This window comes from Oncorhynchus mykiss, chromosome 1 (assembly GCF_057628025.1).
Source record: "Oncorhynchus mykiss isolate SJ-2025 chromosome 1, ASM5762802v1, whole genome shotgun sequence".
Taxonomy (NCBI): Eukaryota; Metazoa; Chordata; class Actinopteri; order Salmoniformes; family Salmonidae; genus Oncorhynchus; species Oncorhynchus mykiss.
Genome location: NC_143022.1, coordinates 26,156,289 through 26,290,747, shown reverse-complemented (window position 1 = coordinate 26,290,747; position 134,459 = coordinate 26,156,289). Strand labels below are relative to the sequence as shown.

Sequence of the window (134,459 nt, the reverse complement as noted above, 5' to 3'; positions counted from 1 at the left end):
TCGTGAAGAGGGCACGACAAAACCTATTCCCCCTCAGGAGACTGAAAAGCTTTGGCATGGGTCCTCAGATCCTCAAAAGGTTCTACAGCTGCACCGGTATGGCAACTGCTCGACCTCCAACCGCAAGGTACTACAGAGAGTAGTGCATATGGCCCAGTACATCACAAGGGCCTAGCTTCCTGCCATCCAGGACCTCTAGACAAGGCTGTGTAAGAGGAAGGCCCTAAAAATTGTCAAAGTCTCCAGCCATCCTTGTCATAGACTGTTCTTTCTGCTACCGCATGGCAAGCGGTACCTGAGCGCCAAGTCTAGGTCCAAGAGGCTTCTAAACAGCTTCTACCCCTAAGCCAAAAGACTCCTGAACATCTAATCAAATGGCTACCCAGACTATTTACATTGCCCCCCCCCCCCTCGTAAGTTAGCATTTCACTGTAAGGTATACATACACCTGTTGTATTCGGCTCATGTGACTAATACAATTTGATTTGAATCGTTATCTTAACCTGACTACAGTTTCTTCCAGAACTCTGCAATCTATTTGTCTCTCAGTCCCCTGCTCTCCCTCCCCCTTTACCACGCAGGCCCCATGTCTGGACCTGAACCAGTTTTGCTGGAGGCTATTAAGGCTGTGTTTACACAGGCAGAACAATTTGGATATTTTTTTCACTAATTGGTATTTCGACCAATCATATCAGCTCTGAAAAAGATTTTATGTGTAAAGATCTGATGTGATTGGTCAAAAGACAAATTAGTGGAAAAAAGATCATAACTTGGCTGCCCGTGTAAACGCAGCCAAATTAACCTGAGATAAACAACATTCAATGCTCAAACTACACAAACAAACATTAGTATTCAAATTACGCATAGGGTTAAGCCTATGTCTTACTCCCCTCGAACATTCTCTTACCCGCTACAAACTAAACTTCAAGTCATAAAAGCAGACTGCTAGAGGTTTATAGATTACTAGATTAAGTAATTAGGCAGTCGAGTTCACATCTGTTGAACAAAACTACCGGCAGAGAGGGGGAAAGGCGGAAGGGATGGGGGTGGTGAGAGAGCATAGTGGCAAAAAGAAAGTGGTTGGAGAGAGAGGAGAGGGGATAGTCAACAGAGGGATTGAGAGCGTGGGACTAGGGGGGGGTTCTTATTGACAAGCTTTAGAACAGAACAGTTCACCCTGAGGCTGTGATTGGCTGAAACAGAAGTGGTGACCGTGACAACGCATGCTACTCCCATAAGTCCCAAGAGACAGTGGGCGTCGTTCGAGCGGATCACTTTTGTCAAGTTGGTGACCGCCTTTCAAAGTGTGTTGCATTATGGGGATCAGAATTGTCCGACTTGTTGATTGCATGAACTTAACAAAAATCATGTCATTAAAGGTCATGAAGTTTTGACTGCAAGTTTCTACACTTGCTCTTCACCAACTTCATTCTGCAGTATCGCCTGCATTGTGGGAGGCTCTATTGTCCACCGATCATTGGGTATTTTGGTTTGACCCACGCAAACGTGACCAAAGACGTGACTGAAACAGGAACCAACTTCGCTGAAATGCATGTATATAGTGAATATGTACAAATGAATGTGATATTTAAGGCTCTCTCGCCAATTAATTGTACAACATTATTTACAGTGTGTGATATGGGGGTTGAAGACATGTATATTTCAACATTATAAAGAACAACTTTTATAAACAATGGCACCACTGCCATGTTGGAAAACCACACCAGTGTCTGACTTTCAGCTGTAGCAGATGCACCTCCCCCGACTTCACTCCTCAAATTTGTCTACAGTCGGTTGCTTTCACTTTACCACTCAAACGAGCCCAGTTACTATGTGTACTCTGGACTACTTTAGCACAATGCCAAGAGCCTCCATTACATCACTGTCCCCCCCCCCTGAGTCTCACCACCACCTCAAAACTAATTTACCCTTATTCTCACATCACCCAAAGAGCTCTCCTGTCCATGTAAATGAGAGCTTTAGACACAAACAAAGAGACCAGCGAGCTTGAAAAAACATTTTTTTATTCTGAAATGATTGATCATGTGCCCAAGTTCAGTTTTTAAAAGTCTCCTCAAATCTCCTAGATAAATTTGCTCTCAATAATAAATCAAAGGTTATAGAAAATAAAAGTAATCTTTAAAAAAAAACATTCCTTTTTGGAGTTTAATCCAAATAAAAAGAGAGGCTACACTAGAGAAATGGCTGCTCCTGGGTTGGGCTAACTGAAAGTGCTATACAGCCCTGTCCCATTGGTTTGTGGGCCATAGGCAAATCATAGTCTCACCCCCATGAGTGGAGGATAGCCAATCACAGTGTAGTGTCCACAAACACACACACCTCCCATGATGCCCCTCTCTCCATGGGAGATTAAGGCAGTTAACACAGTGGGGTATACGTTGGGGGTGGATTGGGAGATGAGAAAAGCTGGGCAGGAAAGACCTCTATTGCCAAGGATGCATGTTTGGACTACAACCACAGAAGAATACAGTAAAAGCACGATGATGACAAGTCAAATCAGATAGAGGCCCTTGCCCTTGTTCTGACAAACAGTACAGTAATGTGTCTTTTCCAGTTGTAACATACACAGCCCCCCAGATTGAGAGAGTTCGTAACGTTGCTCTGCAGCTGAGATGATAGTGAGATGATGCACAGTACAGTAGATAATCATCCATGACCGTACAGGTGAGAGGGCTGAGGATAGGACTATAGCCATATATATGTCTGAGTGTGTCTCAACATGCTTTTTTGTGAGAGTGTGTGTGTTGCTGTGTGTTAATGTGTGTACCTGTGTGTAAGTGTTTGTACATGTGTGTGTGTATATATATCCCCCTCTCTCCCTCATCCAGGCATGAATACCCCTCCCTCCCCCAAAAGGTAGCAGCCGCTCCCCTGCCCCGCCCTGGTGGACTCTCCTCTACTCTCCCTGGGCGTCATAGTTGGCCCCACCCGCCTTCTTCAGCTCGGTGCGAATGTAGTCCTCCTCCAGCTCACGAGGATCACTGATCATGAACTCCTTGGCAAAGTTCTGCAGGAGACAAACAGAGGAGGAATTTAAGAGAAAAAGTGTTGAAAAAAGATAGACAAACGGAAGGTAAATTTGTATAATTTATTTGCCATTTAATGTACTGTATTTTAACAGAACATTAATATTTGATATTTGTAAAGGAATCATGTGAGTATGTGTGAGAACAGAGTCCCTAACCTGGACAATGTCTTTCACCAATGTCTTGTCAGTGCTGATCTTGGCACGCTGCAGGCCGCTCACGTTTTCCCCTATCCAGGTGATGAGGGTGAACTTGGCACGCTTGCTCATGGCGTCACCCGTCGTGATCCGCACAAAGCCAAAGAGACGCACATCATCTGATAGAGAAAGAGAGTCAGAGAGTCAGAAATTAGACTGACCATCAGACAAGCAGAAACATGCAGAGAGGCTGAGGACACCATTTCCATTCCCAGCTGCCTCATGACAGGTAATTAATTACAGTATAGTTGTTAGAGAAATGGATTTGTCTCCATGTCCATGTTGGCAAGGCCTGATTCCTGTGTACTGTGAGTTGATTGAGCTTTGTGAGAGTGTTTCTATGCTGCTGTAAGAAGTATGAATGGCTTGTTATGGTGACACTACCGTGGCCATGCACCAAATCCAAAAGTGTGATGAATCGGTGAGTACAAGAGACAGGAGAAGGTATTCAGGTCAACAGACTAAATAAAAAGGAGGGAGGGAGGCAGTGATTCTGGGTTCACTCTTTCACACTCTGTCTCTCTCACACAAACACATCACATGTTAGCCCTACATCACCAGCTGCATTGTCTTGGAATAGAGATGTTTTTTTCTGTATAGTCCAACACACCAAATATGTGCCAAATCAGTTCCCTAAATAGATTATAGTAAAGGTAATAACACATTTATGGCATGATTCTGCTCTGGTCTGGGCCCTGGCTCTTCCTTACCATTAATAATGCCCCATTGGTTCCCTCTGTACTAGAGGTTGACCAATTAATCGGAATGGCCGACAATCGGAAATCTGTATTTTTGGACAACGGTTTTGCCGATTTTAAACTTTTTATTTTATTTTTAACACCTTTATTTAATCTTTATTTAACTAGGCAAGTCAGTTAAGAACACATTCTTATTTTCAATGACGGCCTAGGAACGGTAGGTTAACTGCCTTGTTCAGGGGCAGAACGACAGATTTTCACCTTGTCAGCTCGGGGGATCCAATCTTGCAACCTTACAGTTAACAAGTCCAACGCAATAACGACCTGCCTCTTGTTGCACTCCACAAGGAGACTGCCTGTTACGCGAATGCAGTAAGCCAAAGTAAGTTGCTAGCTAGCATTAAACTATCTTATAAAAAACAATCAATCACTCATAATCACTAGTTAACTACACATGGTTGATGATATTACTAGATATTATCTAGCCTGCGTTGCGTATAATCTGACTGAGCATACAAACATCTAAGTATCTGACTGAGCAGTGGTAGGCAGAAGCAGGCACGTAAACATTCATTCAAACAGCACTTTAGTGCGTTTTGCCAGCAGCTCTTCGTTGTGCGTCAAGCATTGCGCTGTTTATGACTTCAAGCCTATCAACTCCTGAGATGAGGCTGGTGTAACCGAAGTGAAATGGCTGGCTAGTTAGCGCGCGCTAATAGCGTTTCAAACGTCACTCGCTCGGAGCGTGTGGTTGTTTCCCTTGCTCTGCATGGGTAACGCTGCTTCGAGGGTGGCTGTTGTCGTTGTGTTTCTGGTTCGAGCCCAGGGAGGAGCGAGGAGAGGGCCGGAAGCTATACTGTTACACTGGCAATACTAAAGTGCCTATAAGATCATCCAATAGTCAAAGGTTAATGAAATACAAATGGTATAGAGGGAAATAGTCCTATAATTCCTATAATAACTACAACCTAAAACTTCTTACCTGGGAATATTGAAGACTCATGTTAAAAGGAACCACCATATGTTCTCATGTTCTGAGCAAGGAACTTAAAAGTGGCACATATTGCACTTTTACTTTCTTCTCACACTTTGCTTTTGCATTATTTAAACCAAATTGAACATGTTTCATTATTTATTTGAAGCTAAATTGATTTTATTTATGTATTATTTTAAGTTAAAATAAGTGTTCATTCAGTATTGTTGTAATTTTCATTATTACAAATATATAGATATATATTTTTTTAATCGGACGATTAATCGGTATCGGCTTTTTGGTCCTTCAATAATCGGTATCGGCGTTGAAAAATCATAGTCGTTCGACCTCTACTCTGTACTGATCGGTACCATCTCAGCGTGATATCTGTGTTTACCTGTGCCTTGCTGATAGAGATTTTCCTGGCAGAGCTTCACAAGCAGCATACATCTAAAGGCTTTTGTTGTGCATGAACAATAATCAGTGTTCAAACTGTTATCAGCATGGTTACAAAGGCCATTGTTAGTTTCAACACCTACCCTGCATGTCCCCTACATGTCACATGACTTTCCACCAGACCATACACAGGTTTATGCTGTTTCTCTGTATAACAAACCACAATTGGATGTTTCTAGCACTTAAATTCTTAAAAAAGGTCAGATTTTTTGTGCTTATTTCTATATTTTTCACATTGTGGCAGACAAGTAATGAATAAGCATATACCACATTTGAAAGAAAACACAAATTGTGCTAACTCCTGAGTATCAAGCCTGACCTCCCCTGTTGAAAACGTTCTGGTTTGTCTTACTAATATCTCTTCCCTCTCTAAGCCATTCATCTAGTTTCTAGTGCCCAGAAAACTGCTGCACTACTGAAACTATGATGATGTAGCAAAAAGACAAATATAATGCTTTAGTTTAGCCCTTTAATTGATAAGAAATACAGATGTTTATTTTAGCACACTATGTCTATCTAAACAACAGATGCAATTACTGAGCCTTCCCATATAAGTATCCACTACTTTTGACTGCAACAGTCTGTGGCCCTCAAATACAGGATGAGACTTTCACAGTTTCTGTTAAAGCAGACTCATCAGAATGTATGAAACTTCTTATACAGTAGGATTAGGGCAACAATATTCACTGGGCAAAGACAAGGTTCAAAGTGAGGAGAGACAATGGTAGTATGGGACAGCCAGAGGTACTATTTGGGTAGTTAGTATAGCAATACATCAGTTCTCCTATTTAAAAAGGGTAATACATCGGTAATAGGCCTAGATCGTAATAAATCCGAATTACATCATTGGAATGCATGCCCTGAAACATAAATAAACCGGAGCAGCCTACAGCCATACAGGCGCACCAGCGCTGGAGTATATACCCGCCACGCCCTACACTCCATATCTAATTAGGGTGGTGAGAGAGTGTCAGGAAAGGGTGCTGATAGGGTGGTGACAGCATGATTTGCTTACTAGGGGTGGGCACATTTATATTATGTCCTACATAGTGGGATAAAGACCCTGCGCTGCGCACAAGAAACAGTGGACACACTTTCAATGTTACTAATATTATAAGGCTTTATATTTCACACTTTTTAAGAACCCAGAAAGGCCTACTTCCGTATGAAGTCACGAGACTGATAGGCTATTAAATGGTCACTGGGTCGCAGTACTTCTGGATTAAGTAGCCTACCGACGGCCAATAGACAGAGTTTAATAAAAATTATTGCTCTGGTAGGCTACAGAGCGTCACAAATCGGAAGTTCCTTCAAACGCTGAAGGTCTACTTCTTTACAAGCAACACCATTTCAGATAATATAAGTTTCCAACAACTCAATGAGCCCTACTGATTAACATGGCAACAAGTCGTAAAGATGTGCGTGGTCTATAGATTATTACAGCGCTGTTGCCATTACGCAGAACCATTGCGGCCAATTTGAAATAACCGCATAAACGCAAAAATGAATGAAATCCCGGCCTTACCTGTGCACTGACTCTTGAATTCTTCATAATCAGTCCCCTGGCCCGCCGGCACAATCATATGACCCTCATATTTAAACGCGGCCCTAAAAAAACATAAAAGGCACAGTAAACGAATGAATTAAAATGCACTAACCTTACAGTCATCTCAAATGGAGTATTCAGACCCTGTCTGTCAATAAAATCGGTAATAATCCATGACCGTCTACTCCACTAATGCATTTCCACGTCCATCATCCGACATCTATCGGATGGGATTACAATGTATCTATCTAGTCGAGACCAGGCTGCATAGGCTATTCATTCAAAAACCGGTGTCAAATGAGGGGCAGACTTGTCAGGTTTTGTGTCAACATATACGTGTCATTACCACTGTATTTTCTTGGATAGGCTAAATAAATGAAACACTGGATGAATGAATGAGAAGTGCGCAGTTTGATTATTCATCCATTGTTATTGATTTTATAAATATATTTTTAGGATGCTCTGTAAAATATCAGATTCCCACAATTGCCTATGCCCAACAAATTCACCACACTCACCAGTTTATCTCTGTGTTATCGTCTCTGACGAGGTTATAAGCTTCCCTGCAAGCCTCTTTATCGATTCGTGTTGCCATTTTGGATGGACGCAAATGGACAGTAGAAATGAGAACGCAGAACAGATATGCTACCGGTAGTCGAAGTGAAAAAGCGAGGCGAAAAGAAAAATGAAAAAGGAGCAGAACGAGAGTTATACAATAGAGACACCTCTAGTCTGAAATCACTAGCCCCTATTGAGCAGTCGAGTCTGTGCTATTACACGAGGAGCGCGCTGAGCAGGGTGTATCTTTTCTCAATTATCTGAGAAAGAGACTCTTTCCACGACTCGATTCATTTCCTATAGCCAGTTTATGGGCGTTGGTGATGTTTGTCAATCAGGTTGCCGTACTAGTGCGGCGAAGTCCCCAGACGCAGTATTCACCTCCCAATGGTTAACTGAGGTATTCGGTTAAATTAAATCCACCCTTTTTCTATTGTTGCCGTTTTACTGCGCTATCGTGCCACCTTGTGGTCTGTCAATGTGATCGATGCTGGAGAACAATAGCCCGCAGCAAACAGTTTCCCAACCAATAACCTCAGTGTCATTATAGCCGAGAGACAATTAAACATTGATATAAATTAATAAACCATGGAAAGTATAACTAGAAAACACAGAGATTTAGGTCATTTATTTCAAGCTATATGAGGGGACCAAGCGAGAGAGAAGGATAAATAAATAAATAGAGAGATTGTGTGTGTGTGTGTGTGTGTGTGTGTGTTAGTCATTTTCCAATGGCTGTACCTGCATGACCACATCCCCATGAATTGATGAGCCCAACATATTTAGAATAAAATCAACATGCAAACTAAAAGTTTCTACACTGAGGGATATGACTGCATGGAGATACTTTTAGCAGTGCAATGCTCAAACTAACCTTTTAGATCTATGTCTAATAGCTTTACGTTTTCAGCAGTTTCTGAATGCATCCTAAGTGGGCTCATGCACTCGCCATATGATTGGTTGGATTCACATACAGTCCACGGCTACTTCCTGGATGAGATCATGACTGCTGCTGAACAACAAAATAATACATTTTCAAACTGCTTTTGATCAAGCATGATGTACCAATTGATTATTCTTTTTGCCCTATTTATCAAAAGTGTTGTAAAAACGTGTCAATAATCAACTGACTGTCTTCCTTTATGTGTATAGTGTATGTGTATTCTCTCTGGTATGCAATCTGGTTTCCATTCAGGTTATGGATGTGCCACTGCAACCTTAAATGTCCTAAATTATGTCACCATTGCCCTGGATTCTAAGCAATGTTGTGCTGCTATTTTTATTGACTCGGCCAAAGATTTTGATATGGTAGATGATTCCATTCTTGTGGACTGGCTAAGGAGTATTGATGTCTGAGGGGTCTTTGGCTTGGTTTGCTAACTACTTCTCTCAAAGAGTGCAGTGTATAAAGTCAGAACATCTGCTGTCTCAGCCACTGCCTTCCACCAAGGGAGCACCCCAAGGCTTGATCCTTGATCCCCATCAACAACATAGCTCAGACAGTAGGAAGCTCTCATCCATTTATATGCAGATGATACAGTCTTATACTCAACTGGCCCCTCCCTGGATTTTGTGTTAAATGCTCTACAACAAAGCTTTTTTAGTCTCCATCAAGCTTTCTCTGCCCTTAAACCTTGTTCTCAACACCTACAAAACAAAGGTCATGTGGTTTGGTAAGAAGAATGCCCCTCTCCCCATCGGTATACTTACTACCTCTGAGGGTTTAGAGCTTGAGGTAGCCACCTCATATAAGTATTTGGGTGTATGGCTAGGTACACTGCCCTTCTCTCAGCACATATCAAAGCTGCAGGCTAAGGTGTCACGATCGTCGTAAGAACATTCGGACCAAAGTGCAGCATGATATGGGTTCCACATATTGATGTGAACCGCACAAAACAATAAACCACAACTGATACATGACGCTATGGCATGCTCACAGGCAACTACACATTAACAAGATCCCACAAAACACAGTGGGGAAATGGCTGCCTAAATATGATCCCCAATCAGAGACAACGATAAACAGCTGCCTCTGATTGGGAACCATACCAGGCCAACATAGAAATAAAACAACCTAGATTACCCACCCTAGTCACACCCCGACCTAACCAACATAGAAAATAAAAGGCTCTCTATGGTCAGGGTGTGACATAAGGATAAATCTAGACTTGGTTTCCTCTATCGTAATCGCCCCTCTTTCTCCCCAGCTGCCAAACTAACCCTGATTCAGATGACCATTCTACCCATGCTAGATTACAGAGATTTATGGATTTATAATTTATAGATCGGCAGGTAAGGGTGCTCTCGAGCGGCTAGATGTTCTTTACCATTCGGCCATCAGATTTGTCACTAATGCTCCTTATAGGACACATCACTGCACTCTATACTTCTCTGTAAACTGGACATCTCTGTATATCCATCGCAAGATCCACTGGTTGATGCTTATTTATAAAACCCTCTTAGGCCTCACTCCCCCCTATCTAAAATAACTATTGCAGCCCTCATCCTCCACATACAACACCCATTCTGCCAGTCACATTATGTTAAAGGTCCCCAAAGCACACACATTCCTGGGTTGCTCCTCTTTTCAGTTTGTTGAAGCTAGTGACTGGAACAAGCTGCAACAATCACTCAAACTAGACAGTTTTATCATTCAAAGACTCAATCATGGACACTCTTACTGACAGTTGTGGCTGCTTCACGTGATGTATTGTTGTTTCCACCTTCTTGCCTTTGTGCTGTTGTCGGTGCCCAATAATGTTTGTACCATGTTTTGTGCTGCTACCATGTGCTGCTGCCATGTTGTGTTGCTTCCATGTTGTTGTCATGTGGTGTTGCTGCCATGCTATGTTGTTGTCTTAGGTCTCGCTTTACGTAGTGTTGTGGTCTCTCTTGTCGTGATGTGTGTTTTGTCGTATATTTGTATTTTTAATCACAGCCCCCGTCCACACAGGAGGCCTTTTGCCTTTTGGTAGGCCGTCATTGTAAATAAGAATTTGTTCTGAATTGACTTGCCTAGTTAAAAAAAGGTTAAAGAAATAAAAAATATTACAAAAAATGCTGTGGTAAATTCAAAATCTGTGGTTTTATTCTCACACGATCAATATCGCTGTTGAACATAAAAGCGTCTCATGTAGATCGTTGCTAGATCTCAAAGTTGCTGTTGAATAGCTGCTACAATGTAACAAGAAGCCAATATAATCTTCCAGTGTCCTCCCCTGAGAGGTCAAAGTGAGGTGATACATTGTGGCATGATGTCATTGTCAAATTTTCAGTTCAGCTCTAGTCCAAGTTATGCAGTGGTGGAAAAAGTACCCAAACATCATACTTGAGTAAAAGTATCTTAATTGAAAATGATTTAAGTAAAAGTGAAAGTTAGCCTGCAAAATACTACTTAAGTCTACAAGTATTTGGTTTGAAACATACTTAAGTATCAAAAATAAAAGTAATTGCAAAAATATACTTAAGTATCAAAAGAAAAACTATAAATCATTTCAAATAGCTTATATTAGGCAAACCAGACAGCATAATTTTCTTTTTCAATTTACAGATCACCAAGAGCCCACTCCAACACTCAGACATAATTAACAAACGATACATTTGTGTTTAGTGAGTCGGACAGAAACGAGGCAGTAGGGATGATCAGGATTGTTCACTGGGTAAGTGTGTGAATTGGACGATTTTCCTGTCTTGCTAGGCATTCAAAATTTAACCCGTGTCAGGGAAAATGTATGGAATAAAAAGTACATTATTTTCTTTAGGACTGTAGTAAAGTAAAAGTTGTCAAACATATAAATAGTAAAGTACAGGGCCAGGGCCAGGTTGCATAAAACATCTTAAGTTATTTTCCCCCTTATCTTTCCCCTTAGTTTCCTTAACTTTAAGTCAGTTGCACAAAACATTTTAAGGTGAATTTCCCCGTTAAATTAAGTGAAAAAGTTAAGGGTGCCAATGAGGTCCCTTAACTGCTTCATTCAGCATGGATATCAATGTAAACAGCATTTGTGGAGATGAATGTTGCTTTCATCTGCTCTGGTTAGCTACAAAAGGAACACATCAACCAGCTAGCTACTTAGCTAAACAACGGAAGGTGCACAATCTATGGCTACAAAGCCATTTGGGCTAGTTAGCTATAGCTACTCTGTAAGCTAGCTTAACTTAACTAGACAGTAAAATATAACAAGTTGAGAAAAAAGTAAGTACAAGAAGTGTGGCTTATTATCTTCTGAAGCAATTTGATTATCTGTCTTGATTGTATGAGTTCTATTTTGCTATCTCCCAAAATAAAAGCAATCTCTTTGATGAGAAGTTTAGTCAGTGAATCAGGCTGTCTCCATGGTAACCATATACTCTTTCTGCCATACATGCCTTCAAACTACCATAAAACATCTTAAGTATGACCTTACCTAAGGAAACATTTGATAGGCTCTATGTAATGGCCTTAAACACAATTCTCTTAGGTAAGGGACATTAATTCCTTAAGGTAAACACTTAAGATGTTTTATGCAACTGGGCCCAGATACCCCCAAAAACTACTTAATTAAGTGGTACTTTAAAGTGTTTTTACTTAAGTACTTTCACCATTGAAATGATGTAGCTCACTAGCCCAAGATGTAGGAGCCTATGGTTACTCCTTAAGGTCCATGGACCTTCTGTTATTTTCAGAGGTAGTGTAATGGTTTGCTTTGGGTGAAGTAGAGTCAGACCAAAATGCAGCGTGGTATTCTTGATACATGTTTAATAAAGACGACAACACGATCAATACAAAAACAAGAAACGTATTGAGAAAACCTAACAGCCTATACTGGTGCACATACAAACAGAGACAGGAACAATCACCCACGAAACACTCAAAGAATATGGCTGCCTAAATATGGTTCCCAATCAGAGACAACGAAAATCACCTGCCTCTGATTGAGAACCAATTCAGAAAGCCATAGACTTTGCTAGAGAACCCCACTAAACCACAATCCCAATACCTACAAAAACCCCAAGACAAAACACACCACATAAATAAACCCATGTCACACCCTGGCCTGACCAAAATAATAAAGAAAACACAAAATATAAAGACCAGGGCGTGACAGAACCCCCCCCCCCCCCCCAAGGTGCGGACTCCCGACTGCACAACTAAACCCATAGGGGAGGGTCCGGGTGGGCGTCTGTCCACGGTGGCGGCTCCGGCTCGGGACGTGGACTCCACTCCAACCAAGTCTTAGTCCCCTTGTAATGAGTCCTTTGATTGGCGACCCTCGCCGCCGACCTTGGCCTAATACCCCTCACCAAGGACCCCACTGGACTGAGGGGCAGCTCGGAGCTGAGGTAGCTCGGGACTGAGGGGAAGCTCGGCACTGAGGGGAAGCTCGGCACTGAGGGGAAGCTCAGGCAGGTAGTAGGCTCTGACAGATCTTGGCTGGCTGGCGGTTCCGGCAGATCCTGGCTGACTGGCGGATCCTGGCTGAATAGCGGATCCTGGCTGAATGGCGGATTTGGAAGATTCTGGCTGACTGGCGGATCCTGGCTGAATGGCGGATCTGGAAGATTCTGGTTGACTGGCAGATCCTGGCTGAATGGCGGATCTGGAAGATTCTGGCTGACTGGCGGCTCTGGCTGCTCCATGCAGAGTGGCGGCTCTGGCTGCTCCATGCAGACTGGCGGCTCTGGCTGCTCCATGCAGACTGGCGGCTCTGGCTGCTCCATGCAGACTGGCGGCTCTGGCTGCTCCATGCAGACTGGCGGCTCTGGCTGCTCCATGAAGACTGGCGGCTCTGGCTGCTCCATGCAGACTGGCGGCTCTGGCTGCTCCATGCAGACTGGCAGCTCCCTGCAGACTGGCAGCTCCCTGCAGACTGGCAGCTCCCTGCAGACTGGCTGCTCCATGCAGACTGGCTGCTCCATGCAGACTGGCGGCTCTGGCTGCTCCATGCAGACTGGCGGCTCTGGCTGCTCCATGCAGACTGGCGGCTCTGGCTGCTCCATGCAGACTGGCGGCTCTGGCTGCTCCATGCAGACTGGCGGCTCTGGCTGCTCCATGAAGACTGGCGGCTCTGGCTGCTCCATGCAGACTGGCGGCTCTGGCTGCTCCATGCAGACTGGCAGCTCCCTGCAGACTGGCAGCTCCCTGCAGACTGGCAGCTCCCTGCAGACTGGCAGCTCCCTGCAGACTGGCAGCTCCCTGCAGACTGGCTGCTCCATGCAGACTGGCTGCTCCATGCAGACTGGCGGGTCTGGCTGCTCCATGCAGACTGGCGGCTCTGGCTGCTCCATGCAGACCGGCGGCTCTGGCTGCTCCATGCAGACTGGCGGCTCTGGCTGCTCCATGCAGACTGGCGGCTCTGGCTGCTCCATGCAGACTGGCGGCTCCATGCAGACTGGCAGCTCCATGCAGACTGGCAGCTTCATGCAGACTGGCAGCTCCATGAAGACTGGCAGCTCCATGCAGACTGGCAGCTCTGGCTGCTCCATGCAGACTGGCAGCTCTGGCTGCTCCATGCAGACTGGCAACTCTGGCTGCTCCATGCAGACTGGCAGCTCTGGCAGCTCCATGCAGACTGGCAGCTCCTGGCAGACTGGCAGCTCCATGCAGACTGGCAGCTCCATGCAGACTGGCAGCTCCATGCAGACTGGCAGCTCCATGCAGACTGGCGGCTCTATGCAGACTGGCAGCTCTGGCTGCGCTGAACAGGCAGGAGACTCCGGCAGCGCTGGAGAGGAGGAAGGCTCTGGCAGCGCTAAACAGGCGGGAGACTCCGACAGCGCTGGAGAGGAGGAAGGCTCTGGCAGCGCTAAACAGGCGGGAGACTCCGACAGCGCTGGAGAGGAGGAAGGCTCTGACTGCGCTGAACAGGCGGGAGACTCCGGCAGCGCTGGAGAGGAGGAAGGCTCTGGCAGTGCTGGACAGGCGAGGCGCACTGTAGGCCTGATGCGTGGTGCTGGCACTGGTGGTACTGGCCGAGAACACGCACAGGAAGCCTGGTGCGGGGAGCTGCCACCGGAGGGCTGATGCGTGGAGGTGGTACTGGATAGACCGGACCGTGCAGGCGCACTGGAGCTCTTGAGCTTCGAGCCTGCCCAAACTTACCTGGCTCGATGCCCACTCTAGCCCGGCCGATACGAGGAGCTGGTATGTACCGCACCGGGCTATGCACCCGCACTGGAGACACCGTGCGCACCACAGCATAACACGGTGCCTGCCCGGTCTCTCTAGCCCCCCGGTAAGCACAGGAAGTTAGCTTAGGTCTCCTACCTGGCGTAGCCATACTCCCTGTGAGCCCCCCCCCCCCCCAAGACATTTTTGGGGCTGACTCTCGGGCTTCCATCCGCGTCACCATGCTGCCTCCTCATACCAGCGCCTCTCCGCTTTCGCCGCCTCCAGTTCTTCTTTGGGGCGGCGATATTCTCCAGGCTGTGCCCAGGGTCCTTTTCCGTCCAATATCTCCTCCCAAGTCCAGAAATCCTGTGATCGCTGCTCCTCCTGCCGCTGCCTGTCACCACGCCGCTTGGTCCTGTTGTGGTGGGTGATTCTGTAATGGTTTTCTTTGGGTGAAGTAGAGTCGGACCAAAATGCAGCGTGGTATTCTTGATACATGTTTAATAAAGACGACAACACGATCAATACAAAAACAAGAAACGTATTGAGAAAACCTAACAGCCTATACTGGTGCACATACAGAGACAGGAACAATCACCCACGAAACAGTCAAAGAATATGGCTGCCTAAATATGGTTCCCAATCAGAGACATCGAAAATCACCTGCCTCTGATTGAGAACCAATTCAGACAGCCATAGACTTTGCTAGAGAACCCCACTAAACCACAATCCCAATACCTACGAAAACCCCAAGACAAAACACACCACATAAATAAACCCATGTCACACCCTGTCCTGACCAAAATAATAAAGAAAACACAAAATATAAAGACCAGGGCGTGACAGGTAGACTTACTCTGGCAGCCAAAACAGCCAAATACTCCATCTAAACATTAATTGATTCTCAATTGCGATATGGTTCAAGAAACATAAAGCCCTTTACTTTCGTATCCCATCCAAATCATTTTTAAAAATGCAAAAATATACACTTACTGTACACTGTTTTAACCTGTTTTGCAGCCGACAGTATTTTTCAGTGACAACATGTTTCTGGCGGCCTTCTTCTATTACACACATGTGTTCAGAGCATGCTGGATAGCTAATTAGCACAGGTGGTCCCTCTGTCTTCTGTTAACGTTATGTAACATGGATATATGGCCTTGTGGGAACACTAACCCTAACCGTTTAAAGGTGTGCATGAATTTTACCTTTAGTTTTTTTGTTTTTTTTCTCTCGCTGATATGAAAGGTAAGGTCCTTATGCTTCCAAAACCGTACCGGAAGTGATGCGTGTTAATGTTCAGACTGAGCGTCGGGGCTCGTAATAATACTTACCCGTACAGAAGACGCCTTTGTCCAATGTAATGGACCTGAGAACCATGGGCTAATAGCCCACTTATGATTTCTCTGAATTCTATCATACAAATGTCACTGTCCTTTAGATTGTGTTGGATTAAGAGCACACAATGGATGATGGAAGACAAAGCCGTGCTTCACGGCCTCAACGGATAAGTGAGTCATCCAAGGTTATTAGCATGATGTGACCTATCTAGCTACAGTATTAGTTTTGTCTTACCTGACTAACTTACTTCAAGTATCACTTTTAATGTCATATTATCTGTTGCTCTATGTCTCAGGTCTACTGTTGGGCAGAGCAAGCAGACTTCCTCCTGCAGGGTCTGAATGAGCAGCATCAGCGCAGCCAGCTGTGATTCATGGTGCTGGTGGCTGATGAGCAGCGTATCCCAGCCCACTGCGCTCTACTGGTCGTCTCAAGCCCTTCCTTCCAGGCTATATTCACCCTGCGAATGAGGGAGGAGCGACAGGCATAGGTGGAGCTGGTGGGGGCCTCCTTAAGGCTGTGGTGGACTTCCTCTACAGTGGGGAGCTGCTGCTGGACGGAGGAAACATTGACCGTGTTCTGGAGACGGACCACCTGCTGCAGGTGTGGAGGGCAGTGGACTTCTGCTGCCGGTACCTGGAGAAAGAGGTGAGTGAGGACAACTACCTGTAACTGCAGGAGCTGGCTCTGCTCTACAGCCTGGAGAGACTAGATGCCAACAGTGCCTTGCGAAAGTATTCGGCCCCCTTGAACTTTGCGACCTTTTGCCACATTTCAGGCTTCAAACATGAAGATATAAAAATTATTCAGCCCCCTTAAGTTAATACTTTGTAGCGCCACCTTTTGCTGCGATTACAGCTGTAAGTCGCTTGGGGTATGTCTCTATCAGTTTTGCACAACGAGAGACTGACATCTTTTCCCATTCCTCCTTGCAAAACAGCTCGAGCTCAGTGAGGTTGGATGGAGAGCATTTGTGAACAGCAGTTTTCAGTTCTTTCCACAGATTCTCGATTGGATTCAGGTCTGAACTTTGACTTGGCCATTCTAACACCTGGATATGTTTATTTTTGAACCATTCCATTGTAGATTTTGCTTTATGTTTTGGATCATTGTCTTGTTGGAAGACAAATCTCCGTCCCAGTCTCAGGTCTTTTGCAGAATCCATCAGGTTTTCTTCCAGAATGGTCCTGTATTTGGCTCCATCCATCTTCCCATCAATTTTAACCATCTTCCCTGTCCCTGCTGAAGAAAAGCAGGCCCAAACCATGTTTGACAGTGGGGATGGTGTGTTCAGCTGTGTTGCTTTTACACCAAACATAACGTTTTGCATTGTTGCCAAAAAGTTCAATTTTGGTTTCATCTGACCAGAGCACCTTCTTCCACATGTTTGGTGTGTCTCCCAGGTGGCTTGTGGCAAACTTTAAACAACACTTTTTATGGATATCTTTAAGAAATGGCTTTCTTCTTGCCACTCTTCCATAAAGGCCAGATTTTTGCAATATAGGACTGATTGTTGTCCTATGGACAGATCAGCTGTAGATCTCTGCAGTTCATCCAGAGTGATCATGGGCCTCTTGGCTGCATCTCTGATCAGTCTTCTCCTTGTATGAGCTGAAAGTTTAGAGGGACGGCCAGGTCTTGGTAGATTTGCAGTGGTCTGATACTCCTTCCATTTCAATATTATCGCTTGCACAGTGCTCCTTGGGATGTTTAAAGCTTGGGAAATCATTTTGTATCCAAATCCGGCTTTAAACTTCTTCACAACAGTATCTCGGACCTGCCTGGTGTGTTCCTTGTTCTTCATGATGCTCTCTGCGCTTTTAACGGACCTCTGAGACTATCACAGTGCTGGTGCATTTATACAGAGACTTGATTACACACAGGTGGATTGTATTTATCATCATTAGTCATTTAGGTCAACATTGGATCATTCAGAGATCCTCACTGCACTTCTGGAGAGAGTTTGCTGCACTGAAAGTAAAGGGGCTGAATAATTTTGCACGCCCAATTTTTCAGTTTTTGATTTGTTAAAAAAGTTTGAAATATCCAATAAATGTCGTTCCACTTCATGATTGTGTCCCACTTGTTGTTGATTCTTCACAAAAAAATACAGTTTTATATCTTTATGTTTGAAGCCTGAAATGTGGCAAAAGGTCACAAAGTTCAAGGGGGCCGAATACTTTCGCAAGGCACTGTACATCGACCACTTCATCCTGGAACGCTTCGCCACCCTCTCCTTCACCCCAGGCTTCCTGAGTGATGTCTGGCTGCCCAAGCTCCTACCTGGCCAGCAGGCAGGTCCAGCATGAGAATGAGCAGGCTCTGCTCCAGGCTTCTCTCCAGTGGCTGAGCCACACGCCAGACCGCCCTGAACACGCCTGCCAGCTCCTCTCCCACATCCGCGTCCTCACTGCTGTATGGGCTCTGCTGCCCCTGGAGGCCAGCTGTGAGGTGCTGGTGGAGGAGGCTCTGGACTACCACACAATGGCCAGTGCCTAACCAGTTTTGCAGACAGGTGGCAGGGAGGGGAGGAGCAGTTCCTACTTGTGGGTGGGGAGGTGTCAGAGCCTGGGGGAGGAGCTGATTGCAGATGTTCGCTGGCTAGATTTAGACTCTGGTGGGTGGATGGTGGAGATCCAGATCCCAGCCCAGAGGAGCCACCACCGTGTCACTGTACTGGGGGATTTCATCATGCAACTCATCACAAGTTAATGGAGGTGATGCTGCCAGGAACCTGCTGTACTGCTACAAACCCAGAGACAACCAGTTGATCAAGGTAAAGCTCTGCTCTTACACTGCAACCCAACCTAACATTTCCAAAATGACTCCAATTATGTTTAATCTCTTCTCTAGAGTGCCCCAATGAACCAGTGATGTGTGGATTTCTACCTGGGAGCCATTGGGGAGTGTCTGATTGCTGTTGGAGGGCGTAATAATAACGGGCTCTGTTGTCAGTGGAGATTTTCACCCCTACAGACGACTGCTGTACATATGTAGCAGGACAGCCCAGGGGAGAATTCAACTCACCCTGATTCACAGTCACACTACTCCTCAATGGTCTCCCAAAGCGTCACCTGTACTCCTGTCTCTGACATTACTTCCCCCTGTTAAGCAGCAAGACAACAGAGTAAGGAGAACAACACTCTGCCTAAGGGGTAGCGCTCTGTTGTCACGGTTCCCAATACACATACTATAACTATTGTGCCTCTTTGCCTGGCAGGCTGGCACAACTCACATTAAAGTCCTTTCTCTCACTTGTCCCTTTCTACTCCATTTCTCTGCAGATTCACCTATGGCAATGCAGGCACATCTCATAAAGGATTGGTCTACATCTCAGGAGGCCATATCTACCAGATCGGGCCGTACCGGCGAGTCGTTTTTGAGCTATGACCCCAGAGGAGGAGACGTCTGGGTGGAGCGCCAGGCCATGTCATCTGCACGGGGGTGGCACTGCATGACGTCACTTCACCACCTCATCTATGTAATCGGGGGCAGCAATGACCACGAGGAGAGCATTGAGTGCTTTGACATCCTGGTGGTGGAGGCCTTTGACCCCCAGAGTGAACAATGGATAAGTATAGCCCCCCTCCTCCAGCCTAACAGTGAGGCGGTCTGTGGGGGTAAGATCTTTAACAAAATATATATTTGACCCTTATTTTACCAGGTAAGTTGACTGAGAACACATTCTCATTTACAGCAACGTGCTGGGGAATAGTTACAGGGGAGAGGAGGGGGGATGAACGAGACAATCTACGTGCTGGGGGGCTACAGCTGTGAGAGCATGGTTTTCTCACAGGTCACACAGGGGTTTGACCCTGAAAATGCCAGTGGGTGCAGGACCCAGACCTTTCCAAAAACATTACAGGCAGGGGAAAAGAGCTGTGTAGCTGCCAATGGAACACAGTGGATGACAGAACTACCTATATCATATCATCTCTAAAAGCACAAAACCTCACAAAAGGACTAGTTCTGTTTCAGCTAATTTGTGAAGACTTCCAACATGCTTAACATTGGGGACTATGTGAAAAAGTTTTACTTTGATGTGCTTCGTATTACAATTGAAGCATAATCTATACTGAACAAAAATGTAAATGCACATGTAACAATTTCAAGGATTTTACTGAGTTAGAGTTCATAGAAAGAAATAAGTAAATTGAAATAAATTCATTAGGCCCTAATCTATGGATTTCAAATGATTGGCAGGGGCACAGCCATGGGTGGGCCTGGGAGGGCATAGGCCCACCCACTTGGGAGCCAGGTCCACCCACTGGAGGGCCAGGCCCAGCTAATCAGAATGAGTTTTTCCCCACAAAAGGGCTTTATGACAGGCAAAAATACTCCTCAACACCCCCCTTCCCCCTCCTCAGACGCTCCCGCAGGTGAAGAAGCTGGATGTGGGGGTCCTGGGCTGGTGTAGTTACACGTGGTCTGCAGTTGTGAGGCCAGTTGGATGTACTGCCAAGTTCTATAAAAATGATTTTGGTCGAGGAAGGATAAGTGCACCTGTGTAATCAGCTTCAGACCAACACTTTTTAAAAATGATTTAACCTTTATTTAACTAGGCAAGTCAGTTAAGAACAAATTCTTATTTTCGATGACGGCCTAGGAACAGTGGGTTAATTGCCTTGTTCAGGGGCAGAACAACAGATTTTTACCTTGTCAGCTCGGGGATTCGAGCCACTAGGCTACCTGCTGCCACTTTGTGTTTATATTTTGGTTCAGTATATGTGTTTTAAACTAAACGTTTTGTTTGAGTTATGATGATAAGAAAAAATATGGCATCCCTTCAGAATCAGGCAGACAGGGCACAGTGTTGGCACAGAGGGCATACTGTATATCTATTCAAATCATGTCAACAAAAAACTATAGCATCCATCCATACCTTCAGCGCCACATTTCTATTTATCATCACAATTTCACATTATAGGTAAACAATAAACACTGATTGAAGACCATTTGCAGGCCAATGTTGAGGAGGTGGATAGTAATCTGGCCTTATTTTCAGGTTGAGAAACAGTTATCTTATTCTCCCAAGTGACTTCTCTGTCTCTTGTCTCTGATCCCCAGGGACTCTCATTCAAAGGGGTAGTATGGATGAGACTTCAAGCTGAAGAACAGAAACATGTCAGGGTAGGAGCAGTTGTTCTCTACATGGTATTATTGATGTATTAAGTATTTGATTAAGGAAGCGTTGAACCTGTCTTACGAGTCGATGATGCAGCTCTTCCAGCCTCTATTCAGTCCTCTCAGTGCCGACATGTCCTCCTCAGTCAGAGAGAAGTCAAAGATCTGCAGGCAACACACTTTCTTTTTGAGTGTTTATTGTACCATTGACACATTTGATTTATGTTAGTGAGTAATGTACGTGAAAGTTCAGTTAATAACTACAGTGCCTTGCGAAAGTATTCGGCCCCCTTGAACTTTGCGACCTTTTGCCACATTTCAGGCTTCAAACATAAAGATATAAAACTGTATTTTTTTGTGAAGAATCAACAACAAGTGGGACACAATCATGAAGTGGAACGACATTTATTGGATATTTCAAACTTTTTTAACAAATCAAAAACGGAAAAATTGGGCGTGCAAAATTATTCAGCCCCCTTAAGTTAATACTTTGTAGCGCCACCTTTTGCTGCGATTACAGCTGTAAGTCGCTTGGGGTATGTCTCTATCAGTTTTGCACATCGAGAGACTGAAATTTTTTCCCATTCCTCCTTGCAAAACAGCTCGAGCTCAGTGAGGTTGGATGGAGAGCATTTGTGAACAGCAGTTTTCAGTTCTTTCCACATATTCTCGATTGGATTCAGGTCTGGACTTTGACTTGGCCATTCTAACACCTGGATATGTTTATTTTTGAACCATTCCATTGTAGATTTTGCTTTATGTTTTGGATCATTGTCTTGTTGGAAGACAAATCTCCGTCCCAGTCTCAGGTCTTTTGCAGACTCCATCAGGTTTTCTTCCAGAATGGTCCTGTATTTGGCTCCATCCATCTTCCCATCAATTTTAACCATCTTCCCTGTCCCTGCTGAAGAAAAGCAGGCCCAAACCATGATGCTGCCACCACCATGTTTGACAGTGGGGATGGTGTGTTCAGGGTGATGAGCTGTGTTGCTTTTACGCCAAACATAACGTTTTGCATTGTTGCCAAAAAGTTCAATTTTGGTTTCATCTGACCAGAGCACCTTCTTCCACATGTTTGGTGTGTCTCCCAGGTGGCTTGTGGCAAACTTTAAACGACACTTTTTATGGATATCTTTAAGAAATGGCTTTCTTCTTGCCACTCTTCCATAAAGGCCAGATTTGTGCAATATACAACTGATTGTTGTCCTATGGACAGAGTCTCCCACCTCAGTTGTAGATCTCTGCAGTTCATCCAGAGTGATCATGGGCCTCTTGGCTGCATCTCTGATCAGTCTTCTCCTTGTATGAGCTGAAAGTTTAGAGGGACGGCCAGGTCTTGGTAGATTTGCAGTGGTCTGATACTCCTTCCATTTCAATATTATCGCTTGCACAGTGCTCCTTGGGATGTCTTTTTGTATCCAAATCCGGCTTTAAACTTCTTCACAACAGTATCTCGGACCTGCCTGGTGTGTTCCTTGTTCTTCATGATGCTCTCTGCGCTTTTAACGGACCTCTGAGACTATCACAGTGCAGGCGCATTTATACGGAGACTTGATTACACACAGGTGGATTGTATTTATCATCATTAGTCATTTAGGTCAACATTGGATCATTCAGAGATCCTCACTGAACTTCTGGAGAGAGTTTGCTGCACTGAAAGTAAAGGGGCTGAATAATTTTGCACGCCCAATTTTTCAGTTTTTGTTTGTTAAAAAAGTTTGAAATATCCAATAAATGTCGTTCCACTTCATGATTGTGTCCCACTTGTTGTTGATTCTTCACAAAAAAATACAGTTTTATATCTTTATGTTTGAAGCCTGAAATGTGGCAAAAGGTCGCAAAGTTCAAGGGGGCCGAATACTTTCGCAAGGCACTGTAAATGTGTAAACCAAGACATTGATCTGACATAGATCAAACTAGCCCTAAGACTGAATACTATATCAGTCAAAGTCTTATTGCTCAAACTGAACTTGATATGAACTCATGGTATGATTGTGCAAGAGCTACATGTAGTACAAATGAGTAAATATAATCTATATTGGGTCAGAGAGAGAGTTCACCTTAGTGTTTTCCAGAATGTGATTGGGTTTCACACTTTTGGGGATCACTGCAATACCCTGCTGCACATGGTACCTCAGCAGTACCTGAAACACACACACATGGTCCTTAGATGCAGAGCCCAGATGCACACACACACACTAGATGTGTGTTTCTACTGAACTATCTAGTCTAACCTGAGCAGGGCTCCGTCGGTGCTTCTTAGCCACGTCTCCTACCACAGGGTCTTCCAGCAGCTTCTCAGGATCAGTGTCTCCACAGTGACTGTAGGAAGTATTGACACAGTCAACTTTTGGAACATAGGGAGGGATGTTTACTCGGCCAACCGTGGGGTCAATAGTGCAGAACAGAGCAATATAGTGCAGGATCATAGTCCAGTCGCTAATGTCTACATGTTATTGTCAGGAGGACTCACAATTCTTTGGGTCTTCCAGGGGAACCTAAGGGGCTGTAGGCAGTGAGGGTGATGTTGCGAGACTTGCAGAACTCCACCAGGTCAGACTGGACCAGGTAGGGATGCAGCTCCACCTGCAGGAGCGGAGGGAGAGAGATAATGAGATTAGAGTTGTAAGAACGCTCTTTCGGCTGTTATCCATTCTTGTCTACTACCCTCTGACCCAGTAGCGACACCCACACACTCTTTCAGAATGGTAAACACACCCGTTTGCACATGTAGTGTCCATGCATAAACACAGTTAACTGTGTATTGCACTGGTTGAGCTGGTTAAAGGAGTGAAATATGTTTGTGACACAGGAGGTTGGTGGCACATTAATTGGGGAGTACGGGCTCATAGTACTGGCTGGAATGAAATGAATGGAATGGTATCGAATTCATCAAACACATTCCATGAACTCCATTCCAGCCATTATTATGAGCTGTCCTCCCCTCAGTAGCCTCCTGTGGTTTGTGAGGTACTCAGGGTTTCATAATAGTGTATTTGAAATAGCTAAAGTTGCAGTGTAAAGCCTTGAAGAACCTGGTTGACTGCAGGGGGAACCTTGGCCACAGAGAGCAGTCTCTCCAGCTGGAGGACGTTGAAGTTGGACACGCCAATGCTCTTCACTTTCCCTGAGGCCTGCAAGGCCTCCATCCCCTACATCACATAGCAGACATTACAGCACAGGCACAGTAATACACCACACTTCAAGATACCAAAAATAGACCACGAAAAAACACAAATAATTTTGTTGTTAGGAGACAGTATAATGATGTTGATGAAGAGGAGATGATAGTGTTTTAACCTTCCACACGTCCACATAGTCAATGTCAGTGGTGAGCATTTCTCCATCTCTCATAGGGAAGAGCTCATCATCCACTTTCTGGAAGGAATGAAAAAGATACAGTGCATTCGGAAAGTATTCAGACCCCTTGACTTTTTCCACATTTTGTTACGTTACGGCCTTATTCTATAATGGATTCAATTGTTTTTTTCCCCCTCATCAATCTACACACAATACCCCATAATGACAAAGCAAAAACAGGTTTTTAGAAATTTTAGCAAATGTATAAAACTAAAAAAACTGAAATTTCACATTTACATAAGTAATCAGACCCTTTACTCAGTACTTTGTTGAAGCACCTTTGCCAGCGATTACAGCCTTGAGTCTTTTTGGGTTTGACGCTACAAGGTTGGCACACCTGTATTTGGGGAGTTTCTCCCATTCTTCTCTGCAGATCCTTTCAAACTCTGTCAAGTTGGATGGGGAGCGTCGCTGCACAGCTATTTTCAGGTCTCTCCAGGGATGTTCGATTGGGTTCAAGTCCGGGCTCTGGCTGGGCCACTCAAGGACATTCAGAGACTTGTCCTGAAGCCACTCCTGCGTTTACTTGGCTGTGTGCTTAGGGTTGTTGTCCTGTTGGAATGTGAACCTACGCCCCAATCTGAGGTCCTGAGCGCTCTGGAGCAGGTTTTCATCAAGGATCTCTCTGTATTTTGCTCCGTTCATCTTTCCTTTGTTCCTGACAAGTCTTCCAGTCCCTGCCGCTGAAAAACATCCCCACAGCTTGATGCTGCCACAACCATGCTTCACTGTAGGGGTGGTGCCATGTTTCCTCCAGATGTGACGCTTGGCATTCAGGCCAAAGAGTTCAATATTTGGTTTCATATTCATCATATTGGTTTCATCAGACCAGAGAATCCTTTTTCTCATTGTCTGAGAGTCCTTTAGGTGCCTTTTGGCAAACTCCAAGCTGGCTGTCATGTGCCTTTTACTGAGGAGTGGCTTCCATCTGACCACTCTACCATAAAGACCTCATTGGTGGAGTGCTGCAGAGATGGTTTTCCTCATGGAAGGTTCTCCCATCTCCACAAAGGAACTATGGAGCTCTTTCAGAGTGAACAGGTTCTTGCTCACCTCGCTGTCACCCCGATTGCTCAGTTTGGTTCAAAACGTATTCCATTTAAGAATGATGGAGGCCACTGTGTTCTTGGGGACCTTCAATGCTGCAGAAATGTTTTGGTACCCTTCCCCAGATCTGTGCCTCAACACAATCCTTTGTCAAAGCTATATGGACAATCCCTTCGACCTCATGGTTTGGTTTTTGCTCTGACATGCACTGTCAACTGTGGGATCTTAAATAGACAGGTGTGTGCCTTTCCAAATCATGTCCAATCAATTGAATTTACCACAGTTGGACGCCAATGAAGTTGTAGAAACATCTTAAGAATGATCAATGGAAACAGGATGCACCTGAGCTCAATTTCGAGTCTCATATCAAAGGGTCTGAATACTTATGTAAATAAGGTTTTTCTGTTTTTTATTTTTAATACATTTGCAAAAAATAAAAAATAACCTGTTTTCGCTTTGTGAGTATGGGGTATTGTGTTTAGATTGATGAGGGGAAAAATATATTTTTATCAATTTTAGATTAAGGTTGTAACGTAACAAAATGTGGAAAAGGGGAAGGGATATGAATACTTTCCAAATGCACTGTATGTGAAAGTAAACCGAGATTTGTTGTTGAAATGTCAAGAACTGTATCAGAAGAGTCCATTAGTCCCTGTATCATTCATGTGACTATTTGTGCCAGTGTCAGTGTGAACTGTAAGCCCACCTTCAGTCCTACAGGGAAGTGCATCAGATACAGGTCCAGATAGTCCAGCTGCAGGTCACTCAGGGACTTGTTTAGACACAATGGGATGTCATGGGTCGCATGGTGTGTATTCCACAACTACACACAAAGAAGTGGTCACAGGTCTATTCAGCAACACAACACAATGATATAGCAAATCAACCATGAATACAGAGAAGAGCCCGTAGATAGAAACCAGTTCTGCTTCTAAGTCAGTACATATGTCAACTGAGGTCCAGCTTGTTTTTGGGAGGCTTTCTGAAAAATCACTTAGTCGATATGACTTAACTTTTTTAGTGTTACGTAATAGACATTGACCAATAAAACTAGTGGATATATCAACAAATACTCTACAGTAGAGGTCTTCACGTGTCCACCCAAACCCAAATACCAGAGACCAGCCCCGGGACCCGAGCAGATCTGGGTCCAAAATGTATACTTTTCCCTCGGGTCTGGGTCAGGTCCTGTTTGATTGTCATCAGTTCTCAGGTCTATGTAACTACAGCTGATAGACCCGAGTGGATCCGAATGGACCCGACCATGGCTCTGCACAGCATATAGCATATTAATTTTACGTTAATAAGTTGAATATATTGACTTATAGAAGGCCTAGCCATCATATAAATACCTATTCATTAACCAGAAGAGCAACTTGGCTGATAAACATAATTTTCTTGTCACTAGGGTTCAATCGGTTCTGGTCTAGGTTGGTTGTTGTTGGGTCCATATGGGTTCGGGTCTGAGTCCCCCATTTATTTTATGATCGGGTCTATTCGGGTCCTGGTCTGATTGTCCTCGTATACGTTCGGCTCCGGGTCCACTTTTTGGACCCGAGAAGATCTCTACTCTACAGGCAAAATTCATATCAGATTATATGTACTTGAACTTTGTACTGGACCAAAAGATCAAAGGGCAAGCTCATGTCCACCTGGAACAGTGACAGCCAGCCCACATAAACACTCAGCTGCAGCACCCACCTTACTGACGACGTACATGTCTTGTCGTTGGATGATGCCTTGCTGCATCTTGGAGCGGAGGGCCTTGCTGATCTCGACCTCATTGCGGTAGCTGTAGGCTGTGTCTATGTGACGGTAACCAGCAGCTATGGCAGCTTCCACCGCACTTTGACACACTGCTGCTGAACTGCTTGACTGAACAACACAAAGACACCGTAATGACCATTTAACCCACTGTGTAATAACAACAATCACCACTGTAATAACATACACCTTTCATACTTAGAGAATAATACATAGACATTATATATACTGAGATTTTGAGATAACCTTCAATGTGTGGTTGAGGTAGGGAGTGGGAGTGGGAGTGGGAGAGAGAGAAAGAGAGAGCAAGAAAGAGAGAGAGAGTACCTTCCATGTTCCCAAGCCCAGCAGGGGCATGCGTGTGCCATCATTCAGCTCTACTGTCCGAACAACACTGGTGCTCACCTCCATGTGGTGGGTTAAAACAGCATAGAAAGACAGGAAGAGCCTTGTGACAGGGACTTGTGACTTATCCTTCCTCTTTACCAACTACTTTGTTACCCGCATACCCTTCTCTTTCTATTTCTACCTCTCTCTCTCTCTCTCTCTCTCTCTCTCTAACGTCCTTCCTTATCTTTCTAGTTAATCATTGAACTATGTAAGAAGTACTTCACCACAATTGTGTATTTATGTGTACACTCAGTAACTGAGGGCTGCTGTAAAGACTCAGGGGAGGAAGGAGAATGTTGTAAAGGTCACTTTCTTCAGACAGGAAATACTGTAGGCCTAGACAACAGGGTCCTCATGTGCACACAATATGTGGTAGGAAAGGTGTGGCCTATGCACTGTGAGATATATGTGATATTGTACCAAAGTGTACATTTTAAACTTGAAGTGTTTGGTGATGCAATGTAAATACATTCAGACATGCAAGTCCTGGATGCAGGCCAAATAATGTGTCTTTGTTGAATCTGCTCAGCAACGTCCCAGACTGCAATACACACATCCAACAGTAGGACGTGCTATAGTGTCAGCAATGAATGATTTCATGCTACAGTCAGTCATCAAAACAGTTTTTTATTTTATTTTTTACAAATGAGCTGTAGAAGCATACCATTGAACCATACCATTGTGTGGAGTTAGACTGATAAATGTATCTGTGTGTAGTATGAGTAAAAGTATTCCATCGTAATATTCATTATTTGTGAGGACGTTTGTTTTCTTTCTTTAAAACCAAAAGAGCCTTCATAGGGATTTGAAACTGAAGGTCACTCAAGGTGTGTCTAGGCCCTAGGGAATAACATTTTAGTATGAGAAAGTTCTGGGTGAAAAGTGTACTGAATATACTGACATAAAGCATTTAAAAACATTATACTTGAATTAGAAATGACAACAGTTCAAGACTGAATAATATTGTTCAATACTGTATTTAAAAATAAATATATATTTTAATTATCTTGAAATTGTTTAGCAGAAGATTTACACCTGATGGAAAAGCATTCCAGGTTAAGCTGGTTGAGAGAATGCACAGCTGTCATCAAGGCAAAGGGCAAAGGGTGACTACTTTGAAGAATCTCATATATATATATTTTATTTTTGTAACACTTTTTTGGTTACTACATGATTCCATATGTGTTATTTCATATGTTTTGATGTCTTAACTATTATTCTACAATGTAGAAAATGAGTAAGGGTGCTCCAAAATGCAGGTGTTTCAGCCTAGCTCAGTGCTTTCTGAGGTGGTGGGGCAAGCCAGAAGAAAATACGAAGTGTTGCACCGTGATTGGCTCATTGTTCTGTCACTCATGGGCACACTACGTCACTGCCAATTCTAAGGGTAGAGCTCAAAGATTCAAGCCTCTTGGGTGCTGCCATAGAGTTACATTAGACATGTCCATCCAAGAAGGCAGAAGGTCATTGGCCACAGATAAAATTACGTCAAATCACATTGTCTACAGTAGCTTTGATTGGACTGATACGATGATAAATAATGAAGAGAAATTTTAGATAAAACGTATCAGTGCTCATCGGCTATGGACATAAACATTACACAAGAAGTTGGAAATCTCAAATTCAACAATGAGTGGTTTGGAAGGAAATATGTGGCTAACTACAAGCATTGCAAAGCAATCATTAGCCTGCTATTCAGTGGAGTGGCTGTGTGGTCCCAAGTCTAAGGGTCTCTTTTCCTAGTTTAAAATTATAAACATTCAATATTAGCCATGCTGTCAATGAAGCATGATTTGTGCCTCGCTCAAAACAACTGTTAACTCGGAACTGCACAATCTGACTTTAGTGAGTTCAAGACAACTGGGAATTCAGGAAAAACGAGACACGTTTTGAACTTTCATCCAACTCGGAATTGTAAATTGGGAAATCGTGCCTCTTTCTAGAGCTACGACCTGAAGATCACTGACGTCATCATGAATCAACCTTTTTTTTCTTCTTCAGAGTTCCCAGGTTTCTTGAAAGCATCATAAATCCAGAGAATGCCAGACTTTGATGATAAAGTTTGATGACAAAATATGCCCACAAAGGACCGCTGCGCCACCTTCCTGTTCAAGTGAGCACAGCACAAGGTGAGTCAAAAAAATTATTGTATGTTGCTGCAAAAATGTAATATGCCAGGGAGATATGTATACCGTAGCTAAGAAAGTAATACTAAGTGTATGTTGTGTAGTAAGCTGTTAGTAGCCCATGTGCCTCACCCTAATAATTTGGTCTATTTTCACCTCTTACTTTCACCTACTGTTCTGACTTGTTGGTGCACATGTAGCCTATAACCTGTTTTTGAGAAATGTAATCATAGAATATTGTAAGAGCTTTCAGTGTCTGCTTATATGCCCCCTTTATTTATTGTATGGTTCTGACTTGGTGTATAGGGAGAATACTGTAAGAACGGACCATGTTCTGAATTATGTTGCTGTACATTTCAAAAGTTCTGAACAAATAGTTATATTGATTACGTCCGTTCTAGCTCCCTCATTAATGTCTTAATCGAAATTACGGATGGCCTCTTATCCGTTTGTTGTCCCCATATGCCATAGTTTGTACATTTCAATTGTCAGTAGAAACCACATTTGTTTAAGCAAGTCAGCCATATCAGCTATGTTTTTTTTAAAGACAGTAAATGAGACTGAATGAACTGTTTCACTGACAGACAAGGCTCTGCTGTTAGCTAGGTGTAGCAGTGGTAATGTGTTGGGACTCTGCTGTTTGCCAGGTGTAGCAGTGGTAATGTGTTGGGACTCTGCTGTTAGCCAGGTGTAGCAGTGGTAATGTGTTGGGACTCTGCTGTTAGCCAGTTGTAGCAGTGGTAATGTGTTGGGACTCTGCTGTTAGCCAGGTGTAGCAGTGGTAATGTGTTGGGACTCTGCTGTTAGCCAGGTGTAGCAGTGGTAATGTGTTGGGACTCTGCTGTTAGCCAGGTGTAGCAGTGGTAATGTGTTGGGACTCTGCTGTTAGCCAGGTGTAGCAGTGGTAATGTGTTGGGACTCTGCTGTTAGCCAGGTGTAGCAGTGGTAATGTGTTGGGACTCTGCTGTTAGCCAGGTGTAGCAGTGGTAATGTGTTGGGACTCTGCTGTTAGCCAGGTGTAGCAGTGGTAATGTGTTGGGACTCTGCTGTTAGCCAGGTGTAGCAGTGGTAATGTGTTGGGACTCTGCTGTTAGCCAGGTGTAGCAGTGGTAATGTGTTGGGACTCTGCTGTTAGCCAGGTGTAGCAGTGGTAATGTGTTGGGACTCTGCTGTTAGCCAGGTGTAGCAGTGGTAATGTGTTGGGACTCTGCTGTTAGCCAGGTGTAGCAGTGGTAATGTGTTGGGACTCTGCTGTTAGCCAGGTGTAGCAGTGGTAATGTGTTGGGACTCTGCTGTTAGCCAGGTGTAGCAGTGGTAATGTGTTGGGACTCTGCTGTTAGCCAGGTGTAGCAGTGGTAATGTGTTGGGACTCTGCTGTTAGCCAGGTGTAGCAGTGGTAATGTGTTGGGACTCTGCTGTTAGCCAGGTGTAGCAGTGGTAATGTGTTGGGACTCTGCTGTTAGCCAGGTGTAGCAGTGGTAATGTGTTGGGACTCTGCTGTTAGCCAGGTGTAGCAGTGGTAATGTGTTGGGACTCTGCTGTTAGCCAGGTGTAGCAGTGGTAATGTGTTGGGACTCTGCTGTTAGCCAGGTGTAGCAGTGGTAATGTGTTGGGACTCTGCTGTTAGCCAGGTGTAGCAGTGGTAATGTGTTGGGACTCTGCTGTTAGCCAGGTGTAGCAGTGGTAATGTGTTGGGACTCTGCTGTTAGCCAGGTGTAGCAGTGGTAATGTGTTGGGACTCTGCTGTTAGCCAGGTGTAGCAGTGGTAATGTGTTGGGACTCTGCTGTTAGCCAGGTGTAGCAGTGGTAATGTGTTGGGACTCTGCTGTTAGCCAGGTGTAGCAGTGGTAATGTGTTGGGACTCTGCTGTTAGCCAGGTGTAGCAGTGGTAATGTGTTGGGACTCTGCTGTTAGCCAGGTGTAGCAGTGGTAATGTGTTGGGACTCTGCTGTTAGCCAGGTGTAGCAGTGGTAATGTGTTGGGACTCTGCTGTTAGCCAGGTGTAGCAGTGGTAATGTGTTGGGACTCTGCTGTTAGCCAGGTGTAGCAGTGGTAATGTGTTGGGACTCTGCTGTTAGCCAGGTGTAGCAGTGGTAATGTGTTGGGACTCTGCTGTTAGCCAGGTGTAGCAGTGGTAATGTGTTGGGACTCTGCTGTTAGCCAGGTGTAGCAGTGGTAATGTGTTGGGACTCTGCTGTTAGCCAGGTGTAGCAGTGGTAATGTGTTGGGACTCTGCTGTTAGCCAGGTGTAGCAGTGGTAGTGTTGGGACTGTATCCTACTCTTTTTTTTTTGCCCCACCAACATTTTTACATGCTAAAATCGCCACTAGTTACAACAAACAAAAGTATTTCATAGCTTTAACTTGGTTTAAATAACTTTTTATATGAACTTGAAAAAAACAAAAAAACATTCAATATTACATCAACATAACAAATAGATTATATACATAGGAAAAGTGTTGGTTAAGCATGCAATATATCAGAATGTATACTGAGTGTCATCATAATTCTAACACATGCAAGAAAGAGTATGTAACGCTGACTATGGAAAGCACTGTAGATCATCTTATCCATGCTGGTGCTTCAGTTCCATCTGTTTCAATGGTGGGATCAACCCAACCATGAACCCCATCATGGTTTGAGGAATGGGGAGGACCCCCGGTCCCTGGTTCTATACGCCCAATGGTGTTCTGGTCAACCCAACATATAGAATAACATTAAGAATTCAAATAGTTAGACAAGGTAAGGTTAACATAAGATGGACATACAAAATATAAATATCAGGTCTGCTCATAAGTTGGGGTACCAAAGATGGACCACTACCAATGACATTGCAAAAACCTTTGTTCCCGCGGTGCAAATCGATATTTTAACCCATCTTCTCTCTCCTCCTCTTCCCTAATTTATTTTATTTTCCTCTCACCCTTTTCCCATTCTCTTTTTTTCACATTTACTTTTGTCACATTCTGTGCCCATACTCTTTGGTCTCCCCCTCTCTCAGGCTGTGTCTCTCATTATTGGTCTAGCTCGTTGCTGTCTTGGCTGCAGGTTCTGTAGTGGCGCTGGCAGAACTCCCGAATCCGTGTACACGCCTCCACCATCATCTCCTCTGGTACGGTCACCACGATCCGGAAGTAATTTGGGTACTCAAATGCCTGCAGGGAGAAGAGAATTGTAAACAACAAAACAAGGTAATTTCTCTTCCCGTGGTAGACAGAGAGGATGGATGAGTCCATTAGATGGATGGATAGATAGATAACAACATGTAAACTATATTTAGTCTCCAAATGTATATTGAAAACATCAATATATTTGCACAATGAGCTCTTGTTGTCTCTCAAATACATCGTTACAGTTATTGGTTAGCTAGCTAGTGAATCAGTCAAAACACCTTAAAACAAGAAATGGTATCAAAAACAAGATCAAACTAGCTGAAACGAGCCACCTACGATTCCCTACATGGTAGCTTCTTGTCATTTCCTTACAAAAACAGATTGCAGTTAGAGTGCAGTATGTTTCAAATACTGCGTCCAAAATACCGCAGTGCAGTTATTCTGGAATTACTGCGTTTAAAATACCACAGTGCAGTTATTCTGGAATTACTGCGTTTAAAATACCACAGTGCAGTTATTCTGGAATTACTGCGTTTAAAATACCACAGTGCAGTTATTCTGGAATTACTGCGTTTAAAATACCACAGTGCAGTTATTCTGGAATTACTGCGTTTAAAATACCACAATCGACTGCAGTTACAGCACTTTTACTGCAGTTTCAAATCTGCAATCTTTTTTGTCAGGGTGTTGAATCATAACAAATCATGGCTTCCACTCACATCGATAGGCATGCATAATTTTCTTGACGTTGTCAGCCAACGCGTCGACAGACAGACAGACAGACAGACAGATGTGTGTGTCTGGCGTTTTACCGTAGCGGGCAGGCAGAAGACGGACTGCTCAGTTACCAGACGCTCAGTGAACTGCACATCGTTCTGGAACTCTGGGAAGTGTTCCATCTCAATTCCCACCTAGAAATACCAAGACACACATTAAGTAACCTACTAAGCATTTAACGACAGCAACGCCTTTTTTGGTCCTGTCCGGCCGCCTTGATTTCAACGTCCCCAGACAACCTATAATTTGTTAAAATTTGGTCTGGTCCAGACCGGATTTGATTTGCCCAAACATTAGCATAATACCCAGCATGCTTTGCATGTGTTTGTTTTTACATTTACATTTTGGTCATTTAGAAGATGGTCTTATCCAGAGGGACTTACAGTCAGTGCATTCAACTAAGGTAGATACACATATCACAGTCATAGCAAGAAAATAAAAAATAAGTAACTGTTACTGAGAATGTTATTGTTGTTGAAGTGGTCTTTTCGTTTGTTCTGTAGGTTGGATTAGTTTGAACATCATTGCTTCCCGTTTTAAAGGTTTGAAAAAGCTATCATAAGTGCATGTGACAGAAGGGCGTAAGAATAAAATATTCTCTTGCAATCTTCAATTGTTTCCTCTTTCCTGTCTTAAGGCTTGAAAAAGTATTATTGTGATCTAATGCTTACGTCATTGAGAATGTCCATATGTGCAGTTGAAATTTGGTTATAGAATCAATAAACGAAAAATACATACAGTTGAATTCGGAAGTTTACATACACTTAGGTTGGAGTTATTAAAACTCGGTTTTCAACCACTCCACAAATTTCTTGTTGACAAACTATAGTTTTGGCAAGTCGGTTAGGACATCTGCTTTCTGCATGACACAGGACATTTTTCCAACAATTGTTTACGGACAGATTATTTAATTTATAATTCACTGTATCACAATTCCAGTGGGTCAGAAGTTTACAAACACTAAGTTGACTGCGCCTTTAACAGTTTGGAAAATTCCAGAAAATTATGTCATGGCTTTAGACGGTTCTGATAGACTAACTGACATTACTTGGGGTCAATTGGAGGTGCACCTGTGGACGTATTTCAAGGCCTACCTTCAAACCCAGTGCCTCTTTGCTTGACATCATGGGAAAATCCAAATAAATCAGCCAAGACCTCAGAAAACAAATTGTAGACCTCCACAAGTCTGGTTCATCCTTGGAAGCAATTTCCAAACGCCTGAAGGTACCACGTTCATCTGTACAAACAATAGTATGCAAGTATAAACACCTTGGGACCACGCAGCCGTCATACCACTCAGGAAGGAGACGCGTTCTGTCTCCTAGAGATGAACGTACTTTTGTGCGAAAAGTGCAGGAAACAGGTGCAAAATTATCTATATCCACAGTAAAACGAGTCTTATATCGACATAACCTGAAAGTTCGGTCAGCAAGGAAGAAGCCACTGCTCCAAAACCGCCATAAAAAAAGCCAGACTACGGTTTGCAACTGCACATGGGGACAAAGAACGGACTTTTTGGAGAAATGTCCTCTGGTCTGACGAAACAAAAATAGAACTGTTTGGCCATAATGACCATCGTTATGTTCGGAGAAAAAAGGGGGAGGCTTGCAAGCCAAAGAATATCATCCCAAATGTGAAGCACGGGGGTGGCAGCATCATGTTGTGGGGGTGCTTTGCTGCAGGAGGGACTGGTGCACTTCACAAAATCGATGGCATCATGAGGTAGGAAAATTATGTGGATATATTGAAGCAACATCTCAAGACATCAGTCAGGAAGTTAAAGCTTGGTCGCAAATGGGTCCTCCAAATGGACAATGACCCCAAGCATACTTCCAAAGTTGTGGCAAAATGGCTTAAGGACAACAAAGTCAAGGTATTGGAGTGGCCATCAAAGCCTTGACCTCAAACCTATAGAACTGAAAAAGCATGTGCGAGCAAGGAGGCCTACAAACCTGACTCAGATACAACAGCTCTGTCAGGAGGAATGGCCCCAAGATTCACTCAACTTATTGTGGGAAGCTTGTGGAAGGCTTCCCGAAACATTTTACCCAAGTTAAACAATTTAAAGGCAATGCTACCAAATACTAATTGAGTGTATGTAAACTTCTGACCCACTGGGAGTGTGATGAAAGAAATAAAAGCTGAAATAAATCATTCTCACTACTAATATTCTGACATTTCACATTCTTAAAATAAAGTAGTGATCCTAACTGACCTAAGACAGAGAATTTTTACTAGGATTAAATGTCAGGAATTGTGAAAAACTGAGTTTAAATGTATTAGGCTAAGGTGTATGTAAACTTCAGACTTCAACTGTGTTTTCAACGTCCAGAAAAGCCATGTTTTCGCCTTTTAGTCAGCACATAAAATGCACCTGATTTTAATGTTGGAAAATATGTATTTTCAATGTCTGGAAAATACGTTATTTTCCTTATGGGGATCCTGTTCTGTTATCTCCCCACCTACAGACTCTCCACCTACCATTCAATGTCTGGAAAATACGTTATTTTCCTTATGGGGATCCTGTTCTGTTATCTCCCCACCTACAGACTCTCCACCTACCATTCAATGTCTGGAAAAGACCTGACGACAACATCTGGAAAATACGTTATTTTCCTTATGGGGATCCTGTTCTGTTATCTCCCCACCTACAGACTCTCCACCTACCATTCTGGACACATACGACTCACCATGAGGTACATGGCTCCTGATGGCATCACGGGGGTCAGCCCAGGAACAGTGGACAGTTCAGAGAAACAGATCTCGGAGTTTGACTGAGAAAGAAGCAGGAAACTAGTCAATAGACAGTCAGTCAGACAATCAGACAGATATCCAGATAAATCAATATGTTAGACTACTACCATCTGCATTTAAAGAAATTGGGGAAGGTTCAAGGGAGGGGGACTCACCTCGAGGAAACTGATGGTTCTGTGGTAAAACTCCTGGGGTGTGTCGTTCAGGATGCTCTCTATCGCACCCTGGACAATGGTGCAGGCACCCAGAATCCTCTGGCTAAGCTTAACCAGACCCTGACGAATCTGAAAGCAGAAGAGAGACAGATTAGGTACATTAGAAGTGATTCCAAACCCCAGAGGACACAGATTAATCTTACCGTATGTGTACTGGTGTAGCGTATGTGTATAGATAAACTGGACTTCACATTCAGTATGCGAGTAGTGAGAGGCTGAAGGACTTACCTCTTTTCCGAAGATTTGATTCTTGTCGTGGATGAGGATCCAACCTAGCCTCCAGCCAGGGACTAGCCATCGTTTGGCCAGACCACCACACGCTAGGATGGGCACATCACTGCTGAGGGACGCCATAGATTGGTATGTGCAACCCGGAAACACCTGATCATGGAGATACAGTACACACTCGCATCAATAAAAAAACATACTGTAGAAGACAATGTAAAATAATCAGGGTTAGTTTAGATTAAAGGGGAAATGTTTTAATATATTGATTCTATTCATAATACAGAGCATTACACTCAGGGTTGGGCAAATTACTTGAAAAATACACCAAGCAGAATGTGGGCAGTAAAAAAGGAAAACGGTCATTTAAATGTCTGACCCTCCCTTAAAGTAACTGTCTGGTACGATAAAAGATGGAAAGAGACAGATGCGACAGATGCAAGGGAAATATGATTATATTCCATCTAAGTGCTTGGGCAGTGAACAGGGTGGAGCTGTGTTGACTAACCAAAGATGTCCTATTGACACAAAGACCCTGATGTTTCAGTTCCCAGTGAAAGTGGGGATCTGACTTTTTTGGTTAAAATACGTTTCTGTGGAAAGCAACCAAGGAGAGCAAATGTGGAAGTTTTGTAGATTTCAAATATATTAGAACAGAGCTTCAATTCCTACCTAAAGAAGACTTCTGAGCTGTGTGAATCAGCACAGCTTTCAATGATGTTAACAAATGTGCCATTTCAGTGTTTGAGGCAAACACTTGCAGCCCACATAGTGATTTTAGATCAAGTAAATCTAAATGTATTCAGCTGTTTTTAAGTATGTAACTGTAATCCAATGACATGTTTTTTTTAAAGAAGTTAGATAACTTCAGTTGTTCCAAACTCTGACTACAGTACAGTGCAAATATGGTCTTTCTTCATCCATTGAAAAATTAAGCACTTCAACTTAAACAATCAATACAAACAACACCATAAAATACATAAACATGACAAAAAATGTGTATCAATAGTTAAAAATGATTAAACTAATTTGACCATAACAAAGTTTGTGAGGGATTTCATAACTTTATGTATGTATTGTTATGCACTGCTCGTCTAAGACAAAAAGACAAGGAGATGGAAGGAGAAAAGGAGAGAGAGAGCAGAGAAAAAGAGTGGTGGTATGGTAACCGTAGCAAGCTGGCTTTCATTAGAGCTGAGGCCTTGATGACGGGTGGGAGATCCGCCCCGCGTGCTATTGGTCAGAGCACAATGACTGACAGTTCAGAAAAAGAACATACCAAACCTCACCTCAGATCTAATTTACAAACAGAGCATTTATGGCTCTGCTCTAAGCTCTCATGAGCTGTGTTTTTTTTTCACAGAGAGGAGCCCATAGGGGCCCATAAGGAGAGAGCCTGGCGCTTGCCAAACATTCCCCTTCAACCATGAGATGGAATTGATGCTGCCCAGACACATAATGCCTCCACGCAGCCCCTAAACAGGCACCCTTCCACACAGCCCCTAAACAGGCACCCCTCCACACAGCCCCTAAACAGGCATCCCTCCACACAGCCCCTAAACAGGCACCACTCCACACAGCCCCTAAACAGGCACCACTCCACACAGCCCCTAAACAGGCATCCCTCCACACAGCCCCTAAACAGGCACCACTCCACACAGCCCCTAAACAGGCATCCCTCCACACAGCCCCTAAACAGGCACCACTCCACACAGCCCCTAAACAGGCCTCCCTCCACACAGCCCCTAAACAGGCATCCCTCCACACAGCCCCTAAACAGGCACCACTCCACACAGCCCCTAAACAGGCACCACTCCACACAGCCCCTAAACAGGCACCACTCCACACAGCCCCTAAACAGGCACGTTGTCGTTAAAAAAGGGGCCCTCCCACCCCCACCCACTTCTTCTCCCCGCTCTCGCACTATATTACCCTCACATCTGCATTAATCGCAAACACATGCGGTGAAAAGTGCACAGTCATTCTGAGTACTTCTGTTCTAGTGGTTAGAGTGTTGGGCTAGTAACTTAAAGGGCCTTGTTTTGAGCCAACATTGTGAAAAATCTGCCGATTTGCCCTTGAGCAAGACGCTTAACCCTAATTTGCTCCAGGGGCTCTGTACTACTATGGCTGACTGTAAAAAAAAAAAAAACATTTCACTGCACCTATCCTCTGTATGTGACAATACAACATATTATTGTATAGTTTTTTGTACTGAGCGAGACTTTGGTGAATTCTGAGCCCATGTGATTTATGCACTCATCGACCCCAATCACCCCCCATAGCGTTCCCAATCACCCCTCCCCCCATAGAATTTTAGCAACCAGGACATATCTTCATATTGCTCCTTTAAATTCATAGACAGAGCTATTGATGCATTTACAATGTTTACAAACATTGGCGTAAACGAGCTTATATTTTGGGTTCCGATGGGCTACGACAGTTGAGCTAAGCTCATGAGGCATTTATAAGTTATGTTTTTCAAGAATCAATGAATATACAGTATATCATTCATTTATAAGTACAAAAATAGATGTAGCAACTGCGAATTTCCCTTTACGCTATCCAAAAGTCATTCTCAACACAGCTCTCAGAAATGACAGAGCAGAGGAGCGCCTCTTGTCTACAGTTTACCTCTGTGGCTCATTCTTCACTTGCCCTGGCTGACCTAAACCCAGCACTGCTGCCCCGCCACTACCAGCCCCCCATTCAGCCTGTAACACCCCCTAATCACCCCAGTGCTGATGTGGACTTGTCAGACAGGTCTCCTTGGATACTCAGCAGAGCTAAGCCAGAGAAAACCTCCCTGTAACTGCTATAGAATGTTAAAGAATGTGCCTCGCTGGTATTATGTATTACATGGGGCCTAATGGCCAGGATGTAGGCTATACCCCAGAAACAGCAGCCCACTCCTGGACGCATGACCAGTCTACTACTGTATTGCACACCTCCATAGACCAATCTTCCTCCATGCCAGAAGACAATCCAATTTAGATTCCTCTCCTTAGTCTCCTATTATGCAATAGACTCAATGCCAGTTTCTGTATTAGTCTGTAGGAGTGTCTGTCTCTGTTGTGTTTGTCTCTGAGAGTGCTTCTGTGTTTATGAACTCACCATGTCACCATAGATCTCATCAGCCAGGATTGGGACGCAATGTTTGGAGGCAACTAGACAAGAGAATAGACACATTTAAAAATATTACAATTAGAAGTGGATTCATTATAGGAACCAAATGCTTGTATTGTGTTATAGTGAGAGGGAACACTGTGGCCAGGAGGGGGGGGGAACAGGGCTCACCAGAAAGGATGTTCTGTAGATGCTCTTTACTGTAGACGGAGCCACAAGGGTTGGAGGGATTGTTGACAATCAGGCAGGTTGTCCTGTCATCTATCAGGCTTTCCATGTGTTGGAGATCGATCTCCCAAGACTTCTCTGGCTGCAAGGACAGACAAAGTCACCACGAGTCAGAGAGCAGACATAAGGCATGCAATGTACATGCACTACACAGACGCTGGAAAACAGACAAATCTGCAGATTCTGCACCGTCCTAACTCTCTTAACTGATCTTTGATCTCATAGGCTGCATTTACACAGGCAGTCCAATCCTGAACTTTTTTCTGCTAATTCGTCTTTTGACATCAGATTAGCTCTGAAAAATATCTGATGTGAAAAGTTCTGATGTGAATGGTCAGAAGACCAATTAGTGGAAAAAATATCAGAATTTAGTCAGGATACTCTGTGAAAATGTAGGTTTTCAGAAGATGGGCAGGAACTCAGCTGTCCTGGCATTAGGAGGAAGCTCTGTAACAGTTCTAAAAATGTATAAGTGGATTGTATAGGTGAATCAATAGCAGCTCTTAACACTGTGTGCAGTTGTCATATACACATCATGACCTCAAGAGTTACGACATTCCACTGTGTGCCTGAGTTACCTCATGTCTTTTATGGATGTAATTCAACTAAAATGTTATGTAGCTACAAGTATTTATCTGTATTTGTGTGTGTTTGTGTGTGTGTGTGTGTGTGTAAGCCTAGAGGAAAGAAAGCCATCCAAAATTATTTATAAGTGCCAGATGTGTGTCAATGAGGAAGAGCTCTGCATTCCCCCCACTCTTTCCCTTTCAACAATCTATTTTACCCCTTCTTCGCTCTCTCTTGCTAACATCCAGTTTTTCTCTTTGATTTATTTTCCCTCTATTTTGCTCCTCCCCCCGTGACCAACACTCACCAGCAGTGTGTACAGTTTGACCTGGATGCCCAGAGACACAGCCAGAGTCTTGTAGAGGGAGAATCCAGGGCAGGGGACTAGGATGTTGTCTCCAGGGTTACACAGCACTGTGATGGCCAGATCTATAGCCTGACTGCAGCCACTGGTCAGAAGCACATCCTGCATGGAAGAGAGAAGAAGATTACAAGAGATTTTTTTATGTCCTCTAGTTTTGGAGAAAAAATGATTACAGTAGAGAGACAGGTGAATGATGATCATATGATGAAGCAAAAAAGAGAGTTTGAACGAGTTAAAGCAGGTAAACGATGAGAGGTAAACACACCTCTGCCTCCAAGGGGGCCTCGGGGCAACTGTAGAAGTTTGCCACCACCTCTCTGCTCTTCTGATAACCTGTTGATGAGTAGAAGACAACATCTTATATTTTGTACTGTAGTACTGTATGCTGTCTCCGTCCTTAGAGCTACAATCATCATTAATCATAGAGTGGAACCCTTTCAGTTCATCTGCAGACAGTTAATTGGCCCTATTTTACGTTGCTCTCTCAACTTCCCTGACTGAAATTACTTTAGCCTCCAACTTCTCATCCCCTTGCAAGCTGCCCAACTCGCCTATAGCTGTGTCTCATCTCATATCCTCCCAATTTCTATCTAAATAAAATACCAAAAAATCACTTAATCCCTAGTTTTTTTGCACTTGACAAGCTTTTTGAAATGTTGGTGCTTGTGGTGAGAAAGTGCTTGCGTGAGTCTTACCAACAGACGGAGCATAGCCGTTGTATTTGTTTGAGTCAATGGCATCCTTCATGGCCTGGAGAACTTTGTCATCAGTAGGCAGGTTCCCGAACACAGAAGGGTCCCCTGATGGAATGACAGGACAAAGGAGTACATAAGAAACATAATTCTGGACAACTGCACTTCACAAGTGAACACACTGAGCATATGCAAATGAGATAGTGGTGTAGCATCTCACCAATGGACAGAGCAATCATGGGTTTCTCAGGGTTGGGTGTGAGCTTCATCCCATCCACAATGGCACGGATGGGATTCAAGGTGTTGATTGACATCTCTGAGGGCCGGATGTTCCATCGCTGCCTGCAGCTCTTCTGCTTGGCCAGACAAACAATGCCTTTCACAGCCTTATGATGGTTACCGTTTCCATTAAGAGCTTTTCCATTGACACCAATGAGAGCATTCTTCTCATGAATTCCACTCCCATTAATTTTCACCTCATAGGACTGGTTCTCCATGTTGCAACTGCAGCTGAAGATGGAAGAGATAGGAAGAAAAAAGGCTAGGGGAAAAAAGATAGGACAAAAAAAAATAGATTTTCATGAAAAATTCCTGCATTATAAATTGTTGTAAAATATCATACAAATAATATAAATTAGGATTATTCGTTAATATACAAATGACTAGCCTAATAATCAATTAGAAAACTGAAAATAAACTTGTTGGATAAAAAAAAAAATCTGTGCAGAGAAGTAGGCTAGCCCAGGTGTTAAATTACCCATGAAAACACAACAGGTGTGATGTTTATATAATCCAGTTTGAGATCAAAAGCGCTGCACGGGCTGTTCTGAACTAATTCAACTTTGTGCGCAGTTAGTTGAACATCTGAGTAATGAAGATCGATATACCGATCAGACTGGGACACCTCAAGTTATTGATATTATCTTATTAATGGCTATCTTATCACAAAGCCGTATAAATAGCAGTATAAATGCAGTATATAGTCCATTAGCAATGAAAACTATGTATATTATACAAAAACAATACATCAAGTCTATCCTAATCAACTCAAATCTAACCTAATAAACTGTCGTCTAAACAAGTCTGATCTGATACAGCCTGAAAAAATATACAAACAAGACAATTGAAAATAAGACAGAAACAACAAATATTATAAAACTATCTATAATAAGGCATCTCTTTGGAATAAGGTCATATTTGTTTGTGCATGCGTAATAATAAACATGTGATCTATACCTCAAATTAAAAGCTATAATACATTTACCAGGCGTAGCTTATTTGAAATTGCCTCAAAATTAAATTGGACGCTTAGGCTACTTGCTAGAGGTAGTTAAATGCGTTATCATACATTTAAATAACAATAGTCTTTTAAATACCTTTACAATCTCAAAAGAATTTCACACTGCAAATGAAGGAATTCAGGTAAAATACTGAATATGAACAAAGACTGACTGATATATAGCAAGCCCCCCCGAAAAGGGTTGCTGTTGAGCCCTGCCCGTATTTTCATTGGTGGAGACTGAGGGTTGTGCCATACACCCCCGTTACATCATTCCCAAAAATGTAAAACACTGCAAGGTTTGGGTTAAACGGCATGAACTCTTTCCAAAAGACAGATACCAGACTCATGAGAGGAGAACCATGGGACCCCAGATGTCCTTGTGCGTAATGCACACAGGAGAGACGCTCACATTCAAAAAGTATGAGTGAAAAATGTGTGAAAATGTCCGGGCATAACATGTTATTAGTTTCCCATTTATGTTTGCAAAATCCCAAAGGCACATCTGGTCACCTCAAGTCAAATCAATATGTATGCCTTTCAGTGGAGGCTGCTGAGGGGAGGACAGCTCATAATAATGGCTGAAACAGAGTCAACGGAATGGCATCAAATACATGAAAACTGTGTGTTTGATGTTTTTGATACCATTCCACGTATTCTGCTCCAGCCATTACCATGAGCTTGTCCACCCCAACTAAGGTGCCACCAACCTCCTGTGAAGCCTATAGCCTATACAACATCATTGACCAAGTCATGGATAGATGGCCTCTGATTTTCCTACCTTTCATGAATGGAGAAAAGCTTTTTTTAATTCTAATGAGGCATAAATCTGTTTATATTTATAAAAGTAATGGATTTCATCCTTTATCAAAGGTCCATAGGGTCTCCAAGAAACTTTTTGAGGCTCAATCAGCTTGAGCGTAGTTTAGGATGAGCCTGCTTCTTCCTCATTAAAAGCAAGCAAAACGTAAAAAGTGGAGGTACACTATATGTACAAAAGTATGTGGACACCCCTTCAAATTAGTGGATTCGGCAATTTCAGCCACACCTAGTGCTAACAAGTGTATAAAATCGAGCACACAGCCATGCAATCCCCATAGAGAAAAATTGGCAGTAGAATTGCCTTACTGAAAAGCTCAGTGACTTTCAACATGGCACCGTCATAGGATGCAAGTCAGTTCGTCAAATTTCTGCCATGCTAGAGCTGCCCCGGTCAACTTTAAGTGCTGTTATTGTGAAGTGGAAAAGTCTAGAAGCAACAACGGCTCAGCCGCGAAGTGGTAGGCCACACAAGCTCATAGAACGGGACCGTCAAGGGCTGAAGCGCATAACAATCATCTGTCCTCGGTTGCATCCGAGTTCCAAACTGCCTCTGGAAGCAATGTCAGCTCAAGGACTGTTCGTCAGGAGCTTCATGAAATTTGTTTCCATGGCCAAGTTTCCAGCCAATCGTCGGCTGGAGTGGTGTAAAGCTCTCCACCATTGTTCTCTGGAGCAGTGGAAATGCTTCATCATCTGTCAGTCCGATGGACGAATCTGGGTTTGGACGATTCCAGGAGAACGCTACCAATGCATAGTGGCAACTGTAAAGTTTGGTGGAGGAGGAAAAATGGTCTGGGGCTGTTTTTATAGTTCAGGCTAGACCCCTTAGTCCCAGTGAAGGAAAATCTTAACCCTCCAGCATAGAATTACATTCTAGACGATTCTGTGCTTCCAACTTTGTGGAAACAGTTTGGGGAATGACAATGCATGACAATGTCCCTGTGCACAAAGCGAAGTCCATACAGAAATGGTTTGTTCGAGATCGGTGTGGAAGAACTTGACTAACCTGCAGAGCCCTGACCTCAACCTCATCGAACACCTTTGGGATGAATTGGAACGCATTAGTGCCCAACTTCACAAATGCACGTGTGGCTGAATGGAAGCAAGTCCCCACAGCAATGTTCCAACATCTAGTGGAAAGCCTTCCCAGAAGAGTGGAGGCTGTTATAACAGCAAAGGGGGGACCAACTCCGTATTAATGCCCATGATTGTGGAATAAGATGTTTGACAAGCAGGTGTCCACATATTTTTTTGTCATGTAGTGTAAGTAGACCCCAATCTATGGAACAACTCAACTTTGCATAATAATAGTCCTTCCAGAGCTTGTTTTGACAGTGCAGCAGTGTTTAGTGCTCCATGCATTGGGTGATTTTGCAACCCAGTTGCTGAGAGTAATTATGATAGGGATTTCTGGCAAATGTCCCAAATACCCACAGCATAATGTACAGTATGTGCACAGTAATACATAAAAGCTAAATAGGTATATAGAGTAAAATACAGATAAGTAGCATATGATACAGCGCAATCGCGTCATGTATGTAAAATATAGCTTTCATTTATACATGTAATTTCACACAAAAAGTTTATTGAACACAGTGATGTAACAGGTAGCCAACAGCATAACTTCTGATTCACTCTGGGGTTGTTTACTCTCATGATGGGTAACTCAGTGAACAGAGACTGAACAACTCATTATGCAATATTGGTAGAGCCACTGTGTCCTGAAAAATTTACAGAAGAATGTAGATAAATAAATACACATCCTAATAAAACCTTATGCAGTGGTCCAACACACACACAAATCCCCTGGAACTTTGTACCCCACCATCCCCTTATCATCTGGCTAAGGACCCTGTGCCCTATCCGCCAGCAGGCATGATGGGGTTGAGTCAGTTAAAGACCATGTCACTCCATGTCCCTCTGTTGACCACGTACCTATCCACATATACATTCTTAATAAATAAAACATGTCACAGAACTCAAGCTCACCTACCTAAAAGTGACTCGTAATTGTATGAGTCAAGTACCTACTCACTTCACAGCAACCGTAACCTTGCTGCTCACCAATCCATTTCCCACACATGATTTTAAAACTGAAGTAAACACAGACTGCTACATCATGATTCACATGTCTCTTAATGATGAGGTGTTAATAATATGTATGACCCTATTTGTAGGCCTTTGGCCCAATGACCCTCTTCTGGGTAAAGGAGAATCCCTGGCATCTTCTCTCTCTATGGAAGCCCTCTACTAGCTTCCCATCCTATGAATATGTTGCTGAGTCATCTAACATCTGTCTTCTCATTGGCCCACATACCCTGAATCTGTGTCACTTGACCTACCCCAAAATTGCTGTGGACTAACTAATATATGGATTAACTAACAACGGTAGTGTGTAAGCACAAATGCATAGGTGGCTTACACTGACAGCATGATGACCCTGAACCCTCACTTCACAAGATGAGCTGCCTATGACACAGCCAGGAATGATTCACAGCTTTTCCATTTGTACAGTGATGTACGCAATTCCCAATGACGTCATCATCATTGATTTGTCAACAAAAGGAGGTGCACAATGACTGGTCAATGGATTTTGGTTGCATGTTATGGACAGTAGCAGTCCACTCAGAATATCTGAGTAATATTTAACCCATGTCACACCATCAAACAGACCCCTCTGAATCAACATGACACAGCATGAAATATTGGGGACGATACCAGTATAATATCATTGCTAGGAAACAATCCACAAAAATAATGTAACTTTTTTAGGAAAAAATAACCCTAATGTTGGAAATAAAAAAATCCCCATGTCATCCAGTCATGCTTATTTTCCAAGCTATAGCACACAATATTTTACAGAGTTTGGTGTGCCACATATTTTCATTTTTGCCATGGAAAAAAATAGAGATACTGGTATTGTCACAGACTAAGAACCTAGGTCAGTAAGAAATTGGTGCTGTGTATTATGGTATGTAAAAGGTTATTATACCAACATTACACCTGGTTGAACTGGGCATATTGAATACTGTTTTATTGAAATTTAACCTGAATTCTGATGCTGAATAATTATGTAGCAGTTTGTTTAACCTCAGCTATACATTTCACCGCGGCAAATGGTGGACACCACCCTGATACCTCAATCTAATCCCATACCTCAGTGTCAACCCCAGGATCATGCTTCTTCCTCCATCACACACTTTGGTTGTACATTCTCTTTCCATATCCAGGAACATAGTCAGGATCTGAATCTTGCGTTTCGGGATCTTCATCAGAGCACGACTCAAAACTAGAATAGAGCGTGTTTAAATCATAATAAGAATACACTGGAGTTTTTTCCACATGTTCTTCATCATCCTCCTCTTCACCATCATCACGGTCTTCCTCCTCAGTGGTCTTGGTGCCTCTTAGCTCTGCAGCCATGCTACACTCCTGCTGGGTCAGTTTTCGGAGCCGCACAAATGGCTGTAGAAACTTTGACATAAGCAGAAGAGCCTGACTCTCCATAGACAGTCTCAGCTTGACCTTATGTGTTCTACTGGCCTCTGGGCTGTCTGCTGGTTCTCCAGCCTGTTCAGAATGGGCTCTGTCATCGAGGGCCGTAGGTTGGGATACAGCCACTGTTTGAGGAGGGGAAGGGTTCTGTGTGGCCAGAGTTAGATGTTGGGGTTGACAAAGGGTGAGGAGGGATGGGGTCAAGTCCTGTGATGAGGTGGAAGAGGACCCCTGACAGTGCACTGGGGTATCACTCTTTTCACACAGCAGTTCTTCAGAGCACTCCTGCAGAATGCTCCTCACCCATTTCTGGTGTTTAGAACACAGCTGCAGTGGGGAGGCCTCAGGCACCTCATCATTGTTCTGCCTGTCCTCCACCTCCGTCCTGCCTCGGCTCCCCTCCTCCCCATCAGAGACTTCCTCCTCCAGGAGGAGTGGACTGTCTTTGGACAGATCCACCCCCAGCTCCACGATAAGGGCCTGTGGCTCTAAACTTTGCTCAGCTGCACAAGCATGGTGTGGACCCAACCCCAATGAGTTGGATCTCTCCTCTCGGTTATCTTGACAGATACCCTGGAATGCGTAGAGACTTGTCCTGTCAAGCTGTGACTGCCCGTCTTTGTGTGTTCTCTCCTTGGGCGACCTTAGCACAACTTTCGAGGTCCCAGGACCCTCCAGCTCCCGGCCTATTCCCCTCTCCTGTGCTGATACCTTATGGGCTCCGTGGCTGGGATGACATCTTGAAGAAGACTTGTCTGAAGGAATAGAAAGACAAAATATTTATCTACAGTACTGTAGGTTCCTGGTGGTCTTAAATACTGTACTGTGTTTACATCTGTATGTCATAGTTAATATGCTGAGTTTGTTGACCAGAGTGGAATAGCCTCTTCAAGGACGCAGCAAGGGAGGTGGAGTCACAGGTAATTAACGGCAATAGTAACTCCTCTTCGTATGCCATTGGACCCTCCTGCTTCAACAGCTATAGGCACATTCACATGGATAACAAGGACACTGACAGTTATGTAATAGCATGAGAACATGCATTCTCTATTTGATTGAATCCTCAAACAATCTCAATAATTATTGTATGTACACACACCTGGTCAAAATAGGTATCACTCTGCAGCGTCGACTCCAGTACCTGAAGATAATGCAGCAACCTGTCCTCCAGTTTCTGGGCATAGCATTCTCCATATTGGTCCTCCATCAAATCCTGAAAGAGAACCTGCAGATCAATACATATACTCCATCCTACACACAATACCTCAACCCTAGTGGAGGCGACAGGCATTGCTCCATCAAACCATCTCCATTGTTTTGGAGTTCCATCACAAGGAACTAAAGGCTGAGTGTAGCAAGAGGCTGGGTATATAGCATCCCCTACTGGACAGCAAAGGAACCACTACCCAGACTTTATAATGGCACTATCATCTCAGACTGGCCTATTACGTATTCAGCATTGTACGTCTTCTTCAGGAACCACTGAATCCAGGAATAGTTGAAGGTCAAAGTTCACATAGTTGAAGGTCACATGGCATAAAGATGTCAATTACACCTATGTAATCATGCCAGTGTTCATTCTGGCACTCTTTTAGATTTAGTCTAGTCTTAGTCATTTTATATAATATTATTAAGTCTTAGTCACTTGAATAATGATTTTGTCTAGTTATTGTCAAAATGACGAAAACAGTGGGCCATTTTAGTAAACTAAACTTTTATTTTAGTCACATCACATCATTAAAGTAAACACAAATGACTGTCTCCCATGTGCACAAACATAAATAGCCTTGTCTTACCAACATATTTTTCTGCATACCATCCTATTCTCTTCCCAACAGCAGAGATATGACAAACATACACTGTATAAGAATTATCTGGCCATGTAAATTCCTAATTCAGCCAACATAGATATTGTACATTATATACAAAAGAAAGACACCCGATCGCAGAGAGAGACAAAGAGAGTAGCTCAATCACCTCAAAGTATTATGGGTTGCACCGCCGTAACTCGTCTCTCATCACTGCCAATGTTAGCAACATTCCACAGATGCCGCGGCCACATTGATGTCCAAAAGTAGAACGGAGATATTTTTTGGTACCCTTCCCCAGATCCATGGCTCGACACAATCCTCTCTCAGAGCTCTATGAACAATTCCTTCAACATCATTTTTTCAAGTCCTCCCAAGATGGCATAGCAGTTCAGACGTATTTTTGTCCTCGTCCTGTCGTGTCCCGTATATATATATATTTACAACTTTTTTTTTCACATACATTGTTAATTTTCCAAAAACTCATCTTCAGAACACTCTCCTGCAATCTGCTTCACCAATTTATATTTATATAAAAAAGTATTATTTACCTCAGATCTGTGATCCTCCGAGAGGCTAGCCAGAAATTAGCCAGAAGCTAGCCGGTAGCTAGCCAGAAGCTGGTCCAGAAGCTACTCTGAAGCTGGTTCAGGGGCTAGTTCAGAAGCTAGTTAGCTTATTTACTGGCTAATCGTTGGTACTCAGCTGACCACGGTTTGTGGTCATCGGCTGTCCTTTGGCTCGAGAATCTATCGCCAGATTTGTACGGCGCGGTGCAGCGCAGCGCGGCTCGGAGCGGAACATATCGGACCAATTTTTCTCTCCATGTCCCTGGATTTCGGCCGCTGGCTCTGGACGTCCATGCCTGGATCTCGCAGCTAGTTGGCTGCTATCCGTGTGACTATCGGCTTTCATCGATTCCGGAGCTAACATCAATTGTTCCGAAGCTAGCCGCTGCAGTCACCTATCCGGACCCGTTTTGCTGCCTACGCGGAGCCCCACCGGGCCTTCACGGCTGGACTGCCGACGTTGTCTACCCGAGGGAATTGTCCGGCTGGCTCCTCCGGCGCAACGTTGCCTGGGCGCCCATCTGCGGCCTGCTAGCCGTTGGCTATCTTATCGGCTGCTATCTGAATAGACAATCGGACAATTTTTTATTTTATTTTTATTTATTTATTTATTTTTCTTCTTGGGCCTCTATAACTATATCTATTGTTTTTATTTTTGTTGTTGTTGTGTGATTTGGATTAATCCCCTCTACCACACGGAAACCCACTAATCTACTGACGGAACGCAAGAGTTGGCTAATAACAGACCTCCATCCTATGCTAGCTTGCTCCTATGCTAGCTTGCTACCGATTTAGCTGTCTAAATCGCCGTGACCCCCAACCAACCTCTCCACTCACTGGACCCTTTTGATCACTCGACTGAGCATGCCTCTCCTTAATGTCAATATGCCTTGTCCATTGCTGTTCTGGTTAGTGTTTATTGGCTTATTTCACTGTAGAGCCTCTAGTCCTGCTCATTATACCTTATCCAACCTATTAGTTCCACCACCCACACATGCAATGACATCTCCTGGTTTCAATGACGTTTCTAGAGACAATATCTCTCTCTTCATCACTCAATACCTAGGTTTACCTCCACTGTATTCACATCCTACCTTACCTTTGTCTGTACATTATACCTTGATGCTATTTTATCGCCCCCAGAAACCTCCTTTTACTCTCTGTTCCAGACGTTCTAAACGACCAATTCTTATTGCTTTTAGCCGCACCCTTATTCTACTCCTACTCTGTTCATCTGGCGATGTAGAGGTGAATCCAGGCCCTGCAGTGCCTAGCTCCACTCCTATTCCCCAGGCGCTCTAGCCTTGGTTTCATGCATGTTAACATTAGAAGCCTCCTCCCTAAGTTTGTTATATTCACTGCTTTAGCACACTCTGCCAACCCGGATGTTCTAGCTGTGTCTGAATCCTGGCTTAGGAAGACCACCAAAAATTCAGACATTTTAATTCCAAACTACAACATTTTCAGACAAGATAGAACTGCCAAAGGGGGCGGTGTTGCAATCTACTGCAAAGATAGCCTGCAGAGTTCTGTCCTACTATCCAGGTCTGTACCCAAACAATTTGAACTTCTACTTTAAAAAAATCCACCTCTCTAAAAACAAGTATCTCACCGTTGCCGCCTGCTATAGACCACCCTCTGCCCCCAGCTGTGCTCTGGACACCATATGTGAACTGATTGCCCCCCATCTATCTTCAGAGCTTGTGCTGCTAGGCGACCTAAACTGGAACATGCTTAACACCCAAGCCATCCTACAATCTAAACTTGATGCCCTCAACCTCACATAAATTATCAATGAACCTACCAGGTACCTCCCCAAAGCCTTAAACACGGGCACCCTCATAGATATCATCCTAACCAACTTGCCCTCTAAATACACCTCTGCTGTTTTCAACCAAGATCTCAGCGATCACTGCCTCATTGCCTGCATCCGTAATGAGTCAGCGGTCAAACGACCTCCACTCATCACTGTAAAACGCTCCCTGAAACACTTCAGCGAGCAGGCCTTTCTAATCGACCTGGCCGGGGTATCCTGGAAGGATATTGATCTCATCCCGTCAGTAGAGGATGCCTGGATATTTTTTAAAAATGCCTTCCTAACCATCTTAAATAAACATGCCCCATTCAAGAAATGTAGAACCAGGAACAGATATAGCCCTTGGTTCTCCCCAGACCTGACTGCCCTTAACCAACACAAAAACATCCTATGGCGTTCTGCATTAGCATCGAACAGCCCCCGTGATATGCAGCTGTTCAGGGAAGCTAGAAACCATTATACACAGGCAGTTAGAAAAGCCAAGGCTAGCTTTTTCAAGCAGAAATTTGCTTCCTGCAACACTAACTCAAAAAAGTTATGGGACACTGTAAAGTCCATGGAGAATAAGAACACCTCCTCCCAGCTGCCCACTGCACTGAAGATAGGAAACACTGTCACCACTGATAAATCCACCATAATTGAGAATTTCAATAAGCATTTTTCTACAGCTGGCCATGCTTTCCACCTGGCTACTCCTACCCCGGTCAACAGCACTGCACCCCCCACAACAACTCGCCCAAGCCTTCCCCATTTCTCCTTCTCCCAAATCTGCTCAGCTGATGTTCTGAATGAGCTGCAAAATCTGGACCCCTACAAATGAGCCGGGCTAGACAATCTGGACCCTTTCTTTCTAAAATTATCTGCCAAAATTGTTGCCACCCCTATTACTAGCCTGTTCAACCTCTCTTTCGTGTCATCTGAGATTCCCAAAGATTGGAAAGCAGCTGCGGTCATCCCCCTCTTCAAAGGGGGTGACACTCTTGACCCAAACTGCTACAGACCTATATCTATCCTACCATGCCTTTCTAAGGTCTTCGAAAGCCAAGTCAACAAACAGATTACCGACCATTTCGAATCTCACCATACCTTCTCTGCTATGCAATCTGGTTTCAGAGCTGGTCATGGGTGCACCTCAGCCACGCTCAAGGTCCTAAATGATATCTTAACCGCCATCGATAAGAAACATTACTGTGCAGCCGTATTCATTGATCTGGCCAAGGCTTTCGACTCTGTTAATCACCACATCCTCATCGGCAGACTCGACAGCCTTGGTTTCTCAAATGATTGCCTCGCCTGGTTCACCAACTACTTCTCTGATAGAGTTCAGTGTGTCAAATCGGAGGGTCTGCTGTCCGGACCTCTGGCAGTCTCTATGGGGGTGCCACAGGGTTCAATTCTTGGACCGACTCTCTTCTCTGTATACATCAATGAGGTCGCTCTTGCTGCTGGTGAGTCTCTGATCCACCTCTACGCAGACGACACCATTCTGTATACTTCTGGCCCTTCTTTGGACACTGTGTTAACAACCCTCCAGGCAAGCTTCAATGCCATACAACTCTCCTTCCGTGGCCTCCAATTGCTCTTAAATACAAGTAAAACTAAATGCATGCTCTTCAACCGATCGCTACCTGTACCTACCCGCCTGTCCAACATTACTACTCTGGACGGCTCTGACTTAGAATACGTGGACAACTACAAATACTTAGGTGTCTGGTTAGACTGTAAACTCTCCTTCCAGACCCATATCAAACATCTCCAATCCAAAGTTAAATCTAGAATTGGCTTCCTATTTCGCAACAAAGCATCCTTCACTCATGCTGCCAAACATACCCTTGTAAAACTGACCATCCTACCAATCCTCGACTTTGGCGATGTCATTTACAAAATAGCCTCCAATACCCTACTCAACAAATTGGATGCAGTCTATCACAGTGCAATCCGTTTTGTCACCAAAGCCCCATATACTACCCACCATTGCGACCTGTACTCTCTCGTTGGCTGGCCCTCGCTTCATACTCGTCGCCAAACCCACTGGCTCCATGTCATCTACAAGACCCTGTTAGGTAAAGTCCCCCCTTATCTCAGCTCGCTGGTCACCATTGCATCTCCCACCTGTAGCACACGCTCCAGCAGGTATATCTCTCTAGTCACCCCCAAAACCAATTATTTCTTTGGCCGCCTCTCCTTCCAGTTCTCTGCTGCCAATGACTGGAACGAACTATAAAAATCTCTGAAACTGGAAACACTTATCTCCCTCACTAGCTTTAAGCACCAACTGTCAGAGCAGCTCACAGATTACTGCACCTGTACATAGCCCACCTATAATTTAGCCCAAACAACTACCTCTTTCCCTACTGTATTTCATTTATTTATTTATTTTGCACCTTTGCACCCCATTATTTTTATTTCTACTTTGCACATTCTCCCATTGCAAATCTACCATTCCAGTGTTTTACTTGCTATATTGTATTTACTTTGCCACCATGGCCTTTTTGCCTTTACCTCCCTTATCTCACCTCATTTGCTCACATCGTATATAGACTTGTTTATACTGTATTATTGACTGTATGTTTGTTTTACTCCATGTGTAACTCTGTGTCGTTGTATGTGTCGAACTGCTTTGCTTTATCTTGGCCAGGTCGCAATTGTAAATTAGAACTTGTTCTCAACTTGCCTACCTGGTTAAATAAAAAATTTTTTTTTTTTTTTTTCGTTTTTTGCTCTGACATGCATTGTCAACTGTGGGACCTTATATAGACAGGTGTGTGACTTTCCAAATCATGTTCGATCAATTTAAATTTACCACAGGTGGACTCCAATCTAGTTGTAGAAACATCTCAAGGATGATCAATGTAAACAGGATGCACCTGAGCTCAATTTCGAGTCTCATAGCAAAGGGTCTGAATAGTTATGTAAATAAGGTATCCGTTTTCACTTTGTCATTATGGGGTATTGTGTTTAGATAGATGATGAAAAAAAAATATTGAATCAATTTTAGAATAGGTCTGTAACAAAATGTGGAACTAGTCAAGGGGTCTGAATACTTTCCAAATGCACTGTATATAGCTAGGCAATGAGGTAACATGACTGAACAAGGTGTAGCCTAAACAAATATTTAACGGTCTGGTCTGTAAGCAGCCTAGTTGTAGAATGGTCGCGATATGCTTTATGAATGTAAAATTTGGAGCCAATGCACAATAGAAAGAAAAATAAAATGTAACACCGGTATTTTGAGTCATATCTTTTGAATGGTAATGGCTAGAATCAAACCGTTTTCTCTGAGGAAAGACTTTGCTAGGATGTTGGCTACATAACCTGGCTATGAAATTCAGTGGGGAAAGTGCAAGGGTTGAGCGAGACTACAAATTCAAAAACGTTTCTATAGTCAACAGGGATAAAAACATACTGTTGTGTCCTTCCCACTGCTTAACAGAACTGTGCAATCTGTGCTGCTAATATATTAAAATTGTGCTTACCACTGAAAAGCTCTCAATCTCGCCAAAAACTCTTGTTCTGTCCCCTTAGTAGTCAGATTTTAGTCAAAGAGAATTTCAACTCGTCTAGACCAAAATAAAACATTTGCTTTGTCCTAGTTCTTTTCTGGGTGTATTTAGTCAGGTATAGTCTCGTCAATTGCCACTGAAAAATAGGGGTTTGATGAATATTTGTCACTATTTTTGTTGACGAATTGAACACTGAATCGTGTGAGACAAGGAGGGGAATAGAAAGGGAGCATTAAACAGACGATGGGGATTTAGCTAACCTTGATATAAGAGTTGCGCATGGACATGTCCATTGCAAGAGTCTGGGACAAAGCCTTAAAGTCCTGGTGGTTCTTCCTCATTAGGTGCATCTCTTGTCGGCTCTGAAGAGGAACAAAGAAAGGCGACATTTAGTTCAGCCAATACTCACTAGGTCGGTCAGAGATGCTGATATTCTGATATACAACTGATTCAGTTTAGTCAACAGTGTCATCCAAAGTAATCAAATAAGGCAGTTATAATGCATTTACTTACACATTCATGGTACTGAGGTAGTCTACTTGGAAAAAACTTAATGATCTTCAAAACAATGTTGACAATACCTTGGTCTTCCCGAAGCATCCACATAATTATCTGTACCAGAATACAAATCAAACACAGCTGCTCATTTTGTTCCACCAAAACTCAAATCAACAAACACAGCATAGTTAAAATAACTGTACCTGAGTCAGCCCAACTTATTAGTAGGCATACATGGCCTTGAAAACCTCTCTATGCATCCACATATTGCGATTTCCCACCCCTTTCCTGTAACTGTTCTCTACCTTATGTGAAACCTCTACATACCTTGGTCTTGAGGCCAAACATGATTTTCATGTGTTTGATAGGGGGCACCAGTCGTGGCAGCAGTGTATAAGTGACATCCATGAACTCCATCACCCTCCCAAAGCTCTTGATGTCTCTTGTCTTCATTATAGAATACGCCTGGGCTGCTGCCACCCGTAACCTCCATGGCTCATCTAGGGTGACAGATTGTAGGTCATCCTCTGGCCATCTGCTGGGGTCCAGACCTAGAGAACACACACAAACAGGGATATAACAAATAGGTAAAACTTTTAAAGGAATGTCACCTATCATGTCAATTTATCAGCTTGGGGTTATTAATACCATGTTTCAATTCCATTTTTACCATCTTATTAACTAAATGTAACTTAATTATATTTTGCATGTCCTATATTAGCCCATATAGGTCTAATAATATAATTTAATTAGTGTCAACTATTTAAAATAATATATTATGTTTATAAACGGGTGATTATGCAACTTCGGCACTTTGACTGTGCAAAATTAAAACTTATTCAAACACCATTTTACCAGTATTGTACTTGTCTTTTATTTGTCTAGAAACTATATATCGGATAATGGCTGCCTTGGTAATGGCTGCCTTAAAACTTGCCTTGGTGACAGCTGAAAACATTTATTTATCATGAAAAATAAGATATTTCCACCCAACCTTTTTATGAGATTATGATAACCATATGATTTCCATATCTAAAACAAATAAATGTATGTAAATTATACATAATATACTCATTTACCTCAAAATATGGGTTGTGATGTAAATGACATCTATGTTAAAAAAAAAACGTATGAAAACAATATTTTATTGCAAACATTTTGAACAACCATTGTTAAACATTTCAGACCTATACTGGTTTGTAGGCCCATCACTCACAAAGTGTACAGCAGTAGCCGATGGGCAGAGCTCAAGGAAGTAGGCCAGTGTTTTTGAGAGATGGGCCCAGATAACAGAGGGGTCATGCCGCATAGAAGAGCTCAGTGAGCAAAGTGAAACTGTATCATTTGTGGTATATCCAACACAGGTGTGGAGGATCACCTGCTTGTGAGAATCACCAAAGTTAACTGCCTGGATTTCACTGGTGTATTTAGACAGGTAGTTCTCTGCAAAGTCAATATGCACAATGATCTCCTCTTTCCCCAGATTCTCTTAATTCTCTCATTTGAGTATTGGTGTTGAATGTTGTACAGGTGTTTCCCCAACTTCTCTTTCAATCCTTTGGAGAAGTCCTCCAATAGAATGTGCAGTGTGCCACATGCTTTTTCTTTTACTGTCAAATGTACAGTGAACTTCTCCATGTTTCCCTCTGTTTTTCCTCTCTCTCTTCAGCTTTGTTTTTCCACTCAAACCACCATGTCTGCTCACCAGCATCAAAGTCAGATGTTTTAAGCTCTTTTGCTTGGCGAAGGGAGCACTCTCTATACATGAGCTCTTTCTTTAGGTTCTCACAGCACAAAGACTCAAAAACGTTCTCAATGTTTCTGCAGCTGATCACTTTGTGATACTGAAGTTTGTCCGCCATGAACTGGAGGTTGGCGTGGGTTTTGCAGGGAAATTATATTTCTCAGCATTCCGTAAAGCATTATCAAGTTTGACATTTGTCATTCTAAGATCTCTGTATGCTTTTGTGCGACCTCTTCCAACCTTTTTCCTTCCAGCAAGTATTCAATTTCTCATTCATGTTGCAGACAATGAGGAATGGGTATCAGGGTGTGCATCAGGGACAGGTATGTTAGCCTCATGTTCTGGCTGCAAGTCATCTGGTGACTGAGGTGGTGTGTTGCCTGATGGGTAGGTCTCATTTGCAACTGTTCTCTTTAAGTCTGTCTTCTATTCCGTTGGTTTATATTTTCATCTCTTGTTTCTTTTTTCTTCCAGTATCTCTCCCGGTCTTTTTGCAGATGTTCCTGGTATCGTATAGGATCGGTTTTTATTTTGTTTCTATATGTCTGTGACCTCTGTGCTGTTTTATGTGGCATCTTCTAAAAATAAAGACAAATACTACTTAGTTTCCAATGTGTGCACACCTTGGAGCATTTTCTAGATTCAATTAATTTAAAACATGATTAAATAAGCCTAAAGTTTAAAAAAAATATATATTTAAAAAAGTAAAAACGAATACGATAATGGTTTGGGGCATTTTCACCACTTTCTGTCATTTCCACCACACTTAAGTTTGTGATGGAAATGACATTTCTACAGTTTCTGGAGAAAATCGACAGACAGCTTAGCATGCTTTGATTAGTATTACAGCTAGCATATTGTTTACCTTAAATACATAAAATATATTTTTTAAATCAAAAGTTCTACCACAAATTAAAGAAATTATAGCCTGTTGGGAAATGACTGACAATTAAAATATTAATTGCACAAGCAATATTTCCCTCGATTTTTCTTCATCTTCTGGACATCACATCTGGAACAACCGTCCACTGCAGCCATGTGCTTCAGTGTCACAATATGTTTCCATGGTAACTAAATTAACATTCGCTTGAAAAAACTTCATTTAATGAGGAATTTGTCCTCAGTGGTGGAAATGACACCACTCCCAAAGGACAGGTATATTTTGTGTAGAAAACAATATAAAGGGCATACTCACAATAAATATTGATATAGATTTGATTTAATTGACTCTTTCTGTAGTACATAACATTATATAATGTGTAATTATTAATGTTCTCATTGAAAAACATAGTACTAGTTTAAAAGTCTGGGTCAGGGACAAGGGCAAAATAGTGGAATTGAGGTATAAAATGCATCTGAAAGTAGCTAAAATACTTGATAGAGAGGTGTTTGAAGGGTATGGGGGGATTCCAGTGTGAATTTAACATACACATATTTGGATTTGTTTTATAAAAAAAAAAAAAAAATCCCCAAAATTGACCCGAGGACATGGAAGTGCCCGTTGTTGCATAATCACCCAAACACGGATTTGAACAAATATATTTGTTTGTTGTTGCTTACCATCCAATGTGTCCATCATTCTGTGAGCCCAGGCATATTCAATGATCCACATTGGCAACGTTGGGATGATCTCCAAACATTTAATCTCAGACGGATTGAAATGATTCTCAAGGCCTCTTCCCTCCATCTATTTGAATTGCTGCAAAACGTCCCCAGCAGCGGAATCAGGTGCCTGATTAGATTCGTGTAATTTTAGTCAATCTACTTCTTTTTTTGGGGGGGGGGGCTCTGGTTTAATAGCAGAAACACAAAGACTGTCATTGGTCCTTGATGAATATGCATGCCCGGCGGGTTGGACATGTACGGACAAATTCAGAATTCGCTCGTTAGCGAAAACGTATCCAAAATATTTCCGGGTTAAGACTGTCACGAACTGGTCCGTGCTATCCGGGATCCTTGGGACGTCCTTGCCCTATTGAAGTTGATTTGTAAAATGGTTACGGTTAGGTAAGGTTTGTGGTTAGGGTAGCACTATTCGTCAACTGGGAACCATCTGAACTAACTATGTATAAAACATAATAGCTAGAGGTATATACAGCACAAACTATTCCCTGATTATCAACCATTTAAAGGGCCAATCAGTAGTTGAAACAATAAAGTGAACTCAACACTGTTTTGGCAAAAACCTGAGGGATGGGGCTAGAGAAATTGAATCACTCTCAAATTCATAGACAGAGCTGACCATCCCTGATATCAAGAATCATAGTTTTAACCATGTTTTGAGGCTATACATACATATACTTTGTTTACAAACATTGTGAGTAAAACAAGCTTATATTTTGGGTTATGATGGGGTATGGCAGTTAATCTAAGCTCATGTGATTTGTATAAGTTATAAATTATAGTAAAAAAAAATCAATGGATATTTATAAGTCCAAAAATGTATGTAACAACCCCTTTAAGCAATCTCAACCCCTTTCAAATAATTCCCGTTTCCACCGTCACATAGAGGACCTATTGTGAAGGCCTGACCAAATAGTTGAATCGGGAAGTGATTATCTGGTTAAACTGTAGTAGGGATGACATGCTTGTGTGTATTTTCATTTTAAAAAGTTAACTACAGTATAACAATGGCATCACTGTCCATACTACAATCAATATAGTAATATGTACATTTAAGGGAAACGTAATTATGTTATGAAAACGTGTAGCACATGCATGGTATAGATGATACTCGTGTTAGTCAGACTTTAGTGTTGGTTCAATGTCATCTAGTCTAGTGCGCTAATTTAGCTAGCTGCTGTAGCTATTTGCTTGCTATCTAGCTTCTCAGTTATGTGATAATGTGAAAGGATTTTGCTCATACCCGGGCCAGAAATACTGATTTGGTAAGCAGGCCATCTTTCATGTACATATCAACCTTTCTCTTTCACCACTATGTTGTTGACCATATTTTGTTGAATTACTTCTTGGCAGTTCTTTGCTTGTCTCTTGTAGGTGGGCTGTAAATTAGCTGACCGACTGTACTGCCATGACTGGACCCAGCCATGAATATAACTCTGTACTTCAGCGCTGTCGACTAGGGCCTAAAGAATGTGTGTTTCAAAAGCCCCATGGCCCCATTTCACTGTCTCCATTGGCTGGGTAGTCCCCGTCTCATCTGTGGCCCCTTCTCGGTCTCAACAAGCGTCAAGGTTCGTTCATACCTACAGAATATGAAGCGGAAGATCCAGCCCCCGCCAAGTCCTTCATAGTCATACCCCCATGTCTGCCAGGTGGGTGACCCGGTGCTTCGAGTCCAGGCTGCAGTGGTGGACCCTGGGACCGCACAGGGTCCGGAGGCTCAGGAGGTGATCCGCACCATGGTGAAGGTGATGCAGAAGTTCGAATGTGTGCATCTCAGGTTGTGAAGGTGTTGCGGAAGTTCAAATGTGTGCGTCTTAAGTCGTAGTGTCACTAGCTCCGTCACTAGTATCTTAGCTCTGGAGTTCCCAGAGCGCATGTTGGATCACAGCTTGCCTGCTGCACATGAAGTCCGCGGTCTCACCACTGTGCCTCTGCAGATCTTCATCAACCACCAGCTGCGGGTCCTGGATGGGCACACTGTTAACCTGTTCTTGACGATACATTTTTCTTCCGAATCGAGAACGAAGAAAGTATCTTAAAAAACTGTGTTCGGTTGCTTCTCCAAAAACCAGAGAATATTCAGAAAGATAGGAAAATCTTTGCCATTATGGCTGTCAAACATCTTGCATTTCCCAACATTCTTTGCAGGAACTAGTTGTTTTATGTAGATGACAGTGCACCAAACAGTGCAACCTGAACAAAGATCTACACACATGCAAGAGGCATTTCTCACTCGATAGTAAAATCCACATTTTGAATATTCAGTTTTTTTGGACAACCACTTGCAACTGAATACGGACATTTATAAGATACACTTTTCTTTCGAATCGAGAACGAAGAAAGTAAATTAGTTGAAAATTGGTCCCGATCCTTTCTACTAGCCAAGGTATAACAGCTACTATGGAAGAATTCACATATCGCCATTCTAATGTATAGCTACTTCCACAGAGCAGCTAAATTGACAAATTGAAATAAACTTGTCCAGATTTAATCTACCCAAACCTGCTATCTGACTTCAATCACTGGACCCATGGCAGGTCAACATTAAATGAATTATGCATGTGTGTGTGACTGCTTTTATTAATAAGGTTTTCATTTTTGTTTCAAAGGCCTGAATGAGAAGGCAGAGCCTGTGACCTGGCAAGTTTCAAACTAACCTTGTCACCCTGATTGAGCACTAAGACAACTTCTTGGACATAATATACAACAGACCATGAAGAAACCTTTCTTACTGATTCTTTATTAATAAATATATTTATGAATCCAGATTTGTAGTCTGAATGAATATTGAATTATCTTGCAAGTTGTTTCAAATGTCCACAAACAGAGCTAAAATATTGACTCAACTGTGGACTGTCACCCGAGTGGTATACTACGACGCTAGGTTTTCTAAAGCTAGCTAGCTTCACATTACAGCTCAGGCTTCATCCGTATTACGACAGTGGATATTGCTCATCCGGCGTGTGCATGTCGCACATCGTACTCATTGAGACAATACTAAAACGTCCATCCTTGGGCGATTTCATCTTAGCAGGCTGTGGTGTGAAATAGGCAATTAGAAGTTCTGTATTTTATGCTGTCATTGGTGTGCACAATTGTATGAAGTCATACAAGTTTTACTGTGCGTGAAGTTTCAAATTCATCCTGTCTTTACTAAATGTAATGTTATAGGTATTTTAATTACTTTCTTTACAAAAAAAGCATTTCATTAATAAAATAGTAATCAGTGGTTTCCCTCAAATGAAAGGGATGATGACGCAATATTTGTGAGAGGGAGGGAATCTTATTTAGTTGGTCCTCAACTCCCAGCTCAGACACCTCATTCAGGAGAAGTGGAGTTAGCCTGCCCCGGAGCAGGTCAGTTCTGAAGGATTCATTGCCATATAACTGTACCTGGCTAAAAGGTGAGCCACTTTCGTATGACTGGTTATCGAGTTTAACTCAGAGTTGACCAAAGTTACCTTGTGACTCCTCAAACCCAGTACGTAATATACCCTTCAGGTTAGTTATGAAGGATTTGTTGCCATAGAAATTTACCAGGCTAAAAAGGTGAGACGTGATCAGTTATCGCGAGTTGAACTCGGAGTTGACCAAAGTTACCTCACTACTCAAACCTGATTTTTAGTATAGGGCTCCGATAGCTGACCGCAGAGAAAACAGCGCTGGGCCAATTATGCGCCACAACATCTAAAATGCACGAGACATCTTTTCCAATTTAAATCCCATTTTTATTCAAATAACTTTGACAACAGAACAAATAATGAAAACAAGCAACTTAACCCACATTTGGCAATATTATCTTAACTCTTGAGCTGCAACATGTATAACTGGCATTAGACTAACATAAGTATAAGGCTTCAGATCCCAACAGTCAATGAGACTGGATGAATTATCATGAAAAACATTCAGGGCAATTTAAGGTCCTACTGAGTAGACTAAAGTAGAAAAATATAGAAGAGTTTGGCATTTCACTTTTAATCCCTGGGTAGGATAAAGCTAATTTATACAATCGTATTACAAATTAAGAATATTGTGAATTTAAGGCAACGTGTAAGTGATTGCCATCATTATATTTATAGGCATTTTTTTAAATCAGTGCTTTTCCCAATTCCATCAAGTACCTTTAAAATGGTTCCTAAATTCAAACTTCAGAGGACTCATCAAAAGGGTAGCCACAAACACATTGAAGTGGTGTTCTATACCAACAGTCTTTACAATACACAACACTGCAGTACCTGCATAGTTTGCAAGGGGGCCTTGTGCACCCCAACCCACTTGAGCAGACATCCAACATGAGCATCTTGTGCTTTCTCTGGCACATCTCCAACATTTTACAGGCTCTAGTGTGGAATACCTTGCAGGTGAGGCAGGTAACCTCAGGGTCTGGATTGGCAGTGTTGCAACAGTCATGAAAAGGAATGGGCTGAGGGGTAAGGCTTCTTGCTTCAAAAACATCAAGTGGAGGGCAGAACTCTCTCTTATCCTCATAGAGTGGCACACCTCCCTCTCCAGGACTTCCTAGCCGTGGTGATAATCCACTGCTCTCTCTCTGCTCCTGTAGGACTTCACCATCAATATGTTTTACTTCATGACCCTCGTCTTTGCACCTCTCCAATATGGGGCAGTTCAAGCTACGTAAGGTATTGCAATTCTTGCAATGATGGATGCAAGGGCTAGTGTAGCACTCGATGCAGAACTGACTGCCCCCTGGTGACACAGGGTGGGCATTCCCTGATGCTTTTGCAGACAGCAATTGTGAATCCCCTTTATCTGACCCGGACATGGCCAACTCTTTATTTGGACTTTCCCTTTGCTTGTGAGTTGGGGTGTTTCTGGTTGGTGCTAATGATGGTGTCTTAATCAACTGGCAGTTCAGTGAGGAGACACAGATATTCTCTCGTTGAGAAGAAAGCCCTCTCGTGTACACCCTTCTTGGTGAATAGAGAGGATCTCTGACTAACCCAACTTCTTTATGCCCATTAAACTCATCATCTGTGTACAAATCCAAGTCTGCCTCTATAGTAGATGACTCAAGAAAATCCCCTTCCTGTGGTATAGTCTCCAACCTTCTCTTGCTGTTGTCCAATGCTATCTGCAGGCTGTGACCTTTCTGCCTCTCCTGCACCAGGTTGAGCTCCCACTCCACCCTTCTGCCCTGGGGTACTATGGCAGACAACAGTAAGCGACACTCACAACGTGCAGTGAAGAAAGCACAGGACAGGCGGAGAAGGGTGTCCACTGGGAGGGCTGGGGAACATAGCCTAAGCTCTTCACATAGTCTGGCCTCTGAAGCCTGGTACCCAAGCAACCCAAACAGATCGGCCACCTGCTGCATGGACAGCACCGGCTTGATGTAATGTGTGAACATGCCTGAGAACATCTATAAAAGGAGGAAGGTTGTATTGTTATTCAAATGTAGGAACCGAACAAATTATATTTCTGGACAAAGGCAAAGTCACACAATTGAAGCCAAAACAGCATTCATGATGAGATTATACATTGCTGATGAGCACTCCACCAATATACAGGTAATTGCCTAAATGAAGGGAACACTTGACTAAATGAGGGATACAAAGTATATTGAAAGCAGGTGCTTCCACAGGTGTGGTTCCTGAGTTAATTAAGCAATTAAAACATCCCATCATGCTTAGGGTCATGTATAAAAATTACCAGTTGCCCATTAATTTGGCTAGCCTGCTAGAAAATAACTCTGACTTAGGAAGTCTCAAAGGAGCATATGGAGTTTAAAAGGGGTGTATGCGTGTCTCAGTCACCAGATCTCAACCCAATTTAACACAGCTGGAGCACTGCCTGGAGTCAAAACACCAAATTATGGAATTTCTCATGGAAGAATGGTGTCGCATTCCTCCAGTATAGTTTCAAACACTTGTAGAATCTATGCCAAGGTGCATTGAAGCTGTTCTGGCAGCTCATCGGAGGCTCAATGCCCCATCAACACACTGTTGGCATTTCCTTCATTTTCGCAGTTACCAGTATATTCCCCAAATTAGCATACCTTTACCACTCTGTATTCCTTTCTCCAGGGACACAAGTACAGGTTGAGGGATGCCAGTTCCAGCACTTCAAAGGCTCTAGCCAGCCCCTTCAATCCAACTCCTTGTGCTGTCTGAAGCGAGTCCTCCATTACACTGAGGGGGTCCAGTCCCAAGGAATGTGTGTCCTGGGCACAGTCCCCCATCAGCAGTCCCTCTACCTTCTTAATCAGTTCCTCATCTCTGCATACTAGGTTCCAGTCACCTTGCTCAATCCGGTGCTCCAAACTGACCCGGTACAGTTCCACCAGATCCCTGGCTTTCTTCCCAGGGACAGTCATCTCAGCTACATAGAAAAAACCCAACAAAGACAAAATAATCAATGAAACCCCTTGACTGTACTCTACTGCAACTGGAATCATTTGACCTAGGTATTGTTTTTAGAAATTACGTCTGTTTATCACACATTTACATCCCAGGAGAATGGTCCCATAACATTCAGCCATTACATTAGGGATGAAACTATCGCCCTCCCTAAAATGAAAGCGAAAGTGACCTGATAAGACTTGATTAGTTAGCTAGCTTTCTAGCTAAAAAGTAGACAGCGTGTTACAAATATTAGACCAAAACTTTTAATTGCGTTACAAGTCAGCAGTAGCGTTAACGTCAAAAAACACTGTGTTAAAAATAAAAAATAAACTAAGCTAGTTATCTAGCTATTTAGCTAGCTAGCTTTTGCGCACCTTGCTGGGCTCGGTCAATGACACCAGTCCACCCGTACAATTTTGCTGACACTATGTTTAAAGAAATAATTTTAGCTATGAAATTCAACCACACGACTCCATCGTCCACTTGCTGGTGCGTTTTGGCAACTACGTTAGCTAGCCAGCCAGCTAGCTAGCTATAAGCTAAGTAATATAGCTAACTTGCTTACTAGCTAAATAATGTAAACATATGAAACCCAGTTGCTAACAAACAAAAACAACTCACCAACACTTTATATATGGTGGGACCTTTCCTTAAACCATCACAAATGCAAGGAACACTGCTGTAAAAATTGACGAGCGTGATTTGAACCCAACCCCGAGTTCCGAAAAATAAACCCCGTCACGTGTCACCCTAAAAGTGTGGGGGCCTTCGATTTAGCTCGGGCGCCAGCCCGGAGTATGGTTTGACAAAATAAGTACATTTTTATACTTCACAAATTTCCAAACCATTCAATTGCGTATTTTTTTCTTAATATACAGCAATATAAATATTCAAAATACAGCAAGAGAGTGAGGAGTCTGTGACTATGAATATACATCTACGAATTCAACAGGCTGCTTTGAGCTCATCCGAAATCTATGTTTTTCTCCACCAGAGTGCGCGATATTCTATCGATGTCATCATTTATTCACTAACCAAGTTTACATGCATACTGTTTATTGTTGTTTTTCACGGTCTGTGCAGGCTTAGTTGGGTATATCATGGGTGTTGTGCAGTCTATGGTGTTATGTCATGATGTTTTCATCTGATTTTCAAACAAATCACTTCAAAAAGATTGGTCCTGTGAAAAATGTCCAATGTCATCAGTTTGACCGGTTTTAAGGGAACGAAAAGCTGAGAAAACGATGAAGCACGTTTCTGATAAGACTTAAGTTCATCTTGGGCGCATATGTTATGTGGTTGAAATACTGTCTGCTTCCATGACAGTGTCAAATATAACACATTACATGTTCCTTCACATTTTCTCAAGAGATGCTGAATGAAAGAAAGAAATCATATTTCTCCACTCCTGTTCCCGAGACAAAATTAACATTCGTTGTATCATTTTACAGCAAGACATTCATGCCTCTGCTGGATTTAATATTATATTACGCTACACGTGAGAGGTCGTAGGCCTACAGCCAGTGTCCAGATTTCAGTAACTATTCAATTTAACTCATATGAACTTAATTTAGGAATATTATGTTTATTCAAGGATACAGGGACAATCCTGAACGGGATATCAAAGGTGCATGTAAACAGTTTATCCCGAATAAGACCCTAAGCGGGATATGAGCTACTATCCGCAATACTGTTTGCATGTAAATGTAGTCATTGTCGTTCTGAGAGAGAGAGACCAAATCAGTTAGGTTTTATGGGTTGTTCTTTCACCTGATACGGGCGTGGCTTCAGTGACACTGGTAGAAGGGCGTAACTGTGGCCGCTATGATTTGTTTAAAGGTCCCGGGCGGTACAAAATGCTCTCTATAGACTCAGACTGTCAGTCTCATTAAAACTGTTCAGTCCTGTGGACCTATCCAGCATGTCAAACGCTGACAGAGTTGTGTTAGCTCTCGGTGGAGCAGGAACAGTGGGCTCTGGAATAGTTAAAGCACTCCTTGACAAAGGTAAGATGTCCTCATTGAGTTAGGGAGCATTTGGAGTCTGGGAACCGATACACCTGCGCCAAGACAATGCCTCTGCCCGATCAATGGGCCGGATTAAGTGGTGAAATTAATCTAAAAGGTCCTGCGTGCAAAATATGTAGGATAGGCTATATATGAAGAGGTATGTTAAATTGTGTGCCACGTGACATTTTACGCATGTATGGCCGTTGTCGGCTGGATCAGCATGGCTCTGCTGGGAAGTTAGTTGATTTCTGCGTTTCTCAAGGTATATTGTTGGGTAATATATGAAATAAACATTTTAGTAATTGAGACTGCGCGGGAAACAAGGATTATGGCGGTGTCAATGTGGTTGTCATGAGTGCATTTGCCCGTAAAACAACTGGAATCTCCTTTACGCACATAATTCAGCGTGTGATTCTCTTAAGAATATCCGAAAACTTGACGTCATCTTGAGGTTTTAGGAATTGAAATCCAACTAGCAGTTAACCTCAAGAATAATGTTAATATATTGTTTTTTTTCTCTCGTCAATAGTGCTGGTAAAAAGGCTTAGTCTAGACACAGGTTCGTCGGGAAGCCATAGATAATAAATGTATGGTTTGGATCAAAATGTCACGACGCTGAGTTAATTGATTGGTATTTCCCTTTTGGATGTACTTTTTGTTAGAGGGTATCATAATTTCAATCATGAATTTGTCTAACCACACAGTCTCCTCAAGTGACAATTTAATAATTATTTTTTCTTATAGTATAGTAACATAACATTGTAAAATGTTATATGAAACAGTTCAAATGTAAGCAGAACCATCTACTGCAGTAAAATTGCCCTTTTGTTTGTCATGTGTCAGTCACATTTGATAATGACATGTCCTGATTGTGACTGTGTACTATACTTGTTTTAAGGTTTCAAGGTGGCGGTTATCTCCAGAGACAACAGCAGGTTGGATAAACTCAGGGGGTTTGTTTCTCCCTCCACCAAAGACAACCTCACCACTCTAGTGGGGAATGTTGGTAATACTTGTCAGAAACAATTTTACATCGACACATTTTACAAGTGAGAGTATTGTTGAAGGTATCCCATATCCCCAAAAGGTAGTGTATGGAAATACCTCTCAAACTCTGTTACTCTTTTTCTTAGGTTCAGAGGAAGGGGCAGAGGTGGTCAAGCAGGCCCTTCTGAAGTCTGTTGGCAAGGTGACAGACATTGTGTCATCTCTGGGTTTCAGCTGGTGGCAGGGTGGACCTCCACATAGCCAGACTCTGAAAGAACTACACTGGGTGAGTCCTCAACACAACTCAGACTAATCCATGATCCAGAGTTGATATCATCACCATTATCTTTTAAGCTGCCATGACTTCCTTGTTTTTAAGCCTCACTCCAGTCTTCCTCTCTTTGCTGTCAGTTCCACATCTTTCTCGATTTTCCTCTCGTGTTGAATTCGCCACCTCTCTCCCTCCTTTCTTCTCTGTATTAATCTATTTTCCTCATTCTTCTCATCCACCCGTAGGTGATTGAGACATTGCTGTTCAGCACCTTTGTATCATGGAAGGTCTTCTTTCCACTGGTGAGAGACGACCCCAACTGCACCTACACCTTTATCACAGGTGAGTCTCCCACCTGGGCCCCTCCCAACATCCCAGCCAGTCAGTGCCGGTTCCAGGCACAAGTGACATAAGCGGTCGCTTAGGTGTCTCAATGTATTGGTGAGAGTAAGATTAGTAGAATGCACCAGGTGCAATTTTGAAATGTGGTTGTGCATCAGTAGTTTTTCTTTGTCAGTTACTGACAGTCACTCAATTAGCCATGTCAGCTTACAATTTTTAGATTGGTAGTTAGCTGGTTAGACTATCTAAACTTGTAGTAATTATGGCCAAATACCGACTGGGCACCCAGGGCACTTACCCAGGGGCCCTGACCTCCGGGGGGCCCCCCATTGATTTGTTCGTCATTCTCACTCAGATATCATATTAACATGGCATAAGTCATGGCAACATGTGTTGAATTGTAGGAAATTGTCTGCCGTCTTAAAGCTAATCTCTCTGCCCCATTGCAAAATGAGTAGAATTGCATAAAATTTGTTATAAAGTTGCAACGCTTTCTCTCCGCCCCATGGCAAAAAAATTATAATTGTGGAAAATGTGCTTTAGCAGTCCAATTCAGTTGTTTTTATCTCAGTATCAAATCATTTCTGGTAACAATTAAGTACCTTACTGTGATTTAAATTAAAATGGTAAAAAATAAACACAGCTTCTTAGCAAAGAGCAATTTCTCAATAAATAATTTTGCTAGGACTGTCTCGGAGTGGTCTAAGTGGGGAAGGGAAAACTGAAAATTAGCTGTTAATGGCAGAGAGGTTTGGAACTCTCTTTCTTATTGGTCAAAAAACTAATTCACTGCATGGTGATGTTACCATGGAAGGCCAAAACTCCATCCCACCAAAACAAGCAGTCTTTTCAAACAGCTCTTTCACTAAAGGCATTATCATGTTCACAATGTCACAGTATTATTCCAACCTCCTAAGGTAGAAATACACTACATGACCAAAAGTATGTGGACACCTGCTCATCAAACATCTCATTCCAAAATTATGGGCATTAACATGGAGTTCGTCCCCCCCCCCCCCCCCCCCTTCCTGCTTTAACAGCCACCACTCTTCTGGGAAGGCTTTCCGCTAGATGTTGGAACATTGCTGTAGGGACTTGCTTCCATTCAGCCTCAAGCATTAGTGAGGTTGGGCGATTAGGTCTGGCTCGCAGTCGGTGTTCCAATTCATCCCAAAGGTGTTCGATCGGGTTGCGGTCAAGGCTCTGTACAGGCCAGTCAAGTTCTTCCACACCAATCTCGACAAACCATTTTTGTATGGGCCTCTCTTTATGCATGGTGGCATTGTCATGCTGAAACAGGAAAGGGCCTTCCCCAAACGGTTGCCACAAAGTTGGAAGCACAGAATCGTCTAAAATGTCATTGGATGCTGTAGCGTTAATATTTCCCTTCACTGGACCTAGGGGGCCTAGCCCAAACCATGAAAAACAGTTCCAGACCATTAATCCTCCTCCACCAAACTAGGCAGGTAGCATTCTTCTGGCATCTGCCAAACCCAGATTTGTCTGACAGACTGCCAGATGATGAAGCGTGATTCAGTACTCCAGAGAATGTGTTTCCACTGCTCCAGAGTCCAATGGCGGCGAGCTTTACTCCACACCAACGGATGCTTGGCATTGTGCATGGTGATCTTAGGCTTGCATGTGGCTACTCGGCCATAGAAACCCATTTTATGTAGCTCCTGACAACCACTTATTGTGCTGATGTTGCTTCCTGAGGCAGTTTAGAAATCGGTAGTGACTGTTGCAACCTAGGACAGGATTTTTATGCACTACGCACTTCAGCACTTGGTGGCCCCATTCTGTAAACTTGTCTGGCCTACCACTTTGCGGCTGAGCCTCTGTTTCTCCTAGATGTTTCCACTTCACAATAACAGCACTTAGTTGACCGGGGCAGCTCTAGCAGGGTAGAAATTTGACGAACTGACTTGTTAGAAAGGTGGCATCCTATGACGGTGCCACGTTGAAAGTCACTGAGCTCTTCAGTAAGTCCACTCTACTGTCAATGTTTGTCTATGGAGATTATATGGCGGCGTGCTCAATTGTATACACTTGTCAGCAACGAGTGTGGCTAAAATAGCTGAATCAACTAATTTTAAGTTGTCAACATACTTTTGTATATATAGTGTTCAGACCCCTTGGCTTTAGCCACATTTTGTCATAGCCTTATTCTAAAATAGATTAAATCGTTTTTATCCCTCATCAATCTACACAAAATACCCATAATGATATAGCAATAAGTTTTTTTAAATGTTTTAAACTGAAATATTATATTTACATAAGTATTCAGACCATTTTACTCTGTTTTACTCTGTTACTTTGTTGAAGCACCTTTAGCAGGGATTACAGCCTTGAGTCTTCTTGGAGATGACGCTACAAGCTTGGCACACCTGTATTTGGGGAGTTTCTCCCATTCTTCTCTGCAGATCTTCTCAAGCTCTGTCAGGTTGGATGGGGAGTGTCGCTGCACAGCTAATTTCAGATCTCTCCAGAGATGTTCGATCTGGTTAAAGTCCGGGCTCTGGCCGGGCCTCTCAAGGACATTGAGACTTGTCCCGAAGCCACTCCTGCGTTGTCATGTTGGAAGGTGAACCTTTGCCCCAGTCTGATAACCTGCTCCAGAGCGCTCAGGACTTCATCAAGTATCTCTCTGTACTTCTCTGTTCATCTTTCACTCAATCCTGACTAGTCTCCCAGTCCCTGCTGCTGAAAAACAGCCCCACAGCATGATGCTGCCACCACCATGCTTCACTGTAGGGATGGTGCCAGGTTTCCTCCAGACCTGACGCTTGGTGTTCAGGCCAAAGAGTTCAATATTGGTTTCATCAGACCAGAGAATCTGGTTTCTCATGGTCAGAGTCCTTTAGGTGCCTTTTGGCAAATGCCAAGCGGGCTGTCATGTGCCTTTTTACTGAAGTTGCTTCCGTCTTGCTACTCTACCATAAATGCCTGATTGGTGGAGTGCTGCAAAGATGGTTGTCCTTCTGGAAGGTTCTCCCATCTCCACAGAGGAACTCTGGAGCTCTGTAAGAGTGACCAACGGGTTCTTGGTCACCTCACTGACCAAGGCACTTCTCCCCTGATTGCTCAGTTTGGCCGGGCGGCCCTCTCTAGGAAGAGTCTTGGTGGTTCCAAACTTCAACCATTTAAGAATGATGGAGGCCACTGTGTTCTTGGGGACCTTCAAATGCTGCAGACATTGTTTGGTACCCTTCCCCAGTTCTGTGCCTTGACACAATCCTGTCTCTGAGCTCTACGGACAATTCCTTCCACCTCATGGCTTCGTTTTTGCTTTAACATGCAATGACAACAGTCAGACCTTATATAGACAGGTGTGTGCCTTTTTCAAATCATGTCCAATCAATTGAATGTATCACAGGTGGACTCCAAGTTGTAGTAACATTTAATGATGATCAATGGAAACAGGATGCATCCAAGCTAATTTTCAAAGGGTGCAAAAACATATGTAAATAAGGTGTGTATTCAGAACCTGTTTTCACGTTGCCATTATGGAGTATTGTGTGTGGATTGCTGAGGAACATGTTTTATTTAATCAATTTTAGAATAAGGCAATAATGTAACAAAATGTGGAAAAACGGGAGGTGTCTGAATATTTTCCAAATGCACTGAAAACATAACACAAAATCATGTTTTTGACTGCACTGGGCCTTTAAACCCATAAAGTCTTATGTACTCCCCATTGTAAAATGTGTAGAATTGCAGGAAATTAACTTAAAACTCTCCACTGTCAAAAGGGGGGGGGGGGGGGCACGGGCACTAAAATATTTTGCCTCGAGGTAGGGGGCCCTCAACAAAATCTCACTTAGGGCTCCCAAAAGGCTAGCGCTGTAGAGGCCAGGAAAGTAGTATATGTCCTTCTGAGCATTATGTGAAAGTGATTGGACCTTTTGCCAAGTTTGAGTGAGAGATGGGCAACACCTTGTTTTGAGGAACAACCTTCTTCCCCACTTGATATAACATGATTTTTCTCTTTGCACTTGCTGAGTATGACTTGAGTGTTATTTGGCAGTGATGTGTGCTGTGCCGCAGGTGGTGCTGGGGAGAAGCTGTTGATGCCAGGTACAGGGTTCCTGACTGTTGGCGCTGCCAGCACCCTGGCATTTTGTCAGGTATTACGAGAGGAGTACCCAGAAGTACCCTGCAAACTCAACCAGGTTTGGCCAAGATCCATAATATGAAACTCCCATTGCTTGGTTAGATAGTTAGCTGGGGTATCAGTTGCAGTACTTGTCTCAGTCTGCCCAAAGAGCAATTGTTGATAAAAGTTGTCTGCAACATTGCGATCGTGAATACAACATTCTCTTGCCTTGTTTGCGGTTTCATATACCATAAATTGACTATCATTAATCAATGCCAACTGGCTTCCATTCTCTTGCTCTTTTAGGTAAAGATCAACACAGGTGTGGCCCCTCCAGAGCGTGTGGCTCCTGGTTACCTGAACCACCTGGACCTTGGTGAGGCTGTGGCCACATTGGTGGAGAGAAAGAACACCACCCACACCGTGTTCCCTGTCAACTGCCCGGCAGACTTAAAAACCGTCATTCTAGAGGGTAACCTTCAACGCTGCCCCTCTCTGCCATAAATCCCTGCAGATTATCAATACCATAGTGCTCGAGTCATTCCACATCCATTTTATTCTATAGTCAGTTCATGTGGTTTTCTTGGCATGTCAAATTATATATCTGTAAGGAAAATGTCAATCTTTGTGACTTCATACCAGCTTCTGCACAGTCCTTCATTGTTCCAGTGTTCATACACTAATAACAAGAACATAATGCTCCAATGGAACTGTGCAAGTGCTTACAAGTGTAGATGATCTAGATGCACTCTGTTGGGAAAGTGCAGAATGACTCTAAGATGTAAGCATTTCACTGTTAGTCTACACCTGTTGTTTACGAAGCATGTGACAAAATGTGAGGCAGTAAAAGGTGGCGGTACAGGGTCTTGGAACATTTGTGTCCCGTAGTGTGACTCTCTGTCCTGTTCAGACGCCCTCCCCTTTTATCTGGGTCCAATTATCTGGGATGGCACATCCTTAAACAAACAATGAAGGGGATGAGGAGGTGGGAGGTCCCCCGGAGGTAAAGAAATATCAGAGTGCATTGTTGTCTTTGTCTACTGTTCTGTTAATGGCATGCATGCTTTAGCAGCAATAATGTATATTTGTCATGCTAATAAAAAAAACTGAATTGTGTCGAGGCAACACTAACTAACCGAGTTGGGTCAGAGGTTGTTGTCCGTGGTTTTGTTTTGACTGTGTCGGCTGACAGCTCAATTAGGCCAACTTTTAATGAGCAGCGGGTGAGAATCCACCGGTCTTTCTCTCTCCATCACCCACACACAAACACATTAACACACAGTGCTTGACTTGGTGCCAGCACTGTTGATATTTAGGAACTCTACAATACCTTTGAGCTAGTATTCTATAGAGGTACAGGAGCTCAAGTAGTAGAACACTTGAGGTGCCAGTACTTAGCTCCAGTGAGCTTCTGCCCAAGTCAAGCACTGTTAACACACACTAATGCCGATAAACCGTCCTGTATGATGCCCTTTCTTATTCTAATAGGAAAAGAGAATTGTCTTTTGTAGGGATAGGAGGGACTGTGGTGGACTTACAAGTTCTTACAAGGCAGAAATGAATCAGCTTCTAAAAGAGGAAGTAGGGTGAGAGGGGATTTGTTTTAATGTATTACAAAATTAGAGCGACGTAACATGAGTATTTTAAGCGTTCAGTGGGTCACGCAGGGTCTCCCGCCTCAAAGAGCACTATGCAGGTTGTATGGCACCTGACCTCATTTGACATATCACTAAGAGGCACTGAAGCTGTTGTAGACAATGGTGTAGTTCTGCATTAAATAAAAGGAACCAGAGCAGACAAATACAGCTGTCTTTATACATCATTAAAGTAATTAAATATGTACTGTAAACAATTGAAATGCAAATGATGAATTGCACTAGTTAAGTTTAAGATATTATTGCCTGGGCTGGACTTATACCTGAAGACAACAGATCACTGAGGACAGACTGAAGTCATGGTATCAAGCAAGGTAGAACAGTTAAGAAGTGGGCATCAAATTTCTTTTCTGGTTTTCATAAAACATTGGACTGACCGATCCCCCTTTAAAACATGTGAATCAGTTAAGGGTTTAAAACAGAAAAACATATGAGACCTTGGCAGTATCATGCTCCCCTTTCCGTGTGAGTGTAGCAAGTGCTTACCAAAGCTTAAGTTGTCAATTTAAAAAAATAACATGCCTCACATTCACAGGCCAAAAGACACCACAACATATAGTCAGGCTGAGAGACAGACTGGCAGGCAACAGATTTACTTGATACATTCTGGGAAACTCTGAAAATAACATTTTGAACATGTGCTCTTATCACTTAAGCACCTGCAAGTATTAGTGTTTCTTTGTTACAATGAATCTTAGTTACAATAATGTGGGTGGGTGTGTGTGTGGTCTGGTCCACATATGACAGACAGGGAAACAACTCAAGAGTGATGTGATGAGAGAGCAGAGGGATTTGTCTGTTTAATACTGTATCTATTAAAATAATTGTTATTTGGTGTTTTTGGAGACCTTTCTGGAGGCTTACACACTCCACAGACTTTAATCAACATTGTGCCCAGGGAGAGATGGAGAGGACAGTTTGATCTCACGCCAGCATCGTCAGGGCATGGCCTCACACACACACATCTTATCAGATGATTAGTTCCCAATGTTGACATGAACAGTAGATGTCAGCAGGCAATGGGGTGACAAATGCACTGGGTAGCTGTCATTCATACTTTCCAGGCCACCTGGCATGGTCCTTTGGTGAGGATGAACCCACCTAACAGCTGTTGTCAAGTTCAGCCCAACTATCTCAACCTAGGGCTTCCTATTGCTGCATCCTCTGGTATAGATCACACTAGAGCCAGGACACTGTACCCCACACACGGTTATAGGCTGATATAACAGGCCACCAGTAGACCTGGGTTCAAATACAGTGCATGTGTATTTTAATACTTGTTTATTAAATATATTTTATGAGTATTTTCAAATACATAGCAAAAAACAAGTACTTTTATTTGAGTTTTTGAATGGTTATTTGTAAAAACCAAGTAGTCAATCCATGGGAGTGTATTTGAGTCAGTGGGCTTGTTTGAGTGGTAAGGCTAAAGCAACCGACTGTTGACAAAGGTTGAGGAGTTAAGTAGGGGGAGGTGTATCAGTGACAACCAAAAGTCAGACACTGATGTGGTTTTCCAACAGCAAAGTTCAGTGCAACATGGCAGTGTTGACATTATAAAGAACATATTTTATTAACGTCGAAATAAACATGTCTCCAACCTCCATATCAAGCACTCACAACCTGAAAATATGTTTGTACATTGTACAATCAAATTGGTGAGAGGGGGACTCAAATATCACATTCATTTGTACATATCCACTGTATACAGAGTTGGTTCCTGTTTCTTTCATGTCGTTGGTCACATTTGTTGTGGGTCAAACAAAAACACCCAAATGATTAGCTGACAATAGTCAATCATGCAGGCGATAGCTGCTCATATTGATCAACTGCATAAACCTGCAGTCACAATTTCATGACCTTTGATCAGTTGATGTTTGCAGTCAACATGTAGGCGCAAGTCAAACAATTTCTATCCCCATAATGCAACAAACTTTGAAAGGCAAAAGTAATCCACTCAAAAACGCACCCAGCACAGTGTATTTACAAATACATTCCAATATTCCACTACTTGTTTTTTTTTGTTTTTTTCAAATAAAGGTTATCTGAATACTTGTTTAGAAATCTATTGAAAAGAAATTGAAATAGTATTTGAACCCAGGTCTGGCCACCCGAGGTACAGACATTCCGCTGCTTCACCTCTAGCTCCTCCTGTACCTTACACCAGTGTTTCCCTACCCTGGTCCTCCAGTAACACTACTAACATTACACATTTGAAACCTAACCCTGGAGAAGCACACCTGATTCAACTTCAACTAATCATCAAGTCCTCAATGAGTTGAATGAGGTGTTTGTCAAGGGTTACAACAAAACTGTGTACTGTAGATTCACCTGGTCAGTCCATGTCATGGAAATTGGTTTTATTTTTAAATAGGCAAGTCAGTTAAGAACAAATTGTTATTAGCAATGACGACCTACCCCAGCCAAACGACACTGGGCCAATTGTGGCCTGCCCTATGGGACTCCCAATCACAGCCAGTTGTGATACAGCCTGGAATCAAACCAGGGTCCGGTTTGATTTCAGACCCTTGATTGTGCCATTTGGGAGCCTACTCGGGTGTTCTTGCTTTATAGACTGTGTATAATGGATGTCAGCACCACACGGAGTGTGTACGTGTAATAGGCTGTTATGAGGGGAGGTGGAAGAGGGGTTGCGAGGATCTGTCTGGGAATGGAGCAGTGTATCATGCCAAGGAGGCTGGGACTGAGTAGTCTGTTACGGCATAATGGGTCCTGATAGGATCCGAGCTCTGACTGAGATTTCAGCTTGCATGTGTGTGACAAGGTAAGTGGACTTGAAGGGATTCAAGGGGACACACAATGAGCGCGAGTTATGCATTAAAGTTAGTCCTCTGCGGTTGTCTGGACTCCTCCTGATTCGCATTGGCATGTTTTCTCCTCTGGTCCGGAAGCACTCTGAACAATCCAGCCATATGACCGTCAGTGTCTATCTCCCCTCCTCCCTGCCAGGCCTCCAGCACACAGACCCATCAGGTCAACACTGCCCCAACCGCTCTCTATGTCTGTTCTAAACAAATCTTCATCCTAAAGAAACAGCAAAACAATGCATGAGATTCTAGTGTCAGTCAAATGAGTGCAGCGGGGAGGGGCATGCAGCAGGGCTATATAAAGAGTTGGCTGAATGTTTTCACATTTTTGGAGTGGGCATATCTTCAGCAGAAGAGCGTTTGAATGATAATTAACAAATTCTCAGAGGGACACTTTTCCTCAACTTCTTTATTGTTATAAACCTCCAGGACAACACATACACAGATATTCATAACCACCCAGACTAAGACCCTCCACACAGATGAATGTCTATGGGGGGGGTTCTCCAATAAAATAGCATATTGAATCTGAGTCTAACCAACATACATGTTCATAAGGCTTCAAGAGCAAAAAACAACAAATACAGGTCATAATTAGTTGAGTCAATGTAGTGGTTCACATACTGTGTGAAATACAACAGCATTCCTTACATCCCATTATGTCCATTATATTATCATTTATATACTTCTCACATAAATATACACAGTACATATTAGCACATTTTTGGTGTTACAATTTTCACAGATGGTTTCAAAAGACAATGCTGACAGGTGGTACAATTATTTTAGGATGTCAAAAACATTTTTAAATCTTTTGGACCCATTCATTTCTTTAACAGACCAAATAAAAAGTATTAAATAGAAAACAAACAGCATAAAACAGTATGAATAAAAATGATACATTTAGTCAATAAACCAGGTATTAAGAGTTGTCCGTGCTCTAAGTTTTCATATAGCTGTGAGAGACAGGCCGACTATGTCAAAGGCGTTGCGTTACATCAACAAATGGTTGCGCTCTTCGTCAAAATGTGCAGTTTGGCATCAGATTGCAATATCATACGATGTGGTTAGCGAATATATTAAAACACCCATCTTGGCATTGTGCAATGCAACTGCAATGTAGTCAGCCTGGAACGCAACCATTGAAGATCAGGCAGTGCTTTGAGTGACTGGTCAACTCTCAGCATGTCCTCTAAACACTAAAAAAAAACCTCTCCCTTAAATCCATCCCTATCCCACTTTAAACCTCAACCTAATACTGTACTGACACCAGTTCATGATATATTCTGTAAGTATAAAACATTGTTAAAATGTTCAACCACAGTAGCAAAACAATTAATATCTTATCTGCAAGTGCCTGCTGGCGTCCACACTATTTCAGTGAATTAGTTTAACTGATGAAACTTTCAGAAGTGAAGTCAGAATTGAATTTAAAAAATATTGCCAAAAGAGCAATTAACCATAACCCTGTGAGAATCCCCCCCTAGAACTCCATCCACCCAAATGCACAAAATACTTAAATATTTAGATATATTAAAAACTAATTTGACACTAAATTAGTTCTAATCATGGTCCTAAAATGTTTTGTTGGGGGGCCCATATCTCAATTTTGCATGAAATTTTTCAGAGGCATTGTCCCTACAAATTCGTGAATGAACACACATTCTCACGAAACACAATACTTAGCATAGTTTCAAATCACTCACATCAACCTAGTTTTTTAGCAACATGTGTGCATTACCTTAAAACATAACCTGAATGCAAGCATTAAAATTGAACTGGAATCCTGACATCTAAAATAAATTATTCTATTAATATTCTGTAAGCAGCTCCACAATAATTTATCAATTCATGCTTTTTTTTGAGTTTCAAAAGAGAGACATGTTGTTCTATGGTAATACATAGTCATCTTTCAGACATTCATTTAATAAAATGACAGGGTCAGTTCCTAAACGAAAGCAATAAAACTGAGCAATATTGGACAACAGCATTAAAATATTTTGCAGACTTCAGGTTGATGGATGACAAAGCTTCAAGCACTTGATCTAAATGCCCCTCAATGGCAGTCATAAGCAAAGACATTTCACATTGCAGCTAGTCCAGGTAACAAGCAGGCTTTGTCAAATCACCTGGGTGAACAGAAACAGAACTTGGAAACTAGGTCCAGCCCATCAGAACCATTGTTGCATAAATAAGAAAATTAATTTGACAGCCAAAGTCATTTCTTGCTCAGAACACTGAATTAAGTTGAACCGTAGTCCAGTCTGCAGCTAACAGGCACTGCCACTTCAGAGCACTGCAACACAGGGAATACTGGTTTCCATTTCAAAGCAGCAGCCTGAAATAGCAAACAACAAGCGCTCAATTCATTGGTACACAACACCCTATACACCAGCCATACTAAAGGTAGACCCGGACCGGGGTCAATACAGACCGTGCGTCCAGACTTAAAAATATATTTTTTTGGGGGGGGGAATTCAGTTGGGATTCAACTCCTGGTATCATGTAAACAAACAGACATGTAAAATCTTTAGAATTGCAGGAAATTAGCTCTAAAACTGCACATTTCTCTCTCTGCCAACAAGAGGAGTGAACAGTTTGGGGTCGAATGGATTGCAAGGTAAATTACAATATCCATCCAGACCTCTGCCACCTAATTTGTGTAAAATAATATTATTTATATGAATATTTCCATATTATAATAATATTATTATTTCAGTACACCTGCTATAGACTAGTGAGAGCTACAATGTGTCCCGCTACCACATTTAAAGGACGCTCTTCCAATCAAAGAACTTCAATGTTATTTGGTGTAGAAAAGATGCTATTCACTTGCTCCTAGGTTGCATTCCGATCCTTTACTCCTCTAACCAAAGTGTACACTTGTTCACACCTCCTCATGGAGTTAAAAACATTGGATTAGCATAATCATGAGTTAGGGAGTTTCCCTTTTACGTCAATCCTTGTGATATCCATGAGAGAAGGGTAGAGAATCAGACTGCAGCACTAGCCTGCACCACCATGTTATGTTGAAGTGTAGTAACGAACCCATGTGTGTGGTTATACAGAATAATAGGAGCTGAACTAAGAATGTAAATACCCAAATTCCATTCCAATTCCCAAATTAAATTCGGTAAAACACTGATTTGCCACTCAATGACAAAGGAAACAGAAACCACAAATCATGACAATCCACGGCGACGATGGACTGTTCCAATTTTGGATGCATGAATCGGGAGGTGGTCGGACTGACGTTTAAACCGAATCTGTTATTCCAGCTGAAATGTGGAACAGAGGAGGCCTCATAACTGAACAGCCTTGCATAACTGACAGCTCTCAGACAGAGCACACTTTTAAATCAAATGTTTAGTTAGCATGGATTAATTATGTCACAGGGAGTTTAGGTGGGACTGTTTGATGATGTCACATATAGTTAATCCCTGTGTAAATTCTCCCGCTCTGGAAACATTGCTCAAGGGCCCACTATATTATTTGATTCATCCAACTGCGAACCCTCCAACCCCAATCAGTTCAATAACTTCTAGTTTGGGCACTTTCACAATGGTATCATAGCACTGTGCACTTAACATTTCACTTCATTTTACCATTGTTACAGGTAAGACAAATGATTTAAATTAAACTAATTAAGATTGAAGAGTTGCCTCTAAACGGGATGCATTTGAGAAAGACCTCATTTGCACCCAGGGAAAATGTTTAAACATGTTGGATGTACATTACCTGTATCAGGTGAATTTAGTGTTGTGTAGCTGAAATCCTCCTGTGTGCAATGACTCCACATATTGCAGAGCACTTTGCATGGAGGTCAAGCAGTAGCCCTCCTCTCCAATCAGATACCTTAGACAGAAGAACAGTTAGAACTCTGCACCATCGTTGTACAACAGTGTCACCAACCTTTTCCGAGCCAAGATCACTGTCGCAGTCAAAAAGTAGGCAGAGATCTACTGCTCAGAATATTTTTTTTAAACATTACTTTACAAATGTAAACCTATGCAACATTAACCTAAGCCTAAAACATACCATGCTTGGCCTGCCAATATAGTTCTTTGACCATCCATACACATATATATATTTTTTATAATAAAAAGAAACATTAGCTTGATAACACAATAGATCAGTGGTTGTATTACTTGCGAGGCAGAGCATAAATTGAAATAATTTGCTTTTTTATTTTACTGTACAGGTGGTACCTGCATCTGATGGTCAGTGTCAGCAGAGGGAGAAAGCAGCAGAGGGTCCGCCTCTCACCGTCCCTGCGCTCTCCTTTCCTCCAGTGAGACTTTGGAGTATTCATTCCGCCAAAAAGTTGCAAAAAGTTTAGTTTTCAACTAAAACAAGATTTACTATTGGACAAATGCAACTTTTGGAACAGCATTGGTGGAATAAATACACCCCTGACCAGAGAGAGGGCACAGTCTTCCACCTAATGATGAAACTAGTCGCTTCGCATTATTTCTGCCTCATGCACAAATTAATTGTTCAGAGAACCAGCACACTACTTTAGTCCCCCTAAAAAATAACCTCAAAACCCCTACTTCCTGAGCTATGCTCTTTGCTGTACTGTATTCTTAGAGTTTCTGGCCATGGTTTTAAACGTCATGAAATCTCATGTAGGCTAGTATAACATTTTGCTGTAGGTCGTGGTACACTGGCAATGCAGGAACGGTGATTTCAGCTTTCTAATTGGCCAGCACAGTAGGCACACTTGATTTAGTCACAGCTGTCCTGGTCCACCATGTAGGCAGCATGTCCCTTCAGAATGTGAACCCTGTCTACCCGGCGAGCAGGGCTTTGAATCACAAATGTTTGTTGATCAAGTAGGAAATCCTTGAAGATCAGTTGGTGACCACTGTTGTACAATTTACAGAGATCAATAAAAATACAAATCTGCCTAACCACATCTTGGTAATCGTCACAGCAGATTAAGTGATGAATACCAACCTCATATTTTAGTCATTTTATTTAGTCCAAAACACACACAAAAAAAACCCACTACATTTTCATAAAGATTGTTTCAAGCATCAACTTCCCTTCTCATATCCAACCATACCGTGACTAAACAATAAGAAATGGTCCAGTGAAGCAAGAGTTCATTTTAATTTTATATAAAAATAAAAAAAATCCTGGCCCATTTGGATATAAAAGGGGGAGGGAAGAACAGACGTGGAGGGTGACAAGGCAAGACAGTAAGCAGGGTGGAGGTTTTCCTTAAGGGAGCGGTGCAAGGCCGGAGCCTCGTCAACTCTGGGTGACCTTAAGCTAATGAGACTAAGACATGAGAGCAACTCAAGCCAGGGCTTGTGTGTGTGTGTGTGTGTGACAGAGAGAAAGAGCGATGGAAAGATGTCTATCACTATGCTTCTATGATGGGGGTAGGGAGGGGCTTGATGCTTTTCTATCAATAATAAGCATGTAAATAACATCACCCCTTCCTATTTACTTTTTTGACTAGTCATTTTGCAAATCACAGCAAGAATTCCTACATGTAGGGCCCACCTCTGTAGGGCCTTGGTCCCCAGTGAGCCGCACCTTGCCTTCACTCTTCTGCTTCCAAACCACTGAGCTGCATGAACATCAAGTAAGCTTTTAATTTGTCTTTCTGTAGGGAAGGAAAACCAAACGAGAATATCCCCATACGTCTTCATTACTGCCAATCTAACCAGCCTGTTAAAGGCTGTTTGTATTGAGATAAATAGACTCTCGGGTGTGGTCTGAGCTGACGCGCATGGAAACTCAGACTGAGCCAGAGGGGGAGACGGTCTCCAGAAGGGGAAAGTAGCATGTCGCAGGTGGAATGGAATTAGGGGACGTGTTTTCTGTGAGGTGAGCTGGGATTTAAGTCTGTGTGAGTTGGAGACCTACCCTTCATGAATGAACTCCTCCAGGGCAGCACACTCCGACACCAACTGAGGCAGCTCACAGTGCAGAGCCACATAGGAGAGGATGGGCAACAAGTCATCTGCCCCACTGACAAAGAAACAGAGAAGTTAGTTTAACAGAAAGGCAAGAAATTAGTTAAAAACCAAATCAAATATTTTTTAAATAGTTGTGCTATAATAAAGTGTTTACATTCAATCACAACACAAAAAGCACACCCTCATTACCTGTCAATACAAACATTATAAACTTCAAATGAGTCTATAAATACCAGTGTTAACATAAATATCAAATTCAGGGTCAAACTTGGAGCATCATAATGCAACCAGGTCATAGACGATGTTGACATAACTGAAAAGCAATTACAGAGTTGTTGATCTGAAAGTTCTGATTGAAATAACAAGTGAACAAGTCGAGGGGGGAAAGGAGATATTTAAAAAGAAAGTGAAGTAGAGTGTCACTGTACAATCTTAACACTGTGAAATACATTTTCCATAACCAATACAACCAATACAAAACTGAAAATAAAATATGCCAAAACAAAACTTAACGGGAAGCATAGAAATCTTGTACATAGAATCGATATACCGCTTCTTAGACTTACTTTCAAGTATAATAGATCTATGACTCACATTTCTATTTGGTCAGGTTTCCCCAAAAGTTACATTTTGTAATTAAAAACTGAAAGCAGATTTGCCTAGCTCGGTGACAGGGAAAACAGATAGTGGGTTAATGTGCAAAGTCAAACACGCATACATATTCATTCATACCTTCTTGTGAACACAAGAACACAATTTGTGAAAATAATGATCACATTTAATGCATAAACATTTCTTCTGCAGTTATCAAACAGATTCCTCTGAATAGAAGAAGCCTTTCTTTAAATACTATGGGTAAACTCTTAAAGTGAAACACACTGATGAAGCAATAATAGAAATGGCAGTATGCCATTGCCATGTCCAAAAACAAAATCACACTAAAATATATTGACTAGACCCAAATGCAAATCGTATCTAGTGTAAGACCAAAAAGGGAAGTTTCTGAACTCATATTCCATTGCATAACCAGCAGCCACTATATTATGGTGCTCCCAAAAATAAGCTACATCCGCCAGAGCTAAGAAGTGGTATCCAGCAAACCACATCCAAAGTCTAACTGCTCTGCACACTCCAATACAAGGAGACAAATATAGAGCATGCGCTTAGGGCCGTGGCCGTAATTGGTCAGCCAAATGACCACAGTCTCCCTAATAACCATTCAAAAAGCAACAAAAATGTAAAAAAAATATTATATTTATTGTAACTCACATTTTCCCCCTCTCCTAACTGCATGTGCTGCCATAGAAATAAAATGAATAGAAGGGGCTTCGAACCCCTAACCCTGGCAATTTGTCTGGTAAACTCACAATGACTACCTGGTCTTGTGATGGAAGAATTTCCATGGTAATGTAGAATGTTAATTCAAATCATGTTAAAGGCCCAATACAACCTTTATTATCATCAATATCAAAATAATTTCTGGGTAACTTTACCTTACTGTAATAGATTTCCATATTTGAAGAAAATATTAAATTGCTGTTAGCAAAAAATTTCTCAAGCAAGAATTTTCCTAGGACTGTTTGGGAGTGGTCTGAGTGGCAAGGAGAAAACTGAAAACTAACCATTGTCTGAGAGGTTTGGAACTCTGTTAACCAACTTACCACAAGATAAGGTCACCATGGAAAGCCAAATCTCCCGCAGATGCAAACCTGGTGTTAAAAGGTCCTGTGTAGATTTCAACCAGCAACTATCAGGAAATACACTACATGACCAAAAGTATGTAGACACCTGCTCGTCAAACATCTCATTTTTATTTATTTTATTTTACCTTTATTTAACCAGGCAGGTCAGTTAAGAACAAATTCTTATTTTCAATGACAGCCTAGGGGCAGAACGACAGATTTGTACCTCGTCAGCTCGGGGGTTTGAACTTGCAACCTTCCGGTCACACTAGTCCAACGCTCTAACCACTAGGCTACCCTGCCGCCCCAAAATTGCAAAATCATGGGCAGTAAAATGGAGTTGGTCCCCCCTTCACTGCTATAACAGCCTCCACTCTTGTGGAAAGGCTTTCCACTAGATGTTGGAACTGCTGCAGGGACTTGCTTCCATTCAGCCTCAAGAGCATTAGTGAGGTCGGACACTGATGTTGGGCGATTAGGCCTGGCTCACAGTCGATGTTCCAATTTATCCTAAAGGTGTACGAGGTGGGGTGGAGGTCAGGGCTCTGTGCAGGCCAGTCAAGTTCTTCCACATCAATCTCAACAAACCATTTCTGTATGGACCTCGCTTTGTGCACGTGGACATTGTCATGCTGAAACAGGAAAGGGCTTTCCCCAAACTGTTGCCATAAAGTTGGAAGCACAGAGTCAGCTACAGAATGTAGCATTTTGATTACCCTTCACTGGAACTAAGGGGCCTATCCCAAACTATGAAAAAAAGCCACAGACCATTACTCCTCCTCCAAACTTTACAGTTGGCACTATGCATCCAGGCAGGTAGCGTTCTCCTGGCATCCGCCAAACCCAGATTCGTCAATTGGACTGCCAGATGGTGAAGCGTGATTCAGCAATCCAGTGAACGCTCTTCCACTGCTCCAGAATCCAATGGTGGCGAGCTTTACACCACTCCAGCAGACGCTTGGCATTGCGCATGGTGATCTTAGGCTTGTGTGCGGTTGCTCGGGCATGGAAAATAATTTCATGAATCTCCTGACGAACAGTTCTTGTGCTGACGTTGCTTCCAGAAGCAGTTTGGAACTCTGTAGTGAATGTTGCAACTGAGGACAGACAATTTTTATGCACTTCATGCTTCAGCACTCGGCGTTCCCATTCTGTGAGCTTGTGTAACAATTTGCGTCTAAGCCGTTGTTGCTCCTAGAAGTTTTCACAGGTGAAAACAGTTGACAGTTGCCACTTTGAAAGTCACTGAGCACTCAGTAAAGCAAATGTTTGTCTCTGTGTGCTCAATTTTATACACGTCAGCAACGGGTGTGGCTGAAATAGCAGAATCCACTCATTTGAAGGGGTGTCCACTTTTGTTGATTTAGTGCAACACTGATCAAATGTTTTTACACTTTTACAGTAGTAGTTTCATCAGCTTTTATACAATATGATGCAGTACTAGGCAGCACTAGGCCTTTAACTAGCAATGGTCATCAAAATGATTAAAAGGTTTGAAAAAGTAGTCTAATAAATGCAATTTGGACAATGGATGAAAATATTTTAAACTTTTACATTTGTTAAAATCCATCAGATATTTACTGAATTATAGCATGTAAAACATGTTACTGGCACGGACAAAAACAGTTCTGGGATGCGGGATTTCAGGTATTCAATTTGTCAAATTTCTTTTGTTTTCTTAGAATGCACTCATACACCAAGTGTACAAAACATTAGGAACACCTTCCTAATATTGAGTCAGGCCCTTTTGTCCTCAGAACAGTCTCAATTCGTCAGGGCATGGACTACAAGGCATCGAAAGCACTCCACAGGGATGCTGGCCCATGTTGACTCCAATGCTTCCCACAGTTGTGTCAAGTTGGCTGGATGTCCTTTGGGTGGTGGATCATTCTTGATACACACAGGACACTGTTTAGAGTGGAAAAACCCAGCAGCTTTGCAGTTCTTGACACAAACCGGTGCGCCTGGCACCTACGATCATAGCCCTTTCAAAAGCACTTAAATATTTTGTCTTGCCCATTCACCCCCTGAATGGCATACATACACAATCCATGTCTCAGTTGTCTGAAGGCTTAAAAATCCTTCTTTAACCCATCTCTTCATCTACACTAATTGAATCGGATTTAACAAGTGACATCAATAAGGGATCATAGCATTTACCTCATCAGTCATGGAAAGAGCAGGTGTTAAAGTTGTGTTTACTCAGTGTATGTGAATAGCTTAACAAAGGGCAGGTACAGGGCTGCAACCACTAAACACTTGCTATGTCTAGGCCTACATACACTCACCTGTGTCATCCAGACTGCCTCAATTACTGTCATGTTCTGTTGCATAATTCAACAAGTGTATCAATAGCAGGATAGCCTCTGTTTAAAATAAACACGCTTGGCTCTACATTACACACATTGATACATACTTTACATTGTTCGCGAGATCAGACATCACTAATCAGTGTTCATTTTCAGAAGTTATTCATTTTAGTGCATCTAATTTGTAAAAAATTCAACTGTATTAAATTATAACTTTTTAAATTTCACAAATTTACACCCATCAAAATAGTTATTTCTTATGTTTGTGTGATGTAACTGTCGAGACGATGCAGAACGCTAAAGATAATGTATTCCATTGAGCCCACTTCAGCTATTATCGGGGGTTTGACAGGTCATTACTAACAATTGCGCAGTCGTAACATTAACGTGAAAAAGCGACAGGCACAATCAAGAGTATGAAAAAGTCACAGGAGTACAACGAAAGCAATCAATCCAGCATGATTTAAGTGACAAGTACGGTTCTGGCGGTCACAAAATTTAAATCAGCCGGTGACTGTCAAGCAAATAAGTGACCGTTAATTAACAAACACATTTAGCATCTCCTGGCTTCCTACAAGCCACTGACGCAGACCTTTGGAAACCTACATTTTAAAAAGTCTAATAAATCCATTATTTTACACAGGTCTAAAGAAACATGATAAGAAGAAAATGTAGTCTATTTCAGAAGAACAGAAAAGCATACACAGTTGTCCTGATCTGGCTATGCCAAATGGCTGTGGGGTACACCAGGTCATTTAGCAGACAAGACCTGCTTAGAATTCCTTGACATTTTATAGCATGAAGAATACAATTGAACAAAGCTGAATAAAATAGAAAGGACATTTCCTCCAAACTATTTCAGTGAGTGCACACTGTGTTGAGCGGCCAACAAAGAAAAAGGTATTCCTATACGCTTCATTTAGAGTTCATGTAACTTCAGTGGTTCTACAAACGTTGGGCTGTATGTTTGGATTTTTAATACATTGTAAGGCTGCATGATGCAACTAATGAGGAATTGAAAAAAACTATTTTGAAAGGCATAAGCTCTGCTTAGTTTTTTTGCACCGGCTGTACACACCACTTCAGCAACTCATTCACAATTTGACAAGCAATTTTATGGTGGCATCCCCTTTGTGGGGCCGTAATGCACCTTCTCCCTGGCTCCCCATCACGTGATCAGGTCTTTCTCACAGGCTACAAGTGAAGACAGACATTTGGGACGCTACTGCACGTGTCCTTATCTAATTCCAAGGTGCAAATTGAAGATATTGGAAGAAATGTCCACATTTACTTTGTCTCCCAACAATGTGAGTAGGCCTAACGTACAGCAAAAGTACTAGCCTATGTCAATCTACTATCCCCCATAGAATAGGTTGACTTTTGTACTATGCGAGAAATAAATATTCCAAACATAGTCTGGAACAGTTGTGGGATGCGATGGATCCCAAATTAATACAACCACTAGCCTCAAACTATCTTTACACAATGTGGCTGCCACAACAGATAAGAACATTTAGCTTAAAATTATGATAAACTATTTCTTCACATTATAAGCACAGCAATGCGCACATGGTAGTAGGCTGTAAGCGCAAATGTTCCAATAAGGGGAAACCACCATCATCAAAAGTGACCGCAAACACAATTATGCATGTAATGCTTATTATAAAAGGTGGTGAAAATTCTTCCCCAAACTTGAAACTCACGCGCTGCTTATGTATGCCAGTTAGGCGCTACAACCATTGTAACGCAGATTAACGTGCTTAATTTTAAGAAGTTATTTGGCCACCTTAGTTGTGATACAAACCTTATTAAAAAGATACAGGCCCATGGGTTAGGCTACATGAGGTGTGCGACTGATTCGAAAAAAAGAGCCATTGTTTCTTATGCTGGGCATCATTCACAAGTGATAGCCTAATATTGTCACCCAATTTGTTTTGATTTACAAAGGACCATTATGGACTGTATTGAAACAGGGGCAAAGGGGAAAAAAATACATGTCATCTATGCACTTAAAATAGCGAATGGAGGACACCTTTCCCCATGGTTTATTTTCATGTCAGCCAGGTAGGCTATACTCCTGTTTTAAAGAGAAGCACTGTGCTTAATATTAGCAAGGTTGAGAAATAAATATAGCAAGCCTAGCCTATAGAAAACTGATGGGAACCTCTTTTTAATAGAGGCCATTACTCAGTTCTCTCTCGCAATTGCATAGCCTCTAGACATTTTTAGCAACATGAGCACATGGGCTCTCATGAAGTGTTCAATTAGATTTGAATGCATTTGAGTATCAGGCAGTTAGCAAGTTTGGTAGGCTACCAATGACCATCAGCAGCATCAGAGTTTGGAGAAGACGGATTACCATAACTAAACAGTCACGTGGAATTTGACAGCCTTCATGACTTCACCGCAACAACCCTAGTGACAAGTGGATTTTGCACCCCTCAAAACAGAGATGGCTGAAAAAAAGATGGCTGAAAAAGACAGATCCTCAGATGTGGGGCATGTGTGTTGCTACTTTAACTGATGTCTCAAACACATATTGATGGGTACACTTCCTACTTTTACTTCATGCTTTGCGCCTATGGGAACACTTGCAAAGGCCACCAGTCCATCCATTATGACATAGTTGTCTTGAATGGGGATGCCATCCCATTTATTATATTTCTACGTATGCTGCTGCCTTCTGGGGGGGGGGGGGGGGGGGGGGGGGGGGATTGACTAGGGAACAGAAGACTCCTTTGCTACAACACCTTGCTTGTTTCAGCACGTTGATAAGAGTCCACGTTACTGCAGAAACAGACAACCGCAAGAATTCCCAGTCATCCAGTCTTCAGGTAGCTGTTTGTTCCCAAAATAAAACGTTTTTAAAATGGTTATGGCAATGTTTTTTTCATGACGGTCTTCACCCATAACTGTCGGTTACACAGTAATTGTGCCAGCACTACATGAGCTATGCCCTCAATGCTCCAAACAAACATAATGAGAGAGAACGATTTGTTTGGTTGGTTGTGGAGCCCACATCCTCAAACAGTTTTAGTTTTAGAGGTGCCTGATAAGTTCATGCAATGGGCCTATGGGTGGCTGGAGTCTAAAACTGGTGCCACCCAAGTCATAGACTGTTCTCTCTGCTACCGCCCGGTACCAACGCACCATGTCTGGAACAAACAGGACCCTGAACAGCTTCTACCCTCAAGCCATGAGACTGCTTCATAGTTCATCGATAGCTACCCGGGCTAACTCCGGACTCATCACATAAGCTGCTGCTACTGTTAATTATCTATCCTGTTGCCTAGTACATATAGGTAGGTATAAAGTGACATAGATAACTCAAATCTAACTGTTCACATACACGTGTTAGCAAATGTTATTGCAGGTGTGGCGAAATGCTTGCAATTACCTCGTACCTCTGCACATCGACTCAGTACTGGTACCCCGTGTATACTTTACAGCCAAGTTATTACTCATTGTGTATTTATTCCTTGTATTATTTTTTCTATTATTTCTCTTCATTGTTGGGAAGTTAGCATTTCACTGTTAAGCCCTATTCGGATGGGATACGTTTTACTGGGGGTGCTAAGGTCATGTAATTATGTGCACAAGCACAAATTCACCATATCTGTAATTTTAGTCCTGTCCGAATCTGCCATGTCAGTAATTTTTTACCTGGAAGGGAGGTTATCACAGCCCTAAAAAACACCAAGGTCCTCTGATAACACTTACCCCGCGCGAACAGTCATCCCTGTGTTTTGAGGGATATTACAGGGTTTAACAGGTGCTGCATCCCAGTTTGGGTAAGAACATAGGAACAAATTGATGCTTAAAACAAAGTGCTATGATTGTAGCCTACAGATGAATGATTTGTTTTGTCATATATCAACTTTCCCAGTGCCATACTTCTCTTAAAAGATGAAGTGGACAATATACAGTGCAATTAATTGATAAATTGCCAAATCCATCAGGTAATTTAATCTCTGCGTAGGTTACAGTTCTTATTGATATGGATTATTATTTAGACTTCCGCCGAACTCAAGGCCATCAGGCTATCCCTAGACATTTGAAATATCATCACGCATAGAAGAGCCTCCAGGCTTCCGTCATAACGGTCAATTGTGAAAAACATATTACAGGGCAGTTTGCTAAAACAAAACCCGTCTGAATCATCCACTGGAAAAAACAGACATGCTGGGATAATAATTACATAACCAACATTCTCTAGTAATACTGGTCCTGTGCGAATAGGGCTTTAGTCCAATTAGAATTTTATGCAGACAGACGTTTACTGGGTGTCATTTAGGTAGCGTGTGGACTGGCTCTTAAATGTTTGATCTACCCCATCAGTTTCCTACCTACACTAGCAAGCCTCATTAAATTATCTTCTAGTAGTAGACTACTTAATCAAGCAAACAACCCAGTACACTTTCTCACTACATTACTCCCCCAACCTCAAATGACTTAACGTCGACACTCTGCATACCCATTACATGGTCTCTGACCTATAGCTCTCTCTGCTGCCCAGTAGAGCCGCTTTCCTATCCACAGCTCCTAGGCTAGCTGGGCCCTGCCTGAGTATGTTCCAGACAAGGCGACCCACTTTGAGGGTCGGCCAGGATGGGGCACTCTGCAGGGGGCAGTGATCCTTGTTCAGACCCCTGCTGTGTCTGGCCTTAGTGATCTCTGATGAAGTCTGACAAGGCGACCACTGACCGAGGCAGGAGGTCCTAAATTATATTTGGATACTCCCCCCAAACTATCTGTACAGTAAGTCTGTATAAAAGCACAGAAGCAGAATAGGGCAGTTTTTTTAATTTTATTTTTTTATTTTTTAATAAACAGTGCCTTCAGAAAGTATTCATACCTTATTCCACGTTGTTGTTACAGCCTGAATTCAAAATGTATTAAATATATATTTGAGGTCGACCGATTAATCGGAATGGCTGATTAATTAGGGCTGACTTCAAGTTTTCATAACAATCAGTATTTTTAGACACGATTTGCCTTTTTTTTTTCTTTTTTTTTACACCTTTATTTAACTAGGCAAGTCAGTTAAGAACACATTCTTATTTTCAATGATGGCCTAGGAACGGTGGGTTAATTGCCTTGTTCAGGGGCAGAACGACAGATTTTTACCTTGTCAGCTTGGGGATTCGTTTTTGCAACCTTCCGGTTACTAGTCCAACACTAACCACCTGCCTTACATTGCACTCCACGAGGAGCCTTTACGCAAGGGCAGCAAGAAGCCAAGGTAAGTTGCTAGCTAGCATTAAACTTATCTTATAAAAAAAACAATCATAATCACTAGTTAAACTAGTAATATCAACCATGTGTAGTTAACTAGCGTGTCCTGCGTTGCATATAATCAATGCGGTGCCTGTTAATTTCTTATTGAATCACAGCCTAATTCGACAAACGGGTGATGATTTAACAAGCGCATTTGCGAAAAAACCACTGTCGTTGCACCAATGTACCTAACCATAAACAATGCCTTCCTTTAAAATCAATACACAAGTATATCTTTTTAAACCTGCATATTTAGTTAATATTGCCTGCTAACATGAATTTCTTATAACTAGGGCAATTGTGTTACTTATCTTGCGTTCAGTGCAAGCAGTATATTCAGCAATTTGGGCCACCTGGCTCATTGCGAACTCTGTGAAGTCCATTTATTCCTAACAAAAGGCCGTAATTGTTTTGCCAGAATTGTACATAATTATGACATAACATTGAAGGTTGTAGAATGTAACAGCAATATTTAGACTTTGGGATGCCATCCGGTAGATAAAATATGGAACGGTTCCGTATTTCACTGAAAAAATAAACGTTTTGTTTTTGAAATTATAGTTTCCAGATTCAACCATTTTAATGACCAAAGGCTCGTATCTCTGTGTTATTATGTTATAATTAAGTCTAGCATTTGATAGAGCAGTCTGACTGAACAATGGTAGGCACCAGCAGGCTCGTAAGCATTCATTCAAACAGCACTTGTGTGTATGTCAGCAGCTCTTCGCAATGCTTCAAGCATTGCGCTGTTTATGACTTTAAGCCTATCAACTCCCGAGATTAGGCTGGTGTAACCGATGTGAAATGGCTAGCTAGTTAGCGGGGTGCGCGCTAATAGCGTTTCAAACACCACTTTTTTTTTTTTAACGTCACGTTTCAAACTACTTGGAGTAGTTGTTCCCCTTGCTCTGCACGGGTAACGCTGCTTCGAGGGTGGCTGTTGTCGATGTGTTCCTGGTTTGAGCCCAGGTAGGAGCGAGGAGAGGGACGGAAGCTATACTGTTTGACTGGCAATACTAAAGTGCCTATAAGAACAGCCAATAGTCAAAGGTACAGTGCCTTGCGAAAGTATTCGGCCCCCTTGAACTTTGCGACCTTTTGCCACATTTCAGGCTTCAAACATAAAGATATAAAACTATTTTTTTGTGAAGAATCAACAACAAGTGGGACACAATCATGAAGTGGAACGACATTTATTGGATATTTCAAACTTTAACAAATCAAAAACTGAAAAATTGGGCATGCAAAATTATTCAGCCCCCTTAAGTTAATACTTTGTAGCGCCACCTTTTGCTGCGATTACAGCTGTAAGTCGCTTGGGGTATGTCTCTATCAGTTTTGCACATCGAGAGACTGACATTTTTTCCCATTCCTCCTTGCAAAACAGCTCGAGCTCAGTGAGGTTGGATGGAGAGCATTTGTGAACAGCAGTTTTCAGTTCTTTCCACAGATTCTCGATTGGATTCAGGTCTGGACTTTGACTTGGCCATTCTAACACCTGGATATGTTTATTTTTGAACCATTCCATTGTAGATTTTGCTTTATGTTTTGGATCATTGTCTTGTTGGAAGACAAATCTCCGTCCCAGTCTCAGGTCTTTTGCAGACTCCATCAGGTTTTCTTCCAGAATGGTCCTGTATTTGGCTCCATCCATCTTCCCATCAATTTTAACCATCTTCCCTGTCCCTGCTGAAGAAAAGCAGGCCCAAATCATGATGCTGCCACCACCATGTTTGACAGTGGGGATGGTGTGTTCAGGGTGATGAGCTGTGTTGCTTTTACGCCAAACATAACGTTTTGCATTGTTGCCAAAAAGTTCAATTTTGGTTTCATCTGACCAGAGCACCTTCTTCCACATGTTTGGTGTGTCTCCCAGGTGGCTTGTGGCAAACTTTGAACAACACTTTTTATGGATATCTTTAAGAAATGGCTTTCTTGCCACTCTTCCATAAAGGCCAGATTTGTGCAATATACGACTGATTGTTGTCCTATGGACAGAGTCTCCCACCTCAGCTGTAGATCTCTGCAGTTCATCCAGAGTGATCATGGGTCTCTTGGCTGCATCTCTGATCAGTCTTCTCCTTGTATGAGCTGAAAGTTTAGAGGGACGGCCAGGTCTTGGTAGATTTGCAGTGGTCTGATACTCCTTCCATTTCAATATTATTGCTTGCACAGTGCTCCTTGGGATGTTTAAAGCTTGGGAAATCTTTTTGTATCCAAATCCGGCTTTAAACTTCTTCACAACAGTATCTCGTTCAAAGTTCAAGGGGGCCGAATACTTTCGCAAGGCACTGTATATGAAATACAAATCGTCCTATAATAACTACAACATAAAACTTCTTACCTGGGAATATTGAAGACTCATGTTAAAAGGAACCACCAGCTTTCATATGTTCTCATGTTCTGAGCAAGGAACTGAAACGTTAGCTTTCTTACATAGCACATATTGCACTTTTACTTTCTTCTCCAATACTTTGTTTTTGCATTATTTAAACCAAATTGAACATGTTTCATTATTTACTTGAGGCTAAATTGATTTTATTGATGTATTATATTAAGTTAAAATAAGTGTCCATTCAGTATTGTTGTAATTGTTACAAACAAAAAGGTTTAAAAAAAATAATAATCTGCCGATTAATCGGTATCGGCTTTTTTTGGTCCTCCAATAATCGGTATCGAAAAATCATAAAATCGGTCGACCTCTAAAATATATATCCCCCTACACACAATAACCCATAATGACAAAGTGAAAACATGTTTCTGGATAAGTTACCATTTATTGAAAATTAAATGCAGAAATATAATTTACATAAGTATTCACACCACTAACACAGAACCCAAACCGGTTGAGCGCGTGTGCCATCGTGCATAAATGTATTTTGTCCCCCCACACCAAACGTGATCACGACAAGCAGGTTTAAATATCAAAAACTCTGAACCAATTATATTAATTTGGGGACAGGTCGAAAAGCATGAAATATTTATGGCATTTTAGCTAGCTAGCTTGCACTTGCTCGCTAATTTGTCCTATTTAGCTAGCTTGCTATTGCTAGCTACTTATAATCGCAATATAAAGTCAAGAGAAGAAAAGGCCTGGAAGGAAGAGAGTTCACTAGAAACGATTCAGTTGACCGTTTTATGTGTGGATTAATTGGCGGAGGACGTTGTGCATTTCAGGTAAAAATAACAACTCAATGTTTATATCCCAGGACAAATTAGCTAGCAACAGCAAGCTAGATAAATAGGACAAATTTTCTAGCAAGTGCAAGCTAACTAGCTAAATTGACAAACGTTTAATGCTTTTTGACCGGTTTCTCAAATTAATATAATCGTTTCAGATTTTGTTTTGATATTTTAACCCACGTGTCGTGATCGCGTTTGGTGTGAGGGGGCCAAAATACATGTATGCACGATTGCACACGCAAACAGCCGGTTTGGGTTCCGTGTTGCCGCCACCGACCTATTGTCTCTTTCAGTCACCCATGTGGGTATAACCAATGAGGAGATGGCACATGGGTACCTGCTTCTATAAACCAATGAGGAGATGGGAGAGGCAGGACTTGCAGCTTGATCTGCGTCAGAAATAAAACTGACTTCTATTAAAGCCCTTGGCAATGCAGATGCTCGTTGGCATGCGCGAGCAGTGTGGGTGCAATAATTGAATAATATAGATTCCTAAATGTATTTTGTCGTCAGCCTGTGAGTCAATACTTTGTTGAAGCACCTTTGGCAGAGATTACAACTATGAGTCTTTCTGGGCAAGTCTCTAAGAGCTTTCCACATCTGGATTACGCAACATTGGCCCATTATTCTTTTCAACATCCCTCAAGCTCAGTCAAATTGGTTGTTGATCATTGCTAGACAACCATTTTCAGGTCTTGCCATAGAGTTTCAAGTATATTTAAGTCAAAACTGTAACTAGGCCACTCAAGAACATTCAATGTCATCTTGATAAGCAACTACAGCATAGATTTAACATTGTGTTTTAGGTTATTGTCCTGCTGAAATTCATCTCCCAGTTTCTGGTGGAAAGCAGACAACCAGGTTTTCCTCCAGGATTTTGCTTAGCTCCTTTCAGTTTTTTTTATCCTGAAAAACTCCCTAGTCCTTAACACTTACAAGTGTTAAGGACATAACACGATGCAGTCATCACTGTGCTTGAAAATATGGAGAGTGGTACTCAGTAATGTGTTGTTTTTGCCCCAAACATTTCCACATTTTGTTGCAGTTTTACTTTAATGCCTTATAGCAAACAGGATGCATGTTTTGGAATATTTGTATTCTCTACAGGCTTCCTTCTTTTCACTGTCAATTAGGTTAGTATTGTGAAGTAACTACAATGTTGTTGATCCATCCTCAGTTCTCCTATCACAGCCGTTAAACTAACTGTTTTAAAGTCACCTTTGGCCTATGGTGAAATCACTGAGCGGCTTCCTTCCTCTCCAGCAAATGAGTTAGGAAGGATACCTGTATCTTTGTAGTGACTGGGTGTATTGACACACCATCCAAATTGTAATTAATAACACCATGCTCAAAGGGACATTCAATGTCTCCCTTCCTCTTTTTTTTTTTACCAATAGGTGCCCTTCTTTGTGAGGCATTGGAAAACCTCCCTGGTTTTGTGGTAGAATATGTGTGGGGTAAAGTGATGTAGTTATTTAAAAAAATATATGTTAATTTGTAAAAACATTTCTACTTTGACATTATGGGATGTTTATTGTGTGTAGGCCAGTGACAAAAAAAAATCTCAAATTAGTCCATTTTAAATTCAGATTGAAACAAAATGTGGAAAAAGGTCAAGGTGTGAATCCTTTCTGAAGGCACTGTAAATAACACTTTTCACTGTGTGTGAGAGATTTGAGGGGAAACGAGCATGGTCCAGCATGTGAGCATGTTCATATCCATAAAAGCAATGTTGTAGTATTACACTCACATGGCTGCAGTTTTGGATTCTGCCTCATGAAGGCAGGAGTAGTCCTCAGCACAAGCACAGATCAGACGCAACGTTCGAACTGCAACAGAACAGGACGCAAAACAAAGGTGACTAACACATACAGTTGAAGTCGGAAGTTTACATACACTTAGGTTGGAGTCATTAAAACTCGTTTTTCAACCACTCCACAAATTTCTTGATAACAAAAAATTGTTTTGGCAAGTCGGTTATGACATCTACTTTGTGCATGACAAGTAATTGTTCCAACAATTGTTTAGACAGATTATTTAACTTATTTCACTCCAGAAAATGTCATGGCTTGAGAGGTGTACCTGTGGATGTATTTCAAGGCCTACGTTCAAACTCAGTGCCTCCTTGCTTGACATCATGGGAAAATCAAAAGAAATCAGCCAAGACCTCAAAAAAATTGTAGACCTCCACAAGTCTGGTTCATCCTTGGGAGCAATTTCCAAATGCCTGAAGGTACCACGTTCATCTATACAAACAATAGTACGCAAGCATAAACACCATGGGACCACGCAGCTGTCATACCACTCAGGAAGGAGACGCATTCTGTCTCCTAGAGATGAACGTACTTTGGTGAGAAAAGTGCAAATCAATCCCAGAATAACAGCAAAGGACCCTGTGAAGATGCGTGAGGAAACAGGTACAAAGTATCTATATCCACAGTAAAACGAGTCCTATATTGACATAACCTGAAAGTTCGGTCAGCAAGGAAGAAGCCACTGCTCCAAAACCGCCATTAAAAGCCAGACTACGGTTTGCAACTGCATATGGGGACAAAGATCAGACTTTTTTGGAGAAATGTCCTCTGGTCTGAAAAAAAAAATACAACTGTTTGGCCATAATGACCATCGTTATGTTTGGAGGAAAAGGGGGGATGCTTGCAAGCCGAAGAACACCATCCCAACTGTGAAGCACGGGAGTGGCAGCATCATGTTGTGGGGGTGCTTTTCTGCAGGAGGGACTGTTGCACTTCAGAAAATAGATGGCATCATGAGATAGGAAAATTATGTGGATATATTGAAGCAACATCTCAAGACATCAGTCAGGAAGTTAAAGTTGGTCGCAAATGGGTCTTCCAAATGGACAATGACCCCAAGCATACTTCCAAAGTTGTGGCAAAATGGCTTAAGGACAACAAAGTAAAAAAAAAAAATTGTGGGCAGAACTGAAAAAGTGTGTGCGAGCAAGGAGGCCTTAAAACCTGACTCAGTTGCACCAGCTCTGTCAGGAGGAATGGGCCAAAATGCACCCAACTTATTGTGGGAAGCTTATGGAAGGCTACCAGAAACATTTGACCCAAGCTAAACAATTTAAAGGCAATGCTACCAAATACACTCAATTAGTATGTAAACTTCTGACCCAATGGGAATGTGATAAAATAAATAAAAGCTGAAATAAATCACTCTGCTATTATTCTGGCATTTCACATTCTTAAAATAAAGTGGTGATCCTAACTGACCTAAAACAGGGAATTTTTACAAGGATTAAATGTCAGGAATTGTGAACAAACTGAGTTTAAATGTATTTGGCTAAGGTGTATGTAAGCTTCCAACTGTAGGCATATGGAAATCATCAATAACATCACACAAACAAGTCAAAACAGATTCCAGCCTGTCTGAAATAAAATAACATTGTGTATTGGATGTTATTGGAGCAGAGAAACATGGGTTTTCCCCCCAATTAAATGCTTCTGCGGTATGAGCAATGTAAAGAACACTTCCCACACTATCATTGTCCAGTGAGGGTCTTGAGGGTCTCACTCACCAATGCACTCCAGCTTTCTCTGGGGACAGCAATCTTTGCACAGCAAGCGAAGCTCTTGCACTGCCGAGTCATAGGGGTAGGAACCATGCAGCATGACAGGGTCCTGGGGGTACAGTTTCGATGCGACACCAACATCACCAGGTGAGGCATCCCGATACAGCCTCATACTTGACTCAAAGGACAGCTCCCTCTCTCTGTGGACCTTCCTTCATAGTCCAGGACACAAAAAACAAGAGGTAACCATGCCAAATCAACAAGTAGTGTGACATGACTGACACCAGCTTCACACTGAACTACCTTTCTAAATGGACATTAGATTGAATACATCAAGGAACGGTTGAATCACAGGTCTGTTAATCATCTCACTACACTGATATGCATAATCAACCATACAGCAGGCTAATAGGAGAAGAGAGAACAGTTTCTAGTTGTAGCATAGTGACGCCATCTACCGACCACTGCCTGACATCCAACTCCTTTTGCAAACAAGAATCTTTTACTAGGGATGTGCACGGTTATTCGAATATCAAATATCCGAACCGACGTTAGTATTCAAATTCTTGTGTTATTTTTATAGGCCTATTTTAACACTGAAAATGCTTTTTCTAAACGTAAATAACAAATCCATGTGACATTGTTACATATAGGATATACCATGACATTTAAAATGATTAATTTAATAAAACAAACTTTTCAATGTAGGTTTTATGCCGTGCACCCCATAAAAAAGACCGCTAGCCAACTGGTAACCTTCACATGTGTATCTTGTTGTTTATGTTAGCTAATTAAATTCAGCAGAGGCTTAAAGTGTAGCAAGTGGAGTGATAGTTCACTAACGCAATGCAAGATGCAATAAAATCACGGAATGAAAAGTTAGCGAAATGAGAAGGAGTAGGCTACCACTGAGCAACCAACAGGTAAGCGGTTGTTTTATCTGAATGGAGTTGGGGAGAAAGCGGCATATGGCCTCAATTAGCCTAGTTAACTATATATGGTTAGCTTCTCTAGGCTACTCTAGTCAAGACAGGCACTGTTATATGGGATGATAAATAACATTGTGGCTGCTACAAGTTAGCTAGTCTTGGCTGTCACCGAGTTGCCTTGGCGCCTCTCCCTCTCCCTTTGTCTGCTCTCCCTCTCACACACACTGTCCCCTCCGCAGCTTAGGCAATAGAGTGCCAGCAGTCCTTAGGTTAAGACCGTAAGATGTATAAAAAAAAAACACATGTAATTCGAATATCTGGATATCCTACAGAAATGTATGATACTATTCGAATAGTGAAATTATTTCAAAACCCCAATCACTAGTTTTTGCCACAAAATATGGGCAAGTGATCATAACTGCAACAAAAAAAAATAGAAGATTACCTGAAGAGAGCCAACAAAGAGCTCCAGAGGGGAGTGAAGAAGGCTTCTTCTATGCTGGCCACACACAGGTCCTTAGAACTGGCTGTGTTCAGACACTCAAAGGAGAGAAGACATAGCGACAGCAGTTGATCTGCAACAAAGTTATTTTCATACATTTCCCTCAACAATTAGAAAACACTGCAAAACATGAGGTCTACTACATAGTACATTTTAACAGTCATACTAACCAATGGCAATATGGATGTCCTTCACAATAGCCTTGAGGTGTTCTTTGAGATCACGCATCTCCAAGTCTTGAACGAGAGGCTCCTCCTGATCCAACTGTGACTGTTCAAAGGTCACGTCAGGGTCCCCATGTGATGGAGCCCAGTCCAGCTGTGTCAGAAACTGCTCCAGATCCTCAAACGAATTCTCCCTGTCCAGTGTATGGGGCCCATCACTATCCTCCTCGTTAGCAATATGGTCATGGGAGAAGGAGATATTGAGAGAGGCATCGGAGGACATACTGTGGCCCACTTCGGATTTTGACACGTTCTGATGAGAGTCTGACATCAACAGGCTCTGGGCGCTGTGGGAGGGTTTCATGGGCAGGGCAGGACTTGTAGGGAGACTCTTACTCACGATTGGGTAGAGCCTGTTGTAAACTCTGTACTGGAGCCTTTTCAGTAGCATCATCACAGGGTGGTCTGGACAGCTAGGATACACACAAAGCACACAAAAATGACTCCTCTATTCAAAAGGATATTAAGCAACATTATGTATGGAAAAATATAGAACTAGGACTGCCTTGTGCTGCCTCGTGTTTAGTACCTGAGAAGACATGAAACAAGGCCGGACACCAATGTGGGATCATCAGGATTTTTCTTAATGTTGGCTTTCCATAGCTTGGGCCAGTCCTATAAGTCAAACATACACAGGATGAGGACAACTCGACAGGAAACACTAAAGTTCACTTATCGATACAATGACTTGTCAAGTTGTCACTGCACTTTGAACTCACATGATCTTGTTCATATTCCAAAACATTTGTGTACAAAACACGTTGCTCCTGTTCTTCTGCAGTAATTGTTCCAGATGCGGCAAATCTCCTGCATACAGCATAGACACGTAGATTTTTTTTATTTAACTGGGCAAGTCAGTTAAGAACAGATTCTTATTTATAATGACGGCCTACACCGGCCAACGATGGGCCCTATGGGACTCCCAATCACAGCCGCTTGTGATACAGCCTGGAATCGAACCAGGGTGTCTGTAGTGACGCCTCAAGCACTCAGATGCAGTGCCTTAGACCCCTGTGCCAATCAGTAGCCCTTACTCAGATACATGGATGCAACTGGAGCTCAGCTCCAAGCACCATTTCAATTACTTTCATACTACATATCAGAAGACTTAAATTAAGGGTGGATTGAGTGTTTAATGAGGGGAGATGGTTCTGAAGTATTCTAAACTTAACTGCAAATACACAAGTATCAGGTTTCTGTTCTTATTCCAATTACTACAAAGTAGCAGCACTTACACTACAGACATTACTTATGCGGTTAGACTGTAAAGCCATACAACAGTCTTGAACTGTGATGTGTACCAAGTTCTACTGTCAGAGGGGACAAATGCTCACCTGTTGGCCTCCTCCTGCAGCCGCAGTCTCCTCTCCTCCATCTTCCTTTGTAGCTTCACATGTATTAAGGAACCCTTCCCAAATGTCCACTGGATCTAAACATAAAACAGCAGCTCACCCCAAAGCTACATGCCTATCCCCATGGTAACCAATAGCATAAATTCTCTCAAAAGGTAGCTACTTTCAAACAACACTAACAGGTCAGTCACTATAATAGATGTAGCTTTAGGGTCCTCTTATGACTCAGTTACAGGAGACATAACATGGGGTGTCTGGAATGTGTTTACCAAGGATCACAGGTAAAGCTCATTCAGCCATGATGCCATAATTTGGATCCTGGTGTAACTTAATCAAGTGGACATTCTTACCCAATTGACTCCTAGACTTATATAATATCAAACTGACCCCGAAAGTCCACATTAGCAGAAGGATACAGCATCTTGCCTGGCCTTGGCAATGATTAGGTTCTCCATCATCTGCCTCTGAAGAGAGAGTGTCTGCGTTGAAAGAAAATGTATTAATATTTTACATTTCCAGACTACTTCTAGAGATGTTACATACATGTCAGAAATGTCCTAATTACATTGTGAGAGAGATAAGACAAGTAATATTTCCCAGGAGGAAGAATTCTAGTTGAAAAGGTAAACATAAAATGTTATCACCTCAACACTACAACCAGTAATTGCCTGAGGTAGGCTGACTGTTGGCCGATTGCATATATAGCTCATCGGGGTCTGAACAACAACTTAATTGGTTAAGGGTTGTCAGTTATTGCACTTGAGTAAGCTCCTGGAGAGGTCACTTCTACTGGGTCGTTCCACCTCAAAAAGCACAAGAAATGATTGACCCCCCGCGTTGTGTCATGTTTGCTGGATGTCCTTTGGGTGGTGGACCATTTTTGATACACACGGGGATACTGTTGAGTGTGAAAAACCCAGCAGCGTTGCAGTTCTTGACACACATACCGGTGCGCCTGGCACCTACTACCATACCCTGTTCAAAGGGACTTAAATATTTAATTTTGCCCATTCAACCTCAATGGCACACATATAAAATCCATGTCTCAGTTGTCTCAAGGCTTAAGAAAATCCTTATTTAACCTGTCTCCTCCCCTTCAGCTACACTGATTGAATCAGATTTAACAAGTGACATCAATAAGGGTTCATAGACTGACCAGGTGAATCCAGGTGAAAGCTAAGTGATGGAAAGAGCAGGTTTTCTTAATGTTTTGTACACTCAGTGTATAATACCTCATAAATATATAACTGGACCAAACTTTTTCTAACAATGAGTTAGACATGAAGAATACAAAGAAATTGTCAAAAGCCCAAGACCATCCTATGATGGTGCCACGTTGAAAAATCACTGCGATCTTCAGTAAGGCCATTCTACTGTCAATGTTTGCGAAGGAGATTGCATGGCTGTGTGTTCGATTTTATGTGTGGCTGAAATAGCCGAATTCACTCATTTGAAGGGTTGTCCACATACGTGTGTGTGTGTGTGTATATATATATATATATATATATATATATATATATATATATATATATATATATATATATATATATATATATATATATATATATATATATATATATATATATATATATATATATATATATATATACAAATAAAACTCTCATTGGGAACATCCTACTACTAAATCAAACCAAAGTTTGTCACGTGCGCCGAATACAACAGGTGTAGTAGACCTTACAATGAAACGCTTACTAGTCACCCTGTGAGTACATGTGCAGTAGTCTGTGCTACTGGTGCTTTCACGACAACTGAGAACCTCGAAGAGTTCTCTTGAACGCACTCAAATCTGAGATTTCCGAGTTCCCAGTTGTAAAACGTAATTGAAACAATTAAACTACACGGACATAAAAAGTACCTTCACAAATTCCTTCAGTTTTTCCCACTGAGCCCGCAGATCCATTTGGCCGTTATGTCGCCGAAACATTCTTTGCATCTAAATCGTGTGATTTTTTTTGTTCTAAGCGACTAAAGCGCGTGGAAGTGTCAAACTAGTATTCCTTGAAGGACACGACAACGCGATCATGAAGAGGAAGAAAAAAAACTGCCAGCTGTAGTTTGTATTCTGACCGTATTTCGCCTCAATCTCTAACCTTTGAGTGAGTCACTAATCCTGTTGATTTCGGAACTAAAACTCGAATCCAAAAATAACGTGTGGCGCGCCAAATAAAGTCCAAACGAATCGATTCCCTAATCACCTTGAAGGGGCGTGAACCTTGTATCGGTTCACATGCCACTAGTCTCGTGCATGCATGCGATTGTGCTTCAATGCAAAACCCAGAGTATTATATTTAAAAATAAATATGAAATAGATAAATCAATGAGTACACTTGCGTCAAGCATGAATAATTTCTTATTTTCCATGTTATCAGTCTACTTCATTCGAAACAGTTTTCTGCAAGTCTACTGCTCTAAATACCCACCATAGCAGGGTCCCAGAACTGATGGACATAATTCATGTAGAAGAAACATGATGCTGAGTTCTTGTTGGATCCAACTCCGCCTCATACCAACATCAGATGGTACTCATGTGTGTGTGACTCATGTTTGTGTGTCAAACTCATTTGTAGTGGATATAACAGCTGTGTGAATCTCACAACCTTTCTGCTTTGCTTCGGTGTTCTACTGTAATCTGACACACAACTGTGAATTAAAATAGCAGCCAGTTAATTTACAAGATCCCTCAATTTATCCAACTTTGGGGATATTCTAAAATCATGGTTGCAATGTAAAGTTTGGTTAAACTAAATGTGGTGTCTCTTTGGTATAAGTGAATAACACACAAACAAAGACTGACCAGGGAAGTCTTCTGTGTACGGGCCTGTGCAGGGGGGAGTCGGGCCAGACGAGCTTCATAATTTTCTTTCAACTTCTGGTTCAACCGCGAGGCCTCCTCTATGGGTGTAAGCTCCCTTTAATACACACAAAAACATACAAAAATGTTTAGTCACATGTTACCAAAGGTATAAAATATATCAAGTCTATGACTGCGGTGGCTTACAATGTGAATTTCAGTTCTGCACTATTTGAATACTCTGTATTAAATCAACTCTGTATTAATCATCGACCTCTTTAACAAAGTTCTACGGTGACAACCATTCATTGATAAGAGTGACTTCTGATGTAGGCATCTCATGAATACTGTAACCAGAGAGCGTCCTTCTATTTCACTGAGTGGTTATTTCTAGAACTCTCCTTTTTGTCCCTTGATTGTTTAGTCCCCAGTTTCTCTGACAACAACTCACTTCCTGGTATCCTGCGACTCCACTATCTGCAAACTCTGGAAGATTTCTGGGGGCAGGAAGGTGATGACCTCCCCTCCACCCTCAGAGAGAACTTTGCGCTGTCCAGGCCTGGGGTTATGTTTAGGCCCCGAGTAAATAACCGGCTCTTGTGGTTGTGGCGAAACTGGAGGAGAGACAGGAGGTTGACACGTTTTGGGAAAAAGTCATTTGAAAAACGTTGCAAAATTTGGGGCTAAATATATTTACCAATCTTTCCAGGGCTTACTGCTAAGGCTGTGGTCAGGCTGAGTGCTGCCAAGTTGATAGGTGTCATGTAGGAGATAGGGGTTGCAGGTTCATCTCTCCTTCCTATGAAGGAGGACTTGGCTCTCTCCAAACACTGCTCAGCCAGCTTCAACATCTTTTCCACCTCTACTATCTCTCCCTCTGGACGAGTAAAGAAAATCAAAACATTTTACAACTGGTAACCACTTCCCACTGCAACTAAATTAAAACAATCGATGCTAAGAACTGATTAAATCTCAGTATCTACATCATCGAGGTTGATACAGTCATCCTTTAGTGTTGATTATTTCAGGAGGGAGTAAATTAATCAATGTGTGAGGTAATCCTGTGATTGTCTACAAACAAACACAGTCAACTACTTACTCCGGGACTTGTTCAATTGTTTATTTTCTACCTTCTAAAACAGTGTTTCCCAAACCTTGTCCTCGAGTACCCCCAACAGTAGACATGTTTATTGTAACCCTGGACAAGCACACCTGATTCAACTAATCATCAAGCCCTCAATGAGTTGAATGAGGTGTGTTTGTCAAGGGCTACTGTTGGGGGTACTCAAGGACCAGGGTTGGGAAATACTGTTCTAAAATGACTTATAGACCTGCCTTGGCAGCTTTGAGTGGAGAAAGAGATGACAAACGTCATAGTATCTTGATTGAGCTTAGATGTCTTTATGCTCAGTGACTGCCAGGCATAAAGATGTAGTTACAGTCCCATCCTGAAAGCACCATAACCTCTTGAATGAAATGAGATGTATTTAGTTTTGCATAATGGAATATTGTCCTCATCTTACGCCTAGATACAGCATCCTCCAAAAGTGAGTGGGTGATGAAGTTGATACTCCTCAAGTATTCACAGTAAGCTTCCTAGAGAAAAAAGAAAGCTGTAAACTTACAAGTAGGCTACTGTAGAAACATAATAGTATTACAAAAGAGATAATAGCACATTATGCCAACTAGCTACTGTAACAAGTGATGCTGCATTGTTTACGTCATCAACGAAGCATATCTCGTGGCTATAAAACTCGTTCACCACTGTAATTCTAAATCAAACCTTACAAAAAAAGATCGCAGTTTTGAAACGGCTGTTGACTGTGGTATTTTGGACGCATAACTGCAGTCGAACTGCAATTATACTGTAACTGCAGTCACACAAAACATATTGCAGTAAAATATATATACATTTTGGAGGCAGGATTTGCAGCATTGTGAAGTTATACTGCACTCTGACTCAATCTTTTTTTCGTAAACTTGACATTAGAATACCTTATGTCGGTTCCCTGCGTCCAATTGTATAGCCACTTTAGCTATTTTCATGGCATGCTGAAGGGGCTTCATGTCAGCGCTAGCTGCTGCCATGGTGGTGGTGGTTGTTGTTGTTGTGACCAATCGTTCCGGATGTAAACTCTGCATGAACGAACGGAAGTATATATTTCAACAGCCGCAAGATGGCGCTCCAGATTTTTTTTTAATAACTAACCCAAGATAGAACACAGCCTGTCAGATCCAATGGGAAACAAATAGTCTTAGTGGGAAGAACAAGCAGGGAGGGGTCAGAGCCAAGCATGAGCGAGAAAGAGCCTATTGCTGTGTTCTGGAACGTTTTCTACTATTGATAGGGAACGCCTACTCTGTGAAGTGCGCGTGTGCAAGAACTCAACTTGGCCTTTGCACTCCTAAACATAGCGATTTTTTTATTGAAAGGGGTAAAGTCTACAAAGAATTGTCCACTCTGTTCGTAACCAATTTTAGTGTTGGTAATATAAAACTGTAGTGAGATCAAATGTTTCATTGATGAGAACATTTGCAGAATGTCGGTCAAAATCCATCTCGTTCATATTCTCCCACTACCGGCCAGTTACCATATTTGGTAGTGAGTGGAAACGCCAACCGGATGCTTCACATTTATAAATCTGGTGAAATATCTGTCTTATTGTTCTATCTGCGTTATTATTATTATTTTTGACTACTTCCGGGTTTCGTGTTTCAATAGAAACCGCTTCCTGTTCGTGCTTTACGATAGTCGATTTAACAGTAACACAATATGTATATTTTACTAAACCACCAACCAACTAAATGTTAAAACTACAAATGACTGCTAGAATTTGAGGCGAATCGTGTTCTCCTCATTGGAAGTCGCAGCTGCAGGTTTCAAATCAACTTTTGGTTTTAAACAGCTATACTGATAACAGCGCTCCCCATGTAAGACTCAAGTTACTTTGAAAGCTACTGCCACATTATATTGACAGGACTTTTCTTAAGGACTCTGTGTAATGAAGAAGCGAGGGAGACGAGCGCGGCTAACCGATGTGGCAGCAGGACAGAGAAGCCAGACTCAGTCAGTGGCTGGGGTCAAGAAACCTGCTGGGCGACGAGAAAGACCAAAGAATGCTGTGAAAACAACTCCACCATCAGTTGCATGTGATGGAGGTTTCGAGGATGTTGGTCCAAGTGACAGATCTGCAAGATTACAATTGAGCACAACCGTGTCAGTTGTGGAGATAGAAGGGGAGGAGCATCCAGAGAATAGATCAAAGAAATCAGGTGAGTCCCCTGCAAAATTCTTGATAGATCAGTCTAGATTGAGGTTAATGACGGTTGTCATGTGTTTTTATTTCCACAAGGTAAAGGATCAGCTCTTACACTTTCTCAAATGCAACCTCTGACTCTTCCTACAGGTATGGCCAGACTCAGCACTGCATTCTGTCGACTCTGTCATGGAAAGTTCTCACCTCGGAGGCTGCGGCATGCCTTTGACAAGTGGCCAGGAGAGCTGGCGGGGGTCCCTGACCAGACAGAGCCAGCCCAGTCGCCCCTGCTTTTCTACACAGACTTTCAGCGCCTAGTGGGAGTGCCACTGAACCGTGACCCACGTCTCTCACAATTCGTCTGCAAGAACTGCCACACAAAATTCTACAAGTGCCACACTATCCTGCTCACATTTCTGCAGAGGGTAAACCTCTTGCCATCTGTGAATGTGCCCACCAGAGACAGGTGAGGACAAATGTGAGCAACTGTAATGTCACAGGGTAGAGAGTGGCAATTGTAAACCTATAGGAGGGTCAGTAATGAGCTGTGAAACCAAAACATGATGTTGATTTTGGTTTCAGGAAAAGTTCAGAGTGCTCTCAATCAACAGTGCGTCCCAGCTTGTTGTGTAAGTAGATACATTCCATCAGGACAAGATGATTACCAGATTTTGATACGCAGAGATAACCCCTTGCTAAATGTCCCATTTCTCTTTCCTCCAACCTGACAACCAGCCATCCCAACCATCCCCTCCGATCCCAAGTGTCTCCACAGCCTGGTGTCCTGGGCCCACCACCATGCAGGAGACTGCCGCTCCTGCCCTGACCTGAAAGAAGTGCTGGAGGGGCAGTGCTGGGGCTCAGTAAGGGCTGTCTGGGAGTGTGTGGCTGGACATAGTTACATGATGGACACACAGACCAGAGCAAATCCTGGACACACTGGGTGTGATCCCCTACTGGAAGCTGAGGAGCAGCCCAGAGGGAACCGAAACCCTGTCAACACCACCATGCCCCTGGCCAGTCCAGGTGCTACCCCACAGACTCCGAGTTCCATCAACACTGATGCTACTACCACTAGTGTAGATGGTGAGACAGCTTTTGGTGCCTCAAAGTTACGCTGAGAAACAGGAACACACCGTATTTAATTTCAGTATTCAATTAAATATAGTCTTGACTGCATTGAAATGTGACTCTTTGTAGGTGGTTACCATCTTAAGGTCTGGTGCCAGTCCAAATTCATTTGTTTGACCCTATTGTTCCTAGAATTTCTCTTTGCTAAGGCGACACCCTGCCCTGCACCTGCCCCACTCGTGGACAGGACAGGTGACATTGACCTATATGACCGGTGAGTACCAACAATGACACACATGGTTCAAGTTTTACAGTTCTGGGAAGTTCAGATTTGTTAAACTATAGGCTGTGTGTGTTCATGTGAAACCTTAGGAACATGTCCAGTGAGGATGAGTTGGAAGATAAAAGGAAAAGTGGATCCTCTGATGAATTATTTGAACCATACCCAGAAAAGAAGTGAGTGGATTGATGTGGGTTCTAGCTATTTTACATATCAAAGCAAAATAATGTACATGGAACAATTCTTATTGATACACACAGTAATAACATAGTAACACATAAGTGGACAGTAAGAGCACTTATCAGAGAAAAATTGGTAGCGGAAAAAAGGGCAGCAAATGCATGAGTGTTTTCTCCCCTTTCCCATGGCTTGCAGAGTTGCCTCCCCGAAGAAGAGAACCAGAAGAAAAGAAGCAAAAACTCCCAAGGAGCCTAAAGTTAGAAAGAAGCCAGGACCCAAGCCTGGCTGGAAGAAGCCAATCAAGTCAGAAAGGTACGGTAGAAGCTGTCCGAGGGCCAAAGCACCAGATCTTTGTAGTAGAACAGATGTTAAAATCTTGAATTGGAGTGTAGCTGGTAGTGGAGAGTAATACATGTGAAATATCCATGTTTGTTTTTTGTTTTCAGAGAGGAGCTGCCCAATATCTACAAATGTCCATACCAAGGCTGCTCAGCTGTGTACCGAGGAGCAGACGGCATGAAGGTCAGATACAAGTCATCCTTACGGCACTGCTTATCCTCTTATGAACATTTCTATTAATACATAAGTGTTTTCTGAAGGCTGTTTTTATCTGTGGGGTACAGAAACACATTAAGGAACACCATGAAGAGATCCGTGAGCGACCCTGCCCTCACCCTGGCTGCAACAAGGTCTTCATGATTGACCGCTACCTGCAGCGACACGTGAAACTAATCCACACAGGTAGGTTTGGACTGGCTAATACTGAGGACTAAGGCTAATTTCTTTGTGCCATGGTCAAACATATAGTGCAATATAGGGATTAGGGTGCCGTTTGGGCGCAACATGAGAGATGTTTGTGTGCTTGTATTAAAGGCCCAGTGCAGTAAAATGTGATTTTCCTGTTTTATATTTGTATAATAATACTGTGAAATTGTGAAAATTATGATGCCCTTTTAGTGTAAGAGCTGTTTGAAAAGACCGCCTGTTTTGGTGGGGTGGAGTTTTGGCCTGCCTAGTGACATCACAAGCCAGTGAATTATTTAAGAGTTTCAAACCTCTGACAGTTTTCAGTTTTCCCCTCCCCACTCAGATCACTCCCAAACAGTCCAAGCAAAATTATTGCTTGAGAAATTGGTCTTTGCGACAATGTTAGTTGAAACAATCACAGTAAGGTACTTAATTGCTACCCAGAAATGATTTGATATTGAGATAAAAATGGCTGCATTGGACCTTTAAGTTTGACCCTTTTCCAGAGGTGAGGAACTACATCTGTGACCAGTGTGGTCAGACCTTCAAGCAGAGGAAGCACCTGTCTGTGCACCAGATGCGCCACTCAGGGGTCAAGCCACTACAGTAAGTACAGAGGGACATAAAGCTCATATCAGGAGGCAAGGTTCTGCTGGTTTATGTGTTGCGAGGGGTTCAAGCACTGATGAGTCTGTCAGACTGTAGCCAAGACTTTGATTACAGTGCATTCGGAAAGTCTTTAGACCCCTTCCTTTTTCCACATTTTGTTACAGCCTCAGACCCTTTGCTATGAGACTCGAAATTGAGCTCAGGTGCATCCTGTTTCCTTTGATCATCCTTGAAATGTTTCTCCAACTTGATTGGAGTCCACCTGTGGTAAATTCAATTGATTGGACATGATTTGGAAAGGCACACACCTGTCTATATAAGGTCGCACAGTGCATGTCAAAGCAAAAATCAAGGAATGAGGTCTAAGGAATTATCCGTAGAGCTCGAGACAGGATTGTGTCGAGGAACAAATATGGGGAAGGGTACCACAAACTGTTTTTGCTTTGTCATTATGGGGTATTGTGTGTAGATTGATGAAAGAAAAAAACTATTTAATACATTTTAGAATAAGGCTAGCGTAACAGAATGTGGAAAAAGTCAAGGGGTCAGAATTCTTTACGAATGCACTGAATGTGGTATGATTTGGGTTAATAAGAATTAATGAAAGGAGGAATTGGGACTTAATAAGGACATATATACCTCTTTGCCATAATCCCTGATGCAGTAAAACATTTAAAACATTGAATATGAAGTAAGCTTTGACATATTTGAATGCAATCCATTACCTCTTTGTTTGTCTGAATTTCTGGGTTTTACTCTCCATCCAAGCTTTTGGGAGAGCGCATGGTACTCTTGATTTGTGACACCCTCAAATTAAAAGTTATTTGTCACATGCGCCAAATACTGCAGGTGTAGGCAGTCGAGGTCGACCGATTAATCGGCATGGCTGATTTTAATTAGGGCCGATTCCAAGTTTTCATAAATCGGTAATCAGCATTTTTGGACGCCGATTATGGCCGATTACATTGCAATCCACGAGGAAATTGCATGGCAGGCTGACCACCTGTTACACGAGTGCAGCAAGGTAAGTTGATAGCTAGCATTAAACTTGTCTTTTAAAAAACAATCAATCTTCACATTCACTAGTTAACTACACATGGTTGATGATATTACTAGGTTAACTAGGTTGTCTTGCGTTGCATATAATCAATGCAGTGGCTGTTAATTTATCGAATTACAGCCTACTTCAACTAAGCCAAACGGGTGATTTAACAAAAGCGCATTGCTGAAAAAAAGCACAATCTTTGCACAAATGTACCTAACCATAACAATTGTTTACGGACAGATTAATTCACTGTATCACAATTCCAGTGCGTCAGAAGTTTACATACAAAGTTGACTGCTTTTAAACAGCTTGGAAAATTCCAGAAAATTATGTCATGGCTTTAGAAGATTCTGATAGGCTAATTGACATCATTTGAGTCAATTGGAGGTTTACCTGTGGATGTATTTCAAGGCCTACCTTCAAACTCAGTGTTTCTGCTTGACATGGGAAAATCAAAAGAAATCAGCCAAGACCTCAGAAAACAAATTGTAGACCTCCACAAGTCTGGTTCATCCTTGGGAGCTATTTCCAAATGCCTGAAGGTACCATGTTCATCTGTACTAACAATAGTACGCAAGTATAAACACCATGGGACCACGCAGCCGTCATACCGCTCAGGAAGGAGACGCGTTCTGTCTCCTAGAGATGAACGTACTTTGGTACAAAAAGTGCAAATCAATCCCAGAATAACAGCAAAGGACCTTGTGAAGATGCTGGAGGAAACCGGTACAAAAGTATCTGTATCCACAGTAAAATGAGTCCTCTATGTCATCATAACCTGAAAGGCCACTCAGCAAGGAAGAAGCCACTGCTCCAAAACCTCCATAAAAAAGCCAGACTACGGTTTGCAACTGCACATGGGGACAAAGAGCATACCTTTGGGAGAAATGTCCTCTGGTCTGTTGAAAGAAAAATAGAACTGTGTGGCCATAATGACCATCGTTATGTTTGGAGGAAAAAGGGGGAGGCTTGCAAGAGCGAAGAATACCACCCAACTGTGTAGCACGGGGGTGGCAGCATCATGTTGTGGGGGTGCTTTGCTGCATGAGGGACTGGTGCACTTCACCTTCAGATGGCATCATGAGGATGGAAAATTATGTGGATATATTGAAGCAATATTTCAAGACATCAGTCAGGAAGTTAAAGCTTGGTCGCAAATGGGTCTTCCAAATGGACAATGACCCCAAGCATACTTCCGAAGTTGTGGAAAAATGGCTTAAGGACAACAAAGTCAAGGAATTGGAGTGGCCATCACAAAGCCCCGACCTCAATCCCATAGAGAATTTGTGGGCAGAACTAAAAAAGCGTGTGCGAGCAAGGAGGCCGACAAACCTGACTCCGTTACACCAGCTCTGTCAGGAGAAATGGGCCAAAATTCACCCAACTAATTGTGGGAAGCTTGTGGAAGGCTACCAGAAACGTTTGACCCAAGTTAAACAATTTAAAGGCAATGCTACCAAATACTAATTGAGTGTATGTCAACTTCTGACCCACTGGGAATGTGATGAAAGAAATCGTTCTCTCTATTATTCTGACATTTCACATTCTTAAAATAAAGTGGTGATCCTAACTGACCTAAGACAGGGAATATTTACTATGATTAAATGTCAGGAATTGTGAATAAACTGAGTTTTTAAATGTATTTGGCTAAGGTAAACTTCCGACTTCAACTGTATATATTTTTAAACCTGCATATTTAGTTAAAATAAATTAATGTTAGCAGGCATTATTAACTAGGGAAATTGTGTCAAGTGCAAGCAGAGTCACGGTATATGCAATAGTTTTTGCCGCCTGGCTCTTTGCGAACTAATTTACATTACATTGAAGGTTGTGCAATGTAACAGCAATATTTAGACTTAGGGTATTTCACTGAAATAATAAACATTTTGTTTTCGAAATTATAGTTTCCGGATTTGACCATATTAATGGCCCAAGGCTCATATTTGATAGAGCAGTCTGACTGAGCGGCGGTAGGCAGCAGCAGGCTTGTAAGCATTAATTCAAACTTTACTGAGTTTGCCAGCAGCTCGTAGCAATGCTTGAAGCACAGCGCTGTTTCTGACTTCAAGCCTATCAACTCCTGAGATTAGGCTGGCAATACTAAAGTGCCTATTAGAACATCCAATAGTCAAAGGTATATGAAATACAAATGGTATAAGAGAAATAGTTGATGCGTCATAATTCCTATAATAGCTACAACCTAAAACTTCTTAACTGGGAATATTAAAAAACTGGGAATATTGAACCACCAGCTTGCATATGTTCTGAGCAAGGAACTTAAACGTCAGCTTTTTGTTACATGGCACATATTGCACTTTTACTTACTTCTCCAACACTGTTTTTGCATTATTTAAACCAAATTGAGCATGTTTACTTTATTTGAGACTAAATAGATTTTATTTCTGTATTATATTAAGTTCAAATAAACGTTTTCAGTATTGTTGGAATTGTCATTATTACAAATGTATAAATAAATAAAAATTGGCCCACCATAACAATTACGAGGCTATATACAGGAGGTATCGGTACCAAGTTAATGTGCAGGGGTATGGATTATTTGGGGTAATTGACATCATATGTACATGTAGGTAGGGGTAAAGTGACTGCATAGATAATAAACCGCGAGTAGCAGCAGCGTAAAAAAGGTGGTCAATGTAAATAGTACGGGTAGCCATTTGATTAACTGTTCAGCATTTAGATGGCTTGGTGCTAGACGCTGTTAAGGAGCCTTTTGGACTTAGACTTGGCTCTCCGGGTACCACTTGCTATGCGGTAGCAGAGAAAACAGTCTAGAACCTGGGTGGCTAGAGTCTGACCATTTTTAGGGCCTTCCTCTGACACCGCCTGGTATAGAGGTCCTGGATGGCACGAAGCTTGGCCCCAGTGATGTATTGGGCCGTACGCACTACCCTCTAGCGCCTTGCGGTCGGGCAGTTGCCATACCAGTCAGGATGATCTCGATGGTGCAGCTGTATAACTTTTTTAGGATCTGAGGACCCATGCAAAATCTTTTCAGTCTCCTGAGGGGGAATAGTTTTTGTCGTGCCCTCTTCACTACTCTCTTGGTGTGTTTGGACCATGATGGTTTGTTGGTGATGTGTACACCAAGGAACTTGAAGCTATCGCCCTGCTCCACTACAGCCCTGTTGATGATGTGAATGGGGGCATGCTCGGCCCTCCTCTTCCTGTAGTCCACGAACAGCTCCTTTGTCTTGCTCACATTGAGGGAGAAGTTGTTGTCCTGGCACCACACTGCCAGGTCTCTAACCTCCCAATAGGCTGTCGCAACGTTGTCAATGATCAGGCCTGCCACCATTGTGTTGTCAGCAAACTTAATGGTGTTGGAGTCGTGCTTGGCCACGCAGTCGTGGGTGAACATAGTGTACAGGAGGGGACTGAGCACGCAGCCCTGAGGAGCCCCCGTGTTGACGATCAGTATGGCAGATGTGGTGTTGCCTGCCCTTACCACCTGGGGGAGGCCCGTCAGGAAGTCTAGGATCCAGTTGCAGAGGGAGGTGTTTAGTCCCCGGGTCCTTAGCTGAGTGATGAGCTTTGAGGACACTATGGTGTTGAATGCTGAGCTGTAGTCAATGAACAGCATTCTCACGTACAGTACCAGTCAAATGTTTGAACACACCTACTCATTCCAGGATTTTTCTATGTTTTTACTATTTTCTACATTGTAGAATAATAGAAGACATCAAAACTATGAAATAACACATATGGAATCATGTAGTAACCAAAAAGTGTTAAACAAATCAAAATATATTTAATATTCTTCGAAGTAGTCGCCCTTTGCCTTGACAGCTTTGCATTCTCTCACCCAGCTTCATGAGGTAGTCACCTGTAATGCATTTCAATTAACAGGTGTGCCTTGTTAAAGTTAATTTGTGGAATTTCTTTCCTTTTTAACGAGTTTGAGCCGATCAATTGTGTTGTGACAAGGTAAGGGTGGTATACAGAAGATAGCCCTATTTGGTAAAACACCAAGTCCATATTATGGTAAGAACACCTCAAATAAGCAACGAGAAACTACAGTCCATCATTACTTTAAGACATGAAGGTCAGTCAATACGGAACATTTCAAGAACTTTGACAGTTTCTTCAAGTGCAGTTGCAAAAACCATCAAGCGCTATGATGAAACTGGCTCTCACAGCAAAGGAAGACCCAGAGTTACCTATGCTGCAGAGGATAAGTTCATTAGAGTTAAATGCACCTCAGATTGCAGCCCAAATAAAAGTAACAGACACATCAACTGTTCAGAGACTGAGTGAATCAGGCCTTCATGGTCGAATTGCTGCAAAGAAACCACTCAAAGGACACCAATCAGAAGAAGAGACTTGTTCGGACCAAGAAACACAAACAATGGACATTAGACCAGTGCAAATCTGTGCTTTTGGTCTGATGAGTCCAAATTTGAGATTCTTGGTGAACGGATGATCTCCGCATGTGTGGTTCCCAACGTGAAGCATGGAGGAGGTGGTGTGGGGGGTGCTTTGCTGATGACACAGTCTGTGATTTATTTAGAATTCAAGGCACACTTAACCAGCATGGCTACCACAGCATTCTGCAGTGATATCACATCAGAGGGACTAAGCGCCAACCAATCTTTTGTTTTTCAACCTGATAATGAACACACCAAAACACACCTCCAGGCTGAGTAAGAGCTACAGTGCCTTGCGAAAGTATTCGGCCCCCTTGAACTTTGCAACCTTTTGTCACATTTCAGGCTTCAAACATAAAGATATAAAACTGTATTTTTTTGTGAAGAATCAACAACGAGTGGGACACAATCATGAAGTGGAACGACATTTATTGGATATTTCAAACTTTTTTAACAAACCAAAAACTGAAAAATTGGCCGTGCAAAATTATTCAGCCCCCTTAAGTTAATACTTTGTAGCGCCACCTTTTGCTGCGATTACAGCTGTAAGTCGCTTGGGGTATGTCTATCAGTTTTGCACATCGAGAGACTGACATTTTTTCCCATTCCTCCTTGCAAAACAGCTCGAGCTCAGTGAGGTTGGATGGAGAGCATTTGTGAACAGCAGTTTTCAGTTCTTTCCACAGATTCTCGATTGGATTCAGGTCTGGACTTTGCCTTGGCCATTCTAACACCTGGATATGTTTATTTTTTAACCATTCCATTGTAGATTTTGCTTTATGTTTTGGATCATTGTCTTGTTGGAAGACAAATCTCCGTCCCAGTCTCAGGTCTTTTGCAGACTCCATCAGGTTTTCTTCCAGAATGGCCCTGTATTTGGCTCCATCAATCTTCCCATCAATTTTAACCATCTTCCCTGTCCCTGCTGAAGAAAAGTTTTTTTTTTACTTATGGTTCACTGCATGAAAATCAGTCAGTCACCTTATTCATAATCCAACATATTATCCACATGTGCTATATCCACATCATATATAGTACCAGTCAAAAGTTTGGACACCTATTTGTAATCCGTAATAGTTTGCAAGCCCTGCCACATCCGATGAGTATCAGAGCCGGTGTAGTAGGATTCAATTTTAGTCCTGTATTAACACTTTGCATGTTTGATGGTTCATCGGAGGACATAGCGGGATTTCTTAAAAGGTGTCCGGATTAGTGTCCCACTTCTTGAAAGCGGCAGCCCAAGCCTTTATCTCAGTGAGGATGTTGCCTGTAATCCATGGCTTCTGGTTGGGATACGTGCGTACAATTTCTGTGGGGACGACGTCATCATTGCACTTATTGATGAAGCTGGTGACTGATGTGGTATACTCCTCAATGCCATTGGTTGAATCCTGGAACATATTCCAGTCTGTGCTAGCAAAACAGTCACATACTATCCTGCTTTGGTTTTTGCTTGTAATCAGGAGGATAGAATTATGGTCTATTATGATTTGCCAAATGGAGGGCGAGGAAGAGCTTTGTATGCGTGTGGAGTAAAGGTGGCCTAGAGTTTATTTCCTCTGGTTGCACATGTGACATGCTGATAGAAATGAGGTGAAACAGATTTAAGTTTTCCTGCATTAAAGTCCCCGACCACTAGGTGCGTGGCTTCTGGATGAGCATTTTCTTGTTTGGTTATGGTCTCACTAAACCTTTTTATCTTCACTTTCAGGTGCGAAGTGTGTGGTTTCCAGTGCCGCCAGAGAGCATCGCTAAAGTACCACATGACTAAACACAAGGCAGAAGCTGATCTGGAATTTGCATGCAAACTGTGTGGAAAGCGCTTTGAGAAGGCCCACAACCTCAACGTCCACATGTCCATGGTGCATCCCCTCACACTAGCAGCTGCTGGAGGAAACATCGACAGCCCCTCCAACCCTGCTATCACCAACATAGAGACCATCACAGAGACTGGGGCACTGAACCCTTACAGCAGTTGACCGACTTGATTAGGCCTGTGACCCTCAAGGAGATATAACAACCACAAAGTCTAACAGGGCTAGGGAACTAGATTCAGCTGCGGGACGATTTCTGTCTGAGAGAGCCAGTACATAATTCTAACTTTGTACAACTGCAAATGGTCCACAACTAAGGCAAAAAAATCACTTGCAGGATGTTTTTGGCCTGCCAGCCGCCTGTTGCTGACCCCTGGTCTATAAGGAGTCTGGTGTAAAATGGTCATGGCTAATGTGACTAATTAACTTGAGGTAGAGAATAAGGTTAATAAGTTATACGTGCACTATGTATAGATGACAGTACGTCTAAAATGAGCACAGCTAGCGGATCCTCTTTCAAAGCCAGGTAAGCTGTGTGATACTTATTTTAGTGTTGTACTGCTCTATAATTATATCCTTAAGGCAACATTATCATGTAGCTAGCCAAGTATATTCTTCATGGGAGAACAAAGATCAAGTTTTCAAACTCCCCCATACATATATTGTTCATGAAGGAAGGCAAGTTGTCATGATTCAAGGAAGCCACGGGTGTGCCTGTAGCCCCATATATTTCTCTCACACACACACAGTCCATTCTGAAAGTATTCAGACCCCTTCTCCACATTTTGTTACTTTACAGCCTTATTCTAAAATGTATTAAATAAATACAAATCCTCAATCTACACACAATACCCCATAATGACAAAGCAAAAAAAGGTTTTTAAAATGTTTGTTATATATACATAAGTATTCAGGCCCTTTGCTATGAGACTCGAAATTGAGCTCGGGTGCATCTTGTTTCCATTGATCATCCTTGAGATATTTCTACAACTAGGTTGAAGGAATTGTCTGTAGAGCTCTGAGACAGGATTTTGTTGAGAGACGGATCTGGGTAATGGTACCAAAACATTTCTGCAGCATTGATGGTCCCCAAGAACACAGTGGCCTCAGTCATTCTTAAATGGAAGAAGTTTGGAACCACCAAAACGCTTCCTTGAGCTGGCCGCCCAGCCAAACTGAGCAATTCGGGGAGAAGGGCCTTGGTCAGTGAGGTGACCAAGAACCTGCTGGTCACTCTGACAGAGCTCCGGAGTTCCTCTGTGTTGATTGGAGAAGCTTCCAGAAGGAAAACCATCTCTGCAGAACTCCACAAATTTCCTTTATGGTAGAGTGGCCAGATGGAAGCCACTCCTCAGTAAAAGGCACATGAGAGCCTGCTTGTAGTTTGCCAAAAGGCACCTAAAGACTCTCAGACCATGAGAAACAACATTTTCTGGTCTGATGAAACCAAGATTGAACTCTTTGACCTGAATGTCAAGTCTGGAGGAAACCTGGCACCATCCCTACGGTGAAGCATGGTGGTGGCAGATTCATGCGGTGGGCATGTTTTTTAGCAGCTGAACTGGGAGACTAGTCAGGATCGAGGGAAAGATGAACGGAGGAAAGTACAGAGATCGTTGATGAAAACCTGCTCCAGAGCGCTCAGGACCTCAGACTGGGATGAAGGTTCACCTTTCAACAGGACAACGACCCTACGCACACAGCCAGGACCGGACTTGAACCTGATCGAACATCTCTGTAGAGACCTGAAACTAGATGTGCAGTCCCCATCCAACCCGACAGAGCTTGAAAGGATCTGCAGAGAAGAATGGGAGAAACTCCCCAAATACAGGTGTGCCAAGCTTGTTGCGTCATACCCAAGAAGACTCAAGGCTGTAAATGCTGCCAAAGGTGCTTCAACAACATACTGAGTAAAGGGTCTGAATACTTATGTAAACGTGATACATATTTTTTGCTTTGTCATTGTGTGTAGATTGAAGGGGGGAAACTATTTAATCCATTTTAGAATAAGGCTAACGTAACAAAATATGAAAAAAGTCAAGGTGTCTGAATACTTTCCTAACGCAGAGGAAGTCCAACTCTTGGCTGAGGCTGGAAGGGCTGAGTTGAAAGATCAGAGCTGCTTCCAGGTCAACACATAAGACCTCCAGCTAAGGAACAGGGGGGAGAGAGAGAGGGTCACTCAATAGGGTATTGTGTGGGTCAAAGAAAGTACAATGGTATATCAATCTGCCGTGTTTTGAGAGCCATTGGTAAAAAGCAGTCTGACATGAGGTAAAGCCCAGAAAGTTATCATAGGCTGTATTTGTGTAATGTTTGATGTTTGTGAAATCCTAATAAATGTATCATTATGTCATATCCAGCTGATTTCAACCCAGTCCTACTCTCTGGGCTACAGACTGAGATCAGCCTTGCTCTGGGTGGTCAGTGCACAAATGTGTTACCTGGTTCAGCTGATGTTGAGACAGTGAGGTTGGGGATGTCAGAGCGTCTTCAGAAGTACCTACTGGGTCCGGGTCAGAATCTGGGAGGGGTCCATCTGCGAGACCAAAACACAGATTCAGAAAAATGCTACTGTCAGTAGTTTGTTGACCCCATACCAGTCAACCATAGTGTAGATGTATGATTATTAAACATGATTATCTGTGCCTTTTTTGTGAATCAAAGTAAGCTCACCTCATCAGTTGGGTGCTCGGTCACAGGGAAAGAAGTCTGGCCATCCATAAAGAGCTTGATAAAGGATGAGTAGCAGAGCACAGGAACCCTGGGCCTTCAATGTACTCTCCAACATCTCAGAGTTAAGATGGGGGACCAGGCTGGAAGGGAAACAGAACACAATACACATACAGAACTCGCATATGAACAAGAAAATGGATAACACAGGACAACACTGACAGTTTGACCAAGTAAATATATCTGTAAAATGATAGACGCATCAGTCTTGTGTCTTCCTCTGTTACCATGGCTACAGGCTGGTATGGGCCTTGTTCTTGATTTTTTTAAATTATATATAAATACCCAATATAGCATCAGACACAAAATGTTGTATGATAAACATTACAGTTATGTGGTGTTTTAGTCTGTTGAATATATTACTATTACATTGTTTAGTATGTAGGGCTAGGAGTTCCCTGACCACGTAACCTAACCAGGAAAATATCCTGGCATTGACTAAATCCCACAGCGCCCCCACCTTTCCCACCCACACTACTAGCACTGACTTTGAGGAAAATGTACTTACTATAACTGTGATATTTGGGTGTCTTAAGATGAATGCACTGACAAATTGCTCTGGATAAGAGCATCTGCTATATGCCAAAAATGTGTAAAAGTACCTAGGGTGTGAGAAAAATTGTGAGGAGGTCGATCACACAGAGGAAGAGCAGAAACACCAGCAGCTGGGGAGAAATGGCAGCAGAAGGAGACGTGAGCCTACATGCCAGTTTCCACAATTAATTACTTAAAAGGGAGTCTCGTGACAATGATCACGTCTCTAATAGAAAACTGCAGAGTCGTTTCCCTTATCATTTTAGTGTCTCTGCTCCTGAATGATGAATCAGAAACTGTTTGTGTGAAGCCAAAGGTTAGTGCTGAGCATGTGAGAGTCAGTGTTTAACTATATGTCACAATTACCAAAATATTCCAATAATATTCCAAGAATCCTACAGTTGCAGCCAAATATAAGGACACCTTTTCACTTTTCTTAAATAACTCCCAATTTCTTTAAAATAAGTTGACATTTAAAAAATGAAGCATTCAAGGAAAAGAACACCCTCCCTACAATCAATGATGGAGGAGGTTCGATAATGCTGTGGGGTTTCTTTGCTGCCTCTGGATCTGGGGGCCTTGAAAGTGTGCAAGACGTCTTGAAAATATTATCTCTGCTGGAGTCACTTTTATAGATTAACTTTGACACCTCCTTGAAACAGAAGATACAATACAGGAATGACAGAGTCCATCCATTCCCCAAGTCCAGAACAGACTATGGGAAGCGCACAGTACTACATAGAGCCATGACTACATGGAACTCTGTTCCACATCAGGTAACTGATGCAAGCAGTAGAATCAGATTTAAAAAGCAGGTGAAAATTCACCTTATTGAACAGCATGCATACAAACACATGATAACATATGCACTATACACACATGGATTTTGCATTGTAGATATGTGGTAGTGGAGTATGGGCCTGATGTTTTTTATTTATTTAAAAAAAAAAAAATTGTATAACTGCCTTAATTTTGCCGGACCCCAGGAAGAGTTGGCAGCAGCTAATGGGGATCCATAATAAATACAAATACATATCAGCAGATTATGAAGGTGCTTTGGAGTGCAATGTTCAACCCAGTGTTCAAAAAACGTCTCTGATCAAGGTTGTGTGTCTTCCAGTAGGACAACTACCCCAAAAATACATAAAACGCACCCTGGAATGGTCCTCGGAGGAGGACTGGACTGATCTGGAGTGGCGAGCGAAGAGTCCAGATCTGAATCACATCCATAACCTATGGCAAAATCTGAAAAACTGCAGTTGGTGGAGGCCAGCCCTCTTCAGCAGTTTGCTGTGAGTGGGCCAAAGTGCCAGTAGAAAGGTGCAGCAAGCTCATTGATGGCCAATAGAAACATTTGTTGGCCGTTATCTTGGATAAAAGCTGTGCAACCAAGTGCTAGCTCTGGGTTGCCAATTGCAATGTTGAAAATCCAATAAGGTGTGAAGACCAAATTTTTTTTAAAATTTCAACTTATTTTAGAAGAAATAAGGAATAATTTTAACAAAGTACAACCGTGCCAATATATTTTGCCTCAACTGTATATATTAAGAAACCTACGTATGTCTGGGTTTCGTTTTCTTTGCACGTTGACCTCTGTCCTTTAGGTGGTGTGAAATAGAGTTTCTTAATTGGCTGTGTTATGTGTCCACTCCGTCAAAGCTTACAAACATGGCTAGTGAATCTATTGAACAAACATCTAGGTTGAGTTTGAAAAACTTTATGATAGGGAAAAGAAGTGTCCTCACCTGTCTGTGCTGCTCTGCCAGAGTGCCCTGGCCACTCCCCTGGCCCTCCCATACACAGTGCAGACAGGCTTCCAGGTGCAGAGGCGGGGCAGAGGGAACGGGGCATGACACCCCTTCTTTGAACTAGCACATGAACTCAATCATCACTCTCAAAAATAACATTGAAATAAAAGTAAACAATTAGTTTGTATAGGAGTATTATCAGTAAATGTTCTATATACACAGGCATGTATGCATGATCCTGTTTTATCTGTAGGCCCACAAGTGACAGTCAGCCAGGACCTGCAGCTGCTGAGGCAGGGGCTGTCCGTCAGTAAGGCGACACCAGAGACACCAACACAGGGGAGAGACAGCCCCACTAATGCTGTCCAACACACACACAAATTACACTCAGTCAGCATCATATATTAAAACTCTCAGATTAAGGTGTACTTCACCTCAGATTAACAATCAGAAGTGTTCCTGGTAGTATAATGTACTGTACACTAGCAGAGACGAGGAGCAGTGAAGACTGATCGGTGATTTGGTTATGTTCACTTCTCCTGATGGACAGTTACAGCTTAGGGGACAGCCCCTGCCATGAGCACAGTCTATGAAAAATAAAAAGAGGGAAGATATTCCAATTTCTTATGATAAATATCACAATATGTTGTGTCTACCCATGTCTATAGCAGTACAGCTAATAATCTAAGAATGGAACCAATTTACTGTTAATAAGTGTGCTGTGAGATGGTAGTGCAACAGGCCAGCTTGGATATTGCCCTTCCTCTAATACACAAAGAGATGCAGTATAACAATAATAATCAAATCTGGGAAACACATCATAGTATTTCTGTAAAAATAAGGGTCTTGATTTCAACAGGTTTGGTCAAGATGAGAAGTGAACTATGGATTCACACATGTATTCAGACTGTAGCCAACTTAATCATCCTGCTCTGTTATAGTCCATGCTTCCCTCCCTCTCTTAACCCCTATATGGGCACACCTGATACTAGTTGATATATTCCATGATGGTCTCACAGTCCAGAGTCCTCTTCACTTTGATTTCAAAACAGTACTGATACTGAACTGACTTCAACAATGTCTATTGGATTGGTTACAGATCAGTCCAATACTGACCCTGTCTGCTGGTCCATGATGGCGTTAGGAATGTGTGAGCAGACTGTCCTCATGTCTCCTGCACAGCTCCCTTGGTCCTCAGGAGAGGGACAAGGTTTAAGACTGTGCAGGTTTTAATCTGTTGCCTCACCTGGTATTCTGGGAGTTTTACTAGGAGACGGAAGAGGGGCGTGTTTCCATAGCGCCAAGTCAGATTTCCTCCCAGTCGTATTTGTGTCAGTAACACTCTTCCACAACCCATGATTCTCCTGCTCACCCTGTCTGTCTGCCTCCACGTGCTCAGATTCCCCACTCGCTTCAATCGGCAACCTCCTCGCAGCTGGCATTAGTCTGGAAATGAGGTACAGCATCTGCAAATACACACGCGCACCTGCACACACACCAATTCAGGGCTAGGCAGGACATGTCTCTGTGCAGTCAAGCAGAGAGGTACAACTGTAGGCGTATGTGACATTCCACTACAACAGCAGCCCCCTGCAGCATGCATAAAGGGCATCTCAGAGTGTGGCTGGGTGATAAGAATCATTTCAGTGACACTGGGAAAATAACGTGCATACCGGTACCTTTTTATGGAGGCTGCAGGGATGATTCTACTGCTGCGGTTCAAACTGTGACTCAATCCTCCAGAGCCCATAGTAAACCTGCAGCCACACAGAATCTGGCCAACAAAAACAAAGCAGTCCACATAAATACATACTATTGTGATAGCACTGTCCTATTGAGCTAAAGTTAACTGTGCCTTTTGGTTTACAATATACTGTATGATTAGTATCATGTCATCCTAGATGCTGAGGGTCCCTCTCCAGTCTCACCCACCTAACACAGAAGAGCATGTTGGTTTTGGGCAGGGCAAGGCAGTGGCCAGGGACTCCGGAACAGACACAGGGCCGGGCAGCAGGGGTGGGCACAGCTGCACAAGGGGGCACTGGGCCTGGGAGGCATGAAGGTGCACAATTCATTGATCCCCCCCCCCCCCCCTATAGGGAAGGACGAAAGAAGACTATGAGAGGATATAAGAAAAAGCAGAGGGGGTAAGAAAGAGCGAGAGAAAGAGAGAGGGAAAATGAGATGGAGAAAGCGAGAGAGAGGGAAAATGAGATGGAGAGAGCGGGAAAATGAGATGGAGAGAGTGAGAGAGAGAGGGAAAGTGAGATGGAGAGAGCGAGAGCGAGAGAGAGGGAAAATGAGATGGAGAGAGCGGGAAAATGAGATGGAGAGAGTGAGAGAGAGAGGGAAAGTGAGATGGAGAGAGCGAGAGCGAGGGAAAATTAGATGGAGAGAGAGACAGATAAAACAATATATATATATATGGACACCTAGTTGTGGAGCAGGTCCCACATGCGGTGCAGGAGGGCAGTGAGCAGCTGTCTGTGTCCCAGCAGGATGTTGACAAACTGGGACACCCAGGGGCTCGGTCTTGGGTCACAGAGCACATTAAGCTTAAAGGAAAGAAGTGCAGTTTTAAGCTGACTTGCAGTTACACTTGTGGAGGCTAAGAAGAACATAATATACACAACTATGTGCAGATGGACTGGAAAGAAAATCAAGTAGTGACAATTCTGTATTATTTGGTGGGCTTATTCCGGAGGCGTCCAAAAGTCTCTGGCAGAAGCTCCTGAGGATCATGTACAACAAAAAAAGACACAGTGCAGAACACAATACGACATGTATAAGTCATCAGTACATTGATCTCAATAGGTGATTTGTGAGAGTTATGCAGCATGTTGATGCCATATTTTTAGGGTACCTACCAGCCCTCCATGATGACTGTGGCAGATATCCTTCCTGTGCTCTCAAACAAAGAGACTGCCTTGCCCACATCCTGACCTGCCTGACACTGGGGCTGAGAAGGAAGATTGCACACAAACACAAGACTGATACACACATAATTAACACATGAAAAACATTAATTGAAGAGATACAACCAGCAGAGGGCGCTCAAACCTGCACAAGAGCTCCTGCCCTAGAGACATCCTTATAAAGGCCAATCTCCTGCAGACAGAGAGAGAGATGGACCCTGTTCATACAGCTGGAGGAGAGGAGATGAATGAGCTGCTGAATGAGAGGGTTTGTGGTATGGTAAGTCAACCAGTCAGAGTTAGTTACATTGGAATAACTGGGTTGTCTCAGCTGATCTATATACGCCTCACATACTACCTTCAGGTCAGCCAGTCTGGTCTTGGCAAGGGAACCAGTCAGACTAAAGGCCCAGTCCAGCAGTAAAGTGTTAAAGCAGAGCCAGAGTATCTGTCACCTGACCTTCAGGTACTGCGGGGGTCAAAGAACACTATGTCCGACAGGAACTTCAGCAGGAAAACCACAGACTTCTTACTGTTCCAATGGTAACTGCTGGCACCGCCGAAACACATCTAGGAAGACAGGAGAGAAGTCAACTTTGTCTAAGAGGCCCAAATATAAGAAGAGAGGGGACCAACATATTGGTATTCTAGTAGCCACTAACTAAACTCTGAGGGGACTAGCCTTAAACCATTCACTGTACGAGGGGAAAATACCAGGCCCTTCCAGTGCACCCTTACAGGCCAGGAGGAAAGCAGTGATCATGTTCTCCAAGTCAAGTGCTCCCGAGTGGTGCAGCGGTCTAAGACACTGCATCACAGTGCTAGAGGGAGTCCCATGGGGCGGCGCACAATTGGCCCAGAATCGTCCAGGTTAGGGGAAGGTTTGAACGGGGGTAGGCCCTCATTGTAAAAAATAATTTGTTCTTAACGGACTTGCATATTTAAATAAAGGTTCAATAAAAAAATACCCCTCAAATGCTGAGCTTAGGAACCTGGACAGGGGCTCTGATGTACAAAGAGAGAAATGTCATTTTTTATTGATTTATTTTACCTAGTTATTTAACTAGGCAAGTCAGTTAAGAACAAATTCTTATTTACAATGACGGCCTACACCGGCCAAACCCGGACGATGCTGGGCCAATTGTGCGCCGTCCTGTGGGACTCCCAATCCTGGCCGGTTGTGATACAGCCTGGATTCTAACCAGGGTGTCTGTAGTGACGCCTCTAGCACTGAGATGCAGTGCCTTAGAACGCTGCGCCACTCGGGAGCCCATAGGAGCATTGTTGGAAATAACTGTGTGTGTGTGTGTGTGTGTGTGTGTGTGTGTGTGTGTGTGTGTGTGTGTGTGTGTGTGTGTGTGTGTGTGTGTGTGTGTGTGTGTGTGTGTGTGTGTGTGTGTGTGTGTGTGTGTGTGTGTGTGTGTGTGTGTGTGTGTGTGTGTGTGTGTGTGTGTGCCTTTGAGGCTTGGCTGGGTGTTTGGATTGTACATGAGCAGGGTGGAGACAGGAGAGCACATGCTTCCAGTTAACCTCACGAGTCTCCAGTACTTACTGCAGTTGAGACAGCAGCTCCTCTACCTTGAATATCACTGCCAACTAGGACAGAGAAAGAGAAAGGGATAGATGTTATATCACACCACAGATACAGTCACATCACAACTCTCTATTATAAGGTCACACTTGTTTTTCTATAGACCAGTTTTAACATACCCTACTGTAATTTCACAATGTCCTGTAAAAACACCCTACTGTCATAACTCACACCCACAGGTACATCATCATTCACTTCAGATGTATGTGGTCAGTCACACACATACACACCAATACCTCACAAACAACTACATGACAAAATACATATTTGGAAGAGCAGCTCACATTAACCAGACATGGTAATGTATTTATAGATGTACTAAGGTATATATAGATGTTTCCTTAGAACAGAGCACCAACCATTTACATTACGAAACAAGGAGGTCAACAGTATGCAGGTTTTAGCAAAGCCCCACTCTCTTTGCATGGCAATGGTATCAGATACTATGTAGAATATAGGTAGAGGAGAACACAGATGAGATAGATGATATAGATGGCTGTTTTACAAGAGGCCCTATATTAAAGAGAGATGTCAATGATAACATATTCTGTGATATTCTTCATAGTCTGTAGGTGAGTGTATGAGACAGAGTGGGAAAAGAAACAGCACAGTGCTTCAGGTGATAGACACACCACACAAGGAAGCATCAAACATCTGTACCCTTTTCCAACAAAAAGAGATACATACAAGAGTGAATATTATGGATTATTATGTATGTTTTATAATTCTGTTTGATTAGCAGCCTTTTCCACTTCACCATCATTCAGCTGCTGTTTCACCAGTATTCAGCACACCTAAAAAAAAAAAAAACACAGGTTCAGAAATGAATATTAGCAGTTGGATAAGATACAGCCTCTGTCTATTGAATGCAGTTTCGAGCTGCAATGAGAGGGGACATTCAAACTCACAGGAGAGCATGTCATCCAGCACTGAACAGCAAACCAGGGAGAGCCTCCTGCATGGTCTCGTCAAAACCAGCTCGCACCAACACCGTTAACACAGCTGCAACACAATACATCGTTGGATGTATACAGACTGATGTGAGGTGAATGGCAGATAACAATATATGTACACTTTATTCAGAAAGTATTCAGACCTCTTCCCTTTTTAGACATTTTGTTACGTTACAGCCTTATTCTAAAATTGATTACATTTTTTTTTTTACCTCAATCTACACACAATACCCCATGATGACAAAGTGAAAACAGGTTTTTAGAAATGTTTGCTAATGTATTAACAATAAAAAACAAAATAACTTATTTACATAATATTATACCCTTTGCTATGGACTTGAAATTGAGCTCAGGTGCATGCTGTTTCCATTGATCATCCTTGAGATATTTCTACAACTTGATTATAATTCACCTGTAGTATATTCAATTGATTGGAAATTATTTGGAAAGGCACACACTTGTCTATATAAGGTCTGACAGTTGAGAGTGCAAGTCAGAGCAAAAGCCCAGCCCCGAGGTTGAAGGAATTGTCCGTAGAGCTCAGAGACAGGATTGTGTTGAGGCACAGATCTGGGTAAGGGTACCAAAAACAATTTTGCAGCATTAAAGGTCCCCAAGAACACAGTGCCCTCCATAATTCTTAAATGGAAGAAGCTTGGAACTTCCAAGACTCTTCCTAGAGCTGGCCGCCTGGCCAAACTGAGCAATCGGGAGAGAAGTGCCTTGGTCAGGGAGGTGACCAAGAACCTGATGGTCACTCTGACAGAGCTCCAGAGTTCCTCTGTGGAGATGGTAGAACCTTCCAGAGGGACAACCATCTCTGCAGCACTCCACCAAATCAGGCCTTGATGTTAGAGTGGCCAAACGGAAGTCACTCCTCAGTAAAAGGCAAATGACAGCGCACTTGTAGTTTGCCAAAAAGGCACCTAGAGGACTCTTAAGACCATGAAAAACAAGATTCTCTGGTCTGATGAAACCAACATTGAACTCTTTGACCTGAATGCCAAGCGTCATGTCTGGAGAAAATCAGGCACCATCCCTACGGTGAAGCATGGTGGTGGCAGCATCATGCTGTGGGGATGTTTTTCAGTGGCGGAGACTGGGAAATTGGTCAGGATTGAGGGAAAGATGAACGGTGCAAAGTACAGAGAGAGCTTTGATGAAAACCTGCTCCAGAGCACTCAGGACCTCAGACTGGGGTGAAAGTTCACCTTCCAACAGGACAACGACCATAAACACACAGTCAAGAGAATGCAGGAGTGGCTTCAGGACAAGTCTCTGAATGTCCTTGACTGGCCCAGCCAGAGCCCCGACTTGAAGCCGATCCAACATCTCTGGAGGGACCTGAAAATAGCTGTGCTGTGACGCTCAACATCCAACCTGACAGAGCTTGAGAGGATCTGCAGATAAGAATGGGAAAAATTGATAATGTTACAGGTACATTTTCATTTCACATTATAAGTTCACAAAACCTGTATGCTGCCACTCAAAAGAAAAAAAATATAGTAAGAAATACGTAAAGTTTAATAATTAATAATAAATTCAGTATTAACAGGAAAATAAATTCCCCCCAACCGCATCGATCCAACATGTATCCATCCAAAAGTATTTTATGAAATCAAACTAATAGCTAATTATTTTTGATTAAATGCATCTTAACACAATGAACAGAGGCAATTTTAATGACCATCTAAATATCAATCTCCTCCGACAGGACATGGGACAAACAGATGAATGTATTATCAGGGTTGGCAAGGCTAACATTTCAGTCTCTGTCTATCTTGCTGATCGATCCATTGAGGGTAAATGGCACCAGTTAGTCCATTAGAGCTACACTGTCACTGGGATGATGAAAATGTCTGCGACAGCAGTAATGTGAGGTACTACAGTTTATTACTCTAAACAGACACATTGTTTAGTCACTGAACAGAATGTTCCTCTGTTAAGTTGTTCCTCGTTCTGCCCCTGAACAGGCAGTTAACCCACTGTTCCTAGGCCGTCATTGAAAATAAGAATTTGTTCTTAACTGACTTGCCTGGTTAAATAAAGGTAAATAAATAAACAGCACCAATGCTGCAAGAACATCGACTTGAAGGCAATTTCAGTACAGCTACGACTATGAGCTATCCATCCATTCCGTTGATGGACCAGAGGAGACTAGCCCTGGTTCATAATTGTATCTGTCTCTATTTTGTGTGAGAATGGCTCATATGCAAAAGTCTGAACATAAGATGAGAGAATTGTATGCCCTTCAGAGAGTCTTCCTCTGTTTGTCGTTCCAGTGAATAGGCCTACTGGAGGTACAAGCACACACAAATGAGAATATTTTGGAGGATTTCCTGGGAATTCCACCCATGTTTTCCTGGACACCCTGGCACTGCGGCAAGAAACCTGCTCATAGAAGGTGAAAACAACTCATTAAAATGTAATCCCATCTGTCTCATGAATTTTTAAGTGTTTTCTTCCCTATTGTGTCACTAAACCACAGCATAGGAAGTGTAAATACTGCAGCTGCTGGAACAGTGTCATGAAATCACCTGTCAACCTGTAAAGTACAGTGGACACTGTTACCTGGGAGAAACAATCTGAGCTGTCGCTCAAGTGGACGTGACACTGTCCTTGCACCCACAGCAGGTACTTCACCCATTTCTCTAATGGAAGTGACACTTTAGGCATTTCCTCAAAGTACAACTTACAAAGAGGCACTTTGCTTCGTTTGCGTAGGATTATACAAACCACACAGCTCATATGGTAATCTCTTGGCTCTGTAGCACCAAGAAGAGAAATATCATACCAGGGAAATTAGAGTATATAGTGTGTATCTGGGAAATAGTTTAGGCCCTATGTCTCCGTCTGTCTCTGTGCAGCAGAATACGAGGTGGAATGCATGGGCTGAAATCTGTGGTTATCAAAGGTCAAATTACCATTGCAAGTGAGGCTGAGCAGCTGTTGAGCCTTTCATTGAAATTACAGACAGGGGGTGCATGGCAGTGAGAGAGAGGGAAAGAGACATGCATGCATTGACAAAATTGATGACTCCCATTGGTAGTGGCATGATTGTAACTCACCATCTGAATTTACATCATTTTCATGCAAAGCTTCAAATCCTTAAAATACCTTTGGCTAAAAATTGTCCCAACAGGTTTTCAGTATATGGCAATTTGTAATGGAAACACAAGATGGACTTGCCACAAAAATATTCTAGGATTTTACTATTGTTTCCCAAAATACAACTTTACCCATAAACCCCTACCTGTTTTCCAATAGAAAAGTGTAAATAATTGACAGGAATAAGGAAACAGTTAATGATTTTGGGGGTAGTTGAGTTATACCTTAATTTACTGTTTTAACTATCAGGTCTCATTTACAGGAAAACAAAATACAGTGGCTCCCCACTTCGCACAGCAGTTGAAGTATGTGAATATTGATAAAGCCCCTTCAGCCCATAGACTTCAGCATACATGCTACTTTCCTGAGCTCCCACGTCTTGTGCCAAAACCAAGCTCCAATGCCGTTTCCCACTACAAATAGGAAGTGAAACACAGTAATTAAAATACTTGAGTGGTGTAAAAGGGATAAACACTTACAAAAGTGCCTTTTACAAAACGTTCACTCCCCTAAGGTGTCAGTTTTGCTTTTGCCAGAAAATGAATACATAGAGTGCATTCGGAAAAGTATTCCTTGACTTTTTCCAAATTCTGTTACGTTATAGCCTTATTCTAAAATCAAATCAATTGTTTTATCCCCCATCACTTTACACATAATAACCCAATGACAAAGCAAAAACTGGTTTTGAGAATTTTTTGTAAAAAAAAACAAACTCATATCACATTTACATAAGTATTCAGGTCCTTTACTCAGTACTTTGTTGAAGCACCTTTGGCAGCGGTTACATCCTCAAGTCTTCTTGGGTATGACGCTACATGCTTGGCACCCCTGTATTTGGAGAGTTTCTCCCATTCTTCTCTGCAGATCCTCTCAAGCGCTGTCAGGTTGGATGGGAAGTGTGGCTGCACAGCTATTTTCAGGTCTCTCCAGAGATGTTCGATCGGCTTCAAGTCGGGGCTCTGGCTGGGCCACTCAAGGACATTCAGAGACTTGTCCCGAAGCCACTCCTGCATTGTCTTGGCTGTGTGCTTAGGGTCATTGTCCTGTTGGAAGGTGAACCTTCACCCCAGTCTGAGGTCCTGGGCGCTCCGTGAGCAGATTTTCTTCAAGAACCTCTCTGTACTTTGCTCCATTCATCTTTTCCTCGATCTTGACTAATCTCCCTGTCCCTGCCGCTGAAAAACATCCCCACAGCATGATGCAGTCACCACCATGCTTAAACGTAGGGATGGTGCCAGGTTTCCACCAGACATGACGCTTGGCATTCAGGCCAAAGAGATAAATCTGAGTTTTATCACACCAGAGAATCTTGTTTCTCATGATCTGAGAGTCTTTAGGTGCCTTTTTGGCAAACTCCAAGTGGGCTGTCATGTGCCTTTTACTGAGGAGTGGCTTCTGTCTAGTCACACTACCAGTCATAACATGCCCTCTCACAAAGACCTATGAACTACACCAAAAATATATATTGAAAACTACAACCTCCATTTCAGGAGTAAGAAGGCTTAGAAACATTAGGTAACCACATAACATGCAAACATAAGATGTGTTATGAGATTGTTTTAACACAAATGCAAATACACAATGCAAAGAGACATGCAAATGTCCTCGCATTGGCGCACACAAAGAAACCTGTTGATCAGTCCACAAATATTACGCACAGGCAAATATTGTCACGGAAACACCCTCAGAAACAAAGGTACTGGCTATATTGCTCAGCTGTGCTGCAGCACAATCTTTACTTTAGTACGTCTCAGTGTTAAGATTCTTTGTTTAAATAAAGATCCTCCTTGGACAAACTCAAGACTGCTTTTATGAATGCTTTTATTTCTTTACGTCTCCTCTTTATAAAGTACATGGACTCTTAGAAAACCATATTTGAATCCAGAACAAAAAAATGAGTAACAATAGTTTTCAAACACCATACTTTTCCATCTGACACACAATCCGTTTTCAAAACCATTCCCATTCCTTTGACACATAGACCTCTTGTAAACAAATCAATAATTTCAATTACAAAAAATGTTTTATAGAAAAATATATTTTCTTTAATAGGTATTTCTCTTCTTCGGCCTATTTACATGAGGTACTCTTCAGTACAATCTCATTAAAAAATGAAGAAAAAAGAGGGTTAGCAGGAAAAGGCCTTTGGTTTCAAGAAAAAAGACATGATTTAAAATGTCCATTCGCTGTCCTGTGTAAACAGTGTCAATGTCAATGATTGTTTTCATATTGTTGTGTGTGATTTGTAGCCAACACTCTGGGA

At 42.4% G+C, this 134,459-nt stretch overlaps 9 protein-coding genes and 1 pseudogene across 20 annotated transcripts in view; 3 read left to right on the top strand and 7 right to left on the bottom strand.

Moving 5' to 3' along the window:
* Positions 1 to 2,007: 2,007 nt before the first annotated feature.
* On the bottom strand, positions 2,008 to 7,730 carry cotl1 (coactosin-like F actin binding protein 1). The gene is made up of 4 exons (XM_021596222.3): positions 7,436 to 7,730; positions 6,897 to 6,979; positions 3,206 to 3,363; positions 2,008 to 3,028 (listed from the first exon to the last, which is right to left on the bottom strand). Exons 1-4 carry the CDS (start codon positions 7,510 to 7,512, stop codon positions 2,918 to 2,920), a joined length of 429 nt encoding a protein of 142 aa, XP_021451897.1. The 5' UTR covers positions 7,513 to 7,730; the 3' UTR covers positions 2,008 to 2,917.
* A 10,317-nt stretch (positions 7,731 to 18,047) lies between these two features.
* LOC110518671 (kelch-like protein 36) lies at positions 18,048 to 19,555 on the top strand (annotated as a pseudogene).
* An 880-nt stretch (positions 19,556 to 20,435) lies between these two features.
* zgc:56622 (aldo/keto reductase) lies at positions 20,436 to 27,869 on the bottom strand. 2 transcript variants are annotated; one of them, XM_021596097.3, is made up of 10 exons: positions 27,529 to 27,869; positions 27,139 to 27,312; positions 26,144 to 26,260; positions 24,331 to 24,408; positions 24,066 to 24,182; positions 23,504 to 23,616; positions 23,265 to 23,352; positions 23,091 to 23,174; positions 21,104 to 21,195; positions 20,436 to 21,013 (listed from the first exon to the last, which is right to left on the bottom strand). In XM_021596097.3, exons 1-9 carry the CDS (start codon positions 27,610 to 27,612, stop codon positions 21,109 to 21,111), a joined length of 942 nt encoding a protein of 313 aa, XP_021451772.1. In that variant the 5' UTR covers positions 27,613 to 27,869; the 3' UTR covers positions 20,436 to 21,013; positions 21,104 to 21,108. The 2 variants fall into 2 exon arrangements, with proteins under 2 accessions (XP_021451772.1, XP_021451729.1); XM_021596054.3 differs by having other exon boundaries at positions 21,113 to 21,195.
* A 4,211-nt stretch (positions 27,870 to 32,080) lies between these two features.
* Positions 32,081 to 43,445, bottom strand: LOC118936285 (tyrosine aminotransferase). The gene is made up of 12 exons (XM_021595947.3): positions 43,155 to 43,445; positions 41,999 to 42,319; positions 41,782 to 41,886; positions 41,352 to 41,419; positions 41,030 to 41,188; positions 40,099 to 40,237; positions 39,916 to 39,968; positions 36,805 to 36,957; positions 36,517 to 36,645; positions 36,298 to 36,381; positions 33,643 to 33,741; positions 32,081 to 32,872 (listed from the first exon to the last, which is right to left on the bottom strand). Exons 2-12 carry the CDS (start codon positions 42,273 to 42,275, stop codon positions 32,732 to 32,734), a joined length of 1,407 nt encoding a protein of 468 aa, XP_021451622.3. The 5' UTR covers positions 42,276 to 42,319; positions 43,155 to 43,445; the 3' UTR covers positions 32,081 to 32,731.
* Positions 43,446 to 47,035: 3,590 nt separating this feature from the next.
* Positions 47,036 to 59,284, bottom strand: tat (tyrosine aminotransferase). Its single transcript, XM_036974098.2, has 7 exons — positions 58,873 to 59,284; positions 55,896 to 56,119; positions 55,584 to 55,682; positions 55,331 to 55,432; positions 48,474 to 48,587; positions 48,245 to 48,353; positions 47,036 to 48,129 (listed from the first exon to the last, which is right to left on the bottom strand). The coding sequence occupies exons 1-7, from the start codon at positions 58,997 to 58,999 to the stop codon at positions 47,072 to 47,074; spliced, it is 1,833 nt and encodes a 610-aa protein (XP_036829993.2). The 5' UTR covers positions 59,000 to 59,284; the 3' UTR covers positions 47,036 to 47,071.
* A 3,360-nt stretch (positions 59,285 to 62,644) lies between these two features.
* Positions 62,645 to 66,473, bottom strand: spata2l (spermatogenesis associated 2-like). The gene is made up of 3 exons (XM_021595766.3): positions 65,922 to 66,473; positions 64,955 to 65,277; positions 62,645 to 64,318 (listed from the first exon to the last, which is right to left on the bottom strand). Exons 2-3 carry the CDS (start codon positions 65,270 to 65,272, stop codon positions 63,080 to 63,082), a joined length of 1,557 nt encoding a protein of 518 aa, XP_021451441.3. The 5' UTR covers positions 65,273 to 65,277; positions 65,922 to 66,473; the 3' UTR covers positions 62,645 to 63,079.
* Positions 66,474 to 67,141: 668 nt separating this feature from the next.
* LOC110517792 (uncharacterized) lies at positions 67,142 to 74,076 on the top strand. Its single transcript, XM_090215800.1, has 7 exons — positions 67,142 to 67,306; positions 68,208 to 68,315; positions 68,443 to 68,582; positions 68,813 to 68,909; positions 72,957 to 73,081; positions 73,312 to 73,487; positions 73,903 to 74,076. The coding sequence occupies exons 1-7, from the start codon at positions 67,222 to 67,224 to the stop codon at positions 73,964 to 73,966; spliced, it is 795 nt and encodes a 264-aa protein (XP_090071926.1). The 5' UTR covers positions 67,142 to 67,221; the 3' UTR covers positions 73,967 to 74,076.
* Positions 74,077 to 74,800: 724 nt separating this feature from the next.
* LOC110517311 (VPS9 domain-containing protein 1) lies at positions 74,801 to 107,579 on the bottom strand. 11 transcript variants are annotated; one of them, XR_002472594.3, is made up of 17 exons: positions 107,222 to 107,579; positions 106,750 to 106,822; positions 105,924 to 106,103; positions 105,678 to 105,840; positions 105,230 to 105,344; positions 102,831 to 102,893; positions 102,397 to 102,449; positions 101,782 to 101,869; positions 101,592 to 101,677; positions 101,009 to 101,475; positions 100,782 to 100,911; positions 99,414 to 99,619; positions 97,623 to 97,701; positions 83,369 to 83,473; positions 81,697 to 81,785; positions 81,227 to 81,343; positions 77,883 to 79,826 (listed from the first exon to the last, which is right to left on the bottom strand). XR_002472594.3 is itself a non-coding variant. In XM_090215475.1 (16 exons), the coding sequence occupies exons 1-15, from the start codon at positions 107,366 to 107,368 to the stop codon at positions 81,232 to 81,234; spliced, it is 2,067 nt and encodes a 688-aa protein (XP_090071601.1). In that variant the 5' UTR covers positions 107,369 to 107,579; the 3' UTR covers positions 74,801 to 77,705; positions 81,227 to 81,231. The 11 variants fall into 11 exon arrangements, 6 of the variants coding, with proteins under 6 accessions (XP_090071601.1, XP_021451199.3, XP_021451127.3 ...); XM_090215475.1 differs by lacking the exons at positions 77,883 to 79,826; positions 81,697 to 81,785 and adding an exon at positions 74,801 to 77,705; XR_002472598.3 differs by lacking the exon at positions 97,623 to 97,701.
* A 9-nt stretch (positions 107,580 to 107,588) lies between these two features.
* Positions 107,589 to 120,972, top strand: znf276 (zinc finger protein 276). The gene is made up of 11 exons (XM_021595392.3): positions 107,589 to 108,499; positions 108,634 to 108,949; positions 109,066 to 109,112; positions 109,219 to 109,569; positions 109,747 to 109,828; positions 109,927 to 110,010; positions 110,210 to 110,326; positions 110,461 to 110,536; positions 110,638 to 110,755; positions 111,268 to 111,367; positions 118,512 to 120,972. The coding sequence occupies exons 1-11, from the start codon at positions 108,229 to 108,231 to the stop codon at positions 118,777 to 118,779; spliced, it is 1,830 nt and encodes a 609-aa protein (XP_021451067.1). The 5' UTR covers positions 107,589 to 108,228; the 3' UTR covers positions 118,780 to 120,972.
* A 13,028-nt stretch (positions 120,973 to 134,000) lies between these two features.
* LOC110517088 (P3 protein) overlaps positions 134,001 to 134,459 on the bottom strand; it is a 2,522-nt gene continuing 2,063 nt past the window's right edge. The window contains exon 1 of the mRNA XM_021595326.3: positions 134,001 to 134,459. This exon is cut by the window's right edge and continues 2,063 nt beyond it. The gene's annotated coding sequence lies outside the window, so the exon portion shown is untranslated.

What these genes read in the sequence shown, in the direction of transcription:
- cotl1 (XM_021596222.3), bottom strand. Translation starts at nt 7,512, where the DNA reads ATGGCAACACGAATCGATAAAGAGGCTTGCAGGGAAGCTTATAACCTC. An exon ending in GATAACACAGAGATAAACTG is followed by an intron (nt 6,980 to 7,435) that starts GTGAGTGTGGTG and finishes ATGTTTTTTTAG; the next exon opens with GGCCGCGTTTAAATATGAGG. An exon ending in TGGTGAAAGACATTGTCCAG is followed by an intron (nt 3,029 to 3,205) that starts GTTAGGGACTCT and finishes TGTCTCCTGCAG; the next exon opens with AACTTTGCCAAGGAGTTCAT.
- zgc:56622 (XM_021596054.3), bottom strand. Translation starts at nt 27,612, where the DNA reads ATGGAGGTGAGCACCAGTGTTGTTCGGACAGTAGAGCTGAATGATGGC. An exon ending in CCTGGAAGACCCAAAGAATT is followed by an intron (nt 23,353 to 23,503) that starts GTGAGTCCTCCT and finishes TACTTCCTACAG; the next exon opens with TCACTGTGGAGACACTGATC. An exon ending in ACCGACGGAGCCCTGCTCAG is followed by an intron (nt 23,175 to 23,264) that starts GTTAGACTAGAT and finishes TGTGTGTTTCAG; the next exon opens with GTACTGCTGAGGTACCATGT.
- LOC118936285 (XM_021595947.3), bottom strand. Translation starts at nt 42,275, where the DNA reads ATGGAGAACCAGTCCTATGAGGTGAAAATTAATGGGAGTGGAATTCAT. An exon ending in CGGCTATGCTCCGTCTGTTG is followed by an intron (nt 41,420 to 41,781) that starts GTAAGACTCACG and finishes ACTCATCAACAG; the next exon opens with GTTATCAGAAGAGCAGAGAG. An exon ending in GAACCATCAGTTTCCTCGAG is followed by an intron (nt 36,382 to 36,516) that starts GTGAGTCCCCCT and finishes CTTCTTTCTCAG; the next exon opens with TCAAACTCCGAGATCTGTTT.
- tat (XM_036974098.2), bottom strand. Translation starts at nt 58,999, where the DNA reads ATGGAGGGAAGAGGCCTTGAGAATCATTTCAATCCGTCTGAGATTAAA. An exon ending in AATGATGGACACATTGGATG is followed by an intron (nt 56,120 to 58,872) that starts GTAAGCAACAAC and finishes TGTGTTCTCTAG; the next exon opens with GTCTGGACCCCAGCAGATGG. An exon ending in TGTTTGGCCTCAAGACCAAG is followed by an intron (nt 55,683 to 55,895) that starts GTATGTAGAGGT and finishes ATTCTGGTACAG; the next exon opens with ATAATTATGTGGATGCTTCG.
- spata2l (XM_021595766.3), bottom strand. Translation starts at nt 65,272, where the DNA reads ATGACTGTCCCTGGGAAGAAAGCCAGGGATCTGGTGGAACTGTACCGG. An exon ending in AGGAATACAGAGTGGTAAAG is followed by an intron (nt 64,319 to 64,954) that starts GTATGCTAATTT and finishes CTCCTTTTATAG; the next exon opens with ATGTTCTCAGGCATGTTCAC.
- LOC110517792 (XM_090215800.1), top strand. Translation starts at nt 67,222, where the DNA reads ATGTCAAACGCTGACAGAGTTGTGTTAGCTCTCGGTGGAGCAGGAACA. An exon ending in CACCTACACCTTTATCACAG is followed by an intron (nt 68,910 to 72,956) that starts GTGAGTCTCCCA and finishes GCTGTGCCGCAG; the next exon opens with GTGGTGCTGGGGAGAAGCTG. An exon ending in ATTCTAGAGGGTAACCTTCA is followed by an intron (nt 73,488 to 73,902) that starts ACGCTGCCCCTC and finishes TAGTGTGACTCT; the next exon opens with CTGTCCTGTTCAGACGCCCT.
- LOC110517311 (XM_090215475.1), bottom strand. Translation starts at nt 107,368, where the DNA reads ATGCAGAGTTTACATCCGGAACGATTGGTCACAACAACAACAACCACC. An exon ending in CCAAGGCCAGGCAAGATGCT is followed by an intron (nt 102,450 to 102,830) that starts GTATCCTTCTGC and finishes ATACATGTGAAG; the next exon opens with CTACAAAGGAAGATGGAGGA. An exon ending in GGACATCCATATTGCCATTG is followed by an intron (nt 100,912 to 101,008) that starts GTTAGTATGACT and finishes ACTTTGTTGCAG; the next exon opens with ATCAACTGCTGTCGCTATGT.
- znf276 (XM_021595392.3), top strand. Translation starts at nt 108,229, where the DNA reads ATGAAGAAGCGAGGGAGACGAGCGCGGCTAACCGATGTGGCAGCAGGA. An exon ending in TACTACCACTAGTGTAGATG is followed by an intron (nt 109,570 to 109,746) that starts GTGAGACAGCTT and finishes TATTGTTCCTAG; the next exon opens with AATTTCTCTTTGCTAAGGCG. An exon ending in GACATTGACCTATATGACCG is followed by an intron (nt 109,829 to 109,926) that starts GTGAGTACCAAC and finishes GTGAAACCTTAG; the next exon opens with GAACATGTCCAGTGAGGATG.